Source organism: Lepidochelys kempii, chromosome 9 (genome assembly GCF_965140265.1).
Source record: "Lepidochelys kempii isolate rLepKem1 chromosome 9, rLepKem1.hap2, whole genome shotgun sequence".
Taxonomy (NCBI): Eukaryota; Metazoa; Chordata; order Testudines; family Cheloniidae; genus Lepidochelys; species Lepidochelys kempii.
In genome coordinates, this window is record NC_133264.1 from 56,386,352 (window position 1) to 56,487,609 (window position 101,258).

The window sequence follows — 101,258 nt, forward strand, 5'->3', positions numbered from 1 at the left end:
GTGTGCCGGGTGTGCCCAGGCACACCCTAATGCCCTGAGCTCCGGCTGGGAAGGCTGCTCCTCCCCCCTCCCCTGCTGGAGGCTCGGGGTGGGGGCATGAGGAGGAAGAGGAGGAGGCTGCAGCAGTTGCAGGCAGCGGTGGCGTCAGAGCCGTGTTTACATCACTGCTGGCCCCAGCAGCGCGGGGTGAGTGGAGTCGGCCCAGGGGCCCAGCTCCACCAATATTTGGGGCCGGGTGTCCCACCTGCCGCCCCCCACATCTCCTCCAGCTCCCTCTTGCTGCCCCCACACACCTCCCCGGGCCCTGGAGCAGAGTGTCCCTGCTTCTTCCATGCAGCTCCATGCTGCCTCCCTGCAGCAACTGCTGCTGTAGGGTCTTAGTACCCCCGATCTCAACTGCCAGGGCACACTGACTCTGAACCTGCCCTTCCACCTCAGACCCTCCCCTTTTCCGGCAGGACCCTCCACCAGCACAAGGGGCCCCCTCGTCCGCAGTCACCACTCCTGCCCCAAGCTGGACAAGGAGGCAGCCCCATCCCTCACCCCCAGTGAGGCTACAGTCAGGGGCAACAGCAGGGGAGGAGGCGCATGCAGCACCCCCCAGCACCCACCACAGGGGAGGCGAGAGAGATTCCTGGACCTGAGAGGGGCCCTGGGAGCACATGGATTGACAGTGGTGGGGGTGAGTGTGCTGCTGGGGGGGCAAGAAAGGGGGGCTCCTCCCGCAGAGCTCACTGCTGCCAGCAGGGAAGGGGCTGGGGGGAGTCCTCTCTGGCCCCTGTCCCAGAGCAGCCTGCCTGCACTCCAAACTCATCCCCAGCCCTGCACCACCCCAGAGCCCTCACGCCCAGCCAGCGCTTTCACCCCCCCCCCACTGCACTCTCAACCCTAGCCCTGAGCCCCTCTGACACCACAAACCCCTCATCCCCAGTCCCAGCCAGAGCCCTCATCCCCCTGCACCCTAACCCTCTGCCCGAGCCCCCTCCAATACCACAAACCCCTCATCCCCAGTCCCAGCCACAGCCCTCATCCCCCTGCACTCCAACCCTCTGCCCCAGCCCTGAACATCTCTAACACCCCAAGCCCCCAGCCCCAGACAGAGCCCTCACCTCCCACACTCCGACTCTCGCCCTGAGCCCCCCCCCCACCCAAATCCCTCATCTGCAGCCACACCCCACAGCCCTCACCCCACACCCCTCACCGCTGCACCTCCTCCCATCCCCAAAATCCCTCCCAGAGCCTGCACGCTGTACCCCAATCCTCTGCCCCAGCCTAGGGCCTGCACTCCAGACCTCCCCCACCCAAACTCCCTCCCAGAGCCTTGGGCAGGTGGGGGGCAGAGTTTGGGCAGGGGCGTGTTCTGGGCACCACCAAAATTTCTACAAACCTGCCACCCCTGGTGACAGGGTCCCCCCTGCCCACACAGGGTGTATTTGTTGCCTGTACAAACTTCCCCAGCAGCTGTACAGAGTGGTTGTAATTGTGTCACACAGCAAACCCCACACTGCTACCATGACTCCCTTGGCCCCCTGCCCAGGCCCGCCCAGCCAATCACCACTTCCCCAGCACTACATGTGACCTTTGTTGACTTACGTCAGTCATAGCACTCTTCCACCACTGCGCTCCAGCTTGGTTGGCGCTCTTTGCGCCCGCCCCGTAAGTACCATCACGTCATTGGTCAAGGGAATGTCCAGGGGGTGTGTCATATCCATACTTCTAAGGGTAGCCTAGAATTCCTCCTTACCTGTCAGGGGTTAAGAAGCTCAAATAACCTGGCTGGCACCTGACCAAAGGGACCAACGGGGAAAGAAGATACTTTCAAATCTTCGGGGGGAAGGCTTTCTGGTGTGTTCTCTGGGGAAAGCAGAGAAGCATCAGGTCAAAAAAACTCCTTCTCCTATAAACCATCCTGTACAAGACTTTGATATTACAAAAAGAGTAAGTAAATAAGGCAAGGCGGGTTAGATTATCTTTTCTTTTCAACTTGTGAATTTTCCCTTTGCTAGAGGGAGGCTTATCCCGGTTTTCTGTAACTTTAAAGTTTTGCCTAGAGGGGAATCCTCTGTGTTTTGAATCTGATTACCCTGTAAAGTATTTACCATCCTGATTTTTCAGAGGTGATTCTTTTACCTTTTCTTTAAATAAAATCCTTCTTTTAAGACCCTGAGTGATTTTTCCATTGTTCCAAGACCCAGGGGCTTGGGTTACATTTGTAACCAATTGGTTAGGGTATTATTCTCAAGCCTCCCCAGGAAAGGGGGTGTAAGGGCTTGGGGGGATTGCTGGGGAAAGAGGAACTCCAAGTGGTCCTTTTCCCTGGTTCTTTGTTAAAATCACTTGTGGTGGCAGCGTTACTTAAACCGAAGGGAGAATTTGTGCCTGGGGAGTTTTCAACCTAAGCTGGTAGAATAATCTTAGGGGGTCTTTCATGCAGGTCCCCACGTCTGTACCCTAGAGTTCAGAATGGGAGGGGAACCCTGAAAGGGTGGGATTTGGTGGGGACTCTGTTCTGAGGGGCGGTGTGGTAAGGGGGCCGGGCCAGGCCAGGCCAGGGGGGTTGGATACGGGCCAGAGGGTCTTGGGGGCAGTCAGGGGACGGGGAACAGGGATGTTGGATAGGGCATGGGAGTCCCAGGAGGCCTGTCAGGGGCCGGGGATGTGGCTAGGGGTCGGGGCAGTCGGGACAGGGGGGTTGGATAGTTGGTGGAGTCCTGGGGAGTGATTAGGAGGTGGGGGGGGTCTCTGGAGGGGGCGGTCAGGGGACAAGGAGCAGGGGGGTTGGATGGGTTGGGGGTTCTGGGGGGGGCCCATCGCGGGGGGATATGGAGAGGGGTCAGAGCAGGCAGGGAGCAGGGGGAGTTGGATGTGTCAGGAGTTCTGGGGGTCCTGTTAGGGGGCTGGGAGCGATTGGATAGATGTGGGAGTCCTGGGGGTCTGTCTGGGGGTGGGGGTATGGATAAGGGTCAGAGCAGTCAGGGGACAGGTAGGGGGTAGAGTCCTAGGGAGGCAGTTACAGTGGGGGGGGTCTCAGGAGGGGGCAGTCAGGGGACAAGGAGCAGGGAGGCTTAGATAGGGGGTGGGGTCCTGGGGGGCAGTGAGGGTCAGGGTCCCAGGAGGGGGCAGTCAGGGGACAAGGAGAGGGGGGGTTGGTGGTTCTGAGCGGGGCAGTCAGGGGGCGGGAAGTGAGAGGGAGTGGATGGGGTCGGGGCGGGGCTCCCTGGGTGCACACCCTAATGAAATGTGCTGCGCATACCTATGTATGGCACATGAAATATTAGGGGACAAAACTAAAAACACTGCAAGCTCTCAGAGAAAGTTTTGCAGATTCTGTTCTATTATAGTCCATTTCTGATACCATGACCATCACCATGGTATCTCAGCACCTTTCATAGTGCCTTAAGCTATGTGACTAGCATGATCTGTCAATGTGAATATGGTATTTGGAAACCCAGAATTCCTAAATATGATTAATATATTCCTGTAGTGACCAAGGAAAAGATTTCTGCTATATAGCCTTCTCTGTCATGTGGAAAGCAAAATCACGTGGGGAGTTAATGAATAAATATGGCTGGCCTTGCGGACAAAATTAAATGTTAATATCAGCAGGACAAATACTAGTGTCAGAAAGTATTTTGTGAACTAAAATGGGATGGTTCCACCCCACCCTCCGGTGTATCATATTTTCACACAGGGCTCACATCAAGGTTGTATTGGATTATGTCACAGAGAAATAGATCCTGCTACATGTGGCACAGTTAGTAAGCGGGCATAGGGGCGGGGTGGGAGGGAGAATTGTACAGTGGACACCGGAGTTAGTGGATACTGACCTCTTACCATGTAACTGGAGCATTAAGCTTCTATAACCCTGATCCATGTCAGGTGACTAGACCCAAGAAGCAAAGAGCAGCCTCCTACCAGCACTCTTCTGTGTCACATCCTCATTGCATGGCATCAGGAGCTAACTAAATCTTTGGTAAACAGAAGCTGCTTGACTCCCTCACTCTGAAGGGAAAGTTGACAAAGGAGGTAATGGAAGAGTCTCCAAACAGTCCTAGAAGAAGCACTGAAGTGATGTGCTCCAGCTGGCTTAGGGTTGCCACCTCTGATACAAAAACCTGGGCCATCCAGGATTAGCCTGAACCAGAAAAACTGTGTGTACCGAGCAGCGTTACATATGCCCCAGGACAGTTACCTCTAAAAAAACTCTAGGAAAACCTGGACAGCCCTAACATGGCTCCATAGATTTCTAACCTCCCCCCGACTTGGGCTTTGAGTTCTTCCCACCTAGCACCAAGTGGCTAGGCCAAATCGTGCCTTTGATGCTCACAATGCAAGCACGCAGGTGGCACAGGCCGAGCCCCACAGCATGTAGGTACAAGACTGCTCCTTAGAGCAGCGCTGCCTGGAGCGATGGCGGGCCTGGCACTGAGGGGCAGCAAGCACACCAGGGCCATTGCACCTGGGTAACACACCTGCCCTGCCCTGCCCTAGAACCCCCTGCCAGAGCCTGACCTCAGGCGAAGGCCAGACCTGCAGGCCCTGCTTGCCCCGCGATGGCCACAGCACAGTGGTATGGCCTGGCCTGACCTGGGGACCCCCATTTCCCACCATGTGATTAGTAGCTGAGAGAGGCCTTAGGACCTGCTTCAAAAAAACTAGCCACTAGCAACGGCCCCAGGCCCCTACCCCCGCCAAGTGATTGACAGGAGGCGGCTCTGGTCCCACCCCTCGGGGTGATTGGTAGGCGAGAGGGCTCTGGTCCCGCCCCTCGGGGGTGATTGGCCGGCGAAGGGTTCTGATCCCGCCCCGCGGGGTGATTGAGGGAGGGTGGAACGGGGCCTTAGCAGGAGCAGGAACTAGGAAGCGGCTCTGGAGTCTCGGGCCGGGCTGGATGGATTTGTTCGGGGACTTTCCGGAACCGGAGCCGGATCCCTCGGCAGCAGGTGAGCGTGGCCGCACCTTTTCCCGCCGCAGGGGGTCGTGGCCGGGGCCGAGATCTCCCAGCGGGCCCTGCGCCCCTCTGGGCGGGGCCAGCCTTAGCAACCACCGCTCTCCCGCGCCCGGCTGCGGCGTGAGGTGAAACATGCGGGCCTGACCCGGCTCGGCCGCGCGGGGTGACGCTTCCTGGCCCGTACCGCTGGCCTTATGTGCCCGGGTCCTCCTGCGCCACGCTCAGTCTTGGTGCCGCGGGAGGCCGCGGCGGGCTCCTCGGGTCGGACCAAGGGGCTGGTTGTGGTCGCTCTTGCGACGGGCAGCCATGGGCGAGGGGCGGGTGGCCTGAGACCCGCGGCCTCTGCAGCCCCTGCTCGCTGTGAAGGGCGGGCGAAGCGTACCTGTGGGCTCCAGCCAGGGGACAACTGCAGCCTGGCCCCCGCGCACGCCACCCAAGGGCGGGTGCAGAGCCCAGCTTCGCCAGGTGCGACTGATAGCGCTCTCAGGGTTGAGTCTCGTCCTCCACCTCTGGGAGAGTGGTCCAGGGCTTGGCTTCGCTTATGGGATCAGCCCAGGGCTGTTTGGTGTCTGGTAAAACTCCACTGCGCTGTGTGCGCGAGGAGGGGGGGCTGAGGAGGGGCAAAGTGAGAGAAGAGACATACTGTATAGCAAAAAGAAAAGGAGTACTTGTGGGAGCTTAGAGACTAACCAATTTATTTGAGCATAAGCTTTCGTGAGTGAGCTGTAGCTCACAAAAGCTTATGCTCAAATAAATTGGTTAGTCTCTAAGCTCCCACAAGTACTCCTTTTCTTTTTGCGAATACAGACTAACACAGCTGTTGCTCTGAAACCTGTCATACTGTATAGCGTCCATCTAGATTTGAGGGGGAGAAAGGAGAGAAGAGGCAGAAATATAAGGCAGGGAGTGAGTGGAATGCAGGTTAGAGAGAGGTGGATAGGGTCATTGAAGAAAACTCAGGGAAGAGACACAGCATGACTGAATGTAATTTCTCCTCTTTCTTTCCCATGAAAGAAGGTAGAACAAAAAAGAGAGATGTAGTTGCATTAAAAAAATAAAGAGAAAGTTGCTTGACAATATAATGCAGCTGTTATTCAGTCCCTTTAAATTGAAGGGTATGGGGCTTTGGAGGGTGAGGCAATGCAGGTATTTTTCATTCTGGTTAGTAGACTTAGGCCATGTCTATACTACATAGTTTTGTCGACATAAGGCAGCTTACATTGACCTAGTTATGAAGGTGTACACACTGCAGTGCTCCTCCTGCCATTTTAACTTTTGTGTTACTCCAATATAATAAAACCACCTTGAGGAGAGGCATACAGTGTAGGGCAACTTAGAGCTACTCAGTGTCAGGTGCAACCTAAGCAATGCAGTGTTTACACTAAGTGTCCTCCAGGAGGTATCCTACATTGCCCATCCTGTGCACTCTGGATACCATTTTTAACTCCACTGCCATGCAGCCAAGTACACAAGTGAACATCCCTCCCCTATTAAAGCCCTGGAAAGTTTTGAATTTGTTCAGTATGGAGACCTCATATAGCATGCTGGCTCCATGCAGCAAACGTGTTCCTGTGTGGAGTCCATGGGAGGTGGTTGATTTCCTGGGTCTGTGGGGAGAGGAAGCTGTGTAGGCACAACTCCACTCCAGCTGCAAGAACTTGCTCAGGGCAGGGAGTAGAAGGGCTATGACAGGGACATGCAGCTGTGTGTGTAAAAATCTGAAGAGCTGCGGCAGGCATAGTAGAAGGTAAGGGAAAGGTGTGGAGCCACAGATATGCTGCTCCTACAAGGAGGAGGCTAGGGTTAGGATGGTGGTGAATAGCATCCCTGTGGAGCTCCTCTTATGTCTTCATAACGCACAGCTAAAATACTGAAGAACAGTGCAGGATCCATGCTTTCGGGCACAGATGGCTGGCTTGCAGGTTACCAGAGTGGTTGAAAAGCAGCTGGAAACCTAATAGGATGCCCATGGAATGATGAGATTGAGAAACCTGTAGTATCTGATGCTAAACCTGCTCCCGTGAGGCATTACAAACCCCAAACACCCTTTGGTCAGTTGCCCAGTGGGATAGCATCAGAGGGGTAGCCGAGTTAGTCTGGATCTGTAAAAGTGGCAGAGATTCCTGTGGCACTTTATATACTAACAGACGTGGGATAGTTAGTCATGGTGCACCGATCTCTGTATCGATGCAAGAGCTGCTACTGTGGACACGAGTTGCATAGTGTGGACATGCAACAGCAGTTCAAATACAGCAGTGGCTGTATGTCGATGTACCATAGGTTGACAACTTTGTAGTGTAGACATCGCCTTAGTCTTTGGGATAGTAGGTATCGGTTAGCCGACGGCCAAGGATGTTTGGTGAGGTGCCAGCTATGCCCGTTTATACCATCCGTGACTTTAACCGCAAGGACGCACTGTCCCTTTGCGGCGGGCAGCCCGGGCTAGGCTGACGGATGCCCCAAGGTCCTAACCACCCGTGACTTTAACTGCTAGAGCTCAGAGCTCCTTCGCAGCGGGCAGCCAGGATTGACTGACAGGTGCCCCAAGAGTTTGCCCCGTGGAGGCAGCACAACTCAACGCTAGGCTCTTAGTACTCTCACCTAATGGCCGGGCTTTAGAGCCAAAACGGCTGAGGTTCTTTAATTGTGTCGGCTGCTTTACAGTAAACCAGAGAAAACAAGTCAGGTTTATGCACAAATGGTTACCAAAATTTATTAAGCTAGATTCTAATCATGTGGTTACAAAATTGCTAGTGCCTACTTACTTAAATGTAGAGATGTTACACACACACAAACAAGTTACAAAACTGAAGCCACAATCCCAAAGAAAGAAAACAAAGTATAGAGCTCTATTTCAAAATATGTGTACACTAAACATAGGAGATCAGGTGTGGGTGCTTCTTACCCTCCTTGCATCTCTCGATTCCAGCGGTGCCAAGCCAGGATCGGTCACTCAATTCCGTGGAAAGACGAATAAGGGACAAGGCGTAGGGACCCTCTTAGCTGCAGTAGCCTTGGGAGGCTGTCACTTATCTGACCAGCAGATAGATAGTGAAAAGCACTCAAAAATCATGGTGCTGTAGGTCCCCTACTTATACCTCTGTACTGCTTTATTCTCTTTCTCCTTTCTTATGCCAAATTGAGGCTGGTCTGTCTGGGTGACGCCAGCTTTCGCAAGAGTAGCTTACACTTGCAAGGGAGAGAAACAATAAGTGTCGACTACTGGACATTTCTTTTATCAGGGTAAATATTTTCCCACCTAGGATGTTGGTGTGTGTGCATCACGCTATTTAGTAGGGGCTAAGAGCCATGTCTGTCACAGGGCCTCTGCCTGCTGTGAGCTTAATCCTTGTATCTGTTGCCAGAGGCACATTGTAGCAGCACACCTGTGCTTTTCACAGCTTCAAGGGCTGTGCTGGAATATATGTTAAGTGCCCTGTTCCGGCTTCCTCCTGTGTTTCCAGCAATGCTGGTCTGGGGGGGGGGGGGCACCTCTCTGTATGGAAATTATATGGTGGGCCAGCTGGGGCAGGGGATTGGGTGCACGGGGAGGATGAGGGTTCTGGCTGGGAGTGCAGACTCTGAGGTGGGGCTAGGGATGATGGGTTTGGGGTGCAGGAGGGTGCTCCTGACTGGGATGGAGGGGTTTTTTTGGGCAGGAGGGGGCTCTTGGTTGGGGCAGGGGATTGGGGCACACGGGGGGGGGTGAGGCTCTGGCTTGGGGTGCAGACTCAGGTGGGGCTGGGTTCAGGATGGATAAAAATCAATTAGTTTTTTTTAAAGAAAAATAAGAATTGGATTCTTTTTATTTAAATCAGATTTTTCTGATAAAATGCTTTTTGAGGGAAAGATAGTTTTAATTAAGATACATTATAGGTCAAAGATATCATCATATCATGGAATAGGGATTATGTATTCTAATTCTATAGTATGAGACAATATATTCATGTAACGTTTAAGACACATTTTTGTAAATGAGTTCCAATAGTTCATGGATTAGGGACCCAATCTTATGGGGTTCCAGGGGCTTCTGTATAGATTATTTAGGTTAATCTTTCTAGCTACCCAATGGGACTGAGTGCTCAGTCTAGAAGATACCATCAGAGATGCTTAGTTTTGCAGTTCTCAAACTCTGGATTTGTGTCTCCAGAGATAACATGCTTGTTAACAGCAAAAATGTTTTTTAAATAAATAAATAAGATTTAGGGGTGAGAAATAACAGACTTCAACCCTATTGTCCCTCTGCAAATTTGTATACACAGAGTCAATCCCTTACCTCCCTCTAAAAGTGCAAAGTTTCAAAAAGTTCAGTGAATAGAAGATCATCGGGGGTGGAATAGGTCTGGACAAGGAGAAGTCGTCTAGAGATAAATGTGAGAAGGGAGGGACAGGCAGTAGAAACAAACGTGAAACTGTTTGAGCAGCATATTCCAGAAGTCTTGAGGTCTTTCTGAGTGTAGCCTTCATCTATTTGAGAACTACCAAACCATTCCCTCACAGAAGGGAAAACCTGTAATGGCAACAAGCCGTAAAAGAGACCCAGTTTGGGAGTATTTTAATGAAGTTCTTCTACCTGTGGGTAAGACAGGCATGCTTGCAGAATGAAATGCAAAGGCCTGGTTGGCCAGATGAAACAACATCATGAGAAGTGTTCCTTCTCAGGAGGAAGCTGCGTTGAGGATGATGAAAGGAACATGTCTGAACATGCAGGATCTTCAGGTTGGTCAACTTTTTTTATTTCATACTACTTTCTTAAGGACTGCCTCTCTTCCTTCTGGACTATTCTTGAATTTTCATGTTTGAGCAAAAAATGTAGTTGTTACTCTATGGTACTAGCATTTTAGATGTAGTTGTGATAAAAAATAAATAGCTGAAATAGGCAGATCTTCCTTTTACAGTTTCACCTTTAAAGTAGTACTGAGTGTCAGTGAATGCAATGAGTAATACTAAATGAGTAGTATGGTGGTAATAATAATTAAATAACTGCATTGACTTATTTTGTTTAGAAGAATCCATCCTCAACGTACAGGATTCTGAAGACTATCCACCTTCAAGAATCACCATCATTTTCTATAGTTTCAGAGTTATCTGCCAATAATAATGTTTCAGTCACATTATGTATGTCACGTAGCCACGTATCACCTGTAGCAGAAAGAAAAAAAGAATCTCTATCATCTAGAAACAACCCATCCTGGACAACAATCCCTCACTTTCACCGGCCTTGGGAGGCAGGCCAGTCCTCGCCCACAGACAACCCGCCAACCTGAAGCATATTCTCACCAGCAACTACACACCGCACCATAGTAACTCTAACTCAGGAACCAATCCATGCAACAAACCTCAATACCAACTCTGCCCACATATTTACACCAGCGACACCATCACAGGACCTAACCAGATCATCACCAGTTCATTCACCGCACGTCCACCAATGTAATATATGCCATCAATGCCCCTCTGCTATGTACATCGGCCAAACTGGACAGTCCCTACGTAAAAGGATAAATGGATACAAATCAGATGTTAGGAATGGCAATATACAAAAACTTGTAGAAGAACACTTCAATCTCCCTGGACACACAATAGCAGATTTAAAGGTGGCCATCCTGCAGCAAAAGAACTCCAGGACCAGACTTCAAAGGGAAACTGCTGAGCTTCAGTTCATTTGCAAATTTGACACCATCAGCTCAGGATTAAACAAAGACCATGAATGGCTAGCCAGCTACAAAAGCAGTTTCTCCTCCCTTGGTGTTCACATCTCAACTGCTAGAAGAGGGCCTTATCCTCCCTGATTGAACTAACCTCGTTATCTGTAGCCTGATTCTTGCTTGCATATTTATACCTGCCTCTGGACATTTCTACTACATGCATCTGACGAAGTGGGTATTCACCCACGAACGCTTATGCTCCAATAATTCCGTTAGCCTATAAGGTGCCACAGGACTCTTAGTCCGGATCTGTAAAAGCGGCAAACACGGCTACCCCTCTGATACTTGAAACCATAGATAAGTTTGTGATAAGAACCAGCAGATTACAAAAAGAGGTAATTGATGAAAAAATTGCCCGGTTTGTTTATGCAACAAACTCTCGTTTCCGTATGATTGAGAACCTACACTTCATTAACATGGTTCAGTCATTAACAGTCCACCCAACAGAGCAGATGTTGCAGGAAAATTGCTGGATAAAGTGTATGAAAGAGAAATTGAGCAGTGTGCAAAAGGTCTAGAGGGTGAAATTGTTAACCTGAGTCTTGATGGGTGGAGCATTGTCCACAATGATCCTGTTCTATATGCTTGTGTGACAACAGAAGAAGGGAATGTCTTCCTTACAGAAACAGTTGATACAGCAGAATACTTACAAGAAGTAGCAGTAAAAGCTATAACAAACTGTGGAAAAAACAATTCAAATGTCTAGTATGCAGCTTGGTCACAGAAAATGCTGCAAATGTATCCAAGTTGAGAAGAAATTATTTTGAAGAGAGTCCCCAGCTAACAACATACGGTTGCAGTGCTCATTTGATGCACTAGCCAAATGACTACCAAAGACTTCAGTGTTCCAGAAATAAAGGCTAATGTTGAAATTGCAAAATACTTCTGTAACACCACTTTGCAGCAGTTGCTCTAAAAAAAGGTGGGAGGAACCAAGCTAACTCTCCCACAAGACATGCTGTGGACCTCAGTAGTGGACTGTTTTGAACGCTGTATCAAGCACTGGCCTAATCTGATGACAGTTTGTGAATAAAATCGTGAAAAAATAGATGGCACTGTCCCAGCCAAAGTTCTCAACATTGGGCTTAAGAGAAATGTTGAACACCTGCTGAGTACCCTGAAGCCGATTTCTGTAGCCTTGAACAAAATACAGGGAAATCGCAATTTTATTGCTGACGCTGTTGACATTTGGAAGGAACTGAATGAGATCTTAAAAAGGGAAATATGCAATGACCGTTCTTGTCCCATTCATTCTTTTTTTAAAGCTTGTAATTTAACTCTGTCTCCAGCTCATTTTCTTGCAAATATTCTCAATACTCAGTACCAGGGTCAAACATTAACTGCTGAAGAAGAGGAGTTAGCTATGACATGGACATCCAGCAATCATCCCTCCATAATGCCAACTATAATAAACTTCAGAGCTAAGGGTGAACCATTCAAGAAATATATATTTTCTGATGATGTTTTAAAGAAGTCATACCGGAGAACTCGTGGAAGTCACTGAAGCACTTGGATTCAGAGACTGTTGAAATGGTGATCTCACTTTTAACAGCAGTAGCTTCTTCTACCAGTGTAGAAAGAATATTTTCTTCCTTTTGGACTAATTCATTCCAAATTGAGAAGTCATTTGGGACCTGAAAAAGCAGGAAAGCTTGTTTGTTTGTTTTTCTCTTCCAGATTATGAACAAACAGGAAAATGAAGGTGAAGATGACTGAGTTAGCTGCAGAAGCCAATATTTTAAGTTTCTCATGTTGAGCTTGCTGACATAGTCTATTTAATTTTTTTAAATATATTTCATTTAACTATTTTAGTTTAAAAACAATTTTAACAAAAACCCAACATGATTTTAAAAAACATGCATGTTTAAATTCAAAAATGCATATGCTTGTTTTGTTAAAATATTATGTTTGCTGTTGAGAGAAAAATCCAGAATACATAATGTTGTTTTAGTTAAATAAAACAATTTTTAAATGTCTGTCTGGTGATGTTCTCCTCCTAATACAGCATGACAAGAAACTCCTCCAAATATTAATGATAGTTTACCTCCCAATGACTTCATAAATATCTGCTTCAGTTACCTTTTGGTAAATGAAATAACCAAACATTCATTTTCTGATATAGCTGTAAAACTAATTTGAAAAGTTTTTCAAAATAAATCACTTTAAAAATGTATAGTGTACCTTCTAAAAATGAATTCTACATGTATCTGAGTTGTGAAGAATATGTATTAACGTTATAACAACCAACAAAAATGCACTTTTATGTAGAAATCCATGATTAAATAGTTTTCCTGACTAGTGATTTAAATCAAATCCATCCTGGCTGGGGATGAGGGGTTTGGGGTGCAGGAGGGTGCTTCAGGCTGGGATCAAAGGGTTTGGAGGGCAGTCGGGGCTGGGGCAGGAGGTTGTGGTGCATGGGTGCACTCAGGATCCAGGTGGCGCTTACCTGAAGCAGCTCCTGGAAACAGTGGCCTGTCTCCCCTCCGCCTCTCACGTGGGGGTGGGGCCACGCTGCTCTGCATGCTGCCCTGTCCGCAGGCACTGTGCAGTGGCCATGGTTCTCGGCCAATGGGAGCTACAGAGCCTGCACTTGGGGCAGGGGCAGTGTGCAGAGCCCCCTGGCTGCCCTTGTTTCTGGGAGCTGCGCAGAGCTGAGCAAGGCAAGCTCCCTGGCTGGAGCACCGGAGCAGGGAAAGCTCCCAACCCCGCCCTGCAGCAGGAGCTCAAGGGCCAGATTAAAAGGTCCAATGGGCTGGATGCAGCTTGTGGGCCGTGGTTTGCCCACCCCGTGTTAGCATTATCCTATTAGAATTAATGTCCATTTGGAATTTTGGGCATAATAATGTCCTCAAAATGTCATCTGTTTTGATTCTCTTCAAATTGTGGATGTTTGGGTTGGTAAAAGGGATGCTAAATGTTTAAATGTATGGAAAATATGCATGTAAGTCCTAAGCTTTTTTTTATCTGGCACTAATATACCATAGTGTTAGATAACCTAGAATGGTCCTACTTGGCCTTTAAATCTAAGGTATCTAGCCTGACCTGCATAACACAGGCCAGATCACCTCACCTAATTTCTACATGAAGCCCATAACTCCTGCTTCAGCTATAACATCTTTTAGAAAGATATCTAGTCTTAGCTTAAAGACGGCAATCCACCACATTCCTAGGTAAATTGTGCCAATGGCTAATTTATCCTCACTTTAAAATGTGCCTTATTTCTAGTTTGACTTGTCTAGCATCATCTTTCAATCACTGGATCTTGTTTTGCCTTTTTCTGTTAAATTAGGGAGCTGACTCCTATCAGAAATCTCTTGTGCATGTACCTGTGGACTGTGATAGGTTGCCTCTGAACCTTCTCTTTGATAAACTAAATAGATTAAGCTTTCAGACTGAAATACCTGAGATCTCTTTGCAGTAACAGCTGTTATATCCTGGAGCAGTGCATTTAGAAACTACTGTTGTCATAGACAGAGGGGTTCACAATTCCATTCTGTGTGTGAATCACCCATTCGTGACCGGCCTGGGTACTTTAATCATATTGTTACTGTTTTCTGATGGGTTTCAGGGACCGAAGTACTAAAAGGAGGATCTTTGCTTTTTGATGATCTCCCACCATCCAGCAGCTCCGGTAAGGGAATATAACCTTCTCCCACATGCCTGACCTTTCCCTGCTTACAGATGCTTCCCCACTTTTTCTACAGTGGCTTGTCTAAAACCTGTTTTTCAGTTAGACTGGTCACTAAATCAGTCTTCATGGCTAGGGATTTACATTTTTAGCTAAGAGGCTGGGAAATGTTTTAAATGAGCACACTATTTCATCTTCTGCAAGAGAGGATAGAGAATAAAGACACTTTTGTGGGGAGGAGGAGGAATGATTTTTGTCAGCTTTTTTCCCAGATGATAATCTTTTTGTGTCTCCCTCTACTTCCATTAGTTAAGCTGTTCAATTCTTTTCTATTCTTTGTTTCTTTCTAGTCCTTTTGGATTTTGTGCATTCCCCTTTTGTAGTGATTCATAAAGTAAAACTATTTCCCCTTGTTTATTCCACCCCCCCACCCCCCACTGTGCCTCAGATGTTCTTGCCAACTGCTGGAAATGGCCCATCTGTTTCCCCCCCCCCCCCTTGCTGGTAATAGCTCACCTTAAGTGATCACTCTGGTTACTGTGTGTATGGTAACACCCATTGTTTCATGTTCTCTATGTGTATAAATCTTCCCACTGTATTTTCCACTGAATGCATCCGATGAAGTGAGCTGTAGCTCATGAAAGCTTATGCTCAAATAAATTTGTTAGTCTCTAAAGTGCCACAAGTACTCCTTTTCTTTTTATTAACTTGGTGCTCTGTAGGGCCAGATTCTGCCCATCTTACTCATGTTGAGCATACTTGATTATACATACAATCCTACTGATTTTATGTGCATAAAGGGTGGCAGAGTTCAACCCTTAGTCCTTTTTTCCATCTTTTATGGCAAATATTAGTTTTGATACCACTTTTTATAGGAGTTCAGAACTATTTTAATAACTTATTCATATAATTATCAGTATGGTTTTGTATTGTGCACCCTTGTGAAATATATTGGTGATTTACTAGAAGTCATTAAATCCACTTTACTGGGTGTGTATTTTGTCAAGAAAAATAAATGTTTAAATTAGGTCTTTCTGATGTAAACGTATCCCAGACAGGTTTCAGAGTAACAGCCGTGTTAGTCTGTATTCGCAAAAAGAAAAGGAGTACTTGTGGCACCTTAGAGACTAACCAATTTATTTGAGCGTGAGCTTTCGTGAGCTACAGCTCACTTCATCGGATGCATACCGTGGAAACTGCAGAAGACATTATATACACACAGAGACCATGAAACAATACCTCCTCCCGCCCCACTGTCCTGCTGGTAATAGCTTATCTAAAGTGATCATCAAGTTGGGCCATTTCCAGCACAAATCCAGGTTTTCTCACCCTCCACCCCCCCACACACAAACTTACTCTCCTGCTGGTAATAGCCCATCCAAAGTGACCACTCTCTTCACAATGTGTATGATAATCAAGGTAGGCCATTTCCTGCACAAATCCAGGTTCTCTCACTCCCTCACCCCCCTCCAAAAACCACACACACAAACTCTCTCTCCTGCTGGTAATAGATAATATATCCCAGACAGGATTTGAACTCAAGGCCAACTGCTTCCTTAAGTGCATATGCATTTCAGGTGTTCTGATAAGTCGCCAGAGGGATACTCCTGGGGGAATTCTGTGCATGTGCAGACATGCAGAATTCATCTGTCTCGCATTGTTTTTATGTGGGAATACACAAAACACATTTTGCCTAAGAAGTGCTGCCATTCTGCCTTTTGTCCACCAGAGTCTGCTGTGGTGCCAGAACAGCCAGCTGTGTTCGTGCTAGCTGTTCTAGTGCCACAGTGGCCTCTGGTGGGCAAAAGGCTCACAATTGCAGCATTTCTTAGGTAAAATGTATTTTATGCGGGAAAATACAAAATTCTATGTCCAATGCTGCAGAATTCCCCCAGGAGTAGAGTTTATCACAGCACCCTGCCTGCAGAGCCAGATTAGGACAGAGTGGGACACACAAGGCTGCTGGCAGGGTCACAGACAGGGGTTCAGTATGGCTAGTGGAGCGGGGGATGACAGACTGGAGCATGGGCTAGTAGGGTGACAGCATTGAGCCTGGGGATGCGGGAGGGGGGCTGCAGAAACCCAGGGGGATGAGGGGTGGAGGGACAGGGGCAGATGTGCCTGACTGAATGGGAGGGTCAGCCAGGGTCTGCATGGGGGAGGATTTCCAACACCCTAACAATCCCTCTTCTCTTCCCCCCCCAAAGAAAAACCTCACACCCAACACCTTTCAGATTCACTCCTAGGCTCCTTCCCTCTCCCTCAGCTCTTCCATTACCCCTGCCTCCCCCATGCCTGTGCGCTGCTTCTGACAGGTGCGGGAAATACAGTTCTGTACTGTAATTTTAAATGAATTACACAATTCTCTATTAATATACATTGTAAGGAATATGTCAAAAAAAATTACCAGAATCTTTTTGTCTGTATTCATAGAATATCAGGGTTGGAAGGGATCTCAGGAGGACATCTAGTCCAATGCCCTACTCAAAGCAGGACCAATCCCCAATTTTTGCCCCAGATCCCTAAATGGTCCCCTTAAGGATTGAACTCACAACCCTCGGTTTAGCAGGCCAATGCTCAAACCACTGAGCTATCCATCCCCCATACTTGCTGACAGATATTTTGAAATTACAAAAATAATTGTAACTGGCATGATTATATTGTTTTGACAGAATATGGAGAATTTTGCAGAATTGTTACTTTTTGGTGCAGAATTCCCTCAGGAATAAGAGGGAGCCCAGATAAGCTGTATTGGTCATTGTTTTGTTAGTTCAACAGTAAGAGGAAAAGACTCCCTTTTTAGCTATATATTCTTTTCTTCCCTGTTAAAATGACTGTTTGTTTGTGGGAAATCTGCACAGAAATATAGCCTGAGGTCTGACCTACTTCAAACAATTCGCTAAAGTTCATTTCCAGTTCAAATATATATTGTAATGTTTTTCCACCCTCCAACTTAGTTAGGCCCCAATTCTGCGAAGACTTAAACCTCACTAACATTGACTTTATGGGACTACTCATGAGGTGTAATCGGACTAGTCACATTCCTTAAAGTTAAGCATGTGTAAGCTTGGCAGGAGTGGGCCTTAACCACTATAATGATTCTTTCAACTCCATATCATACTCGCGTAGCTAAAAAGAAATATCTCTACAAGAAACCCCCTTTCTGTTTTTGAAGTTAACCAATAATCCGTTCAGGCTGAACAGTTTTAAGGAAATATCTCCAACTTGAAAAATCCCGTTTCTGCCTAAAGAGTTGTTTGTTACTTGTAACTACAGTAGGTAAAAACTAGGATTATTGTAACTGGGTGAAGTTAAGATTTTTTTCTCTATTTTTAGTTTGTTTTGTGCTTTTGACAGCACTTTGTGTAGTCAGCTTTGCTGTCCCTTCCCCCCCCCCCCATATAGCTCTATTTATGTAGCTGAAAATATCTTCAAACACCAAAAGAGGAGCAGAAAAACTCTTGAACTTTTAAAAAATAACCAGAACCTATTATTTAAAAGGTGCTCTCTGGAGTTTTTTAAAATAGTCAGTGTGACGGGTTGGATCACAGAAACCCCTTTGGGACTGCCACCTGTTATGCCTAGACTACCTCTGAACCCATTTTCCCTGCCGGCTTGGGACTTCAGTGCCTTGCCTTGTTTGAGCCAGACACGCTTGCCTGTTGCAAACACAGATCCAAGTCTGAGCCACGTGCCCTTACAAGCTGCAGGCTTAACTGAAAACAGCTTAAGAAGTGCTTCTGTCTCCCGCACTCGGATACCCAGCTCCCAATAGGGTCCAAACCCCAAATAAATCCATTTTACCCTGTGTAATGTCTATACAGGGTAAACTCATAAAGTGTTCGCCCTCTATAATACTGATAGAGAGAGAGAGATGCATGGCTGTTTGTTCCCCTAGGTATTAATACTTACTCTGGGTTAATAAGTAAAAAGTGATTTTTATTAAATACAAAAAGTAGGATTTAAGTGGTTCCAAGTAATAACAGACAGAACAAAGTAAATTACCGAGCAAAATAAAATAAAACACGCAAGTCTAAGCCTAATACAGTAAGAAAACTGAATATAGATTAAAATCTCACCCTCAGATATTTCAATAAGCTTTTTTTCACAGACTGGACACCTTCCTAGGCTGGGCCCAATCCTTTCCCTGGTACAGTCCTTGTTCCAGCTCAGGTGGTAGCTAGGGGATTTCTCATTTCCCCCGTTGTTCTGTTCCACCCCCTTATATATCTTTTGCACAAGACGGGAATCCTTTGTCCCTCTCTGGGTTCCCACCCCTCCTTCTAAATGGAAAAGCACCGGGTTAAAGATGGATTTCAGTTCAGGTGACATGATCACGTCACTGTAAGACTTCATTACCCACTTGCCAGCATACAGGGAGACTTGCAAGTAAACAGAGCCACTTACAACCAATTGCCCTGGTTAATGGGAGCCATCAAGATTCAAAGCCACCATTAATGGCCCACACTTTGCATAATTACAATAGGACCTCAGAGTTATATTTCATATTTCTAGTTTCAGATACAAGAATATGTTTATACAAATAGGATGAACACACACACAGTAGTTTATAAGCTTTGTAATGATACCTTACAAGAGACCTTTTGCATGAAGCATATTCCAGTTATATTCACTCTCAATAGTATATTTTCATAACATCATATGGAGTGCACAGTCACAGTCAGCGTTGTAGTATTTGTTTGATAGCATTCCTTTCTCCAAGTAACATACTGTGAATAGAAAAGGAGTACTTGTGGCACCTTAGAGACTAACCAGTTTATTTGAGCATAAGCTTTCGTGAGCTACAGCTCACTTCATCGGATGCAACAAATACTGTGAATAATCATGATGTCCCAGCTCTTAATCATACATGACATCAGATGGTTGTAAGGACATGAACATCTACTAGGTATTTGCTGTGAACTGAAAGCCAAGGGCTCAGCAGGGTAGATGGATGTGGTTCAGAAGAAAAAGCCCTGGTTAGTAGAAAAGGAAGAGAGCAGAATGGTAGAAGAACTGAGGTATACTGCAGTTTCTGTGGGGAATTCAAAGTGCTTAGAACATCAGTGTTAATGATCCAGATTTCTTCCATTTGCCACTTCTGTGTGTCCTCTGCTTCATGTAAATACTTAGCAGCGTTATCTGAAATAACCTAAAAGAATTTCTGCCCCTTTATTTCCTACAATAGCCGAGGTTTCTAAAGGAGTCATTTTAACTCTTGTAAATCAGAAGTGCTTTAGCTAGAAATGAGTTCTGACGATTTCCAGGAAAGTGGCAGTTTCTGTCTTGTGCAGTAGTGGTCTATAGTTTGGGTGGAGAGGGTCATTTGGGGCAAGGATTGTTCTAGAACAATGGGGCATTCCTTTTCTCCCGTGAATAACTTTTCAAGTGTGTTCTGACTCTACTCTGTGTCTTAGGTAAAGAAGCACAGACAGGGCCTTTGCTTTTTGATGATCTTCCACCGGTCAGCAGTGCTGACTCAGGTAAGAGGACTCTAATCGTGTTGTCGGCATCTGCCTAGCTTCTGTTTGCATCAGCATCTCTTCTCACGCTGAAATTTTATCTAAACCTTTTTTAATTATACATAAGTATAGGATAAAATCTTTCAGAATATCTACATGTTTGAGTGTCCATCTTCTTCCTCCTCACTCATTTCTTCAACTAATATAAATTGCTATCTTAATATGGATCTTTCATATTTTTTGAAATGTTAACATGGGGCATATTAAAAACATCAGCATAAGGCCTAGGTCCTCCCATTGTGTGCTAATAATTGTTTATATGCTGGAGAGGTATGCATTTAAACTGATCTGGTCTGAGTAAGCTGGCATTTTGTAGCTTTCACATGTCTGTGGGACAGAATCAGAATTCTGCTCATGGGGTGGAGGAACTCAATTTACATGTTGTTGACTGCTTTCTTGTGTTTCAGGGACAGGAGGACCTTTGCTCTTTGATGATCTCCCACCAGCTAGCAGTGGGGACTCAGGTAAGGGACTGTAACAGCCTTCATGAGGCTCCATACATGTCTTTCCTCATGGAATTTGTCAGCATAGCTTATCATACTGGGATTGTGATTCATCTTGTTTGTTCCAACAATCTTGCCTGTATCTTGGTGAGTATTTGGGCAGTTGCACTGGTAGTGGTGTCATATTCATGTAACACAAAATCTAAGTTAATCAAATGTGGATCTATCTGCAGAAACAAGTGCACAAGTTCCTTTCCATAACATCTCTGATGTCCTTGAAAGACTGCAGATAATGGGTTTTATAATACAGTAGTTCTCAACCAGGGGTGTGCAGAGGTCTTCCAGGTGTACATCAACTCCTCTAGATATTTGCCTAGTTTTCAACAGGCTACATAAAAAGCGCTAGCAAAGTCAGCACAAACTAAAATTTCATACAGACAATGACTTGTTTGTACACTGAAATGTAAGTACAATATTTATATTCCAGTTGATTTATTTGATAATTATATAGTAAAAATATGAGGAAAATAAGCAATGTTTCAGTACTAGTGTGCTATGTCACTTTTTTGTATTTTTGTTTCTGATTTTGTAAGCAAGCACTTTTTAAGTGAGGTGAAACTTGGGGGTACAGAAGACAAATCAGACTCCTGAAGGGGGTACAGTAGTCTGGAAAGGTTGAGAGCCACTGTTGTACTTTATGCTTTTTGCAGGTTGGAGTGAACTTTACACTGCTCACTTTAGAGAGCACTGGCTATAGTTATACATGCCACAGTTAAGCACTGCACAAGCTTCATACAGCCTTGCTGCTGTGACTTGATCTTGGCCAAAACTGCCTACTGCTGTTACAATTGTGGATTCCTCTTAAAGCAAGACTGCCAGATTTGCCAAATTTTCATTATGTAGACAGATAGTCCTTAGGGACTAGGAGGAGATTCATTCCATGAGCATTGAATCCACTGTCCCTTCAGATGCCATGATAATTATATTTCTGCTTCATCACCCCCAACTTTATTTTGTAGTCCATCCTGTCTCTTGTATATCTTCTATATAAGAATAGTATTGTCTGTCCTAGAAAGTAGTAACCATCCTTGACAACTATCATGCATGAAAAAGTTTGACTCAGACTCACAATTTATCAGACCACTCTGTATTAGCAGAGCAGCTTTGCTAATAAAACATTTAGAAGTGAGCCCCCCGAGTGGGGCTTGTGTCTCTTAATTTATACAGTTTTTTGGAGAACAACTTACAGAGAAGTTACAGACAAAAGAAGAAAAAGATTTTAGTCACCACCCTTCGAGATCCCTGAGACCAGTCACGTATCTTCAATTACCTGCCACCCTTAACAATCTCCTTTAACAGCTTCCAGTTAACTTAACTAATTGCCCTTCACACCTTCCATTCTGATGCCTGCTTCTTAGACGTGCTGGCTCTATCTTAATTGCTTCTCCATTCAAAAGCTAACTGTCCCTATGTGTGCTCCCTCAGATACTTTGTAACATGTTTTGGCATGCCCTCTCATATACAATGTATCCAGCATGTCCCCTTATACAACCTTATACTTCCACACAGTCATGTTGCAAAAACTAGAAATTCCTCAGCTTTAAACTTTTGGTTTTAACATATCCAAGCAGTTAACCAAGATCAGTCTGGTAGCTAGGAAACTAACGACAGGACCAAAGTGGGGGAGAGGGGAGTCTGCCAACCAAAATTTACCAGACTAGTAGTAGTACTGTAGGTCCATAATCCTTCAGTGTAAAAGGAATTGTTCTCTTCAGTGTAAGAGGTGAGTGATTCCCATCAATAAAAACAAAAAAGGGCAGAAAACACTTCTGCAAAGTCTTCAGATATCTGAATTTTTGCTGTCTTCTAGCTTCACGCATCACTGAGCAGGTCTCAGCAGTAGGAAATCATGGGAAAGGAGAGAAGAGGAAAGTCTCAGAGGAAGAGAAGAATGGCCATGAAGAACTTGTGGAAAAGAAAGTTTGTAAAGGTTTTCAGACAGTTTGAAAACAAATGTACTCTGTTTTGTACTCTTTAAGTTGGGTTGAGTAAGTCCAGATCAAAGCTGATCTTTGGTTCCTTAGTACACTTTCTATGGTTATTTTTAAGAAATGAAGTGTGCTGCCTGCTGGCAGAGTTCATACTTAGATCCCAGGGTTTCGATGCATCCCCTAGGTATTCATTTGGGAGGCTATTAGCAGTTGTGCTGAACCAGCCCAGAAGTATAATAGTGGGTACTTTCACAACCATCCAGAGACCTGCAGTCAGAGCACAAGTCCTGGAGTAGCAAAGGTGTGGAAGTGACTATCTGACTCCTGGCAGAGGTTCAGACCACTTTGCCCTGCTAGCATCTTGTCACTCCATCAAATGGTTGCAATGAAATTAGAAATCCTGAGAAAACTGGCTTAAACTTTCACATCTGGCTTGCTTGCTTTTTGGTACAGATGTGTAAAACACAGTAGTGATACAGATTTCCTAACATTGCACTAGGCTTTGAGAACTGGATTCGTTCAGTAGGTTCAAACCAAGAAAGATAAATTTGATTGAAACAGCATTTGGTTTAGCTTTATTTTATCTATTGTTAGCAGCCTCATTAGATTTACTGTTTCATCAAAAGAGTTTCCATGGAGTGCATCCCTCTCCTGGTCATGCGTGATATCCCAGTCTGATGTAGCTTTAGCACTCAAGCATGGTTGTCCTGCTTCAGTAGGATACAAACTGCCTTACAGTTTCTGATGTGGGGACACTTAATACTAGTGTCACAAAGCATGTCATTTTCAGCAAAAGGTTCCAAAAGCTGACCCTTTTTTAAAAAAAAAAATTTTTTTTAATTTCAAGTATAGCCCATGCAGGGCAAGACGTGCTTCTTGTCATGATGCCATGGGATTTTCAGAATCTTGCATAGAGCAAAATGATCACAAGTTTGTAAATCAGGCTCAGGAGACGGAGACGTTTCATGTGTTTAAGTTTTGCTTTGTTTCTCACTAGCATCTGGAGGCATCTTTGGACTGAAAGGTTATATGGCAGAGAGAAAAGGTGAACGAGAAGAGATGCAGGATGCACATGTCATCTTGAATGACATCACTGAGGAGTGCAGACCCCTGCCCCCTCAAATGTAAGTAGGCCAGACCTCCAGAGCCAGGGAATAACATTGTAGTACACAAGAGTCATAGAATATCAGGGTTGGAAGGGACCCCTGAAGGTCATTTAGTCCAACCCCCTGCTCGAAGCAGGACCAATTCCCAGTTAAATCATCCCAGTCAGGGCTTTGTCAAGCCTGACCTTGAAAACCTCTAAGGAAGGAGATTCTACCACCTCCCTAGATAACGCATTCCAGTGTTTCACCACCCTCTTAGTGAAAAAGTTTTTCCTAATATCCAATCTAAACCTCCCCCACTGCAACTTGAGACCATTACTCCTCGTTCTGTCATCTGCTACCATTGAGAACAGTCTAGAGCCATCCTCTTTGGAACCCCCTTTCAGGTAGTTGAAAGCAGCTATCAAATCCCCCCTCATTCTTCTCTTCTGCAGGCTAAACAATCCCAGCTCCCTCAGCCTCTCCTCATAAGTCATGTGTTCTAGACCCCTAATCATTTTTGTTGCCCTTCGCTGGACTCTCTCCAATTTATCCACATCCTTCTTGTAGTGTGGGGCCCAAAACTGGACACAGTACTCCAGATGAGGCCTCACCAATGTCGAATAGAGGGGAACGATCACATCCCTCTATCTGCTCGCTATGCCCCTACTTATACATCCCAAAATGCCATTGGCCGCCTTGGCAACAAGGGCACACTGCTGACTCATATCCAGCTTCTCGTCCACTGTCACCCCTAGGTCCTTTTCCGCAGAACTGCTGCCTAGCCATTCGGTCCCTAGTCTGTAGCGGTGCATTGGATTCTTCCATCCTAAGTGCAGGACCCTGCACTTATCCTTATTGAACCTCATCAGATTTCTTTTGGCCCAATCCTCCAATTTGTCTAGGTCCTTCTGTATCCTATCCCTCCCCTCCAGAGTATCTACCACTCCTCCCAGTTTAGTATCATCTGCAAATTTGCTGAGAGTGCAATCCACACCATCCTCCAGATCATTCATGAAGATATTGAACAAAACCGGCCCCAGGACCGACCCTTGGGGCACTCCACTTGATACCGGCTGCCAACTAGACATGGAGCCATTGATCACTACCCGTTGAGCCCGACAATCTAGCCAGCTTTCTACCCACCTTATAGTGCATTCATCCAGCCCATACTTCCTTAACTTGCTGAGTCATGACAAAAAGATGAAAGAGCTCCCATTAACTTTGCCTGAGCTCTTGACAATGATCCCTCACTCTGAGCAACTACTGCTTGTGACTAAATATTGCTTTGTGTGGTGGTGTGGGTGATCTGCATTGTATTCCTAGATCTGCCACTGACTTTGAGAAAATCATGTAAGGTTTGATGATGCAAAAGGTGCCTCATTTGTTAGGTGGTCCATATCAGGTGCCTAAGACCTGACTTTCTTATTTTTATTTATTTATTTTTCCCCGTGAAGTGCTGAGTACCCACCACTCCTGTTGACTTCAGTCAACTCCTCCTAGTACCTCTGGATATCAGGCACAAGATACCTGAAGGCTCTCAACTTGAGTATAACTGTTTTAAGCCTTGCCTTTGGGGTTTCACAACAGTTAGTTAAAATCCCAGGTATGACAGTGATGAGGAGCTTGGATACTTGAAGAAGAGAAGCCATCAGGTATCAAACTCTCAACTTTAACAATCTGAAAGATATAATTAATTTAAGGGGAAGTGGTGGAATGTATCATTTTTAAAAGCAACACTGACAGACCATAAAAGATCATTTTAAAAACATTCTTTTAAAGCTAAATATGTGATCTAAAGCTTGTAGAACAAAAGGCAATTTGACAATAATTAGTATGTCCCCACGTCTCTTGTGTATTGCACAGCTGTAGCAACCATTCTGCATGAAGAGAATTCTGGGATGTGTTGGATTGGCATCTGTGAATAGCAAATTCTGAAATTGTTGGATAGAGGCTCCAGAGTTGGAGTGCCCATGAGGTGCAATGTCTAGCTGTTGTTAAATGTAGCTGGGGGCCATAGCCTCTCTTCCTTTCCTTCATTTCCTGGGGGAGATGGGGAAAGTTTTAGTACTCCACACATGCTAGCTCTACGCTTTTTAGAGGAAACACTGCATTTTCTGTTCCAATACAGGTTGGGAGAGCAGCTGTGGACACAAGCCTCTTTACTAAATCTTAACTTCTGGTTGATATCAGCCCTTTCACAGCTAGTTTACATTCATGTTTCTTCCTTTGCAGAACCCGTGTCTCGTACTTTGCTGTTTTTGATGGCCATGGGGGAGTTCGAGCTTCAAAATTTGCAGCACAGAATCTGCACCAAAACCTGATTAGGAAATTTCCTAAAGGTAGGAGAGGGCCATATGGGGACATGTGCATCATCTGTCATTCCTCATGACTTGCTGCTGTGGTGTGTCTATTAAGAAATTACTTTGGATAGCCCGAGTCAGGGACATAGCTGTGTGTGGAGTATTGGGTGACCATGCCTCTAGGCTGGAGACAGGAGAGGTGTGATAAGTTGTTGAGTAGATTTGTTAGGCTATCAAGCCAAAAGCCATAACGGTGTTAGCTAGGTTAGGCAAACTCTATGGAATAGCCATAGCAGATGTATGAATATGGCTGAGGAAAATAATAGCATTACATTAGGTGTCCCTTGTCTTCAAGGGTGAATAACTAGGCTGTATTATACAAGCTGGCCATGCACGTTTATATCTGAATCTTTGGCAGTTGGGCACATGGGTCATGTCTGCCCTATGTAACTAATGTGTGCAGTGTGACCTGTTTATGCATGTCAGACAGGTGAGGAAGGAGGCAAGGATTAGATAAGCATGGTGTTTCAAAAGGAGCATACACCACTTTCTCTTGTGTTACAGGAGAGGTAGTCAGTGTGGAGAAAACAGTGAAAAGATGCCTTTTGGACTCTTTCAAACATACAGATGAGGAGTTCCTGAAGCAGGCCTCCAGCCAGTAAGTATAAATGTCCCCCAGAGCTACTTGTAACTATTAAAAATGTCTACCTCTCCCAGATCCCGATTCTGAGTTGTATCTCCTGAGTGGTACAGCCAGAAGGTGCAACTTCTACAATGGGACAAAGGCGACCTTAAGTTGTCATTGCTTCTTGCCAAGATTCCAATTGGCCTATATGCAAGTTGGAGCCGCAGCCTTCAATGCCTGCTGATAGGCTGGCAGAGTGGCCATAATAGCTGGAGTGTAGTGCACTCCAACCCTGCCCCCTACACTACAGGCTGTACAGGACAGCAGCATAGGGCTACCCTACCCTGTAAGGGTAAGACCAGGATTGTCATGGGGAGTGAGGCACTATGGGGCCAGAATGTGAGCCAAAACTGGCTTCTGTCCCTTTCTTCTATAGCACCTTTTGTGACCTGTATCCAAGGAGATCTTGCATATTACTAAAATAACAGTTAACGATCAAATAACTTAAGATATCAAGTGATAGCAATAGTTTTTTAACTTAAATCTGCAAGCTCATAGCATGACAGAGTGGCATGTTCCTAGCACAAGGAATTCCAGATATTCAGGGAGTTCTGCATCGCCCTCTATCCAGAATTCAGGTGGCTACCAGCAGATGTGCTCCCACATAGAGCAATGGTCATGACCAAGGATTCTAGTGAATCACTGAGATTTTTTTTTTTATGCCTTAAGCTATATGTAGTTAAACTTTTATCTGCCTGTCCCATGTTACTAGTTAAATCTTGCATTATTTTCAAGACTGCTCTCTAAAGCAGTGGTTCTCAACCAGGGATCTGGGACCCCCTGGGGGGTTGTGATCAGGTTTCAGGGGGTCCGCCTAGCAGGGCTGGCATTAGACTTAATGGGGCCCAGGGCAGAAAGCCAAAGCCCCACTGCATTGGATTGAAGCCCAGGGCCTTGCCACCCGGGGCTGAAGCTGAAGACTGAGCAACTTAGTTTCACGGGGTCTCCTGTGGTGTGGGGCCATGAGCAATTGCCCTACTTGTTACCCCTAACACTGACCCAGGCTTTTATATGCAGAAAAACAGTTATTGTGGCACAGGTGGGCCTGGGAGTTTTTATAGCATGTTGGGCAGGCCTCAAAAAGAAAAGATTTGAGAACCCCTGCTCTAAAGGATGGATGGTCTGATGGTTAACGACTAATATTTGAATCATCCTTCTAACGGACTATACTTTTTCTTAGCTTTGTTCTAATGGAGACTTATTTTCCTTGAGGAAAAACACAGCCTATCCCCACGTGGGGGGGGGACCACTAACACTTTGAGGTGCCACCATGTATCGCTTTATACTTAAGCAAGTGTGACAGACCCAGACCAGTGGGGTACAGGAGTCTGTTAGAAGGCAAATATACTGGCCACTCGATAAACCGTTTTCTGTTCCCTGAGTGTCCAGAGCAGGGGATGCCCTAGAGCAATCCGGAACCTGCTAGAACCAGTTAAGACAGGCAAGATAATCAAGACACCTGGAGCCAATTAAGAACTTCGTAGAATCATTATGGCAGGCAGGCTAATCTGGACACCTGGTTTAAAAAGGACCTCCCATCAGTTAGTAGGGGAGTGCGCAAGGAGCAGGGAGTGAGAAGGCATGCTGCTGGAGGACTGAAGAGTTCAAGCATGATCAGGCTTCAGGAGAAAGATTCTGCAGTGAGGATAAAGAAGGTGCTGTGGGAAGGCCATGGGGAAGTAGCCCAGGGAGTTGTAGCTGTCACGCAGCTGATACAGGGAACATTGTAGACAGCTGCTATCCACAGGGCCCTGGGCTGGAACCTGGTGTAGAGGGTGGGCCCAGGTTCCCCCCAACTCATGATCAGACACAGGAGGAGTTGACCTGGTCTGTGAGAAACACTAGAAGGGAAGGTCTAAATTGGAAAGGGATCTGGCCTGTCCCCGACCCACTAGGTGGGACACAGAGACTGCGGGGATTGTTCTCTGTTTTCCCCCAGGTTGGCCAGTCATAAGCTGAGTGGATGGCAGGTTTGAGCCATTAGCAAAGTGGCCAAACTGAGGGCTGCCGTGAATCTCTGAGGCAAGCAAATCCGCCAATAAGCGCAGGACCCACCAAGGCAGAGGAGGAACTTTGTTACACAAGTTACATGCTGGGTTAATCCAACTTGGTTACCAGCCTTGCATATCCTTTCCATTTCATAACTTTTCATCTATAACACATCTGGAGAGAATATCGATACATCTAGCAATGGGCTTAGAAATTTCACTTCATATGTACAACATCACAAACCAAACTCCAGCTCAGCCCTCTAACCCTAACCAGTTAAACAAAACAAACGTGACCAGTGTAGGCACAAAAAAGTACTAACAGAATTCGTTAAAACAATTATTAAATATCTTTCCCAAACCTGTGTTTTTAAAAAAAACAAAACTCCATCTAACCTGTATATATTATATTCTGTAATCTACACGGCTGCATTTGCAAACTTGTTAGTTACATCAGCATTTGAAATTATGGAGAAATTTAATTAGGCTCTTCAGCATCAGGAAAACACAAATGAAAGATGATTTAGGAGCAGATAAATTTAAGAAATGACACTCAGAATTGTTATACTGTTATGTCTGGTCCACAGTAAGGAAAACAGTGCTGCAGCTATAATCCAAGCAGCATGTCTGATTTTACACCATGCTGTCTAGACACTTGTTGAACTACAGAAAGCCAAATGTCCGGAAAACAACTTAAACAGGGAGTGGGGATTACTGAAGCTGGAGGATGGTGGGTACTGTGGGTGATGATTTGAAATAGTATGAGTGAGGAATACCAGGTATGAGGGGAGCAGTGAGTAGATTGCATATTCTCCTCTGTTACTGTTTAGTTCCTCACCATCCACCTGCCCTGCACTCTATGGAAGTTGCCACTTAAGGAGAACTTCCATTATTTTTTAGGCACTGAGAGCTAGGCAGTTACTGTGAAACTTGTTCTGTCATACCCTTAAATGAGTTCCCTGGAGTTGAGTGTAGCATGGAATGGGAGGAGAAGAAAAATGCAGAGAGGTAGCTGTTACCTGCAGCCATCCCTTAGAACCCCACCTTGGGGGTGCCACCCACAGTTAGAAATTGCTGCTCTATGTTGCTAATCTGTCTTCATCTTAGTATGTATCTTGTCTATATAAACCTGTTTTATATAATTAATTTAACAAAAACCTGTGAGCAAAACGGGGAGAACTCCCAAACAGAATCTTGGTGTTTTTGTGCTAGTTGACTTCTGAATGTCTTGCAATGGAGGCATCCTTTGCAGGGTTTTCTGAACCTTTAGAAATAGAACACTGGGTTAACCTCTAACAAAAACCTAGCTTTTTCCATTGTAACCTTATTTCTGGTGCCTCCAGGAAGCCTGCGTGGAAGGATGGGTCCACAGCAACCTGTGTCCTGGCTGTGGATAACATCCTTTACATTGCCAACCTTGGAGACAGCCGGGTAAGTAACTCTAAGAAACCTACTATGTAGATTTTAATTGTATAACATCCCCAGTACTTGCAGGAGGAATGGATTTCCACCCTTTATAGGGATTCCGGTTGGGAGATGCTAAAGTAATTGATTACACTGATTACATTTAATTGATGCTAAAGTATTTGATTGACAATCATTCTTTACTGAGCTTCACTGGAAGATCCTGGACAGGAGTAGCTGGGAGCTCCCAACTGTTCCTACAAAGATTCCTCCTTGAAGAGGCTGAGACTTAGAGTAGCTGTGTGTTCCTCTAGGCTCTAACTTACAAGAACATAAAAACGGCCATACTGGGTTGGACCAATGGGCCATCTATCCCAGTATCCTGTCTTCTAACAGTGGCCAATGTCAGGTGCTTCAGAGGGGATGAACAGGAAGTCTGTGTCCACAGTCTCTGTTTGCCAGAAGCTGGGAGTGGATGTTTGGATGAATCACCTCGATGACTTCCTGGGAGTGAACAGGAAGTTAAGCCCATTCCTGCCCCTAAAGCTGCATTTTTTTTCACAGGAATTTAAGAGACACACTCCTATTCCCCCAGCAGTCCATGTGACTTCACTTGTGTTTCCCCCTCCCCCCGGGCTTTTAGCACAAGATTCTTTCTCACTGCTAACCAACCCTGGGACAGATTCTGCCACATTAAAGAAATCATTCTCCAGTAGAAACAGTGCAAAATTGTGTGCCACTGTTGCAACAGTCAGTTCAGCCTGCAAATCACTAGTTTGCATGCGTACTTTAGCTAAAGGGGCACGGACTTAGTAACCTCTCACCAATTCTAATCCTGCCATTTTCCCTGGCAACAAATCCTCCTGGATCAGGTCCTCCTGACCACAGAAGTCTCTATCCTTAAACCAACGAGTACTTTCCCATTAAATTTAACAGCATGCATATGCTAACTGCTTGGTTGTGTAGAAGCAACATTTACAAATCCTATGTGGAAAGAAGCAGCAGCCTGGCTCTGAGAAGCAGGCAGCTCCTGCTGCCTGTTCTCTCTTAACCAAGGGCAATTATTGCTCAGGTGCTCAATGGACTTACAATGGTAGCACCTCTTGGGCTCCTCTGCTTGTACAGGAGATTTGGGACAAGTAACAGGAGTGGGGAGGTGAACTCCCAGCCTCCTTTTTCCCGGGGTATAACGGTGATTCTGCTTTCCCCCAACCCTGTACCCCTCTGCCAGTGGTTTATGTTTAATTGCAGCTTGTGATTGCTCGTAAGAGTTCGCAAACCCAGCTAATTCACCCACTGCATTCACCGTTTTATCCCACAAATACAGTTTTACATCATCACTGCACATATTCAGGAATTGTTCCTGAGTAACCAAATCACACATCCCTTCCAAGCTTGTAATGCCTTTCCCCGTCACCCATTTATCTACCAAATCTCTCTCTTCATTTATATAAGCCACATTACTCAAACCAGATCTCCTCTTAAGACTTCTGAATTTAACCCTGTAGGTTTCAGGTGTAATCTGAAACTGTTTCAAAACCAGTTCCCTAAATTTACCATAGTTTGAAGCATCATCACTAGGCATCTTACTGAATATGTCCAGAGCTCTGCCAATTTTGCAATCAATGTGGTCATTTTTTGATCGTCAGGGATAGTATGGTCAGTCTCTCAAAGGTGATTTAAATATTGGGCAGTATCACTGGATTCATCATACTGTGGACATAGTCGCTCCCATTTGTCGATTTTTGGGGAAGTGGAACCAGCAGCTAGAGGGTTTTGTCTCTTTTACTCCATAAGTCATTTTATGCTTCTGGGCCTGTATTTCTCTGTCTCTTAACTCCAGGGCTCTCTTGTCCCTGGCTGCTTCTGCTTCCATTGCCCTTTTGTGGGCAGCTTCCTCCCTGGCTGTCTCTGCATTAATTTCCATTTGTTTTAATTCCATCAGTCCTCTAAGTTCATTTTCTTTCTCAGCCATTTGCAACCTGTGCAGTTCTATCTTTTTCTGAGTCTCACTCACATTGCTGATTTTTCCTGCCTCTATTCCCTTCCCCAAAATAAGCAAACAGAAAATAACAAATCAAAGAATATCAGGATTGGAAGGGACTTCAGGAGGTGATCTAGTCCAACCCCCTGCTCAAAGCCGGACCAATCCCCAACTAAATCATCCCAGCCAGGGCTTTGTCAAGCCTGACCTTAAAAACCTCAAAGGAAGGAGATTCCACCACCTCCATAGGTAACGCATTCCAGTGCTTCACCACCCTCCTAGTGAAGGTTTTTTCTAATATCCAACCTAAACCTCCCCCACTGCAACTTGAGACCATTACTCCTTGTTCTGTCATCTGCTACCACTGAACAGCCTAGATCCATCCTCTTTGGAACCCCCTTTCAGGTAGTTGAAAGCAGCTATCAAATCCCCCCTCGTTCTTCTCTTCCGCAGATGAAACAATCCCAGTTCCCTCAGCCTCTCCTCATAAGTCATGTGTTCCAGTCCCCTAATCATTTTTTCTTGCCCTCCGCTAGACACTTTCCAGTTTTTTTTCACATCCTTCTTCTGGTTTGGGGCCCAAAACTGGACACAGTACTCCAGTTGAAGCCTCACCAATGTCAAATAAAGGAGAACAATCATGTCCCTCGATCTGCTGGCAATGCCCCTACTTATACATCCCAAAATGCCATTGGCCTTCTTGGCAACAGTGGCACACTGTTCACTCATATCCAGCTTCTTGTCCCCTGTAACCCCTAGGTCCTTTTCTGCAGAACTGCTGCCTAGCCATTTGGTCCCTCGTCTGTAGCGGTGCATGGGATTCTTCCGTCCTAAGTGCAGGACTCTGCACTTGTCCTTGTTGAACCTCATCCGATTTCTTTTGGACCAATCTTCTAATTTGTCTAGGTCCCACTCTATCCTATCCCTACCCTCAGCGTATCTACCTCTCCTCCCAGTTTAGTGTCATCTGCAAACTTCCTGAGGGTGCAATCCACGCCATTCTCCAGATAATTAATGAAGATATTGAACAAAACCGGCCCCAGGACCGACCCTTGGGGCACTCCGCTTGATACCAGCTGCCAACTAGACATGGAGCCATTGATCACTACCTGTTGAGCCCGACAATCTAGCCAGCTTTCTATCAACCTTGTCGTCCATTCATCCAGCCCGTACTTCTTTAACTTGCTGGCAAGAATACTGTGGCAGACCATGTCAAAAGCTTTGCTAAAGTCAAGGAACAACACGTCCACTGCTTTCCCCTCATCCACAGAGCCAGGCACTTGTCTGTTCTCCAGCCACCACGCCCAAAACCCACTCTAATGACAGGTTTCAGAGTAGCAGCCATGTTAGTCTGTATTCGCAAAAAGAAAAGGAGTACTAGTGGCACCTTAGAGACTAACCAATTTATCTGAGCATAAGCTTTCATGAGCTACAGCTCACTTTATCGGATGCTGTAGCTCATGGAAGCTTAGGCTCAAATAAATTGGTTAGTCTCTAAGGTGCCACTAGTACTCCTTTTCTTTCTGCGAAAACTCACTTAAAATCACTACCAGTATCTCAAAGCAATCAGCTGTGCTTGCTGCACCACTGTGACGGCTTGGGTCACAGAAAACCCCTTGAACTGCCACCTGAGGTACTGAGACTACCCCTGAGCCTGTTTCCCCTGGCAGCTTGGGACTTCAGTGCCCTGCCTGGTTTGAGCCAGACACACTATCCTGCTGCAAACCCAGACCCAGGTCTGGACCATGTCCCCCAACAGCTGCAGGCTTAACTGAAAACTGCTTAAGAAGTGTTCCTGTCTCTAACACCCAGATGCCCAGCTCCCAATGGGGTCCAAACCCCAAATAAATCAGTTTTACCCAGTATAAAGCTTACACAAGATAAACTCCATTGTTTGTTTGCTCTCTATAACACTGATAGAGAAATATGCACAGCTGTTTGCTGCTCCCCCCCCCCCCAGGTATTAATACATATTCTGGGTTAATTAAGTAAAAAGTGATTTTTATCACTCCCACCCCCCATGGTTACTGTCCTTTGTTCCAGTTTCTTTCAGATAGCCTCTCCACCCACAAAGGATATCTCTTGAGCCAGCTGAAGACAAAATAGAGAGGCCTCCCAGGGGCTTAAATAGAACTGTGGTTGGAGACCCCCTCCTCTCCTATGCAAAATCCAGTTCCAAGATAGAGTTTTGGAATCACATGGGCAAATCACATGTCCAAGCATGACTGAGTTCCTTGCCAGCCAGGCCACATTCCTGGGAAAGCTCTCCAAGTTCATTGTTAGCTTAAGTGTTTCTTGATTGGGAACTTTAACTTGCAAATTCCTTTCTAAAGAAGCTGACCAAATGCTTTAATTAGGCTATTTAAAATTAAACAGGTTTCAGAGTAACAGCCCTGTTAGTCTGTATTCGCAAAAAGAAAAGGAGGACTTGTGGCACCTTAGAGACTAACCAATTTATTAGAGCATAAGCTTTCGTGAGCTACAGCTCACTTCTTCAGATGCATATCGTGGAAACTGCAGCAGGCTTTATATATACACAGAGAATATGAAACAATACCTATTCCCACCCCACTGTCCTGCTGGTAATAAATTAAACAAGTACACAGCCAGTATTCATAACTTAGAACACAGAAATGATACATGCATAAAATAGGATGAATATATTCAGTAGATCATAACCTTTGCAGAGAGATGTTACACGACATATGTAGCATAAAACGTATTTCAGTTATGTCATATATTCATTCATAGAATCATAGAATATCAGGGCTGGAAGGGACCTCAGCAGGTCATCTAGTCCAACCCCCTGCTCAAAGCAGGACTGATCCCCCATTTTTGCCTGAGATCCCTGAATAGCCCCCTCAAGGATTGAACTCACAACTCTGGGTTTAGCAGGCCAATGCTCAAACCACTGAGCTATCCCTCCCCCCATTCATAAGCATATTTCCATAAAACATTATGGAGTGCCATGTCACACTGTACTCCACTTAGACACAATTCTTGATTTCATCTTCCTCTTGTGGTTTCTGGGACTAACTGCTCCAAGAAGTAGTCATTTATGGTGTCAAAATACTTTATCTCTGCATCCTGTCCTGAGATGACATGTACCCAGTCATTGTAGGGATAGTTGAAATCCACCATTATTACTGAGATTTCTGTTTGTTAGGGTTTTTTTATAGCCTCTAATCTCCCTGAGCATTTCACAGTCACAATCACCGTCTTGGTCAGGTGGCCAGTGGTGTATCTCTACTGCTATATTATTCTTATTCAAGCATGGAACTTCTATTTATGGAGATCTTCTGTGGTACAGTTTAGTTCATTTTTAAGATTTGTGCTATATTTGACTCTCTATGCTTTCTTTCACATATAGTACCACTTCCCCACCAGCATGTGTCATTCCTATATATTGGGGGTTCTCAAACTGGGGGTTGGGACCACTCAGTGGGTCACAAGGTTATTACATGGGGAGCCACAGGCTGTCAGCCTCCGCCCCAAACCCTGCTTTGCCTTCCAGCATTTATAATGGTGTTTTAAATTTATACGGGGGGGAGGGTCGCACTCAGTGGCTTACTATGTAAAAGGGGTCACCAGTACAAAAGTTTGAGAACCACTGCTATATATTTTGTACCCTGGTATTAGTGTCCCATTGATTATCATCATTCCACCAATTTTCCATGGTGCCTATTATATCAATATCCTCATTTGATATCTGGCACTCTTAATAATATTAGAGTTAATATTCTTAATATTTAGACTTCTAGCATTTGTATATAAGCACTTAAACTTGTCGATATTTAGCTGTCTGCCATTATGTGATGATATGCCCTTCTGCAAACCTGTTGTGTTCTTTAGCCGTCTCCTGGTGGACTCCAGGTTGTGCTAGATACCTGATTATATCTTTTAGTTAGTGGTGTCTTCAATTTATTTTAAAAATCCCATAAATTACTTGCATTTCAAAAATAATTTTAAGATCAATCTTCTTTGCCAAAGGGATGAAATTCAGTACAATAACTTTTGGTCTTGCCATGAGTTTTTATTTCCTGGGGAATTGAACCTGAAAACCTTTGTTCAGGGAAGAGATCCTTTGTTCTGCATTTGTTTGGTAGAAACTTTATACTACAGGCTTAACACCACTTACTCACAAGGGGTTTTTGTCAGCACAGGCGATTTTGTGTCGTTACAACGAGGAGAGTCAAAAACATACAGCCTTAAGTCTCAGTAAAGAACACAACCCTACCCAATATGAGGAGCGAATGAGGATACAGAAGGCTGGAGGAAATGTCAGGTAAACAAGAGAAGAGATGGGAATGAGCCTGAACTCTCATGTGGTTTGGGTGTGCTCAGCACACCCAGCTCCCATAGAAGTTGATTGTGCTTACCATGTTTGAAAATCAGAGCACATAGGAATCTTGCTAGAGAAGCAGTTGTTTATGGGGTGCCCTCCAAGAATCCTGTAACTGGAATGGTAGGCTGAAATTAATTTTCCTGGCCTTAGAAAGAAACCGAGGGTGGATTTGTCCTAGAGGCATGGTACTATGTTGCACTGGCAGGAGGGTGGAGCAGTGTTATGTGTCTTTGAGTGAAAGCCAGATGGCACTAAACAAGCACATATAAACTAAAACAGCAAAAAATTGCTCCTTGAGTGTATCTAAAGCTGCTTCCTCATTTCCTTGAAATGTTATGCATACAGTGGCACCCTTAGTTCATCAACCAGGAGTTTGTCTGTATAGACGGTCAATGTATGGCAAGGTGAGATGTAAATCTACTCCATGCTAGTGTGCTGTACGCTAACCGTCCACATGGATCCTGTTGATGCACACTGAAAGTTCTGTAGTGTGCTTTTATATACTCGCACTCAAATTCTACTCTGCTTTGAAATGGATGTCCGCAGGGTCCACCCAAACAGTTAGTGAGCAGCAGGCTAGTGCCAGGTAGATTTACATCCCAGCTTGCCATACACTGTACAGAAAGGTTTCAGAGTAACAGCCGTGTTAGTCTGTATTCGCAAAAAGAAAAGGAGTACTTGTGGCACCTTAAAGACTAACCAATTTATTTGAGCATAAGCTTTCATGAGCTACAGCTGACTTCATCAGATGCATACTGTGGAAAGTGTAGAAGATCTTTTTATACACACAAAGCATGAAAAGATACCTCCCCCCACCCCACTCTCCTGCTGGTAATAGCTTATCTAAAGTGACCACTCTCCTTACAATGTGTATGATAATCAAGGTGGGCCATTTCCAGCACAAATCCAACAGCTATTAACAACAGGAGGGTGGGTGGGTGGGTGTGTTTGGGGGGGAGAACCTGGATTTGTGCTGGAAATGGCCCACCTTGATTATCATACACATTGTAAGGAGAATGATCACTTTAGATAAGCTATTACCAGCAGGAGAGTGGGGTGGGGGGAGGTATTTTTTCACGCTTTGTGTGTATAAAAAGATCTTCATCAGTTGCATACTGTGGAAAGTGTAGAAGTGAGCTGTAGCTTACGAAAGCTTATGCTCAAATAAATTGGTTAGTCTCTAAGGTGCCACAAGTACTCCTTTTCTTTTTACTGTATAGACAAGCCCTTAGTAGTGATTAAGGTTTGAGATGTTCCCTATATTTAAAATGGGTACTCTTTCTAGAGCTGGAATGGACTTCTTTTAAAGTGCACTCACTCTGTGTGCATGTGAACACATAGACACTTTCGGTCTGGTGTATATTAATACTTAAATATCTACTGTATTTTAATACTTGATCACTTTCTTGAAGACTTCCTTTTGACACAGTCAATGTTTCAACTAGTTACATCTTGACTTTTTTTACAGGGAAGTCAAAATCAGAGTGAAAAGATGTGTGGTTTGGTTTTGTTTTTTGTTTTTTTTTTTTTAATTCCTAAATGTTCGGAATGCACGTGCTTCAAACTCCCCTGGAATCTTATCTTGTAGGGTGTGGGAATGGGTGGGCTAAGGCTTGTAATGCTAGCGTTCTCTGGAAATGGCATGTCCCTTATCTTCAGAGGGCACATGCCATTATTTGTGTTTATCACCAATCCATCTCTGCAAGTAGGAAGGAGATGAACAAGTCTCTTAGTTCTTTGCAGACTTTAGGCAACATCTCCATTGGCTAGGAGTCTACCCATGTTTCAGTGGTTAAATGTTTTATGACAGAGAAAGAGGGAGGAAGGGAACTGTCAGCACACTGAATTATTGCAGGTTAACAAATAAGAGAAGCACCTGAATGGCATTCATCTGAGTTTTTGGTGGTGGAGTAGGTTCTGCCTACTGTTTTGGATTCAGAGGTTTACATTCAAGTAACACATACTTTAGGTCTCCGTGCAGTTGCCTCTATGTATTAGTCATCACATAATACAAGTAGTGCTGTGTATTCATAGACTATCAGGGTTGGAAGGAACCTCAGGAGGTCATCTAGTCCAACCCCCTGCTCAAAGCAGCACCAATCCCTAATTTTTTCCCCAGATCCCTAAATGGGCCCCCTCCAGGATTGAACTCACAACCCTGGGTTTAGCAGGCCAATGCTCAAACCACTGAGCTATCCCTCCCTCATATTGATACTATATAAAGATACACCAGTAAAGCTTAACTAAAGAGAACTAAATAGGCAGTGTCTCTGAAAAGATAGGGGGTGAGCTGATGAGGGATGGGGCAGCTTGAAGAAACAAGCAACTACCAACTGAAGAATCGGGCCCTAGGCAGAGATGAGGCCATGATTGGAGGAGAAGTGTAAGTGGATTGGCAAAGGGATACAGATATTTGGATGGAGCAGGTCTCTGCATGGAAAGTCTTTTGAAAAGCCAGTTGGGAATTTTGAATTAGTTCAAAGTAGGGCTGTCAATTAATTGCAGTTAACTCACGTGATTAATTAAAAAAAATTAATTGCAATTAATCGCACTGTTAAACAATAGAATAATAAATTTCAATTTGTTAGTATTTTTGATTTTCTACATTTTCAAATATATCTATTTTAATTACAACACGGAATATAGTGTACAGTTCTCACTTTATATTTTTGATTACAAATATTTGCACTGTAAAAATGATGATAAAAGAAATAGTATTTGTCAATTCACCTCATACAAGTACTGTAGTGCAATCTCTTTATCCTGAAAGTGCAACTTACAAACGTATATTTTTGGTTACATAACTGCACTCAAAAACAAAACAGTGTAAAACCTAAGAGCCTACGAGTCCACTCAGTCCTACTTCTTGTTCAGCCAATCACTAAGAGAAACAAGTTTGTTTGCATTTATGGGAGGTAATGCTGCCCACTTAATTACAATTTCACGTGAAAGTCAGAACAGATGTTCATAGAATATCAGGGTTGGAAGGGAGGTCATCTAGTCCAACCCCCTGCTCAAAGCAGGACCAATCCCCAATTTTTTTCCCCAGATCCCTAAATGGGCCCCCTCAAGGATTGAACTCACAACCCTGGGTTTAGCAGGCCAATGCTCAAACCACTGAGCTATCCCTCCCCCCTCTGTTCACATGGCACTGTTTAGCTGGCATCGCAAGATATCTGTACCAGATGCGCTAAAGATTCATATGCCTCTTCGTGCTTTGGCCATTGTTCCAGAGGACATGCTTCCATGCTGATGATACTTGTTAATTTAAATTTGTGACTGAACTCCTGGGGGGAGAATTATATGTCTCCTGCTCTGTTTTACCCACATTCTGCCATATATTTAATGTTATAGCTGTCTCGGATGATGACCCAGCACATGGTGGTGGTTTGTTTTTAAGAACACTTTCACTGCAAATTTGACAAAATGCAAAGAAGATACCGATGTGAAATTTCTAAAGATAGCTACAGCACTCAACCCAAGGTTTAAGAATCTGAAGTGCCTTCCAAAATCTGAGAGGGATGAGGTGTGGAGCATGCTTTCAGAAGTCTTAAAAGAGCAACACTCTGATGCAGAAACTACAGAACCCAAACCACCAAAAAAGAAAATCAGCTGTCTGCTGGTGGCATCTGACTCAGATGATGAAAATGAACATGCACTGCTTTGGATCATTATGGAGCAGAACCTGTAGTCAGCTGGATGTATGTCCTCTGGAATGGTGATTGTAACATCAAGGGACATATGAAACTTTAGCGCATCTGGTACGTAAATATCTTGCGATGCCGGCTACAACAGTGCTGTACAAACATCTGTTCTCACTTTCAGGTGACATTATAAACAAGAAGCCGGCAGTACTATCTTCTGCAAATGTAAACAAATTTGTTTGAACGATTGGCTGAACAAGAAGTAGGACTGAATGGACTTGTAGGCTCTAAAGTTTTACGTTGTTTTGTTTTTGAAAGCAGGTATTTTGTACATAATTCTACATTTGTAAGTTCAACTTTTATGATAAAGAGATTGCACTACAGTACTTGTATTAATGTGAATTGAAAAATACTTTTTTGTCTTTTACAGTGCAAATATTTGTAATCAAAAATATAAAGTGAGCACTGTACACTTTGTATCCTATGTTGCAATTGAAATCAATATATTTGAAAATGTAGAAAACATCCAAAAATATTTAAATAGTATTCTATTATTGCTTAATAGCGTGCATAATAGCGATTAATTTTTTTAATCTCTTGACAGCCCTAGTTCTAAGATGGCTAGAAAGTCAGTGAGGGTGATGGAAAGAAGGCATGATACGGTTTTCTCGCTTTTAAGGCCCTTCATGGCTGCTTCTTATTATTATTTGGGGGGGAGGGATAGCTCAGTGGTTTGAGCATTGGCCTGCAAAACCGAGGCTTGTGAGCTCAATCCTTGAGGGGGCCATTTAGGGATCTGGGGAAAAAAATGGGGATTGGTCCTGCTTTGAGCAGGGGGTTAGACTAGATGACCTCTTGAGGTCCCTTCCAACCCTGATATTCTATGTTTCCCAGCCTGTCATTTCATAAATGGTATTGAGTTGTCAGCCCTTATCAAACTTGCTCTACTGTTGATGTCAGCTTTCATTGCTCTTGGCTGCATCTTCGTGCTTTCTCCCATGCCACCCACTATGTATGGGCAAAGCCTCCATTTTGTCCTTCAGATCCTTCCGTAAAACTCACCTCTGCCACAGTGTTTACAAAAAAAAGTCAGTGGTTAGGCTGCTGGTTTGCTGTGACAGCTGCTTATTATGGTGGTCAGAATCCTCTTGTTACTCTCTACTCCTGTATGATGTTTCAGTGTGTTGGCTCTTGTCTTACACTTTAGGGCAGGGATTGTCTTATGTTTGTACAATACTTAGCACAATAGTCTCTAGGCACTACTATAATACAACTAATAAATAAAAGATAGCACATCAGCTATGTAAGACTTTCCCCATTATCCTGTACCTCTACCCTAACATGCAGGGACCAACCCTTGTGTTTTGCTAAGGCTACCAATGAGGGTGAAGATTAATGCTTGTCTGTGGTTTCTATTTGGATACCTGTCCACTAGGAGCTACAGTGACACTGCCAAGGCAGGCCTCTGTCAGATGGTTTTTCAGTGCTTTCTGCTACTATTGATGGTGCCTTATGTTGAATTATGCCAGGTGCACGATTAAGGTAGGATTTTTAAAGGTGCTTGTTGATTTCATGGGGAGAAATTTAGACCAGCATTGAGTGCTTTTGAAAAAATCCCATGCTCTGGGCATAACTTGATGTATTTAAGCTTTGTTAGGTATCCCTAGAGTGTGCGGTTATTGACCTTGCTGGAATTGAATCAGTGACCTGGAAATGAAAGGCCCATTGCCAAATGTCCCCAGGCTCTTGACAGTCTTGAAATGGGAGGGGCACATGGTATCTCCCTCCTTTTTGTGCACATAACTCATGTTTTCTGCATGCCACAGCTCCTTTAAAAACAAAATCTGCCTCCAAGGCTTGTGTCCTGCATATCCCTGGCCTGCCAGAAAGCAGATCAGCATGTGCAGTTTGAAGAAGTTGCTTGGTACAAACATTGTAATGATGCAGTGGGTTGCTCTCTCTTGTCAGTTTGCAGGAAGAGAGGGTACAAGAAGAGGCATGTTTAAATTTGTGCAATTTCTTAACACTACTTCGGCATGAGCAAGCACTCAGATTCCATTTTAGGTGTGTGCACGCCCATGTGCACAGTAGTCCTCATTTTTTGCCTTAGCAGTATCCAGAGGGCCAGCTGTGGCTCCCCCTGGAGTGCCGTAGTCATGCGCTGGTATATGAGAAGTCGCAGGCCTTACATACTCTGTTCTTCTTACTGCCCCTACAGTTGGTCAGAGTGACTTTGCCTCAGCAAGTGGATAATGATTTTTCCCAGCATCTATTGTCTGTTCTTTGTATATAGTTGTTAGTAATTAGGTGTTAAGTTATAAGGCTTCCTTTAGTAAGCCTCAGCAGGGACTCCCCGGTCTCCAGGTTTCAAGCCTTGTTCAGCCTGCAATAGGCCTGTGCCTGTTGGTGACCCTCATAGCCACTGCCCCTTGGGAGAGTAGCACATAAAGGACAAGTATTGAATTTTCAAGAACTTTCAACCCAGAACTCAAAAGAAGCGTGACATTCGTCTAAGGGCCTTTCTTATAGAGGCTGCACTTTGGCCAGCATCGGAGTCTTCCTGCTCCGACTCTACGCCTAGCACCTCCCCATCAGTGAAGAGCGTTTTGCCCGGCACCAAGCTCTGCCCGGCACCGCTCCCCTCCGCCAGTGTCCAAGAAGCACCTAAAAAAGTGAGGCTCCCTGGCACCAAGCAAGGAGGGATGGGGTATTGAGCAAAGGACCCAGTTTGGGCCATCTGCCCACTCCAGAGCCTTGAGGGGGTGCCTCTCCTGTTAGATCCCCCAGCCTCTCTTCCCCACCCCCCGATCCAACTCCTGGGAGCGGTAGGGGACCTTAGCACCTGGGAGCACCTTTGACGTCTGTTACCCTCCTGGCGCCTAGGGAGAAGAAAGCAATTCCAGCCACCCCTGCCTCCTAGGCCTTGGCCTCCCTGCCAAGTCTCCTTTAGGAGAAAAGAGAGAGAGAGACAGGGGGTTCAGTCATCATTGGGTGACTGGGAGGTGGAGGAGCAATCAGCCTGGCCTGGCAAGACACCAAAGGGGCCAGAAGCACTCATTTTGAGAATGCACTCAAGGACGGCACCCCAATCAGTTCTCAGAATCCACCTTCCTCAACTGCCTGTGTCCCTTCTAGTCGGCATGGTCAAAAGTAACCTCAGACCGTTGGGTGCTGAAGGACATAAATTCACACCGTGTAGAGGTCAAGCACAGGAGTTTTACATACAGCACTGGCGGAGTGTCACCTCGCTTGTTAGGCTCAGAGATACTGTCAATCAATTGATTACAATGGAATATATGGATTTCCCATGGGCAGGGGAAAGTGACTGGGTAGGCAGTCCTACACCGCCCCCCTGCCCCCACCCCTAGATAGGTTTAGCTGCAAGACATGATAGCACAGTAGCCAATGGTCAAAGGTTACATAATGTCTCCGCCCATGGTCTCAAGTTCACAAATTAACATTTAGTTAATACTTTAATGTATTAGTATAAAAAACACAAATCCATATACCACATTATTACATCAGCAATGGATTTTAACCCTTCAGTCCCTCCTCTTGACCTTAGGGTTTCCTAACCCGCCAGGTCAAATATACCAATTTCAATGTACCCAGTCTATTTCGGAGTCACTGGTAAAGCACCAATACCATCAGGAATGTCAGGATAGACTCCCCACATAACTTGACAAAATAGCACCCAGATCCATCCCCAGGGGACCTTATCACCTGAGATGGCATCGCCAATGATCATCGTTTTAACCTCCCCTGCCTGGTTCTGCACCTTTGAGTACTTCACAGCGGCCTGGTCCACGGTTTCCCCTATCAGGGTGTACCTCAGATGGCCTTCCCTAATATATCTCTGGCCCTTGGCCACCAACTCCTCGATCTTTGCCTGCAGGGCCTGTAGACCCTCCTCTAGATACTTACTGCCATAGTGCCATTCCGGATCCCATGTTAGTTTACCCATCATTGGCGGAGTATGGTGGAGCTGCGTCCCATCAGCAGTCAGGGTTGCCCTTCGGGAAACCGTTATGCACACGGCTGGATGCCTTGAGGGGCAGAGCTTTCCATTTAACTTGATGGAGTGGTACTGGGCAGTCACACACCAGTAGGTACAGTTCATCTGGACCAGCTCCGTGTGTACCAGTTTCTCCGTGATGGCCACTTTGAACGTAGACTGATTCATTAGAATATTATATGGGCATGTACACACAATTTCCTTATCCAAGTGGGTGCAACATTCAATAGGATGCAATGCTCTCCCAGCAACCTTGGAGTATGCAACGCTTTCTATCTTAATAACATGACCCCTCCTCCATACTGGCATGGAGGTCACCATCCTGGCTTGCTGTAAATGAGGGATGCCCAGAGATACCAAAAGGTTAAAGAGTATACTGTGACCTGTCTAAACCGGTCTTTGGACTCTCATTGATTCTCTGTTTCCCTATGCCCACGGAGGGGTACTAGGGACATAGGGTCCCACCACTTCCATAAGGGCTGGGTGGACCCGGCTATCAAGGAGATCAGAGATCAGTTACAGTTCCCTGTGTGGTGATGGCCAAAGCTTGTTCTGCTCTCCAACAACTCTCCTCCAGTGCCTTTATTTTGGATACCATGTCAGTATAATTGGCACATGATCTTTCATGAGTGTTTGTTTGGTTTCTTTCCCAAAAACTCCCACACAAATTCCAGTATCGAGGTTTGTGTTTCCTCCCAAGCCATCGTGGCAATATGCCATGTAATTATGTTCAAATGAGGGATAACCCAGGACCTTGTATTCCTCTTCACTAGTAGTACGCAGCTGTCCCCCTTTAAAGGTAATCCGGACACTGGTTGCATTAAGTATAGACACTGTCCCTCTAAGAGGGCCACAGCATCGTCTGAGGGTGTCACCCTGCTCAAAGGGGTAACTCATGTACTTCCTGAGTCCTTCCAAATGCCTCCATTAAACTCCATAATCTCTGGCACCTGACACCCGCGAATAACAGGGCAGTCAGCTGTTATCAAAATTGTAATGTTACTAGTCTCCCTGTTGTTATGAGCATCAGTGTATGATTTTATTTGGACCTTTTTACGTTCCACGTGTGCTCATGTCCTAACCATAGTGCCACCATTACCTCTGGCCAGACTTGTTTATTGGCCACTGCACGTGTTCTGCAAAAGCTAAGTTTCTTTAGTGCGGCAATTAAAGTGAAGCAAACCCGGAGGAGGGGGGTTAGTGACCCATTCCCAGTCCTCCTTTTCACATGGCACACTGCTTGCGTCCTTCCACATGCACCACAGGGACAGCAGGAGCCTCCCCATGGTCACTCCGGTTGTCCTGGTCACCCTTCAGTCCTTCCTCCTTCACTTCCTTTTGTTCACCTGTGGAAACATTGTTAGTATTGACAGATGCTGATTCAAACAATTTCAACTGATTTTGGTGCCTCCAAAATGTTCCCAATTTCCCCTCAATCTTTGCACATGTATTAGTAGTCAGAAGGACCCTCACAGGGCCTTGCCATCTCGGCTTTAAAATTCCTTTAACCTCTGGGTAAATGCGACACATTACCAAATCCCCAACTTTAAATGCAGGTTTGTCCAAAGTGCTGTTATCATCAAGTTGGGTTTGATTTTCTTTCACTTGGTTGTATAGATCCTTTAACTCTCTGTCCAACGCCTTGATGTAGTTCTGCAGCCTGTCTGCAAAAAGCCACGACGCTCCCCCTCCCCCTCCCCAGAGGGAGGATCACAGTGCTAGGCATTCTCATTGCTCTTCATAGAATCATAGAATATCAGGGTTGGAAGGGACCCCAGAAGGTCATCTAGTCCAACCCCCTGCTCAACGCAGGGCCAATTCCCAGTTAAATCATCCCAGCCAGGGCTTTGTCAAGCCTGACCTTAAAAACCTCTAAGGAAGGAGATTCTACCACCTCCCTAGGTAACGCATTCCAGTGTTTCACCACCCTCTTAGTGAAAAAGTTTTTCCTAATATCCAATCTAAACCTTCCTATCATTCGCTCAAAGGGCGTGAGCTGAATCAGCCTGTTTGGGCTGCCTCTGATTCGATACAATACAACAGGGAGCATACTAGCCCATCCTCTTGTATCCAGTACTGCTTTTGTTAAGGCTGCTTTCATTGTTCTATTCATTCTTTCCACCATTCCCGAGCTTTCAGGGTGGTATGGTATATGGAATCTTTGCTTTATTCCTAGTGCCTTACATGCCTTTTTCATTACTCGCCCTGTGAAGTGAGTTCCTTGGTAGGAGTCTATTGACAGTGGCAGACCCCATTTGGGTATTATTTCTTTTGCTAGGATTCGAACTACTGTTGTGGCAGTGCAGTTCTTGTTTGGGAATGCCTCTAGCCATCGGGTAAAAGTGTCAATAATTACCAAAATGTAAGTGTACCCCCTGCTTTGTGGCAAGGGTTCAGTAAAATCAATTTGCAGATTCTGCCACGGTCCATCTGGCCATGGTTGGTGATTCAGGGGCACCTTTTTCCTTCTACCCACATTCACTTGTGCACATGTCATACATCATTTGAGAAATAATAAAGCATCTTTTTTCATAGAGGGCCACCACCAGTGTTCCTGGACAGCTCTCATTTGTCTCCACCCCAGATGAGCTAGAGAATGGATGGCATGGAGCAGCAGAGCTTGTATGCACTCTGGGGCTACCAGCTCCTCCCCCCCGGCCCATACCAGAGATTATTTTTATACACACAACGTGGCTCTTCCAATTTATTTTTTTTCTTCTGGGCTTATGGTTGCATATAGCTTTTTTAAAATTCACTTCCTCTTCTGGCACTACAGCTGCACAAATCTTAATAGGACTTGCTTGTGCAATTTCTTTGGCCCGTTTATCTGCCCAGTAATTTCCTTTTTGTTTCTCGCTTGAGATTTTATTATGTGCTTTTATCTTTACTACTGCCAGTTTTGATGGTAGTTTGGTAGCTTCTGTTAGTCTTCAAACTGCCTCCATATTCTTAATTGGCTTGCCAGTTGTTGTTATAAACCCTCTACGTGACCACATGTCAATGTAGTCATGTACTACTACGAATGCATATCTGCTGTGTATACAGTGAGCTTCTTATCTTCCCCTACTCTCAAAGCTTCAGTGGGGGCTGTTAGCTCCGCTTCTTGTGCTGACTTTGATCCTTCCGTCTGACCTGATGCTATTACTGTCCCATGACTGAGTACCACTGCCCATCCGGTGTGTGGCACTCCATTTTCGTACTTTCTTGATCCATCTACATACAGAATTATATCTGAATTCTCTAATGGCTCTTCTTTAACTCTCCCCAACACTTCCTCTTCCCTATCTATAAGACATGCGTGTACCTCTCCCTCTGTGTTCAGATATTCAGCTACATTTATTCCTTTGTCCCTTACTATAGAGAAATTGGGGTTTTGCAAGCACAATATTTATTCCCACTGACTCCTGCGGGCATCTGTTACAGATCTTAGCCGTCCGGTATTAAGGAGATCAAAAAGTGTATGGGGTGTATATAACACTCGTTTCCCCCTGAGAATGTATGATTCACAAGCTTTTACAGCCTGCCCATATGCACTCTGGTAGTCTCTGGGACACAGGGGATTAATACAGCTGAGTATTGAGTTTCACTATGGCTGCAATAAAGGTGGAACGGCTTTCCCATATCTGGTAAGCTCAGGCTGGGGGGCGGAGGCTAAAGCCTGTTTTATTTTTATAAATGACTCCTCTAGTTCTGTGCCCCATATTACTAACTCATTTGCAGGCTTTCCTCCTCTAGTGAGGCTTTGAATTGGTTCCACCATCTCTGAGTACTCCAAAATATATATTCTACAGAAATTGAGGAGTCCCAGCACCTTCCGGACTTCCTTAACTGTCCGTGGTTTTTTTAACTCTCTAATTGCCTGCTTTCTGTCTAAGTGCTTTCTCTCCCTGTGATATGTTATGCCCTAGGTATAAAACCTGCTGCTGTTGCAATTAAGCTTTTTTCACACTTAATTTAAATCCTGCCTCGGGAAGATATATAAACAGTCTGTTTAGGGTTTTTAAATTGTCCTTTTCATTTGAACTGGCAATTAGCAAGTCATTTACATACTGCAATATTACAGGTTTCAGAGTAGCAGCCGTGTTAGTCTGTATTCGCAAAAAGAAAAGGAGTACTTGTGGCACCTTAGAGACTAACCAATTTATTTCAGCATAAGCTTTCGCGAGCTACAGCTCACTTCATCGGATGCACAGCTCACGAAAGCTTATACTCAAATAAATTGGTTAGTCTCTAAGGTGCCACAAGTACTCCTTTTCTTTTTGCAATATTACAGTATCCCCTTCCAAAGGCACTTCTGCTATTACTTCTGCCATCGCCCTGTGGAAGATAGAGGGAGAATTATAGAACCCCTGGGGTACTCGGGTCCAAGTGTACTGCTGGTCTCCCACTGTAAATGCAAATTTTTCCTGACTCTTTTGCAAGGGGAATACTCCAAAATCCATTAGCTATATCCAGGACTGAAAAAAGAAAAGGAGTACTTGTGGCACTGATGAAGTGAGCTGTAGCTCACGAAAGCTTATGCTCAAATAAATGTGTTAGTCTCTAAGGTGCCACAAGTCCTCCTTTTCTTTTTGCAAATACAGACTAACACGGCTGCTACTGTGAAACCTGAGAATACTGAGTGGCCTGGTTTTAGCAAATTAAGAATAGTGGCCGGGCTTGCCACAATAGGATGTGCCTTTGGAGTCACCTGGTTAAGGTGGGTGTAGTCTATAGTTAACCTCCAGGTCCCATCTGGCTTCCGGATGGGCCAAATTGGGGAGTTAGTTGTGGAGGTGGTTTTTCTAATCACCCTTTAGATTCCACATTAGTGACTATAATTTTAACTTACTCTAAGGCTTCTGGTTTAATCGGGTACTGCCTGTGGGTTTTATGAGTTGGTCTTTCTACAGATATAGGCTTCATGTTTACTAGCCCACAATCTTGTTTATCTGTTGCCCACCCTTCAGGGTGAAGGGATCACAGTGTTTCTACTGGACTCGCCCCTTCCCCCCCCCCCTTTCTGGTATTATTGCCTTATTACTGGCAATCATGGCTATATTTTGAGATGATCTCTCCTGTTTGGACCCTCCGGCCCATTTAATGCAGCTAGCTCTGGGGTTGATTACTCCCCCAAGCTCCTTAAGGAGATCTATGCCACAAATTGTGTCTCTCTGCTCGGGGCAAACCCAGATTTGACTGACTGTGACCATATCTTCACATTCTATTTCTACTGGCTGGCTTAGGATTGCTTTTAATCTTTCCCCCTTCCACCTCTTCAATCCATATGGTTCGATGGGTGTGGGGGAGATCTTGGCTGGTTATCGATACCAAGGCTCCTGTGTCTATTAACATGTTGCACAGTCAGCCCCCCACTCGTGCATCAAGAAACATCCTGGGGTCATCTTTGGTTCCAGCCACAGAGGCTGCTGATACTTATTTGCTAGCCAGGAGTTTGAGCAACTCCTGGATTTGTTTATCTTTTTTGTTGTTCTTGTGTACTAGTTGTATCAGTTTTATTCTGCTTGTTTGGCCACTGGCCCTCCTTACACCCCCCCCTCCCTCGCAGGGTGAAAGCAGTCTTCCTTTATGTGGCCACTCCTTTTATAATTGCTGCATGTTTTGATTTTATTTTTATTTTTACAGTCACATGCCAGATGTCCAGGCTTATTGCACGTGAAGCAGGTAGTGGTTCTGATTGCGTGAACTGCTGTAATTTCCTCAAAGGGGGTGGTTGCTACTACCTTCCTCTTTTTTCTGTTTTCTACTTCTGTGGCCCATTTCAATACTGCTGAGTAGGTCTCTCCCACTGAGATGCCTAATGCCAGGACTGCTTGGTGGTCTGCAGACAGCCCTTCCTTTAGGATTTGGAGGAATACATCATGGTCTCGGGATGTTATATTCTCCAGACCTGAATAAGCTCGGAATGCATTCCATTTCTTTTCAGCATAAGACATGGCAGACTCCCCCTTCTGCTGAACCACTGATTGCAGAGCCCCCCAGTCAGTGGTCTGGGCTTCTAGAGCAGCAGATAGTGCATTTTCTGAATCCTGTTACACTGTCTGGGTTTGGAATTCCTGCTGGTTCTCCAGCCTGATCCCCTCCCGCAGTGTTGGAGTTATGATCTTCAGCCCAGTGCCCCATCTTCCATTTATTTTCTAAGTTGTCCCACACATCCTGGGGCATTTACACTTTACCAGAATGTGAACGTCCTTCCTATGGGGGCCATGTATTTCAACCAGGCCTTCCAGCTTGTCCCAGAACTCAGTATTCTTGTTATCACGTCTGAGTTCAGGTACATCAGACAGTAACGCCTGTTTTTCCTGGGGGGTGAAGGGACGATAGATTTCAGTTGTTTCTGTCCTGAGTCCCCTTACTGGTTCACCCTCCACATTAACATTTCTGAACCTCCTTAATTGTGTTTTGATTAGAGCCATAAGCTGTACTTGCTCCCCTCTGGCAATTAATCCTTGTGGTGCTCCTTTATTATCTCTGTGAGTGCTTAAATTTGGCCTTTCACACAAAGAAATGTATGGAGGGGGTTCAGATTCCTCCCCTTTGCTTTGTGCTGCTGAGTTTTCCCACAGATAGTTAATCGGTGGTGCAGTTGGCTGACAATTGCCGGGAGTGTGCTCTATCTGGAGGCGTGTCCCAGGCATGGTGAATGTAATTCGTTTGCTCTGGGATCTTTTCCAGTCTCCGGACAATTACATATTTTAAAGCACAAGCTCTTATCTTTCAGAGCTTTGTTCTCAGATTTTAAAATTGCATTTTTTCTTTGAGGTTGAGTATATCCAATAACACTGTTACTGCCTTGTCTGTTTTGTCACTTTTTTGGTTATTTCACCAAGTAACCAGATCTGCCTCTGGTCCGGCTGCCAAGTAGTTTGTTTTTTTAGCTGCTGTCTGCCAAGTTTTGACATGTTTATATTGCAAATACTCTCGAGGGCTGATTATCGCCTCTCCTTTTGATGCCATGGGTTTTTAGTCACCCCGGCTGCTGACCTTGTTTGGAACTTACATTTTCCCCCCCCTCTAAATGCCATAGTCTCAACCTCTACAGCCTGTCAGCCTTGATGGGGATTTACGTTTCCCCCTTTTTTCCTGAAAAACTGCAGTCTCAATCTCCATAGCTTGACAGTTTGATGAGGACCCCCCTTTTTGAATACCGCGCGGTCTTAAGTTACACACAGTTGCCGGCCTTATTGGTTGGAGATTTTGTGCTGTTCGAAAGCATGTACATCACATGCCGGGGGGGCACTCCCCTGGGACTTGCAATGTTACTTGCAATGAGGAAATGGGACCACCAGTTTGCATTGCCTACCACTTGCATACCCAGCCAGTCCTGGGCTTAACTCATGGCCAATCGCTTGCTGGTGGTTTATCCAAGTCCCCCGTAACACCCCCTTAATTTAAACAGTACATGACCTTCTTGCGCACGTCTCCCCTCCCAACTGGTACCCTTCTTTAACCCCTCTGCTTGGACTACACGTATCTCAGTTCCTTCACACTTAAATTTAAAAAAGTGGAAATGAAATGTGTCTGAAAGGGGATGAGAGACTTCTGTCCCTGGCCTGAGGAGGTGGTAAAGTAAACATACTCACCTTCTTTTTTGGATTTCGGTCTCAGATCCTCAGTCAGCTCACAAGCCTGTATCCCGGACAAGCCCCCAAACTGAAGGACATAAATCCACACCGTGTAGAGGTCAAGCACAGGAGTTTATTACATACAGCGCTGACTGAGTGTCACCTCATATGTTAGGCTCAGAGACCCTGTCAATCAATTGATTACAATGGAATATATGGATTTTCCATGGGCGGGGGAAAGTAACGGGGTAGGCAGTCCCACACCCTCAGATAGGTTTAGCTGCAAGACGTGATAGCACAGTAGCCAATGGTCAAAGGTTACATAATGTCTCTGCCTATGGTCTTAAGTTCACAAATTAACATTTAATTAGTACTTTAATTAATGTATTAGTATAATATATATAAGATGAATTCTGAGTTGGGGTCCCTAGGAATGAAGTAGCTCCTTTGATTGTCCAACAGATACATATCTAGGGGTAAAAGCAAAGAAACAGTGAAAGTATATGGCAATAAAGATTGTCTTTTAAGTTGTTCATTTGTGTTTTAAGGTAGGCATTGGTCCCTGGGAAAGGGAGGTGGGAGGAGGCCATATCTTACACTGACATGCTTGAACCTTTCATAAACTCAAGGTTGGATGTGTGGGAAGAACATCTCCCTACAGAAGAAACTAACACAACAGAAACAGGGCTTCTTTGTTCTATTTGCAACTTTGAATAAGACACAATTATTGCCCCCAACATCTGGCGTTTTGCTGACCAGGCATATCTTAGCAAAAGCAAGGTTATCTTTGGTTATTTTGCTTTCTCTTAGCTATTGCTAGGCCTCTGATCTCTTGACCAAACTCTGGACTTTGGGCCGAGATCAGGTACATTCCACATGTCACGATCTGGGCCTCTTAATAAACTAAAAGAAATCAACCCTAATACTGGCGCAACAAACAGAATTCATAGCGGGGGCGGTCGTCAACTCCATGCGGGCAAGGGGCTTCCTCCCAGAGGCCCGTTTCTGAGCCATGACAGACCTGATCTCGCATGTGAGGGCCTGCCCGCTCACCACCGCTTACAAATGCCTAAGGTTGTTAGGCCACATGGCAGCCTGTACTCTACATGGTACGTCATGCCCAGCTCCATCTCAGACCCCTGCAAGCATGGCTGGCATCAGTCTGCATCCCCAAGAGGCACCTGGCTGATCTCAGCACGCAAGTTCATTGGTCACAAGATGATCTCTCCCTCCACATAAACATCAGAAAGCTCAGAGCAATTTGCTTGGCCAGCCAGGCTTTCCTGCCTCATTTGAGGGGCAAGGTAATCCAGATCCTGATGAACAACACCGCCACAATGTTTTATATCAACAAGCAAGGCGGAGCCAGGTCATCAGCGCTTTGCCAAGAAGTTCTTTGGCTGTGGGACTTCTGTGTGCAGCATGCCATCCATCTTGTGACAGTGCACCTCCCGGGGCCAGGAACATGTTGGCAGATCCCCTCAACAGGACTGTCTCATATCTCCACGAGTGGTCACTCCACCTGGAGGTGGTCAGCATGATCTTCCAGATGTGGGGAACTCCCTGAGTGGACTTGTTCACATCCAGATAGAACAGGAAGTGCCACGTATTCTGCTTAATTTGGGGGATCGACAGAGGCTCCCTGTATGATGCCTTCTTACTCCTGTGATTGGGGGCCCTAATGTATGCCTTCCTACCAGTGTCTTTAATCGACAGGGTCCTCATGAAGATCAAGCAGGACAAGGTGAGGGCTTGGCCTCGCCAATACTGGTTTAGCACAGTGCTGGACATCTCGGTGGTTGCTCTGCTGCTGCTGCCACTCTGGCTAGACCTGCTGTCCCAGAACCAGAGCAGACTTCTGCACCTGAACCTGGCCACGCTGCACCTTATGGCTTGGCTGCTGCATGGTTGAATGCAGAGGAGCGGGAGTGCTCGGACCGAGTCCAACAGGTACTGTTGGGGAGCAGGAAACCCTCCACCAGGGCTACCTACCTGGCCAAATGGAAACAGTTCACGTGTTGGGCCTCGGACCAAGGTCTCCGGCCAAAACAGGCCTCACTGCAATCGATCCTGGACTGTCTTCTACTCTCAAGCTACAGGGCCTGTCTCTTTCATCGATCAAGGTCCACTTAGCCTCTATTTTGGCCTTCCACGCTCCATTCCGGGGCAGGTGAGTCTTTACTCACAACATGACAGTGCAGTTTCTAAAAGGTCTGGAGTGGCTGTATCCTCAGGTCCATGATCCTGTCCCTCCTCAGGACCTGAATCTCATACTGTCAAGGCTCAAGGGCCCCCCTTTCAAGCCATTGGCTTCCTTCCTGTTCCCTTCTTCTGCTTTCATGGAAGGTCTCATTCCTCATGGCAATAACATCAGCCTGTAGGGTCTCTGAGATTAGGGTGCTTACCTCGGAGCCGCCCTATAAGGTGTTCTACAAGGACAAGGTTCCGCTGCAGCTACACCCAACTTTCCTACACAAAGTAGTTTAACAGTTTCACACCAGCCAGGGCATACGAGGTTTTGGAAAGAAGCCTGGTAAGTATACGTCATATGAGCATAGATTATACTCTCTGGATGTCGGGGGGGCTCTAACTGTTTACACCAGTGGTTCTCAAACTTTTGTACTGGTGACCCCTTTCACAAAGCAAGCCTCTGAGTGTGACACCCCTTATCAATCATTTTATACATTTAACACCATTATAAATGGTGGAGGCAAACTGGTGTTTGGGGTGGAGACTGACAGCTCGCGACCCCCCCATGTAATAACCTTGTGACCCCCTGAGGAGTCCCAACCCCCAGTTTGAGAACCCTTGGTTTACACAGAAAGGACTAATCCATTCCATAAGTCAATGCAAATATTCGTCTTGGTGGCAGACAGGATGGAAGGGCCTTCTTGTGTCCACCCAGAGAATTTCATTATGGATCACCACCTGCATTTCGTTTTTGCTATGAACAGGCGAAAGTGCCCCCATGGACGATTATAACTGCCCACTCAACCAGGGCATAAGCCTCGGTGGAGGCCTCCCTGGCTCAGGTGCCAATCCCAAGATATCTGCAGGGCTGCTGCCTGGTCGTCCATCCACTTGTTCATGTCCCATTACACACTTACCCTGCAAGCCTGGGATGATGTTGGCTTTGGTAGAGCAGTGCTATAAGCCGCGCAACTGTGAACTCTGAGCCCACCTCCAAGGATACTGCTTGTGAGTCACCTAGAATAGAATCGAAATGAGCAAGCACTCAGAGGGGAAAAAATGGTTATCTACCTTTTGTAACTGTTGTTCTTCAACATGTGTTGCTTATATCCATTCCACTACCTGCCCTCCTGTCCCTCTGTTGGAGCTGCCAGCAAGAAGGAACTGAGAGGGCGTAGGGCCAGCAGAGCCTCATATACTCGCACTTGAGCGTGGCACTCCAGAGGGCACCATAGCTGGCCTTATGGATACCACTTAGGCAAAAATGTCTGACAACTGTGCACGTGGGCGCGCACACACCTAGAATGGAATGAACATGAGCAACACATCTCGAACAACGGCTACAAAAGGTAGGTAACCATTTTTCCTCTCTGGACGCTCATTTTTACCATCCCAATAAACTAGCTTTCTTTCCTTGTCCTCTTAACAGGCTGAAGGGATTGGGGTTGAGGATGAGAGCAGGGGAAGTAGAGCTCTCTTTTATAACCAGAAGCAATTAACAGTAAACAAAAATTGAAAGCTAAACAGCCATTTAGATTAGGATCCATTGTTTAGGACTCAGCTTAGTAACAAGGATGGCTAGTGGTTGAGGAACAACAGAACAGCACTAGAAAGCTTGTCCACCCCACTGTCTTACTGATGCACTAATATTTTTAAAGCAGTATTTTCTGTGAGAGGAAAAGAATGAAGCCTCCAAAAAGTAGCCCCATCTACACCTTTGATCTTCAGGTGAGTCAGCCAGATCTTACGATCAGTGGTATCAAAGGCAGCAGATAGCTCTAGTTATCTCTGATTGAGAAGAGGAGATCATTGATCAGAGCCATAACCACAGTAGAACCCAGACTGTGAGGGATCAAGGAGGTCAGAGGCATCCAGCTACAGGGAATATGTCACAACTTTCCCACTCTTAACTAAAACAGAAGATTAGAGCCTAGTCAATAATTTGACACATTGTCAAGGTCAAGAGCAGGTTAATTGGTGAAAAAATAGCCAGGTCCAGGTGCTTCATTTTTTCTGTCTTAGTATAATACTACATATGATGATCCCACTCTGTACTCTTGCCTCCCCCGGTACAATGGTTTTTCCATAAAAAATTATAATCCTCTACTGAGTTTGTAACGGTAACTCACTTTCATTAGCAAATTGCTTGTGGTCCATTCTTAATCCTCATGGTTGTTGACAGAGTATCATTCGTTGCTGTACTTAAATGCACTATGATGCTCACTATCTTTTGTCAAAAATATCTCCTATGTGTAGCCTCTCCTTTTTGAAGTCAAGGTTGGGGTTTTGTTAACACTGACTTCAACAAGCCCTGGTTACACATGCTGTGCTCAGTTCTTATGCTTTTGAATTATATTTTCCTGCCCTATTAGGTTGAATGCCTCTCAGTTTAGGACAACTCCAAAGAAAATAAAATGGTTAATCCTACTGATGGTTTCTTTCAATCTCTCCCTATCTTCTGTCATTGTTGAAGTTTCTGTGCGGAGTTTCAGAGTAACAGCCGTGTTAGTCTGTATTCGCAAAAAGAAAAGGAGGACTTGTGGCACCTTAGAGACTAACCAATTTATTAGAGCATAAGCTTTCGTGAGCTACAGCTCACTTCATCAGATGCATATCGTGGAAACTGCAGCGAGTTTGCTCACCCTGAATTCTATGACTTAAGATATGGGAGACATGGGATGAAATCCAACCTATTTTTAGGCAACGGCAAAACTCCTCCTGACTTAAGTGAGGGCAGGGTTTTACCCACAGTGTCTAAAGAGTAGACCATCAAGAATAGCTCCTCTGCATTTCCTCCCAAAGCGTCTGCTTGAGATTGTGCAGTCAGTCTTCCAGCGAGAAAGGAAGGGATGTGTGCAGTGTTGGGAAAGCTGATGTCCTGCTGAATTATTTTGTCCCAACTGGGCTTCCTTTCTATCATTCAGAGACGGGCGAGTGCTGGGTGTGCTGGAGGTTTCCCGCTCCATTGGGGATGGACAGTACAAGCGCAGTGGTGTCATTTCTGTGCCAGATATCAAACGCTGCCAACTCACACAAAATGACAGGTAAAGCATGTCCAAGTAGAGGGTAAAGCAAGGTATGTGTTCATTGCCATTTCTGTTTAGCAGTTCATAATGCAGATTCTTCTCAAGTCAGGTCACCAGAGTCTCCTTATTCTCATCACTGTGATGGCTCTTTTCTTACATTTTGTTTTTTGATGGAGAGTTAATTGGAAGGGTTCATCGTGTGTGGAGCTGTGTATGCATATGTAGCAATTACAGAACTACAGACGGACTAAACCCCTGCACTAAACAGCTTACCATCTACAGTAATTCAAATGCGGTATTATAGGCAAGGCTGATACCTCCTATTATTAAGGTTGCCTGAAAATTCCTGCTTTTAAGACCCTGTTTTCATTTGCTTGTAAATTTGCCAAATTCTTACCATTTGGACTGAAATGTTGCATGTGGGGGCATGCCTCAGGCTTAACTATCTTGGAATCATAGAATATCAGGGTTGGAAGGGCCCTCAGGAGGTTATCTAGTCCAACCCCCTTCTCAAAGCAGGACCAATCCCCAACTAAATCATCCCAGCCAGGGCTTTGTCAAGCCTTACCTTAACCTCTAAGGAAGGAGATTCCACCACCTTCTTAGGTAACCCATTCCAGTACTTCACCCTCCTAGTGAAAAAGTTTTTCCTAATATCCAACCTAAACCTCCCCCACTGCAACATTACTCCTCCTTCTGGTATCTGGTACCACTGAGAACAGTCTAAATCCATCATTTTTGGAACCCCCTTTCAGGTAGTTGAAAGCAGCTATCAAATCCCCCCTCATTCTTCTCTTCTGTAGACTAAATAATCCCAGTTCCCTCAGCCTCCCATAAGTCATGTGCTCAAAGCCCCCTAATCATTTTTGATGGACTCTTTCCAATTTTTCCACATCCTTCTTGTAGTGTGGGGCCCAAAACAGTACTCCAGATGAGGCCTTACCAATGCCGAATAGAGGGGAATGATCACGTCTCCCAGTGTGCTGGCATTGCTCCTACTTATACAGCCCAAAATGCCATTAGCACCTTGGCAACAAGGGCATACTGTTGACTCAGCTTCTTCTCCACCGTAACCCCTAGGTCCTTTTCTACAGAACTGCTGCCTAGCCACTCGGTCCCTAGTCTGTAGCAATGCATAGGATTCTTCCATCCTAAGTGCAGGACTCTGCACTTGTCCTTGTTGACCCTCATCGGAATTTTTTTGGCCCAATCCTCTAATTTATCTAGGTCCCTCTCTATCCTATCCCTACCCTCTAGTGTATCTACCACTCCTCCCAGTTTAGTGTCACCTGCAAACTTGCTGAGGGTGCAATGCACACCATCCTCCAGATCATTAATTAAGATAATGAACAAAACCGGCCCCAGGACCAACCCTTGGGGCACTCCACTTGATACCGGCTGCCAACTAGACATGGAGCCATTGATCACTACCCGTTGAGCCCGACAATCTAGCCAGCTTTCTATCCGCCTTATAGTCCATTCATCCAGCCCATACTTCTTTAACTTACTGGCAAGAATACTGTGGGAGACCGTATCAAAAGCTTTGCTAAAGTCAAGGAATAACATGTCCACTGCTTTCCCTTCATCCACAGAGCCAGTTATCTTTTCACAGAAGGCAGTTAGCTTAGTCAGGCATGACTTGCCCTTGGTGAATCCATGCTGACTATACCTGATCACTTTCCTCTCCTCTAAGTGCTTCAGAATTGATTCCTTGAGGACGTGCTCCATGATTTTTCCAGGGACTGAGGTGAGGCTGACTGGCTTGTAGTTCCCCGGATCCTCCTCCTCCCCTTTTTTAAAGATGGGCACTACATTAGCCTTTTTCCAGTCGTCCGGGACCTCCCCCGATCACCATGAGTTTTCAAAGATAATGGCCAATGGTTCTTCAGTTACATTCGCCAGCTCCTTTAGCATCTTCGGACGCAGTGCATCTGGCCCCATGGGCTTGTGCTCATCCAGCTTTTCTAAATAGTCCTGAACCACTTCTTTCTCCACAGAGGGTTGGTCACCTCCTCCCCATAGTGTGCTGCCCAGTGCAGTAGTCTGGGAGCTGACCTTGTTCTTGAAGACAAAGGCAAAAAAATTGAGTACATTAGCTTTTTCCACATCCTCCGTCACTAGGTTGCTTCCCCCATTCAGGAAGGGGCCCACACTTTCATTGACCACCTTATTGTTGCTAACATACCTGAAGAAACCCTTCTTGTTCTCTTAACATCCCTTGCTAGCTGCAACTCCAAGTGTGATTTGGCCTTCCTGATTTCACTCCTGCATGCCTGAGCAATATTTTTATACTCCTCCTTGATCATTTGTCCAGTCTTCCACTTCTTGTAAGCTTCTTTTTTGTGTTTTAAGATCAACAAGGATTTCACTGTTAAGCCAGGCTGGTCGCCTGCCATATTTACTATTCTTTCTACACATCGGGATGGTTTGTTCCTGCAACCTTAATAAGGATTCTTTAAAATACAGCCAGCTGTCCTGGACTCCTTTCCCCCTCATGTTATTCTCCCAGGGGATCCTGCCCATCAGTTTTCTGAGGGAGTCAGTCTGCTTTTCTGAAGTCCAGGGTCCGTATTCTGCTGCTCTCCTTTCTTCCTTTTATCAGGATCCTGAACTTGACCAAATCATGGTCACTGCCTCCCAGGTTTCCATCCACTTCTGTTTCCCATGCTAATTCTTCCCAGTTTGTGAGCAGCAGGTCAAGAAGAGCTCTGCCCCTAGTTGGTTCCTCCAGTACTTGCACCAGGAAATTGTCCCATACACTTTCCAAAAACTTTCTGGATTGTCTGTGCACTGCTGTATTGCTCTCCCAGCAGATACCGGGGTGACTGAAGTCCCCCATGAGAACCAGGGCCTGTGATCTAGTAACTTCTGTTAGTTGCCTGAAGAAAGCCTCATCTACCTCATCCCCCTGGTCTGGTGGTCTATAGCAGACTCCCACTTCTAAACTTAATCCAGAGACACTCAGGTTTTTCTGCAGTTTCATACTGGAGCTCTGAGCAGTCATACTGCTCTCTTACATACAATGCAACTCCGCCACCTTTTCTGCCCTGCCTGTCCTTCCTGAACAGTTTATATCCATCCATGACAGTACTCCAGTCATTTGAGTTATCCCACCAAGTCTCTGTGATTCCAGTCACATCATAATTCCTTGACTGTGCCAGGACTTCCAGTTCTCCCTGCTCGTTTCCCAGGCTTCTTGCATTTGTGTATAGGCACTTGAGATAACTCACTGATCATCCTGCTTTCTCAGTATGAGGCAGGAGTCCTCCCCTCTTGTGCTCTCCTGCTCGTGCTTCCTCCTGGTATCCCACTTACCTCAGGGCTTTGGTCTCCTTCCCCTGGTGAACCTAGTTTAAAACGCTTCGCACTAGGTTCGCCAGCCTGCTTGTGAAGATGCTCTTCCCTCTCTTCGTTAGGTGGAGGCTCTCTCTTCCTAGCACTCCTCCTTGAACATTTCAGACATAACAGAATGAGGCTAGAGAAAAATACATTATTTTTTGCTTATGTTAAAAATTCAGGCAGATATTCTCTTGAACTGCTAGCACCCCATACTCTGGAGCAGTGACTTGATATTTGGTAGAGAGGGATGTACTTTTTGCCATCTCTATGAAAATGTGCTCAAATTCAGCCAAGATGATATAAGTCTTTGAAAAATCATCGCTCACACATGCTCAGCAAAGATTTACTAAAACATCACAGCTAATATCTCCAAAGATTCTGTCTGCACTAGGCATACTCCATTCTGGGGCTAGAGCAGACTTCCCTTGCAATTTTCACTCTGCTGCTGGGGGTCATGCCAGGGTCAGAGTTGGGAGCCAAAATGGAGACCAGGGGACTCTTGTGCTCAGTGCTCCCCCCTGCTAGTTCCAGGCATCATGGAGGAGGAAAGTGCCTTATTTAAATGCAGAGGGGACCTGAGCTGGAAGGGATGGGCAGTAGAATGGAACAAGGAGAGGGGACTGACTGGGAAACTGTGGTGTGGAGACGGGAGGGGAAATCAGAGGAGATACCTGATGAGTCAGGGTGGGAAAGGGGACTAATTCTGGCTGGGGAAAGACATCAGAGTCAAGTTAGGAAATGCCTGATTTAAGGGTGCTTGTGGAGCCTTTGAAACACTAGATGCTGTAATGTGGGATGCCCTGGTGGTTGTACTGGGGCACCAGCCCTGCTGATACCCCTTATATTCCCTTGCTTTTATCCACTTCTCAGGGGAGAGAGATGGAAGAACAGAACTTTCAAGGGAAGAGCGAGTTCCTGCAGGAACAGAAATAACTGTATATGGGCAGCACACAGTGACTTTGCATAACAAGTCATTGTATTCATTGTTTGTAGAGCCCCATCATATGTCCTGACATAGGAACTCTGCTACTCCATCTTTATTACACTTTTAGCAAGTTCTCTAGTTTGTGTGTAGGCAATATGTAAGGAGGATACCCTCTGGGGGCAGTGCTGATAGCAGTGCTGTAGTTTGAAAACTACAGTCGTATTCTCATGCTCCCCTTTTCACCCATTCCGCTATAAAGTGGTGATTCTGAGTCGCTTTTACTCTACCTGCAGAAGCAAGGATTAAATTGCATCAGTTTCCAATCACCCATTTTGGAAAGTCTTCCTCAATGATTCTAACAGAGGGCATCTAGTAAAATAAATTGGGGATTTTGTAGTTGGAGGGTGGAAGGGCCTACCCCTATTGCTAGGGCCCTACCAAATTCACGGTCCATTTTCGTCAATTTCACGGTCATAGGATTTCAAAAATCATAAATTTCATGATTTCAGATATTTAAATCTGAAATTTCATGGTATTATAATTGTAGGAGTCCTGACCCAAAAAGGAGTTGTAGTGGGGGATTGCAGTACTGCTACCCTTACTTCTGCGCTGCTGCTGGCGGCAGCGCTGTCTTCAGAGCTATGTAGCTGGAGAGTGGTGGCTGCTGGCTGGGAGCCCAGCTCTGAAGGCAGCACCACCACCAGCAGCAGGGCAGAAGTAAGGATGGCACGGTATGGTATTTCCACCCTTACTTCTGCACTGCTGCCTGCAAAGCTGGACCCTCTGTCAGCCTCCGCCACTCTTCGGCCACCCAGCTCTGAAGGCAGTAACGCAGAAGTAAGGGTGTCATGGCATGGTATTGCCACCCTTACTTCTGTACTGCTGCTGGGGGGGCGCCCAGCTCTGAAGGCAACGCAGAAGTGAGGATGGCAATATCGCGGGGGCCCCTGGCAACTCCCTTTTGGGTCAGGACCCCTAATATGAGAAAAACTGGTCTCCCCTGTGAAATCTGTATAGTGTAGGGTAAAAGCACACAAAAAACCATATTTCACGGGGGGACCAGATTTCATGGTCACAAATTTGATAGGACCCTACGTATTGCCTAGCGTTGATTCTCTTTCAGGTTCATTATGCTGGCCTGTGATGGCCTCTTCAAGGTCTTCTCACCAGAAGAAGCTGTGAACTTCATCATGTCCTGCCTGGAGGTGAGGAGAAGGCAGCTCTAGGGTGGACTTGCATGTGCAGTTTCATCAGTGCAGAAGGTGTGAAATACTAGCATGCTGGGAAGTGGACAGCATAGAAGAGAAATACACTTTTAGGTGGAGCCAGTGTGCTCTGGCAGGTTATTGATGAGAGCTATTCTAAAATACTGTAGGATTTCCCCATTCTCAAATGATTGCTTATTGCCATTATTTGTCCTGTTTAACCCATCTGTGCTTCATGGGACCATCACCATTTTATTGTCTCCCAGCCCCAGTATGAAGGAGAGTTGCTCCTTAGCCAGTATGAGAGAGCTTTCCTTGCACATTATTAAATTCCATGTATGAGCAATCTGGGCTTTTTCCTAGAGCTGGAAGAAACAGAATCCTGAAGAACAGGAGGCTGTTTAGTGTTGCCCACGTGAAGTTGTGATTGGATTATGCAGCATAAAACTGTAGTCCACATGAATGCAGAGCAGTGTGAAATGTTTATGCTCAGCAGAACAGGTTTGTGTGAGTAGTATGGTCAACTTCCTGTTTCAACAGGACAAGAATATCCAAACACGAGAAGGGAAATTATCAGCTGATGCTCGATATGAAGCAGCCTGTAACAGGCTGGCCAACAAAGCAGTGCAGCGAGGTTCTGCGGATAATGTCACTGTAGTGGTGGTCCGGATCGAGCACTGAAGAAAAACATGCAGAGATGCAGTCCCGAGCTGCATGTGATGGATTTAAATGCAACAACAAAGTTTGTGTGAGTGTGTGTGAGAGAGAGAGAGAGAGCGTGAATCTGGGGGGGAGGGGGCATGTGTCTTCTCCCTGGATGCTCTTCATTGTAAATAAACTTCTTTTTCTAATTGTTTTAGTTCATTTTTTTGTTTGTCATATTTTATAAATGAATTTCTGTACAGGACAGATTGCATTTCCTGCTATTACAGTTGGGGCTTCATGTGGAAATTCATCATTCAGTTTCAACTGCCTAATGAAAGTCTAAGCAAATCACAATTCTTAACCATAGGTATTGGAACTGTATTTGCAAGAACATGCCTTTTTATTATTGTAATTTTGAGCCAGTTAAACACAGCTGTGAGGGGAGGAGTGAGAGGAGACTGCCAAATAGAAATGGACAAAATCTGTAGGGAAAAGAACAATTGTCTTGAGGCTTTTAACAGTAATTGCAGCCAAAGGCAAGATCAAAACTGGATAAAAACCATGAAGTAGCTGCTGATGTTGAATAACTGTTTGAAAACTACAGTCGTATTCTCATGCTCCCCTTTTCACCCATTCCTCTATAAAATGGTGATTCTGAGTAGCTTTTACTCTACCTGAGGAAGCAAGGATTAAATTGCATCAGTTTCCACTTACCCATTCACAAAGGGCTAGTCTACCATTCTGGAGCAGTGACTTCATTGTATTTAGACTAGCTGAGAATGGTATCTGTGTTATTAAGCATGGTTATGTAATATAAAGAAGAAGGTTGACGGATGCATCTGGTCTACAATTCTGAAATTCAGCCTTTGTACAAAATGTTTGTCAAGCCCAGGTCTGGTGTGAAATAGAGCAAAAACAGTGGAGGCACTTCCTCAAAAGCCATTTACTCTTTCAAAGAAAGGAAGAGAAATCCTGGGTGCTAACAAATCTACTATCAGAAACTAAAGAGCAGGTTTAGGCTTGCCTCTGGTAATTGTGTAGTGACATGAACAGGCAGAGGATGAAATTATTTAGGGGCTTTGAAATTAATGTAAGGAGGGGAGGGGGAAGAAAGCCACAAATGAGAGGAAAAATAACGTCACTGGTAACAGTCCTCAGAACAAAAACTGAGCCTGCTCCTATTCCTCCTTTACCCGTCCCCCATTTGTCTCAGCTTATCAAAATAAGTGGGGTTGTGGCAGGTGGGAGATGCCTGTAATGTAATGCCAGCTGGGAGTGTGACTGCCATCAGACAGGAGTGGATGGGGCATCTCTTAGCACAACTCAAGCCAGTTGCAGAAGTATATTCCATATTACAATATCATCCAATAAATATTTCCATAAAATGCTTTATACCATACATTTATCTATACTGCAGGGAGAGAAAAAACCATACAGGGCTCTTTAACCTGGAAAGTAGGAGTTTCGCAATAGCTGTAGCTTGGAGACAAATTGCAATCTGCTTTTGGAGGATCAAGGCTAATCTTAGCTTTATTGTAGTCAAAGATGGGAGGCCTGCTGACGTTCCCAGAGTAGGGTGGCCTAGGTGAGCAACTTACTGAGAGACCACCCAAGACAGTTTAGCTGTCTTCGTCTACACTTTTTATTTAATGTTTCAACACTTGCTTTAGTGTTCTGCTGTGAAGAATAGCAACCCATTATGATGACATCCTGAACAGAAGTCCATTTTGAACATTCTGCTGCTGTGCAGTGTTACCTCTCAGAGGGCATGCTGAGTTTTCTCTTCCATCACTAAATAGCAATAGGCTGGTTTTATTTTAAGGACACAAGTAGATTTAAGCAATTAAGGGACTGTTCTGGTTCTTCAGCTGTTTGTCATGCTTGCTAGCAGATTGGCTCTGCAAGTTGCACCATGTCCCCTACTCCCACAGACTTCCCAGGGGACTGCTCACCTTGCAGGTTCAATGCCTAAGAGTAAACACCTGCTTTTGGATGCCTCTTCATCACAAGAAGAGCGGTATTTTTCCCTTGTGTTAACTAATGTAGTAAAATCCTAATGAAGACAAGGCAGTTAACTTGTGTGAAATAGTAAACTTTGGGAGTGTCCCTCTGATCTTACCTTGACCTGCTATGAGAAACCCTGACGTTTGCCTTGGTCTGCTGATTTGTGTGAAAGCTACAACATGGTCTGTGTTCACTAGGATTTTACCACGTAGTAAGAACACAACTTGTTTTCCTAGCAAAGAGAAGGCCTTTCAGGCTTGAATTCTTTGCGACTTCAGTGGGAGTTCAGCTACAGTAAAGACTGTAGGAATTTGGTGTGTAAGTTGCTACATACCATAAAAAGCTCAACTGGCTGCACCTAATTTTTGAACTTGGGGCTTATGTCCTACTTCGTATGTTACCAGGGCCCCAAATGACAGACTTGTAAAGCTTTTCTAAGACAACTGTTAGGGTATGGCTACACTGCAATGAAACACCCGCAGCACTGAGACTCAGAGCCCTTGTCACTTGACTTGGGCTGTGGGGCTAAAAATTGCTGCATAGATGTTGAGGCTCAGCCTGAACCTCAGTGTCTTCACTGCAATTTTAACCCCACAGCCTTAGACCTGGGCCAGCTGCAGCCATGCTGCTGGTCTTCTTTTGCAGTAGAGAGGTACTTATAGTTTTCTAACCAATGAATTATAAGAGCTGGTTTGTAGAGAGCACTAGTATTTTATGTAAAGGACAGCTTATGTAGCTTTTTTCTGAAAGATTTTGTGAAAGTGCTGCCCACAGCAAATGCTCTAGTCCGAGTTAACTTTGTTTCCTGAAACAGTTTGCTGTGAAAGCAGTTCCTCCAGCAGGACTGGAAAAGCTTTCTTGGTAGCAAAAATAAAATTCAGAGAGAGTTGAGCCCCTTGTCCTGCTATCATGAAGGTGGAGCTGAGTGCACTTCTAGGATATCTCACTGAAGTTTCGGCAGGAGCTCAGGAATTAAGTACATGGTACTAAGAAATGAGACTGCATCTTTTTCTTTCTCTGCCTTTGTTATTAATTTAGGGCCCATTCCTTCAGCCCTTATTTATCCATGTAGTCCCACTGGGTTAATCGGAGTTAGACTGCCTATCGGGACCAAAGCCAGGCGTAATGGTGCGTATCTCCACCACCCATTGACTGGGCTCTCTGCCATGGGCAGAGAATGGGGTGGTGGTGTGAGTACGCTGTTCTTAGGAAGTGGAAAATCACTGGATAGCAATTCACGTTCTAACTAGTCTGCTGCCTTATCAGGACACTGCTCTGCATTGAAAATTAACTTCCAAGTACCAGCGCCTGCTGCTAGCAAACCTTAACTGATAAGCTATAAGAATACATAATCTGGCTTTGGCCTGCTCAAAAACTGAACAGAAAAAAACTGCCAAAGAGCTAGTCTATGGCTGAAGGCTTCTTCAAATCACCTTTTCCCAAGCATTCATGCTTGACGGGGTGGGGACGGGTTCCTTTATAAAAGTTGATCTGGCTTTAGAAGTCAGCCATGTTATAATTTGTCCATGTAAAATAAGCTTCAAAATCTGGCCATAGATTAAATTAAATTAAAGGGGGATGGATTTAGTGAGTCCTCCCTTTTTCATGCTTCCAATTTTCTTCCTGGCTCTCCATCATCTTTGGATGCTTGAGATCTTGTGCAAAGTACAGTGTCTGGTGGCTGGGTTTTGTAGCACAAGCAGAATCTATAGAGACTGCTGCTCCTGACCTCACTATGCTTTGCTCCCTGTGCTTGGGTGGGAGGGAATTAAGGTGGTTCTTGCCGAAGAGACCAATTCAGCTTATAGCGTGTAGGGGTAGGTGGTTTGAGACCATTCACACCCCTAAAAGAACAGCACTGAAATCCGAGCCACTTCGAACAGTAAGGGATGATCCAGTGGCATTGTCTACAAAAACTGAGGCATACTGGCCAGCCTGAAAGGGAGAAATGAGAGTGACAGTGAAAATAGTCCCAGCTTGCTACAATCAGCACACAGAAGAGTGTGTCATGTAAATACAGCAGATCTATAGAACAATAATTATGTAGGTTGTGATACACTGCTTAAAGTTGTCACGTTTTACACTTAAAGCAGAACATGTCCCTTGTTCCAGCTCCTCTGGGTATGGTCACGCTGCGCCACTAACTCCAGGGTGACCCAGACTGGTGCCCTCAGTGTTTCCAAGTTCATGCTTGAGTGTTCACATACTATTATAAACCTGGGTTTACAAGTGCTGGACTCATAGCTATGCTAACAGCCATACTGCAAATGCAGACCTTCTGACTTGGGTCTGGGGCATGACCTGTATCTATAGTACAAAATTACAGGACTGAGACAGGACTTGGGCTGACCCACCCTCTAGCAAGGTCATAGAACCTGGGTCAGATTGTGTGTGGGCTTGGGCTCAAACCTGTGTCAGAGCCTGGACTAAGTGTGCAGTGTTTATACCCTATATAGCATACTAGCTGCATCAAGGGCATTGTAAAAAGCCTGGAAGAGGAAGAAGAATTCCCCCACCACAGACAGAGTAGGCCCTGCCCTAGAGAATGCCATGGCTGAGTGGGCAGGGCTGCTAAGCTCATCCTGCACAGCGCTGCAGCCAGGACAGGCTGCTACAAGCCAATAGCACATGCTGGTTTGGTTCAGGGCTCAACCAATCTCCAAAATCGGATGGTTCTGAATTATCCACCAGAATGTTACCAAGTGGGAAATGCCAAAGTTAAGGTTATAATGAGGACTCTGCTGTTTTGCATCTCCTGTGTATTTTGTACACTCTCCAGCCCCACTGGAGCATGCACTGAAGCCTGCTGTCAAACAGACGAGTAGCCCCACTGAAATGTTGAAACTTACTTTTGCTGTTTTGCTAAACTATCCGCTCTTCAAAACCAGACCCTTTGGGCTGAGACCAAACATCTGAATGTGACCGATCTGTATCACTATCAGGAAACACTAAAACAGTGCAGTGCAAAAGCTCTACCCTTTAGTAATGGGTGTCTGTCAATGGTGGGAGTTGGTCTATCAGTGCTATGGTGCATTATCCCTTTAGGTGCCTTAGGCAGCTGGCTTCCCCATTGTCTTGCACCTCATGTAGGCATTTACCCAATCAAAATAGTAGCATTTTACATGCACTTTATACAGGTGGTAATGACTACACAAACTGCCAGGCAGCGGGGAATCAGGCCTATGGTATATAGTACCAGAATAGTTGGCTGGTTCTATGGATATAAGCCACTAACTGTAGGCAAGGACACCCTAAAGACCAAACTCTGCAGTACTGTGGCAGGTCACTGCAGGGACTCAGGTCTACATCCTCAAAGATATTTAGGTGCTTTATCCTGTTTAAATCAGATACCTTTGAGGTTCTGGGTCTCAGCCCCCAGAGAGATGGAAGGCTGATCATGCCAATATTATTGAGGCTGGTTTTGAAAAATGATGCAGAGTCAGACTGAGGAATGAGCTTCCTGCCCAGCCACAGAGGAAAGCCAGCACAGCTGGCAGAAGCATGTGACTGTCATCTTCACAGGTTGGTTCCAGTAGCACCCACAACACAGGGCGCTTTCTGTAGAAAAGGACATGGCCACCTGCATTGAAGAGCTTGTAAACCACAGTGGCTTTCTGCTGCACTTGGGAATGGATGTGCTCAATTAGGGCATGTCTGCAACGCAGTCGGAGGTGTGATTACAGATGGGGTAGGTATACTCCTGCTCACTTTGAGCTAGCTAGCATGCTGAAAATAGCATGGACTTCAGCATGGGCTGTACAAAGCTGCCTGGCCCTCCATGGGTAAAGTTACTGTGAAAAGTTAGCTGCCCAGTTATGCTGCATTCTCATGTCAATAGCATACTGCACAAGGTGGGTCTGCCCATAGGAACACCCCTTTGCCTCATTAGTTTGCCCATGTTTACCTGTAAGTACAGGACTCCACTGACTGAGATGGTGAAAAGTTCACTGCTGTCCAAACCAGCCACCGTCTCCAGAGAACTGAAGACAAGAAACAGCAATATCAGCACTGAGGTGACCTGCGCGATCCATGTACCACCAGAATTCACCTACTAGCCAGTTATCTAGAGTAATAGAGAGTGATTGCCTCCCGCATCCTCAGTTCCAGACATTAAAGAGATGGGGAGGACTGCACAATGACCTGGCAAACTTGTCTCCTCTCTGCAAAGTTGCTCATCACCCTCTGTGTCATTATTTACATTTCATTCTAAATTTTGTTTTAAAAACCAAATCAAGTGTAGTACTCAAGAACAGACTTGGGCGCTTGACAGCCTCTTGCCACAGAGTAGGTGCAGCATGGTCAGAGGCTCAGTAGGCCTTCTCATGCCCCCATGCTGATATATTTATCTCAGCTCTGTTCTGGAGGGTTCATCCCATCCATCAATTTATTATGTGAACTAAGGGGCTAGCTAGCACACCTATAGGGATAGAGTGCTTTTCCCAACTAGGACATTGGCTCACAGAAGGTCATAGAGTTATGGCCGTAAGGGACCAGCAGATTACCCCCTCTGATCTCTATATTACTGGTCCCCTCCACCCCTCCCTGCCCCCAGCATCCACAGACTCAAACCAACAACGGACATTAGAAAAAAGTATTACAGCCCACAGGAGACTTGAGATATGCCATAGGAATAGACTAGGCAGGCCCAAGGTGCACCAGCACCCGCGGCCCCTGCAATGGCAGGGAAATGATTGTGAGATAGCTCCAGATAATCATGGACAGTGACCTGCCACACGCTGCAGAGGAAGGTGAAAAAGCCTCAATTCACTGCTAATCTGACCTGGTGGAAAATTCCTTCCTGACCCCATGTATGGCCATCTTACCCACCCTGGTTGTGGCTGGAAGCCATTACAATCTGATGGCAATGGGATCACTCATATGAAATGAGTCATAGAATCATAGAATATCAGGGTTGGAAGGGACCCCAGAAGGTCATCTAGTCCAACCCCCTGCTCGAAGCAGGACCAATTCCCAGTCATATGAGTTGGGTTGATTTAGTTGAGGTTGGTCCTGCTTTGAGCAGGGGGTTGGACTAGATGACCTCCTGAGGTCCCTTCCAACCCTAATCTATGATTTCTTAGTGGCCAGCACAAGCCAGCCATTAAAGTTAGCATTCATGCTGACAGTGTCAGCAGGGGGCCAGTGATGGAAGGGGCATGGCACCTGACCTACCTTTCTGACTGAGAGGGTGTCCCTCCAGAACACTGTAAATATTCTATTTTCTAACTAACAAAGTTACATATAATTAAAATCCCATTTTAGTAGGAGTTATGCAGGCAAAGACACTTGGGATACATATGTAATAACATGGGGAGCTATATATATATATATATATATATATATATATATATATATAGAATGCAGGAGGTTTTTCCAACCTAATGGGATTTGGGCATTCAAATCCCCTAGGGAGCTTTGAAAATCTTAGCCCACATGCACACTACTAGCCCAGCTAGATGCATGGGTTCTGTATGTATATGCCTCCGATGGTAATGACAGATGCACAAGCCTCTTCTGGCACAATCCTTGCTAAAATTGGCCTCCTTTACAGTGCACCTTGTGGAGGTGAGATTTGGGGCGGTGCACTTTTTCTGGAAAACAACCCAGAGTTCTAGCTGAGCCCAGCATATTGAATTTAATTTGGTCCCATGCATGGACCAGCTCTGTGATCAGCTGACATTAGCCAGGAGGGGTTGACAACATTCCCAAATAACTAAATTGCACAACTCTGCAGGACTATGGTTTTCCTTGGTTTGTGGCACTGTTTTGTGAGCAGTACCAGACACAGAGTGCGTGCACTGTGGAAATATTTTTGCTCTTTGTCACAAAGCTATAGTGATGATACTTCATCTCTCCCATGTTGACTACCAGACAGATAGGGCCCACTATAAACTATGCATCCAGGAACCAAAGTCAGATGTGGTCGAAGTTGCACATTGGTAAGATGCATGTAAGTAAGAGTGAATCTAAAGCCCGGTCTACACTAGGAACTTAGGTCAGTATAACTAAGGCTGTGTCTACACTGCCACTTTCAGCGCTAAAACGTTTGTTGTTCAGGGGTGTGAAAAAACACCTCTGAGCAACAAAAGTTTTAGCGCTGAAAAGCACCAGTATAGACAGCGCTTTATCACCGGGAGCTGTGCTCCCAGCAATAAAGCTATCACCGCTCGTTCAGGGTGGTTTTGTTTTTATCATTGTGAGAGCGCTCCTCCGGCAATAAAGTGCTGTAACATGGGCAGTGCAGACATACATTAAGTCACTTGGGAGTGTGAAAAAATCCCCTGAGCAGTCCAGTTCAACTAATCTAACTCCTGGTGTATACAGTGCTAGGTCAATGAGAGAATTCTCCTGTTGACATAGCTACTGCCTCGCAGGGAGGTGGAGTACAGTTAATTCAGATTAACCTTCCTAACAGTCCCCATGCAGACAAGCCCAAAGACTCCGCTATTAATTTGGCCCATAGAGCATGGTTGTGGTTAGAGCTGGCTGAAACTGGCATTTCCATTCCACAGATAATTCTGATTTTTTTTTTTAAAAAAACCATTCATTCCGAAATAGAACAAAATGCTGAAATTTCAAAATGTCCTGTGGAATGAAAATTTCAAAAACAATTTCCATTCATAACTATTGAAACATTTCATTTTGAGAATGTTAATTCACTTTGCTTTGACATTTATATATTAAAATATTAAATATATGTAAATGAACATATGATATCCGTTAAAAATCAAAACAAAATGAATCAAACTCATAATAAACCCCATTTTGACACTCTCAAAATGAACCGAGAAAATTGAAGAGTCGTTTCAACTTTTTTGCTTCAAGCATGTCATTGAAATTGACATTTCTGTGAAGCATGTGGATTTTGATGAAACTGTACTTTTTTGGTGGGAAACTGTTCCACTGACATTTTTTTGACAAGTAATAGCTGTGATGATACTGTTAGATCCAGTTACAAGCCCCAGTCCAGAACAGTGCTTGGTGCAGTTCAGGACTGGGGCGCATAAAGGACACACAAAGGTGACAAGCCAGTTGCTAGTTTTAAGTTAGATCAGCCTTAAGGCTGCTCTAGTTTAAACCCAGCTGTCAATGGCCCCCAGAGGCTGTTCAGGCTGCTAGGAATCACCAGAGTGCAGGGATACCCCAGACAGGATCTCTCTCTCTCCCAGCCAGATCCCCTACTCTGAGAGATAGGAAAGGGGATAGTGTGGAAGCAGCTACAGAGGCTCCAGGCTAAACTGGGATTTCCCCTACATAGGGAATCCTCCACCAGCTCCCAACAGCCACAGTGGTGCCATGATCTGTGTGCCCTATGCACTGTAGGCCCCTCCTTTTTGTGCACTCACTTTCTGGACTAAGATAGAGAAAAACTTCTTTTAAATGTAAAAACTGTCTGGCTGTGCTAGCAGGGAGGGCATGCCTCTACCAGGCACACTCACATGTTGTGTTGACACAGAGACTGGACGCAGATCAGTACCCGCAGGCGATCTCTCGCACGCTGTTGCCCTTTCTTCTGTTGTTCTCCATGAACTATAAACACAGAAGAGCTAATGAGACAGGGACGAGATGTTCTCCCCTTCTGAACAGAACTGGCAGCCTTAGGCCTCAGCCCCCAAGGGAAGCCCGACTTGCCCACACAGCTGGCCAGCCAGAATGCTCTGGTCGAATAGCTGGTTTAGGGCCCCAGCTGGTGTAATTTAGTGTAGCTGTATGGTTGTCAGTGGAAGTACACCAAGTCACACCCGCTCTATGTTGACTCCAATGGAACTATGCTGATTTACACCAGCAGAGGATCTGGCACAGTAACTTCAATGGAGGTACACTTACTTATGCCAGCTAGGTTTCTGTCCCAGAGAGTCCTGGAGGATGACTAGGTTGGAGTATAAGAATATTGCTCAAGCATGCAGGGGTGTAATCAGGAAGGCCAAAGCACAATTGGAGTTGCAGCAAGGTATGTGGAGTAACAAGAAGGGTTTCTACAGGTATGATAGCAACAAGAAGGTCAGGGAAAGTATGGGATTCTTACTGAATGGGGGAGGCAATGCAGTGACAGATGATGTGGAAAAAGCTGAAGTACTCAATGCTTTTTTTGCCTTGGTCTTCACAGACAAGGTCAGCCCCCAGACTGCTGCACTGGGCAACACAGTATGGGGAGGAGGTGAGCAGCCCTCAGTGGTGAAAGAACAGGGTAAGGACTATTTAGAAAAGCTGGACATACGCAAGTCCATGGGGCTGGATGCAATGCATCCGAGGGTGCTGAGGGAGTTGGCTGCTGTGACTGAACAGCCATTGGCCATTATCTTTGAAAACTCATGGCGGTCAGGGGAGGTCCCAGATGACTGGAAAAAGGCTAACGTAGTGCCCATCTTTAAAAACGGGAAGAAGGAGCATCCAGGGAACTACTGGCCAGTCAGCCTCACCTCAGTCCCTGGAAAAATCATGGAGCAGGTCCTCAAGGAAACCATTTTGAAGCACTTGGAGGAGAGGAAGGTGATCAGGAACAGTCAACATGGATTCACCAAGGGCAAGTCATGCCTGACCAACCTGATCGCCTTCTATGATGAGATAACTGGCTCTGTGGACATGGGGAAAGCGGTGGACGAGATATATCTTGACTTTAGCAAAGCTTTTGATACGGTCTCCCACAGTATTCTTGCCAGCAAGTTAAAAAAGTATTGTTTGGATGAATAGATGGGTAGTGATCAATGGCTCTGTGTGTAGTTGGCAGCCGATACCAAGTGGAGTGCCCCAGGGGTTGGTCCTGGGGCCAGTTTTGTTCAACATCTTCATTAATTATCTGGATGATGGGATAGATTGCACCCTCAGCAAGTTCACAGATGACACTAAGCTGGGAGAGGTAGATAAGCTGGAGGGTAGGGACAGGTCCAGAGTGACCTAGACAAATTGGAGGATTAGGCCAAAAGAATGAAATTCAACAAGGACAAGTGCAGAGTCCTGCACTTAGGACAGAAGAATCCCAGACACTACTACAGGTTGGGGACCGACTGGCTAAGTGGCAGTGCTGCAGAAAAGGACCTAAGGATTACAGTGGACGAGAAACTGGATATGAGTCAACAGTGTGCCCTTGTTGCCAAGAAGGCTAACGGCATATTGGGCTGCATTAGTAGGAGTATTGCCAGCAGATAGAGGGAAGTGATTATTCTCCTCTATTGGGCACTGGTGAGGCCACATCTGGAGTATTGCGTCCAGTTTTGTAGCCCCCACTACAGAAAGGATGTGAACAAATTGGAGAGAGTCCAGTGGAGGGCAACAAAAATTATTAGGGGACTGGAACACATGCCTTATGAGGTGAGTCTGAGGACACTGGGCTTATTTAGTCTTCAGAAGAGAAGAGTGAGGGGGGATTTGATAGCCTTCAACTACCTGAAGGGGGTTCCAAAGAGGATGGAGCTAGGCTGTTCTCAGTGGTGGCAGATGACAGAACAAGGAGCAATGGTCTCAAGTTGCAGTGGGGGAGGTCTAGGTGGATATTAGGAAAAACTATTTCACTAGGAGGATGGTGAAGCACTGGAATGCATTACCTAGGGAAGTGGTGGAATCTCCTTCCAACGAGGTTTTTAAGGCCTGGCATGACAAAACCCTGGCTGGGATGATTTAGTTGGGGTTGGTCCTGCTTTGAGCAGGGGGTTGGACTGGATGACCTCCTGAGGTCTCTTCCAACCTTAATCTTCTATGATTCTATGATTCAACAGCATCGCCATGCTGTGGTGCCAGGCAGCAGGAAAGCTTACCGATGTGCAAGGTGGCAGTGAAGGTGTAGTACCCTGCGACAGGTGCTGTGTATTGGCCGCTGGTCAGGTTCAGCCCCAGGCCTCGATGGAACACCCCCTCTTTCTGAGGCTAGTAATAAAGAGAAAGGCAAGACTGTGCACACTGCAAGACGCCATCCCAATTCTGCATATTGCACTAGGAGATGGGCGCTAAGCTAGCAGTGTCCTCTCAGGAAACAGACATAGGCTGTGTCTGTAGTGCAAGCAGAGGGTGATCACAGCACACAGAATATAACTGTATCTACATTAGGCCTCTTACTGCCACAGTTATGCCATAAATTTTTTAAGTACAGACCAGGGCTAACAACATATTTGACAAATTTGTCTTGTTTTCTAGTTGTTCACAGATTATCTGACATCTGACCATGTTTGTTTTCAAATGTGTTTGTTACTCAGAATTATTCATCAGCTAATACCTGCAAGCAAACTTTGATCAGTAGGTTAAAAAGGGAGGATGGCTGGTGAAGGACTTTAGAAGGCTCAGAGTTAGGGTTGCCAGCTGTCCAGTTTTTGACCGGAAAGTCTGGTTGAAAGGGGACCTGTACGGTGTCCGGTCACAGGTACTGACGACACCAAAAGTCCAGTTACCACAGGTGGGAGGGGGCCAAGGGAGGAGGCACTGGGTCATCAACCCACGCCAGTCCTTACTCAACTGGGGCCGTCTCCCATCTGCATCTCATGGGCGGACAGGCAGGCTCCAGTCCAGAGTAGAGAGGGTCCAGCTGCGGGGGGAGGCACGGGGGGAAGGGATCAAGGAAGGGGAATTGGGGACAGTAGTGAGTGATGGTGGGGGCCTCAGGGAAAGAGGCGGAGCAGGGGCGGGGGAAGAGGTGGAGGGTAGAGGTTCCGGCTTTTCTGCTGTAGTGTCCGGTTTTCAGAAATTAGAAAGTTGGCAACCCTACTCAGAGTCCAATTCCTAGCTCTGCCACAGACTTCTTATGTGGCTGTGGGCAAGCTGCATAATCTCTCTTTGCCTCTTTTCCTCACCTGGAAGATGGGGATAATAGGACTCCTTTAGTCTTGTCTGTATACGTTGTAAAGCACAACCTATACAGACAGGGCAGAGAATTCTTCAGGGCAGGGAATTCTGCGTTGTGGTGACACTATGTGGAGAACTCGTGGGAAAAAACCACATAATTCTTAACTGTGAGTGTAGTATATGGCATCATTATAAGTCAGAGTTTTTAAGGTTGTTCTGGGTGTCTTAACTGCATTAACAGGTCTTAATATACAGTAGAACATCAGAGTTACGAACACCAGAATTATGAATTGACCGGTCAACCACACAGCTCATTTGGAACCGGACGTACACAATCAGGCAGCAGGAAAGACCAAAATAAAAGCAAATACAGTACAGGGCTGTGTTAAATGTAAACTACTGAAAAAAAAAAGAGAAAGATCTGACAAGATTAAAAAAATGATTTGACAAGGTAAGGAAACTGTTTCTGTGCTTGTTTCATTTAAATTAAGATGGTTAAAAGCAGCATTTTTCTTCTGCATAGTAAAGTTTCAAAGCTGTATCAAGTCAATGTTCAGTTGTAAACTTTTGAAAGAACCATCATGTTTTGTTCAGAGTTACGAACAACCTCCATTCCCGAGGTGTTCATAACTCTGAGGTTCTACTGTATCTAGATTTCATGTATGTTTAACCTTAACTCTGAATTTCCTGGTCTGTAATGCTTATTTTGGGGCTAAAAATAAAATCCCTGTAAAATTTTGTATCCTAAATTACTGATGTGTACTCAGCCTTATCTCCATTGGTACATAAAAGTTTGTCTAGGGATTTTAATTGGCCTGCAATTGGCTAGGAGGCTAAAAGGAAGTAACCCCCCTTCCCCCACCCCTGGCACACACACCTATAGTATGGCACAAATGGCAAGGAGCATTTGGGAGGTTAGGACCTGATCTAATGCTCACTGAAGTCAATGGGAATCTCCCCATAGACTTCCATGGGGGTTGGATTGAAGTTATATTCATCTTCCTCAAAGAGATCAGATGCTGGGAATATAGCTGTGAGAATAATGGATTTTTTTTAATTCACTAGCAATTCTGAAAAATTGGGGAAAAAAAGAAGACGCAATTTCAAGCTGAACCAAAAATAAAATGTTTCAGCAAATTAAAAAGTAGAAAAAAATTTGTTTCAGGTCAAACAAAATATTTCATTAGGCAAAATTGAAATGTTTCATTTTGATTCCAACTATTTTAAAACATTTTTATTGGGTTTTTTAAATAAAATTAAAGAAATTTTTGAAAAAAAAGGTGTTTTGAGCCAAAAATTTGAAACGTTTCATTTAGAAAAATGTCAATTTTTGTACTTCGTTTTTTCACCAAAACAATTTGGTGAAACCAACATAAATTCGGGAAACATGTCAGTGTGACTGAATCTGCATTTTTGCCAGTCCAGAATGACAAACTCCCTCCCCCACTCACTATGTAATAGATCCGAAGCTCTTGCAGGGATCTCCGTTCAATGGAAATGTTTCTCCGTATCCGGCAGTGGAAGGCTGCCTCCACTCGATGCTGTGGCTTACTCCTTGCCAACGGACCAGCAACCAGTGCCAAGATGTCATCTTCTCCTCTCTCCTCCTCTTCCTCACCTTCCTGGCAACCTTCACAGGCCTTCAGGCTCATCCTCTCCCGCTCCTTTACCACCTCTGAGAGAATGCCCCCCCCAGAGAATCAGTTTTAGGAGTCACCAATTTACAAAGGGTTCTGAAAAATGACTGCTCCCATTGGAACCAATGGTAAAATGCCCCTTGATGTCAATGGAAGCAGGATGGACACTGGTGTGAATTCTAGTCAAAGCCCAGCAAGCTGGCACCATCCAGTGAGACTGAATCTCAGTCATCCCTGCTTCATGTGCTTGATCCAGGCAAATGTTCTGTCCTGGTCATTTTAGGCAGCAGTGAGGTTTGTTGGCGAATGCTCCCATTTGTTTTCATTGCAGTCATGAAGCCAGGAAAGGAATATTAGTTCTCTGGGGTTCCCAATTATTGTTGCTGAGTTTGATTCTTAAGTGTTGAGCCAAAAAACTAATGGGAAGTCCTTTGAGGTGTTGGAGATAAACAGGGAATGAGTTTGTGACATACACAAATCTCACCACACAAGCACACACCTACCACTGCAATCAGTGGGAGACTCTCCAAAGACTGCATCGGGGGTTGGATTGGGGCTTAAGTCACTTCCCTAACATCCACACACACACAGAGACAAATACGTACCTCATCACCAAGACGTGTGTTAGCAATTATTATTTGTGACATTAGACAAAGTCCACATTTGAAATGTGTAGTTAGTCATGTCCTGATGTGTGAGTGAAAAGCTGAAAGTGTAAAGCTGCTCCTGGGGCTGGAGTTTGAGTCTGGCTGAGCACCAGTGTAAGAGGGAGTGAGACACCACCCCAGACATACACCCCTGCTCCGGTTACCTGGTTTTTGTATCTGGGCAGGCAAGCTAAGCAGCACTGCATGCCAACTTACTGCCCCTGCACCCACCAAGGTGTCGACTCCCCACATGCACTAGACAGCAACCACTAAGGGCTTGTCTACACCGGCACTGTACAGAACTGCAACTTCCTCGCTCAGGGGTGTGAAAAGCCAGGCTGCCAGTGTAGACAGTGCACCAGTACTGGGAGTTGCACTCCCAGCGCTGGTAGCTACGCCTCTCATGGAGGTGGGTTTTTTTAGAGTGCTGGGAGAGCTGGGAGAGCTCTCTCCCAGCGCTTTGCCGTGACTACACAAGCCACGTTAAAAGTTCTGCCGCGGCAGGACTTTAGCATTGCCAGTGTAGACTAGCCCTTATTCTCCTTAACCTCAACCCCAAGGGAGGGGAGATCAGATTCACAGGGTGACCTTGCCCCCCCCGGTAGGACATGAGCTCTTGTCCCTTCAGTGTCACGCTCCCTGCAGCATGAGCAGGGCCGGATTAAACTTTTGTGGGCCTGGTGCCAAACATATTTGTGGGCCCCCATTGAGGCAGTGGAGCATGGCGTGGGGAGGTCAGTCTCCAGACTGAGGGACTAGCCAGGGGCATGGCATGGCAGGGGCGACCCCGCTCCACCCAGCCCAGTGTGAGGGCACTATTTACAAACCGGTAGTTGCCAGACGCGAAGTGGCCCTGTGATGCCAGCATGCCCCTTCCCCTTGGGGAGCGGGCCCATGCCACACCAGAGAGCCCCCTGCCCAACACCACCCCTACTCCCTATGACCAGAGCCCCCCCGGATCCACTATGCCCAATGCCCCCCAGACCTCCCCCAGAAATTCACAGTGCCCTGCACAACACCACCCCTGCCCAGCACTCCCCTGCCCACAGCCCCACCACAACTGCCAAGCACCCCCCACAGAACCCCCACTCCCTATTGCCCCAACACACACATCTTCCCCACCCCCTCACAGCCCAGCACATCTTCCCACCCCCAGCCCCCTGCCAACTCCCCAGTGGCTGCACTCGTCAGTGAGCTGAGCCAGCAGCACAGCCAGGGTTGGTCCTGGGGCCGGGAATTGCTCTGTCCATTCAGGAGTGGTGCGATCAGCCAGGCCAAGGCCTCCCTCAAGATGCACTTGCCTGGAGGGGCCCAGCCAAGCCCCCCTACCTCTCTACCCCCTCCCCAGGCTGAGACTGGCCAGGATTCTACACCAGTCCCAGGTGGCTCAGCCCCAAGGAGACAGGCAGGGCCACACAGGCTTGGAGCCAGAGGTGCACTGGGGTCCTGCCAGGGGGCAGAGAGGAGCAGGGGGTTGGGGCCAGGGGGTGTAGAGGAGTTTTCAGCCAGCGGGCAGGCAGGCTGAGAGGAGCAAGTGGTGGGCAGGGGGAGAAATGGGGTCTCGGGCCGCAGTGCAAGCAGAGCAGGCCAGGGCCCCTTCTGAGCGTGGGCCCAGTTCCATGGAGCCACTGGCACCATTGTATACCTGGCACCGAGCCTGGGGCACCAACCTCCCCAGGCCAGCTGAAGTGCCTGTGGAGATGCACTCAGCACTGGCTTTCATACTGTACCTTTCAACAGCAGCCGGAAGTCCTTCAGCAATTCTTCTGGTGTCACCAGGGATCCGGGAGGCCCCTGAGGGCCTGGGGGACCTGGTGGGCCTGGCAGGCCAAACTGGAACCCCAGACAGAGCACAGAGCTGGTCAGTTCAATGTGTCTTTAAATTAGGGCACAGCTAGCCAGTGTAGATCCAGTAAGAATGGCTCCATCCCACAGTGCCAGCCTCTAGTCACCCACATCCTGGCACCCTTCCCCTTCCCACTGTCCGAAAGGGCACCTGCCTCTTCTGAACTCTGTGCTGGAATCTCAGCAGGATTAGCCGTCTCTGCTGGGTTGGTCACTGTTTTCAGCCCCACCCTCTGGGTCTGTTCTGGGCTCAGGAGTAGGGCTGTTACACCAGGGATGCCATGGGCCCAGACTAGGCTCTCTGGAGTGGGGGCACAGTAGGCTCAGGCCAGGGCTCTCGATGTGGGGGTGGGGTGCAGTGTGCCCAAGCTGAGCATCTCTGTGAAGGGAGGGACGCAGTGGGCCCAGGCTGAGTAGTTCTGTGAGGGGAGGGGCACAGTGGGCCCAGGCTGAGGATCTCTGTGAGGGGTGGGACGCAGTGGGCCCAGGCTGAGTAGTTCTGTGAGGGGAGGGACACAGTGGGCCCAAGCTGAGCATCTCTGTGTGGGGAGGGGGCGCAGTGGGCCCAGGCTGAATAGTTCTGTGAGGGGAGGGGCACAGTGGGACCAGGCTGAGTAGTTCTGTGAGGGGAGGGGCACAGTGTGCCCAGCCTGAGGAGCTCTGTGGGGGGAGAAGCACAATGGGCCCAGGCTGAGTAGTTCTGTGAGGGGAGGGGCACAGTGGGCCCAAGCTGAGCATCTCTGTGAGGGGAGAGGCGCAGTGGGCCCAGGCTGAGTAGTTCTGTGAGGGTAGGGGCACAGTGGGCCCAAGCTGAGCATCTCTGTGCGGGGAGGGGGCGCAGTGGGCCCAGGCTGAGTAGTTCTGTGAGGGAAGGGGCACAGTGGGCCCAGCCTGAGGAGCTCTGTGAGGGGAGAAGCGCAATGGGCCCAGGCTGAGCATCTCTGTGAGGGGAGGGGCGCAGTGGGCCCAGGCTGAGTAGTTCTGTGAGGGGAGGAGCGCAATGGGCCCAAGCTGAGGAGCTCTATGGCGGGTGGGGCGCAGTGGGCCTGTGCCAGGGATGTCTTGTGGGGTGGATGCAGCAGCCCTGGGATCTCTGTGTGAGATGGGGTGCAGTGAGTCTGAGCCAGGGCTTCCTGGGGTGGGTTGTGCAGACACACCGGGGATGTGAATACATACCTTGAATTTTTTTGATTTGCCTTTGCCCTGTTTCTTGCTGTTCACCCCTTTGTTTGATTGTTTCATAAAGAGCATCCAGGCATCCCGGGGGTCGATGCTGCGAGACCGCTCAGGAAGGGGTTCCTGTCAGAAGATCAAAGAATAAGAACACAGAAAGTGACAGTAACCAGCTCTGTGGGCTGCTGAGTGGCATTCAGGCACAGGTGGGTGCCATTCTTCAACGCTACTCCCATTACACAGCAGGGGCAGGAACTCACCAGCCGGAAACCAGCCTGTGCTTTGCTGGAGTGTTAATGAGTTTCTGACCACTGTGACTGCCTTATCTGCTGGTCAGGGAGCTGTGCCCTGCTCACAGCATGCAGGATATGGGGAACTGGGCTACCTGGGGTACCGCTGAAAAACTCTGGACTCAAAGAAACTCTGTAGAGGGCACTCTTCCCTCTGGGTGGGACTAACCCAGTACCCCAGCACCAGCAGCTGCAATGTTTCTGGGGCACATGTTTTGGAGGGGGTGTAAATAGAGGTCATTATACAGCCCACAGTGCTTCTTGCAGCCATGAATATTAGCCCAGCGTGGGGGTGGGTTGTGGGCATATGAGCCGGTGGTGCTGGTGTTCTGGTGCATTACGGGGGGGGAGGTATGGTGCATTAGTGGAGCGGTTTGGTGAGTTACAGCTAACACAGGTCCACTTAAAACTTCACAAGAGCACAAATCAGCGTCTTGGTGAAGTGCTAAGTCTTTCCCGCAATTTCAGTTTGTCAGCTGTTGCCCTAGACTGTTGCTGTACCTGTTTCACCTAGCGGTAGCTGCATTTTAGTGGAAGGTAAGGTAATTCTTGTATGGGTCTATCTGCGCTGTAGTCAGAGGTGTGACTGCAAGCCATGTAGCCATACCCTAGCCAGTGTGAATAACAATAGCAGTGATGTTGTCTAAGCACGGGACTCTGGTATGTCCTTATGTGGCTAGCCCATGCTGCTGCCTGTGCTACTGCAGCTTCTGTGTTACTGGCGTTGACTAGATCCAGGCTAGCTCAGGTTTATCTGCACATGCTGCAGTCACGCCTCTGACTGCACTGTAGCCATAACTAAGGTGACCAGATGTCCCAATATTTGGGTCTTTGTCTTATGTAGGCTCCTATTACCCCCACTCCCTGTCCCAATTTTTCACACTTGCTATCTGGTCACCCTAGCCATGACCCATGTGGCAAATAAGGCCAGAACCTCCCCTGGTGTAAAGTGGCACAGCTCTACTGAAGTCAGTGTCAACCCACACCAGCTCAGTGTCTGGCCCATGAAGTTTATAAAGCCCCTAGTGTAACACTACGTTAATTGTATCCAATTTGCAAATGAATTCCAATTCAACAGTCTCTCGCTGGAGTCTGGTTTTGAAGTTTTTTTGTTGTAATATCACAACTTTCATGTCTGTAATCGCATGACCAGAGAGATTGAAGTGTTCTCCGACTGGTTTATGAATGTTATAATTCTTGACATCTGATTTGTGTCCATTTATTCTTTTACGTAGAGACTGTCCAGTTTGACCAATGTACATGGCAGAGGGGCATTGCTGGCACATGATGGCATATATCACATTGGTGGATGTGCAGGTGAACATGAAACAGACATGAAAGTTGCGATATTACAACAAAAAAACTTCAAAACCAGACTCCAGCGAGAGACTGTTGAATTGGAATGCATTTGCAAATTGGATACAATTAACTTAGGCTTGAATAGAGACTGGGAGTGGCTAAGTCATTATGCAAGGTAACCTATTTCCCCTTGTTTTTTCCTACCTCCCCCCCTCCTCAGACGTTCTTGTTAAACCCTGGATTTGTGCTGTAAATGGTCCACCTCGATTATCATACACATTGTAAGGAGAGTGATCACTTTAGATAAGCTACTACCAACAGGAGTGTTGGGGACACTGGGGCATGGCCACTAGGTAACTCGAGGGGATGGAAGACCACAAGTGTTGATGAAGCCCCCTCACACTAGGCCCAGGTGTCCTTGGCCCCCCCTCCCGCCTGGAGGCACTCGCAGCAGCTCTGCGTACTAGGCCCAAGTGTCCTTGGCCCCCCCGCCTGGAGGCACACACAGCAGTTATGCTGAGGATCTGCAACAATATGCTGCAGAGTCAGACTGCCTGAAACTAAGCAAGGCCAAACAGGGCAGATATGGAAGAACAATGCTGAATAAAGCAGCTTTATGTATAGTTTAACAAATGATACAGAGAACCAGGGAACTAGCTAGGAACTGGATTGGCTAGCTATATGGATACTTGAGGCAGCTTGCTATTGGATAAGTATGCTGGGAAAAAGGATGTATAAAAGCCTGTGTGACTTCCTGCTCTGTGTACAGGATTTGAGATTCAAATCTCCCTGTACTTACTTGAAGCTTCAAATAAACTTTTCTGCTTCTCCACCCCGTTGTGATTATTGCGTGTAGCACACCGGGTAACGAACCACTCAAGCTGTTGTTCAGCCTCTCGGCACTGGGTGCTGGCAACAGCTTTTGGCGTCCCTGGGTGGGCCAGAGGCTGCAATTTAGCCTTGCCCGGACCCCTCCTGGAGGTCGAGGATTGCGGCGAGAACCGATGCCCAGCGCACACCGGTGAGTTCATCGGGGGCCTCGGAGGAGATGCAATTTGATCGAGCCCAGAGGGCACAACGGTGCAGCGCACTCATATAGTGGAGAAGCAGTTGTGGTAGACGACGGTGAAGAACTGGTCCCTTGGATAAGGTAGGAACCTTTTGAAATCCGGATTGTATGCTCTGTTGGAACCTGGGGACGCCCAGAGTTACCCTGTAAGTATGGAACAGGGACAGAGCTCAGGGGTTAGGGCACGGTGTACGCCCCTAGAGTGCATTCTAGCAAACTGGAAGGTATTTGGTGCGGATCCGATGACTAAGAGCCAATTAAAACGATTCTGTACAGTTAACTGGCCTCAATATCAACTAGAGGACCAGGAGTGGCGGCCACCAGGAGGGTCAATTAATTACAACACGATCCTTCAGTTACTCCTGTTCTGTCAGAGAACAAGGAAATGGAATGAACATATGTATGCGCATTTGTTTCTGACTTTATGTACTCGACCAGATATTTTACAGCACTGTAATCTGACTCCGACTGGTTCGGTAGCAGCTAATGTTAGTCCTCAGACCCCCACCCCCACTGTAATGGCAGAGCCGGTGTCCCCTTCAGCCCCTACACCCACACCTTGTAAGTCCCCAATGGTTGGCCTATACCCCTTAATCACCGAAACTAAAGTCACCCGGTCTGGATCGGACAGGCGTCTGGCCACGACTATGCAGGTTTATACTCATGTGCCCTTTAATCCTGTGGATTTGGCTGCTTTCAAAGCACAGGCAGAAGAGTTTTCCACCAACCCAAGCAGGTTTATATCAGTCTTTGAGGGGTGCCTCAGTAGTCACAAGCCGCACTAGGATGATTGTAACATCCTCCTGCGAACCCTATTGTCTGAGGTTGAAAGACAACAGGTTGTGTCCAAGGCAAGGGAGGAGGCGCAGAGACGGTATGACCGGGATCGTATTAATGTCCCTGACCCAGATGCACAAGTCCCCCTAGCAGACCCCAGGTGGGATCCAAATGATCATGGGGATATGACCCGCCTTACCTCCTATATGGAGTTGCTTTTGCATGGACTCTGTCACTCGGCTGTCCGACATAATAATTGGGCAAAGCCATATGAAGTAATGCAGGATTTAAAAGAAAGCCCAGGGGCCTTTCTACAGCATATTCGGGACACCATTCAACAGAATACTAATGCAGACCCCGATGATCAGGCAACTGAGTCAATTATTAAGGGAATTTTTACAAGCAGAGCAGCCCCTGATATTAAGAGAAAGTTACAAAAAAAGGAGGATTTAATGGGCATGACCATGACACAAATCTTAGAGACTGCAAACCGAGCTTATAGTCTGAGAGAGACAGAGAAGGAGAGAAAGCAAGTGAGATTGATGGTAACAGCGGTACAGGCCAGCACTAAGAGAGGTGGCCGGGGTGGAAGGGGCCGTGGACGCGACCGTCCGGGCCCTCAGGAGAGACGACTGGGTCGCAACCAGTGTGCCCTGTGTCAACAGGAGGGACACTGGAAAAATGAGTGCCCAAAGAGAAAAGAAAAGGGGGGTGCCCCTATGATGGTGATGGCGGAGCAGGAATAGGGGTGTCAGGGGAGACGGACCACCCTACCCCCGGAACCCCAAGTAAAGATGTGGGTGGGAAGCTCAGAAATAGATTTTTTAGTGGACTCTGGAGCGGCCCGAACTGCCGTAAATCAGCCTCTCCAGTTGCCAGTAGCAGATTCCCTTACTGTGGTGGGAGCCACAGGCAGGGACACCAAGTGCCCAGTGTATGCCCCAGCGGAATGCACTTTGGGAAATAGGACTATATCCCACAAGCTGGTATACCTCCCTGAGTGTCCAACACCTCTGCTGGGACAGGATCTACTTTGTCGCCTCGGTGCCACCCTGCATTTTACTGAGGATGAAATAACCCTTACCTTACCCCCTGAGAATGCATGGATCATGACCCTTGCAGTTGAGCCCTCAGCCATGCAAGCCCCAGAATGGAGCCCGTGGGAAGACCAGGTGTACCCCCTCGTGTGGGCATCAGGGATTCCAGGAAAGGCCACCCACCAGACCCCCATTACTATTCAGCTCATACCAGGGAAAGGCCCAGTGCAAATAAAACAGTATCCAATCAAGAGGGAAGCCAGAGAAGGTTTACAGGAAACTATAGATCGATTCCTAAATGTATGGTATTCTCCGGGAATGTCAGTCAGCCTGGAACACTCCCATTCTATCCTTACAGAAGCCTGATGGCCCGTATCGGCTGGTACAGGACCTAAGGGCAGTCAATGAACGGGTTAAGGCTCTGCACCCTCTTGTCCCTAACCCGTATACCTTATTGGCTTCTATAGGGGGACAGTATACCCATTTTTCAGTCCTTGATCTGAAAGATGCTTTCTTTACCATCCCAGTTGCCACCCCGTCACAGGAGATCTTCTCCTTCGAGTGGGAGGACCGAAAAAGGGTTAAAAAGCAACTTTGCTGGACAGTGTTGGCCCAGGGGTTTAAAAACTCCCCCACGCTCTTTGGCCAGGCTCTGGCCAGGGACCTAGAGGAGTGGGATAATGAGGAGGCCCTCCTTCTGCAGTATGTAGATGATTTGTTAATTGCCACTGTGGGCCAAACACCCTGCCTTAAAGCCACCGTGAGCCTCCTGAATTTTATTGGACTCTGGGGATATCGGGTAGCACGGAGTAAGGCTCAAATTGCCCTCCCAGTGGTATGGTACCTCGAATTTCACATACAGCAAGGGGAGCATCAGCTTTCAAGCGAAAGAAAGGAAGCTATATGCCAAGTTCCTACCCCAAGTAACCGTAAGCGGGTCAGGGCATTTCTGGGTATGGCAGGCTTTTGGAGGATATGGATCCCAGAGTTTGGACTGTGGGCTAAACCCCTGTACGACTGTGTAAAAGGAGCAGATCATGACCCCTTCTATTGGACCCCAGAGGCTGACAGGGCATTTAAAATCCTGAAAAGAAAATTGATGGAAGCCCCGGCTCTGGGCCTGCCGGATCTCTCTAAGCCGCTTCAGTTGTATGTACATGAACGAAGGGGATTGGCCCTAGGAGTGCTCACACAGCTGTTAGGAGCATGGATTGGATCAGGTTGCAAAGGCTTGGCCGGCATGTTTACCGGCCGTCGCAGCTACTGCCCTAGTGCTTGAGGAAGCTGAGAAGCTAACATTGGGAGGGGTTATGCAAATCTATACTCCCCATATGGTCCGAGCCTTATTGGATGCAAAGGGAGGGCTTTGGCTCACCCAGGCTCGGATTGCTCCGGTACCAGGCTAAGCTGTTAGAGAACTCTGAAGTCACCCTACAACCTTGCCCCTCCCTTAACCCAGCCACTCTCTTGCCAGAAACAGAGGAACAGAAACATGACTGTTTAGAGATCATAGATGTCCAGTACTCCAGCCGTCCGGATTTAAAGGATGTACCCCTCCCAATTGCAGATTATGAGTGGTACACTGATGGTAGCAGTACTGTAATAGATGGGCAAAGGAGGAAGGGTTATGCTGTTGTGACCCTGCATGACACTGTGGAAGCTGAAGGTTTGCCTGCTGGGACCTCTGCCCAGCTTGCCCAACTAATAGCCCTGACCCGTGCACTTGAACTGTCAAAAGGAAAGCGGGTCAACATTTTTACTGATTCAAAATATGCTTTTGGTGTGCTGCATGCTCATGCTGACCTATGGAAGCAAAGGGGAATGCTGACAGCCCAAGGCTTCCCAGTTAAGTACGGGCCCCAAATCCTCCTGCTCCTAGAAGCTGTACAACTTCCCTCGGAAGAGGCGGTGGTACACTGTAAAGCCCATCAAAGGGAGGATCAAGATGTGGCCAGAGGTAATGCCCGGGCAGATAGAGAGGCTAAGCATGCTGCCACCCTGCCATCCCCTCAGACTGAGAACGCCCATATGCATGCCCTTATCCCATCAGTAGGGGAGCTTCCACCCCTCAGTACTCTGGGGAGGAGACAGCTAACTGACAAACTCGGTCTCCGGGAAAAGGAGAGATGGCTCCATTCCCCAGAAGGGAAGGTCCTCTTACCAAAGGGCCTAATCCGGCCAGTGCTGCAGAAACTACATCAAACCACTCATGCTGGCAGGGAAGCACTTATCCAACTAATGGGAAAATACTTTATCACTTCCGGACTCCAACCCCTGTCTGCCCAGGTACAAGCGGACTGCTTAGTCTGCCAAAAGAATAACCCCCGACCGGGACATCCTGTGCCACCAGCTGCCCTAGAACCCACTCCGGGCCCTGGACAAGTGTGGCAAATAGACTTTACTGAGTTTCCCCGGACCCAAGGGTTCAAATATCTCCTTGTTATAGTGGATCGGTTCAGCGGATGGCCAGAAGCCTTCCCATGCCGTAATTGCACTGCCAGAACAGTGGCCTTCAAGTTTGTTAAGGAGATCATTCCTCGCTTTGGACTCCCCCTATGGATGGAATTTGACAATGGGACACACTTCACATCAAAAATCATTCAAAGCATCTCACATGCCTTACAGATCCCCTGGAAACTCCATACGCCCTGGAGACCGCAAGCCAGTGGGGTAGTGGAGCGTACCAATCAGACCCTTAAACGGCATCTCTCAAAAGTGTGCCAAGAAGCCTCACTGCGATGGCCTGATGCTTTGCCCCTCATCCTACTCCGTATCCGTGTTCTCCCAAAGGGTAGATTAGGGCTCAGTCCCTTTGAAATTATGTTTGGAAGGGCATAAATGAATGAATGGCACCCCGGTTCTGTCAAGGGAATGGGAGCTGGGTAATGGTTTTTTGTCACAGTATATGTGTTCCCTGTCTGCTATTCTCTTGTCTCTTCACAGGTATACCAAGGATTCCCAGCCTCTCCCCTTGGACACTCCCGTCCACTCCTTACAGCCCGGTGACTCTGTGCTTGTTCGCACCTGGAAAGACGAGCCCCTCCAGGAAAAGTGGAAAGGACCCTATACCGTCCTGCTGATCTCCCATACAGCGGCAAAGATCGAGGGACACAAGAACTGGATCCATCACTCTTGTCTGAAGGCAGTACCCGCCCCCTCGTCAGCGGAACAGTGGACCGTCCAACCTGCTGACTCCTCATCTAGTGACGATCTCGGGCTAAAGCTACTGTTTAAAAGACACAAATAGCGGGCACCTTAATACTAAAATGGACCCACCCAGGTACTGGAGACCCTGGGTTGGGAAGACTCTGGTGATAATTAATTGGGTAACATTGTTATTCTCCGTATTGGTATTTCCAAACTGTGCATATCGGGAGCATAACTCCTTTGTTTCGCTTGCGCACCATGTTGCTAATTTAACAAACCAGACTGATTGTTGGGTATGTGCTCCAACTCCACTGTCCCCCAAAACGGGAATGCCCCTTGACATGCTAGCAGAATTAGCCACCAAAGAGCAGGAAAGAACGGACTCGCCGTTCTGGAATAAGACCTCTTTACAGCAGGCCACCTATCAGGACCAGGAGTATTCAGTTGCAGTACTCACTGAGGGAGTGTTATGTTTTACCCGAAACCAATCTGATCACTATGGGCGTCCTGTGGGAAAAAGCTCCTGTGTTATTACACAGTGGGCTGATGGATATTGGATAAAGACCAACAGGGGAGGCCAGCAGTGTGGGTGTAATGGTTCCTCCCCTTTTAGGGAAACTCTTACAAATACTCTTACCACAAAAGAAAGGTTTGGAAATATAACTTGCCGTCCAGTTAATATCTCCAATGTAGCAAGCCAATGGTGGGTTTGTAGTGGTCCCTATGGCGAGTGTAATTTGAACGGCACAATTAGAAACGCCCCCACTTGTACCCAATCAAAAAAATAAGATGCCCCCTTAGGGGCATATAAATTGTTTAAAAAAGCAGCCAAAGCAGCCTTAAATATCCCAGGAATCCCCTTAAGAAACAGTCTTACTGGGCCTTACAGGGTCACTATTTTGTATGTGGCCGAAAGGCTTACAAGGTGCTGCCAGCCAACTGGACAGGTAGCTGTTATATAGCTCATGGAGTTCCTCATCTGTCCATAACTGCCACACTGCCCAAAGGAAAGATTAGAAATGCCCGAGACACCTCCGTTGAGTCACGAGAAAAGACTCTGCGGTGACTGACTACAGCATTGGAGGGCAATATGAAGAATCCCCTCACAACCGAGAAGCTTGTAGGGTGCTCTGTACTGAGAATAGCGCCACTGGTTTCAGGCCCAGCCATGGCATGCATAGGCCGCTATACTATAAGGCTGCAGATGGTACTTGAGAAGGTGGCCTTAGAGTTAGAGGACTCGGTTAGTGATTTAGGGTCAGCAGTAAAAACATTAAATAAAGAGGTACAGCAGCTCAGGACGTTTTCCCTCCAAAACAGGCTGGCTTTGGACTATCTCTTGGCATCCCAAGGAGGGGTTTGTGCCCTCGTCGGGCCCCGATGTTGTGTATATGTAAATGATAGCAGTTATGAGATCTATGAAAAGGTGGTACAGGCTGAGGCCCATGCCTGAGCCGGAGCACAGGTTGCCTATACTGCCCCAGAGAACGATTGGTTGCAAACCTTGTTTTCAGGCTGGGGTTTGTCGTCTTGGCTTGGTGGTTTATTTAGCCTATTATTGAAACTTCTCTTTCCTGTATTGCTTATATTACTGGTATTACGAACCCTCCCCCCGCCTGGAGGCACACACAGCAGTTATGCTGAGGATCTGCAACAATATGCTACAGAGTCAGACTGCCTGAAACTAAGCAAGGCCGAACAGGGCAGATATGGAAGAACAATGCTGAGTAAAGCAGCTTTATGTATAGTTTAACAAATGATACAGAGAACCAGGGAACTAGCTGGGAACTGGATTGGCTAGCTATATGGATACTTGGGGCAGCTTGCTATTGGATAAGTATGCTGGGAAAAAGGATGTATAAAAGCCTGTGTGACTTCCTGCTCTGTGTACAGGATTTGAGATTCAAATCTCCCTGTACCTACTTGAAGCTTCAAATAAACTTTTCTGCTTCTCCACCCCGTTTTGATTATTGGGTGTAGCACACTGGGTAACGAACCACTCAAGCTGTTGTTCAGCCTCTCGGCACTGGGTGCCGGCAACAGGAGAGTGGGTTGGGGGGGGGGGGAACACCTGGATTTGTGCTGAAAATGGCCCAACTTGATTATCATACACATTGTAAGGAGAGTGATCACTTTAGATAAGCTATTACCAGCAGGAGAGTGGGGTGGGGGGAGAGAAAACCTTTTGTAGTGGTAAACACCCATTTTTTCATGCTTTGTGTCTCTCCCTGGCTGTTGCAACAGCAGCTGTGATTGTGGCAGAGGCAGTGGTCTAAGGCCTGCTCTTCCCAGATATTTAGCCTAGCTGCCTCTGAAATCAATGAGTGCTGGGGGAAGGGAGAGAGGACAGCAGGCCCTCAGCAGGAGCCCCTCTGGAAGATTACCAAGCGGTGTTGGCAGATGCCAGAGGAACAGGCTCCAGCAGACCAGCTGCTATGGTCCACCTCCTGTGGTCCGCCCAGGTGTGATGTGTGTCATGGGGAAGCCTTGGCTCCACCAGTGACACAGAATACATATTGTGGCTAGGAGGGATGGTTGGATGAGCGACTCACACTTGGTCCACAGAGTCTGGAGGGCTGTATGGCTGAAGGGAAGAGAACATGCCTGAGGTTTCATTTCCATCAGATGGGAATAGTGAGGCACAGGGAAGCTGTGTGACTTGTCCAGGATCACACAGTAAGCCACCAGCATTGTGTGGATTAGATCCAAGATCTCCTGAGTCCCAGTCCTGTGCTCTGGTCACCCAGCATGCTGCTGCCCTTCACAGGGCTGGACAGCAAGAGCATGAGTCTCCAGTCAGTATTAGTTCAGTTTATACCAGCTGAGGAGCTGGACCAGAGACAGCTCCATACACAACTGCATGGGCTACTTTGGTGCCATCTAACTTGCCATCTAACAGTGAACATTGTCACTTCCAAGTCCCTTCTCACATTGCATGTGTGTTATTTCCCCAGGCATGTTGGAGTTTATTAGGCTTCAAGCAGAGAGTACAAAAATCCACAGAATAAACATCCAAAGAACTAGGTGCCATCTCAGCACTACCAGGCACTTCTTGTGTGCCCTTGGGCCAGCCATTGAACTTTTCTTTTGCCCCAACTCCCCCATCTCTACCACACGAGGGTGATGTGGGAAGGTGCTGGGACAGTGCAGGAGCAGCTAGATATCTTCCATTTGCTGTACTTACCATGTCTCTCCACCTGCTCATTAGCAAGGGAATTGTACACCAGTGGGAGATGCAGGCTGGACTTCCAGATAGCCATCCCAAGGAGGCCAGTCACTTCCGCTAGTAGTGTAGAATTCCTCCATATACCCAAAGGAGGGGACCAATGGAAGCCCAAGTGGAGAAGGCACTGTTAGCTGCTGGCCAATGTCAGTGGTCTTAGAGGGAAGGTTGCTCCCTAAAGGGGTTGACAATACAGCATGGCTAGAAAACTGCCAGCCAAGGAATGACATGTCCAGTTACTTAAAAGGCATATCTCACCTAATCAATTCCCTGCAACTGTGGAGGCCTATGGCACTGGTGGCAGCTGGGGCTCTCCTGTTCTCTGCACACAGCAGGTTAGTCTCCTGAGGACTGAACCACTTTAGTCTAACTAAAGTCATTGGGTTCAATACATGGGTATCTAGGGGAGGTTTAATGGCCTGTGATATACAGGAGATCATAATAAATTAGTCCCTTTGGGCTTTGAAATCTATGAAATAACTGCCTAAAAACTCCCATCCTCATGGGAAAACCATGGGCCTGACAAATAAGTTTTGTGCAGTTTTATGTCATGCACTTGGCAATCAATTCAACCAGAGCCAAATGTACTTTCCATTGGTGGCAGAGGCACCTATAGCCTAGCTGAGGTGCTTTTTAATATGTATTGTAAATAATAATGGTCTACGGTCTATTCCAAGTGAACAAAAGTCATCTTCAAAATATCACCATCTACAGATCAACATAATAATACAAATGTCGGGCTGGAAGGGACATCAAGAGGTCATCAAGTCCAGCCCGCAACGCTGAGGCAGAACCACATATACCTAGACCATCCTGACAGTTGTTTGTCCAACCTGTTCTTAAAAATGTGCAACGATGGGGATTCCACATCCTCCCTTAGAAGCCTGTTCCAGAGCTTAGTTACCCTTACAGTTGGAAAGCTTTTTCTAATACCTCACCTAAAACCCCTTGTTGCAAATTAAGTTCATTACTGCTTGTCCAACCTTCAGTGGAGATGGAGAACAACTGATCCCTGTCCTCTTTGTAACAGTCTTTAACGTATTTGAAGATTGTTATCAAATCTGCCCTCAGTCTTCTTTTCTCATGACTAAACATGCCCAGTTTTTTAAAACTTTTCCTCATGGGTCAGGTTGCCTAAACTTGTCCAGTTTGTCCTAATTTTTCCTAAAGTGTAGTGCCCAGAACTGGACTCTACTCCATCTGAAACCTCACCAGTGCCATGTAGAATGAGACAATTACCTCCAATGTCTTACATGACCCTCATGCTTATATAATCCCAGACTGATTTTAGCATTTTTCCCAACAAGTCAACTCATATTCAATTTGTGATCCACTATAACCCTTTTTGCAGTACTACCACCTAGCCAGTTATTACCCATTTTGTAGTTGTGCATTTGATTTTTTTTCTTCCTAAGTGTGGTACTGTGCACTTGTCTTTAATGAATTTCATCTTGTTGATTTCAGACCAATTCTCCAATTTGTCAAGGTCATGTTCAATTCTAATCCTGTCCTCCAAAGTGTCATCTTAATGTCCCCCATACATTTTATAAGCACACTCTCCACTTCATTATCCAAGTCATCCATTAAAATATTGATTAGTACCAGACTCAAGACAGAGCCCTGCAGCACCCCACTAGATACGCCCTCCCAGTGTGATGGTGAACCATTGATAACTACTCTTTGATTGTGATCTTTCAACCAGTTGTGCACCCATTTTATGGTAATTTAATCTAGACTGCATTTCTGTAGTTTGCTCATGTCATGTGGCACTGTGTTAAAAGCCTTACTACAAATCAAGACATAGCATGTCTACAGCGTCCCCTCTATCCACTAACCCTGTCAAAGATGGAAATTAGGTTGATTTGGCATGATTTGTTCTTGACAAATCCATGCTGGCTATTTCTTATAACCCTCTAGATGCTTACAAATTGAATGAGAAGCAGAAGAGCTCGAGAAAAAAGGTGTAACACAGGCTGATTGCCCAAGTGTATAATTAGGTGGGCCAGAACTCAGTTTATAATATCAATGTTTATTTTTAACCATTTTAACCATTAAATGTCCACATTTGCATAAAATTATGGCAGGGGTGTCTGCTATTGCCAGCAGACATTGCGATTCCAAATGTTAAAGCTTTATAACTCTTAAAACACAAATTGTCAACGTCCCATGGCAAACAATACAATGTGAATATCCTTAAATCAAAACTCGAATAATTTCTCAAGTAGCATATTTCTTACTTTGCCTATCCGTAAATTTCAGTGATCATCAATGGAAATACTTTTTTGTTGGTTTGTGTGTGTATGGCAAAAATCAACATTTATTGACATTTACCAATAAAATTCTAATCCTTCCAAGCCTACATACCCAACAGGCCAGCACTGAGATTTGTTGCAAGTTAATTTTGGGTAAGAACAGGCCTGAATGATCATGGAATCTGAATTTTTAATGTGCACTCCTGGAGCAGCACTATAAACTCCACTGCACTGACTCCAGTGTGTTGTGTTCCTTGTGTTTTAAACAAATGCTCTGTGCACTGCTGCTGCTAATTTGGAATAGCCTGAAGATCCCAAGTCATCGGTATGGCTAGCCTCACAGCTTTTTGCATACACAGTGAGCTGGGGCACTTTTCAGATTGCTGGTGCAGCACTTTGGACTCTCTGAGCAGGACCTGCTGGCAGAGCCCCCAGGGTCCACACATTTTTTAAGCAGCTAATGTGTTTCTGTGCTGACTGATTCGCAAAGCTGCCTTAGCTGGGCTCCCCCAGCTATGCAGCTCACCCAACTTAAGGCATTTACGTATCTCCCTAGCGCAGTGCAGTGGGCATTGTTGTAATGAGGCCAAAGAAGGCCCCTGGGGGTCGGATGGGATATAAAAGAATACCCCGGTCAAATAGTAACAGCTGGCATCTCTAGCCATGTGTTTTCCACCCATTCATAAACTACTGGACACAGCTTCCGTCTTTCCCCTGATCTGAGAGCGGAGGAATGAGGGTGGGAAATTCATTCTCCTGAGCAGCGCTGCTCTTGCCCTCTCGCCCAGGAGAGACTTTAACCCTGCCAATAGCACCTTTAATAACTGCTTGAGCAGATAAGTGGAAAGAGATTTCTGGGTGGATAAGGACTGAGCCTTCTGGTCCATCAGCTGCTCCAATAGGACAGATTGAATATGTGAGGGCTGGAGTTTAGGGCTCCTCTTAGAGCAATTCAGTTTTATCCTTCAGAGCTTGTCTGCACTCATGTAGGAATGTGGGTTGGCAAATTATTGAGGCAAATGTGGTGGTAGTGGATTAGAGTCTAAGTTGGGATAATTTACACCTTCTCCTGGCCCCTCAGGTTAAATTATATTATCTTAACCTCCTACAAACCTACTTACACAGTCACCTTTGCACATCACCCCTGCATTTGGCCCACTGGATTTGTTTTTAAAGTAGCACAGATATTTGTCAACCAGGAACTCACGATTACCTTCTTGTAACATAAGAATAAAGGGACAGTCATTGCAAGTGAAAGACTGCCAATTTAAAAAGCAATCAAAGGATTTTTTTTGTATAATGCACAATTGATCTATGGAACTCATTGCCACAAGGTATTAGTGAGGCCAAGAGCTTAGCTGAATTGAACAAATGATTAGACGGTTGTACAGTTAATCAGAACAACATCAATGGTGACATTAGATAACATACAAAATTTTAGAAAGTCTCTGAAACCTAATGTTTCAGGATATAAGCTGTCACTAACTGCTTGGGGAAAGGAAGAAACTGTCTCTCCATAATTATGAGGATTCTTGCCCCTGCCTCTGGCGTATCTGTACTTGGAGACAGACTCCTGATCTGGTGGATCACAGGTCAATCCCACTGCAGTTCTTTTATGTGACACAGTTGATCAGCTGTAACCTATAAGCTGCAAGACAAACTCTGTGGTTGTATGTTTTCAACAGAGCTGAGAAAATGTTTGCTGTGCAAAATATTTATGACAAATCTGGAAAAATTTGGGTCATTTGCTAACATTTTATGAGCCAGCAGACTTGCTTTCAGAGCGCTTGGTTTGTGCTAGATTCTCGATGCTTTCTCGTGGCAAAAGTCAGTTGTTCATTGACAATAAACAAGTGTGGTCACCCAAAGGTGAAAAAGTGATCATAAAACCATCCCTACCCACTCTGTGTGTGTGTGTGTGTGTAAAAAAAAAAAAGTAATCACACAACTCAAATTCCCTGAGTAGATTTTACTTGCAATCACATTCACTCAGCTCAGAAATTAGATTGTCTGCGCATCACCCACTTTCCTGCTTTGGTTGCTCTGAGTTTAGATCTTTGCTCAATTCCCTTAAACTAGGTGCTGGTAGAGTAAGTGCTTACCGGGTCGTTAGAGGCTGGCAGAGGCATGCTGCTTTTTCCCTGCCTTGTGGGATACTCATTCCACTGGGATTTCTTCTCCCGGCTTCTTCTGCTTCCAAGTTTCTCCGACCCCACTGAGCCAACGCATGAGGCCACTGCCAGGAATCCCACACACAGTAATAGGAGCCAGCGGCTGGCAGGGAGGTATCCAGCCATTCTTCAACACAGGGCACCAAAGAGGTGGTCCTTTCTTTCAGGGAGCCAGAGTTTCTATGGCCACCCAGAGCCAGACATTGCCCGTAAGAGCAAGAAGAAATCAGACTGTGTCCCGTCAGGAATGGCGAGTTTGGGAGAAGAGATGATACTCCACCAATGTCAGGCCTGTCCTCCCATCAGCACCAGCTCAGGAGATGGGTTGCCCTTGCAGAACAGCCAGCTGGTACTCGACAGCTGAGCCACCTGACCCCAGAAGAGGGCAATGCGTCCTACTTTGTGAGGGGAAAACACATTGTGTAGGCTCAAGAATCCCTTAGAGAAATGTCCCTGTACTTCAGAGTACTCCCTGCTCCAATCTGCACGTGAGAGCTTGGACCAAGAGTCTGGGCATGGGCTTAAAAAGCCACCAGCTGGGGCTGAGTTCAGCTGGGAGAGGGCTATCCCCCTTGCTTGCCTCCTTTCTTGGGCTGCCTTTGGAGCTGTAAATACGGTCTCTGCCCAGCAGCTCTCGTGTGCTCCTTTCCTTCACAGCTGGAGGGGCCAGGAGAATGCCCAGTTTCTCTGCTGGTGGCACTCACTCCAGCCTGGCCCTGGCTGGGATCTGTGGCTCATGAGAGACACCCATGCCTGGTGCACTGCCCTCTCTCTCCCTGGGTTTCTGTGGGCACTGCTCCTGGCGCAGCAGACCTTGGCTGTCTCAGTCTGATATTCTTGCTTACATCCACTCTTTTTAATGAGCTTGAATTCCCCGCCTCATAGGCACTGCTTCACGCATGCACTCCAGGGAGCCAGAGAGCCCCCTCCTGGCTCCAAGTGTTAGGTGCAACCATTTCCAGCCTCTGGCTCCATGAGCTAGAGACTGGCAGCTGGGAACCCAGGGACAGGTGCACAGAGGCTCCAGTCACACTAAGTACAAGGCAGTTTTCGTGGAGCGGGCCACAAGCGAGGGGATTGAAGCAAATCCCCAGCCAGCACCCTCTAGACTCCTTTCAGCCCACAGTGATCTGAGTGACCCTCACTGTGTGTCTGGCTATGGCTGCAGTGGCTGGAGCTACCAGCTCATCCTGAGGGGCAATGGTCCCTGTTTGCCCAGCGAAGAACTATCCGCATCCAGGGCTCTGCATGCTTTGTGCAAGTGATTCTTCAGCAAAGCTTCAGCGGTACCATAGGGTATTCCTGCTCAGGACAGCTGACTTCACCACTTACTAACTGGAGGCGCTGCATCATTTCCCCCTTGAGCTCCCCAGGCCCTTCCATGGGCCATCCTGAGCACCCAGCTGCCAGTGCCTCGCTGGCTATGGATAGGATGCGTGTAGGCTGCTCCACTCATTAGCAAAGGGAGGTCTGGCCTCCAGTTACCATGAGCACCTAGGGATATGCCACATTGGTGGGTGCTGAACTCATAGGAGGAGTTCTAACCTGCTCAGTTTCCTGCAGCAGCTGGGACACACTAGGGCTTTACCCTTTAAGGGAGTCCCCTCTCCTGACCGGGCAGCAACAGTGGCCAGGGCTTGGAGCTACCATGACAACTTTGCTCTGGCCCTAATGTGGGGTCAGTCCTGCCTAGGGCATGGAAGTGTCTAGTGCCAACCCTGAAGCAGTAGTCTCCTTTACCCACATGGGCTTTGGGTTAAAACTGGCTCAGGTCCCCCAGGAGCACACAGGGAAGAGAAGGATTTTATCAAATATACACCAAAAATACTGGTGCCAGAGCTTGCCAGTGGCTGTGGAGCAGGGAGCTCATCCCACACGTGAGCACATTTGGCTGTCAGTCTTGCCAAGTGCTGAGCACCTGGCTCCAATCAGCAAAGCACTTAAACACATGCTTAGCTTGAAGCAAGAGAGTGGAGCCTCTAAAGGCTCCAAAGAGATAGAAAGTGGGATCCCAGCCCCACTGAAGTCAATAGAACCAGGATTTCTCCTGAGTCATATTGGGGAACCCCAAAGCTTTTTGTTGTTCCAATCAGGGAGCAGAAACCATATCATGTGACCGGAGGCAGATTACCACTTTGTGAGACCCTGGGCCACAGCAAGTGGGGGCCCCTCCCCACCCCTTCCACCTGCAGTCTCTCCCACCCTCCTCTCCAGTGTTCCTACCAGGGAAATTGGGTTGGGGCGCAGGAGGTTCCCCCACTCCCTGGCAGGAGCACCAGGCAGGCGGAGCAGCACAAGCTCCCACGCCCCGACCCTGCTCCCCGGCAGGAGCGCCAGGTAGACAGAGCAGGTTGGAGTGCAGGGGGGTGCCCATTTTTCTAAGGCCCCCCAATTGGCCAGGGCCCCTGGGCATGGGCCCCGTTGTCCCAGTGGCTAATCCACCACTGCATGTGACTGATTTGACTGTGCATGAGTCCCCCCTTATCCTTGAGCACCCCCTTGTGGCCTGGGGACTAACACCAGGATTAAATCCCACATCCCCTCTTGGGCCCTAAGGCCGGCACAACAGGCTCTCTTTTCCCTTAATAATACCTCCTTGAGGCCAGATTGTTACAAAAATAAACAATCCACAATGAAAGGCCCCAATCAGGCTCACCCCCAGGTTCACCCCCAGTGCATGTGGTCCTTAAAATCTCACAAGATCTAGGCTACTAATGTAGCATATACCACACTCTGGCATCTGCCACCACACACAGGCACATCTCTGGCCTTCTCCTGTCCTGCTGCCAGCCCACTCTTCCCATAGAAACCTGCACTCCCCAGCCTCTCGACTGGGAGTGCCTCTTCAGCAGGGGAGCTGCCATCAATCCCCCTGTTCCAGTATCCTTTCCTAGCTCTCCAGCATGGACACATCACCAGGTAAGTCCCTCCTTGCTCCTCCTGCCTTCAGCCCTACTACCCTGGCTCAGGGAGCTCAACGGGCAATCCCCTCTGCTGCTCTTCAGCCTTGCCTCCAGAAACCAACAGCTTCCTTAAAGGACCTTGTCCCTTTGTTTGTCCCTGATCCTTTATAGAAATTAAGAAGGTGCCACCCCACCTTCTTAATTCACCAAACTGGGGCACCTATCCTGGCACAGAGGCGCTGGACCTGCTTCATTTAATGGGGCCAGCCATCCTGTGACAGTAACTCATCATACTACACAAACAGTGCCTTGTCAAATAGTGCATGAACAACCTGGAGCCCAAACATGTTGGAATAAATAATGACCAGTGATAAATAGACAACAATGCATAGCAATCAAAACCCACCAATGTCTTTGTTCAGCTGTGCTCTGTGTCAGCTCAAAGTATGCCCTGTCCTCACTCCCCCTGCTGCTATAAGCCTTGGCCATCCTTTGGCCATCTCCTGCCATGATTACTGTAACCTCTTTTCCAGCCACCCACTTCTCTCTCCACACTGTCAAAAATACTGCAGCTACGCTCATCTTTCCCCCAGTTACTCTGACTCCCTTCCCTGCCCCCTTGGCTCTTATCACACCAAGTTCAAGTTCTTTGTCCTCCCCACACCCTTGCTTATGTCCTATGCTCTTCTCAATCCTCTTGGCTTGCTGCACCATAAGGGACTGAGCCAAATCCCATGGATGTTGATGGGAATCTTTTCCTTGACATCAGTGGTCTGTTTCTCTCACTCTCGGCTACCTCAGAAGTTATTGTCCTCAGCCTCTGCATTCTAGGACAACTTGGGCTGCACACCCAGACTATGGCCATCCAGAGTGCACATCTCTTTCTCCCTGCACTCAGTGCCTGTGGAATCCTGGGGCATCCATGGGTAGCTCTCACTCACACTTAGCAGCTGTATTAAGCACTGCACATGGCTCCCACTATTTTAGGCATAGCTTCAGTGTGTGAATTTACACTCTGCTAAGATATAGCTTGCAAGTGTGACTCTCCATGACATGGTCCTGGCACACTAAGAGTAGGGTGTTCCCAAGAGACCATTAGCCTAGGGCTAGCTACGTTTCCTACATTCTGAATGTTAGTGAGAGCTCCTTACAGCGGTGGCTCAATAAACAGTGTGGGCTTGGCAAGCAGAGTAATTCCATGTGCCATAGGGTACCAGCGGAGCCATCTCTAGACCTACAAACCCCTCTTCATTAGGGTCAGGCACTTGGTCATCCTGGAGCAACAAGGTGGAATGAGCCAGCTGACACGGTCTGGTAATAGCACCTGTGACATCATTAAAATCTTCCAACAGGATGACGCTGTTGCTAGAGTCCAGTTCAGCAGGCTAATGGAGGTGACTTGGGCTTGTTGCCATGTGGACCAAGTTATTTTCCTAAACAGTGAGCAATATTAATGATGTCATAGGGGCTGCCAGAGGGCCAGATCTAATTGGTTTAGTCCTCCAGCAAATCCACATGTAATGATATCTCTGAGCTATGCCATAGCCCGGTGTGGAAGGGCTGCAGAGTACTTGCCTGTTCTGATTGCAGCACAGTGCTGAGACAGTATTATTACCCATGCTTGGTGTATGAGAATAGTCCAGTCTGACCACTGGAGTGGCCTTCTGCAGTATCATAGTGGTCAAAGGTCATTCTGAAAGCAGACCCTGCATAGATAGAGACCAACACTCAATTTTTAAGTCTCCCTTCCTCATAAATCAACCAGTTAGTTTAAACATTAGGGGCTGTGTTGTTGGGCACCTTTGAAGAGGCTCAGATGGGACGGATGCATGGAAATGTAAAGGGCACCGGGGGAGGGGAGTAAAGAAAGCTGGAGTCTTCCCCTTCCTCTCCTTCACGCTCCAGTGAAATCTAATCCTCATTCTTGAGCTCTCATGTCACTGTCTTGGCCCACAGCTCCCAGCAGACTGATGTAGCCAAGCTGTTCGTTCTCGCTCCCCGTCAGAGGGAAGAACCTTGCAGATGAAGTCATGGGAATGAAACCTCCAGCCATCCCTGAAAGCAAAGCAGTGTGGATGGAAAGTCAACGTGTGGCCTCTTGCCTGTCTATGGGACTCCCCCTTGAGGCCCAGCAGTCAGTAACCAAGTGAAACTAACCCAACCAAACGCTGGCAGTGTCTTCCCACCATACACAAGCCTGGTCAGCCCAGGGAGGGACAGCTGAGCATAGGGAGATGGTTTCCTGTATGCTATGGCAGGCTGCTTGCCAGCTGTCAGTGGGACAGGGTGAAGAGGAGCAAAATACCTTTGCCTCGGTTACCTCCTCTGGGGTCCAAAGGGTTTGCAGCGCATGTAAAATGAGCTGTGAGTATGTCCCACATATGGCCTGGACACTTGGCTCTGTTGTTTGCAGGCTGTAA

General features: G+C 46.5%; 2 protein-coding genes across 7 annotated transcripts; one reads left to right on the top strand and one right to left on the bottom strand.

Moving 5' to 3' along the window:
- Nucleotides 1-4,811: 4,811 nt before the first annotated feature.
- On the top strand, nucleotides 4,812-62,800 carry ILKAP (ILK associated serine/threonine phosphatase). Of its 6 annotated transcripts, none has more exons than XM_073360509.1 (14): nucleotides 4,812-4,943; nucleotides 9,536-9,670; nucleotides 14,231-14,293; nucleotides 19,708-19,773; nucleotides 20,220-20,276; nucleotides 22,126-22,245; nucleotides 23,244-23,370; nucleotides 25,567-25,673; nucleotides 26,199-26,292; nucleotides 29,651-29,738; nucleotides 35,859-35,980; nucleotides 56,379-56,498; nucleotides 61,868-61,949; nucleotides 62,490-62,800. In XM_073360509.1, the coding sequence occupies exons 1-14, from the start codon at nucleotides 4,892-4,894 to the stop codon at nucleotides 62,628-62,630; spliced, it is 1,374 nt and encodes a 457-aa protein (XP_073216610.1). In that variant the 5' UTR covers nucleotides 4,812-4,891; the 3' UTR covers nucleotides 62,631-62,800. The 6 variants fall into 6 exon arrangements, with proteins under 6 accessions (XP_073216610.1, XP_073216612.1, XP_073216614.1 ...); XM_073360513.1 differs by lacking the exon at nucleotides 9,536-9,670 and adding an exon at nucleotides 9,958-12,361 and having other exon boundaries at nucleotides 4,861-4,943; XM_073360510.1 differs by having other exon boundaries at nucleotides 4,864-4,943; nucleotides 9,540-9,670.
- Nucleotides 62,801-66,153: 3,353 nt separating this feature from the next.
- ERFE (erythroferrone) lies at nucleotides 66,154-96,805 on the bottom strand. Its single transcript, XM_073360515.1, has 8 exons — nucleotides 95,867-96,805; nucleotides 80,674-80,796; nucleotides 79,383-79,485; nucleotides 76,820-77,043; nucleotides 74,351-74,459; nucleotides 72,038-72,128; nucleotides 68,503-68,578; nucleotides 66,154-66,533 (listed from the first exon to the last, which is right to left on the bottom strand). Exons 1-8 carry the CDS (start codon nucleotides 96,059-96,061, stop codon nucleotides 66,435-66,437), a joined length of 1,020 nt encoding a protein of 339 aa, XP_073216616.1. The 5' UTR covers nucleotides 96,062-96,805; the 3' UTR covers nucleotides 66,154-66,434.
- Between the last annotated feature and the right edge of the window lie 4,453 nt (nucleotides 96,806-101,258).

Bases quoted from the DNA above. Each gene is read 5' to 3' on its own strand.
- ERFE (XM_073360515.1), bottom strand. From the start codon at position 96,061: ATGGCTGGATACCTCCCTGCCAGCCGCTGGCTCCTATTACTGTGTGTG. The intron at 68,579-72,037 runs GTGAGTGTGCCT...TCTTGTCTTCAG, and splicing joins TCTCTGTGTCAACACAACAT to TTCTCTGGAGACGGTGGCTG. The intron at 66,534-68,502 runs GTAAACATGGGC...TCTCCCTTTCAG, and splicing joins GTGGAGTCCTGTACTTACAG to GCTGGCCAGTATGCCTCAGT.
- ILKAP (XM_073360509.1), top strand. From the start codon at position 4,892: ATGGATTTGTTCGGGGACTTTCCGGAACCGGAGCCGGATCCCTCGGCA. The intron at 20,277-22,125 runs GTAAGGGACTGT...GCTGTCTTCTAG, and splicing joins AGCTAGCAGTGGGGACTCAG to CTTCACGCATCACTGAGCAG. The intron at 56,499-61,867 runs GTAAAGCATGTC...ATTCTCTTTCAG, and splicing joins CAACTCACACAAAATGACAG to GTTCATTATGCTGGCCTGTG.